Source organism: Pseudonaja textilis, chromosome Z, assembly GCF_049901715.1.
Source record: "Pseudonaja textilis isolate UNSWEBS1 chromosome Z, rPseTex1.2, whole genome shotgun sequence".
NCBI classification, from domain to species: domain Eukaryota; kingdom Metazoa; phylum Chordata; class Lepidosauria; order Squamata; family Elapidae; genus Pseudonaja; species Pseudonaja textilis.
Window position 1 is genome coordinate 19,164,004 of NC_142008.1, and position 121,896 is coordinate 19,285,899.

The 121,896-nt window shown below is 36.6% G+C and overlaps 4 protein-coding genes across 15 annotated transcripts; 2 read left to right on the plus strand and 2 right to left on the minus strand.

The window, feature by feature from the left end:
* Positions 1 to 2,318: 2,318 nt before the first annotated feature.
* On the plus strand, positions 2,319 to 19,539 carry PTCHD3 (patched domain containing 3). Of its 3 annotated transcripts, none has more exons than XM_087918454.1 (2): positions 2,319 to 3,684; positions 16,902 to 19,539. In XM_087918454.1, exons 1-2 carry the CDS (start codon positions 2,923 to 2,925, stop codon positions 16,956 to 16,958), a joined length of 819 nt encoding a protein of 272 aa, XP_087774580.1. In that variant the 5' UTR covers positions 2,319 to 2,922; the 3' UTR covers positions 16,959 to 19,539. The 3 variants fall into 3 exon arrangements, with proteins under 3 accessions (XP_087774580.1, XP_087774581.1, XP_087774579.1); XM_087918455.1 differs by lacking the exon at positions 16,902 to 19,539 and adding an exon at positions 14,441 to 14,527; XM_087918453.1 differs by lacking the exon at positions 2,319 to 3,684 and adding an exon at positions 14,331 to 14,530.
* A 4,315-nt stretch (positions 19,540 to 23,854) lies between these two features.
* YME1L1 (YME1 like 1 ATPase) lies at positions 23,855 to 60,156 on the minus strand. 3 transcript variants are annotated; one of them, XM_026710021.2, is made up of 20 exons: positions 59,961 to 60,156; positions 55,798 to 55,929; positions 55,102 to 55,264; positions 52,805 to 52,903; positions 50,185 to 50,294; positions 48,707 to 48,857; positions 47,106 to 47,210; positions 46,076 to 46,158; positions 42,049 to 42,139; positions 41,349 to 41,501; positions 40,863 to 40,995; positions 40,015 to 40,077; positions 39,034 to 39,146; positions 36,109 to 36,264; positions 34,557 to 34,708; positions 33,408 to 33,534; positions 32,332 to 32,405; positions 28,510 to 28,596; positions 27,908 to 28,042; positions 23,855 to 24,707 (listed from the first exon to the last, which is right to left on the minus strand). In XM_026710021.2, the coding sequence occupies exons 1-20, from the start codon at positions 59,991 to 59,993 to the stop codon at positions 24,663 to 24,665; spliced, it is 2,205 nt and encodes a 734-aa protein (XP_026565806.1). In that variant the 5' UTR covers positions 59,994 to 60,156; the 3' UTR covers positions 23,855 to 24,662. The 3 variants fall into 3 exon arrangements, with proteins under 3 accessions (XP_026565806.1, XP_026565808.1, XP_026565807.1); XM_026710023.2 differs by lacking the exon at positions 23,855 to 24,707 and adding an exon at positions 25,601 to 26,162; XM_026710022.2 differs by lacking the exon at positions 23,855 to 24,707 and having other exon boundaries at positions 27,791 to 28,042.
* An 894-nt stretch (positions 60,157 to 61,050) lies between these two features.
* MASTL (microtubule associated serine/threonine kinase like) lies at positions 61,051 to 83,508 on the plus strand. Of its 3 annotated transcripts, XM_087917445.1 has the most exons (13): positions 61,080 to 61,394; positions 62,219 to 62,356; positions 67,793 to 67,932; positions 68,844 to 68,932; positions 69,100 to 69,206; positions 69,766 to 69,910; positions 71,857 to 72,029; positions 75,446 to 76,660; positions 78,316 to 78,451; positions 80,024 to 80,038; positions 81,583 to 81,696; positions 81,787 to 81,888; positions 82,547 to 83,508. In XM_087917445.1, the coding sequence occupies exons 1-13, from the start codon at positions 61,206 to 61,208 to the stop codon at positions 82,702 to 82,704; spliced, it is 2,721 nt and encodes a 906-aa protein (XP_087773571.1). In that variant the 5' UTR covers positions 61,080 to 61,205; the 3' UTR covers positions 82,705 to 83,508. The 3 variants fall into 3 exon arrangements, with proteins under 3 accessions (XP_026565805.1, XP_087773571.1, XP_087773572.1); XM_026710020.2 differs by lacking the exon at positions 80,024 to 80,038 and having other exon boundaries at positions 61,051 to 61,394; XM_087917446.1 differs by lacking the exons at positions 61,080 to 61,394; positions 62,219 to 62,356; positions 80,024 to 80,038 and adding an exon at positions 65,694 to 65,835.
* A 1,299-nt stretch (positions 83,509 to 84,807) lies between these two features.
* Positions 84,808 to 119,742, minus strand: ACBD5 (acyl-CoA binding domain containing 5). Of its 6 annotated transcripts, none has more exons than XM_026710034.2 (13): positions 119,688 to 119,742; positions 117,863 to 118,038; positions 114,100 to 114,220; positions 113,555 to 113,627; positions 110,953 to 111,064; positions 102,937 to 103,053; positions 100,325 to 100,543; positions 98,191 to 98,294; positions 96,946 to 97,207; positions 96,326 to 96,525; positions 95,182 to 95,223; positions 93,634 to 93,743; positions 84,808 to 87,121 (listed from the first exon to the last, which is right to left on the minus strand). In XM_026710034.2, the coding sequence occupies exons 2-13, from the start codon at positions 117,951 to 117,953 to the stop codon at positions 87,109 to 87,111; spliced, it is 1,464 nt and encodes a 487-aa protein (XP_026565819.1). In that variant the 5' UTR covers positions 117,954 to 118,038; positions 119,688 to 119,742; the 3' UTR covers positions 84,808 to 87,108. The 6 variants fall into 6 exon arrangements, with proteins under 6 accessions (XP_026565819.1, XP_087773575.1, XP_087773576.1 ...); XM_087917449.1 differs by having other exon boundaries at positions 119,406 to 119,742; XM_026710032.2 differs by lacking the exon at positions 84,808 to 87,121 and adding an exon at positions 91,963 to 92,608.
* Between the last annotated feature and the right edge of the window lie 2,154 nt (positions 119,743 to 121,896).

A 121,896-nucleotide genomic window follows, 5' to 3' on the forward strand; every position in this document is an offset into this window, starting at 1 on the left:
AGGTCTATCTGTACTAAATAACCAAACTACATGATTCAAGGACAAGTTACTCATTGGACAATATGAAAACCCAGTGAAGGAAGGATTTTTCCCCCTTCTATTCAGTCCAAATCTTCTCTTTGCTAAAATCGAGATAATTATCGTACATGTACAATACCCACAGGCAATCACACATAAACCTAATACTTGTTTTTTTATTTATTTATATCCTGCTTTTAATTCCAGCAGCTTGGCGCAAGCCGCCCGAGTAAGCAGTGAGTCTTTGCCGCTACCGAGGTGAAGAACGCGAAGGAGCCTTCGGTACTCAGCTTCTGCACAGAAAAGCGATGAGCGTCGTCGGTGCGCCTCCGCAGGAAGCGTCGATTCTTCTTCGCCGGGACCCTACTAGACGCGAATTGCCTCTCCAAGTCAATATCTACAAGGAATTATCTCCTGGCAGAAACACGAAGCCGGTTGCTAGAAGAGCCAGAAAGCAGCAAGGGCGCCAGGTGGAAAGGACAGGGTCGCGATCACGCGGAGATGCCCAAAGCGCGGAGCGCGCATAACTAAAGGCGGCGCACGCAGTTGGCTTGGGGACTACAAGGCAGCATCTGCGCCTCTTCCCGGGCGCGTCTCTAGGCTGCTTCCGGAGCTACGGGACGCTCTCTGTTGCCTAGCGGCCCTTCTTCCTTGGGCTCCCTGCCGTGGGGTACACCCACTTCCTCCTGCAAATTACGCCTCGCAACTCTTCTCTCCCTCCAAAAAGATCGCTATCGTTTCCCGCCGATTCGGGCTTTTAGCCACGTTGTGATCCACTAGTTAGGTTGCCATCTCGGATGGAGGCATCGCAGTCTCTCTTGCTCGCTCTGAACTTCGCGCGGACCAAAATAAAAAGATCGCCCGACCGAAGAAAACGCCCTTCTCTTCTTAGAGTTTTAACAAAGAACGCTGGAATGAAAATATACAGGTGTGAGTTTTAGTGTGATGATTGCCCTTAGGAGTGTGTGGAAGCCTAGGTTAGAGAGAAAAACCGCTGCAGGAGGGCAAAGTTGATGCCCTAAACGTAAGTTTTTTTCCATAAAAGAGAAAAAAAGGTTAAAGGTTAAAGCAGAGTCACAAAAATAAAACATTGGAATCCAGTTTTAGGCAAGCTTGTGAGCTCATCCCTATATTATGTGGCCTTGCTGTTTGGAGAGGACCTGCATTCACCTCTTTCTTGCTCAACCCCATTTAATATGGACTCACAGTTAAAACATTTCTTTCTCAAAAACATGATTTCCAGCCTCTAGAGCAAGAAGTATTAATTGTCTGTGTGAGTATGTGTGTCTGCACACGTGCATGCATACATGCAAGTAATACAAGTTTCAGGATACCATACTGTTTTTTCATAGTCCAGTTTTGGAAGAGAAGACATACAGGGATTTTTCATTTTCTCTTCCCAGTAAAAGATTTTTTTAAATACTCAATATTTTGAATGGGGGGGGGGAGGGAGCTTTGAACAACTATAAAGATTCTTTCCTCCCCCTTTTAAAATGCACTTGATACTCCCTTTCCTCAGTTTCCCCTAAGTGAGAGTAAAACCAGGGGAGAGAGGAATTACCAACAGATCCATACCAAAGAAGCGGTACTTAACTTCCACCTCCAGTGTTGCAGTTTCAAATCTGGAGGCCACAGATTTGGAAATTATGAGGGGCTTCCCATCCTAATAGGCAGAAGCCACCATATTGGTCTTAGCTTTCCTCCTAATTGTGTGACATTTCCATGAAATTGTAGATTTCAAAAGGAAGAGGTATCCAAGATTTTGTCTGAAAATAGAAATCAAATGCTGCCTTGATTCTCTTTGGGAAAGGAAAACCTGGCAGACTTTCATGATTCCATTATGCATTATACCATACAAAGATAGTGGTTGTTCTGGAATTGTATATTTTGAGCAGAAAAGCCCCCTATATCTCAGTGAGTTTCTAAACAGATTGAACATCTTCAGTATTCAAGGGAGAGGGTGTTTTTTTTTTAATATGAAGAGAGAAAACTAGAAAGGGGAAGGTACATAGATTTTTTTCCAAGAAACACTTTGCTAGATATAATTCCATGCTTATTTCCTGCAGTAAAAAATGAAATATAACATAATTTCCTTCTGCTGTACCTTGTTTTTCCTGCTAAAACTTTTGAGATTGGGATTTCTCTCATTGTGCCACCTTGCAAAGGTATGTTTTTTCTCCACTTTCCACTGAATACACTGAATTCACTTCTCCAATGAATACAAGTACTTTTGACCACAGAAGTAATATTTATACCAATATTTCTTAACTTTTATTTTTCTTTAATTTGGTAAACATTTTTAAAAATTAAAATTAATGCATTTGATGCCATTTCTTGAAATTGATTGATTGTATTTTAAATGTTATATTATTTTGCAACAGGCTGGCAAATCATTTTAATTTCGCAGGCCGCTGAAAAAGGGCCTTGTGGAACACCACTCTTCTTAAGACACATTTTAAAAAAACACTGCTTTATACTTCAGCCCAGGACAAAAACGTTATTCATAATAGTGACTGTCCTACAATCAGTGTCACTGAAGTATGAATTTTTTCCAGGTGGCCAGAGGATCGAAGTGATGGAGGAGCAGAAGTTAAAAGATTCCCTTGCCTGGGGAATTTAAACCTACACGGTATTTGTATATAAGAAAAGCGGGCCCTGCATCTGCGGGAATTCGCTAGGGAAAATATGGTATTTGTACAAGAACCACCTAAGCAGGGAGCAGACTGGGCTACAGGCTCCTTCTCCCAAAGGCCTCGCAAACCCGCTTATTCACGAGCGCGAGGGCAACCGCGCCCAATGGAATGTACTCGGGTCCCGCGAATAACGGTCGCTCAACCAGAGGGCGGGAGAAGGCGGCGAGGCGCGGAAACGACAGCGCCCGGGCTCTGAGTGGGAAGGACCGAGATGGCGATGGCGGTTCGTTTTTACCGCACTGACTGCCTCCAGGAGCCCCTCTCGCGCGCCCTCCGTGCCTTAGGTGCCTCCGTAGGCACCCACCCGTGGCCTTATCTCCTGGTGCCTCTGGTGCTTTCGGCTGTCCTCTCAGTTGGCTTCATCTTCTTACCTAGCCGCCAACCGAACGACCTGGAGGAGCAATTCACGCCCATCGAAGGCCCCGCCAAAATCGAGCGAAGTTTCGTGCAGAAGTACTTTCAAGCCGATGACGCCCATCACTTCTCCCCGGAAAGACTGAGCACCGAGGGCGCTTATGCCACTTTAATCGCCGTGGCGTCCCAATACCAAGACTCGGTGCTGACGCGGCGGGCTTTCGCCGAGCTGCTGAAGCTAGACCGGGCGGTGCGAGGCATCCAGGCGGCGGGGCTCTCCTTCGATCGGCTTTGTGCGCGCAGCCACGACTACTGCCTCAGCCCCAACCCGATCCTGAGCCTCATCCACGACAACCCGGCCTACATCGAGGTGTTACTGCCCAATTTAACCTTCCCGCTTTTCCGCGACCGGGTGTTCCTGGGCTTCTTCTTTGGGGGCGTCCTGCTGGGCCCAGGCAATGAACCTAGGCGCCCACTTCTCGAGGCCCAAGCCGTGCGCCTCATCTATTTCCTGCAGGAGGATAACCCCTTGAAACGGGAGGCCAGCACCCTCTGGCTGGAGGCCTTTCTGGAGCGCATCCCCCTAATGCTGGGCGCCCTGAACCTTACCGTTCTCAAGGTAGGGCTGAATTAGGAAATATTATTTTCAACATTTCCCCCATCTTTCATTTCAGATGAAACCTGCCTATCTTTTTTGAGTATGTGCAGGTTATGGAAAACACTTAATAGCCCCTAAGCAATATTCTTGCAAAGCTCCCTTGCCTACAGCATCACTTTCATAGAACAGTTTTGTAAACTCCTCACCTCAGTTTTTGAGATCTCCTCAGTCTCTTGCAAAGTTTCTTGGCCTCTCCAGCCATTCACTTGGCTTGATTTGGCCTATTCACTTTTTCTTCATGCTTTTTTGTAGTTTTATTCCATTTATTGCCCTGTATAATTAAATAATCTTAGCACTCATTTCTTTAAAGCTGGTTCTTGGAGAACAACTTCTCATACTGATGGGAATGTTGCTTACCAAATAGTAAAGAGATGTAAAGTAATAGTAAAGAGAATGTTATCCAAATAGTAAAGCGATCTACACTCCTCCAAAAGAAGACAGACTTTCACTCCTCTGCATACCTGATCAATATATGAAACTTTTACCAAAGCAACAGCAACATCTTTATTATATTCTCTGCTTAATGTCATATATTCACTATTCCATTTAATCTTAAGCATTCCATTAATTTAAAATTTAATTTAATGCCTTATTTTAATAATTCCAGCATTCAGCAGCCAAACAACATTCTATTTATACAAGTTTTAGAAACATAGAATATCATTGTTGGAAGGGACCTTGGAGATCTTCTACTCCAACCTCCTGCTCAAGCAGGAGACTATATACAATTTCATAGACATGACTGTCCAATCTCTTCTTAAAAGCCTCCAGTGACACCCACAATTTCAAAAGGCAAGCCATTCCACTGGTTAGTTGTTCTCCCAGTCAAAAAAGTTATCCTTAGTTCTAGATTGGATTTTTCTTTGATTAGTTTCCATCCATTGTTTCTTCTGTTTTGGGATGCTTTGGAAAATAGATTGATGTCCCTTTCTTTGTGACAGCGCTTCAAATATTGGACCACTACTATCATGTCACCCCTAGTTCTTCTTTTCACTAGACTAGACAAACCAATTTCAAGTGAGATCTTGCTAAGGATTGGTAAAACAGTATTAGTACTTCATGTGATCTTGATTCTATTCCTCTGTTAATGCATCCTAGGATCCTGAAAAAGCTTCTTGGATGAAGTGAAACGTCTTTAAAGAAAAACAAGAAAATCCAGTTGCCTCTTGAAAAAAGCACCTTTGGGACATCCTAGGATTGCATTGGCTTTTTTGGCTGCTGCTGCACACTGCTAGCTCATATTTAAATGACTGTCCACTATGATTCTAAGATTCATCTTGCAGTTACTGCTATTGAGCCAGGTTTCACCTAATCTGTACTTGTATTTTTGGTTTTTCTTTCCTGAGTGTAAGACCTTACTTTTCTCTACATTGAATTTAATTTTGTTGGATAGGGCACAGTGTTCAAGTCTGTCAAGAGCCATCTAAATCTTGAACCTATTATTTAATGTGTTGGCTATTCCTGTCAGCTTAGTATTGCCTACAAATTGATGTTCCCCTTTTATTCCCCCATCTAAGTCTATATATATAAAAGTGAAATACCACTCACGCATCATCACAACATCTCCAGAACCATAAAGCCTAAAAACTTGAAATTTGGCATGTATGTTCCTCTTGGCTTCTAGGTGCTCACTAAGAAAGGATTTTTTGAAATGACCATCAGAGCATTAGTATTTTGTATATTATTATTAACACATTCTGATGCTAAGGAGTTCTACACTCCCTCCCCACCTGAAAAGAAATCTGTTCCAAATGCAAAACATAAGCAGAGGGGAGGAGTTTGTTTCAGTTTACTTTCACAGCACCGCACAACTTTAGTACAGAACAGTTGAACTAAGCCACACCCAGGCTCCTTGTTGTCTCCTTGTTGTCTCCTTGTTCATACAGCAAATACTATTTCAGTTTCAAAATGACCCTCAACTCTCTCACACACTGACAGGAAGCTAGCCAGATGAATACCGATGGATGCTGATAGGCAGAGGCAGAATTTTTCCCCCTTATTTTCCTCCTCAAAAACTAAGCTTGACGACATAGTTTTGTAGCGAAGCACAGGTATCGAGTTAGTTATTTATGAAGATATTGAAGAGTAATGGACCTAAAACAGAACTTTGGGGTACTCCACTTCTTACTTTCCTCCATGTAGATGTAATTCCAGTAAGGGCTATGTGTTGACTGTGATTTGTCAGCCAATTACAAATCCATCTATTGGTGATGCTGTCTATCCCACATTTTTCTAACTTATTAAGGAGATCTGTTCTATTTCATCAAATGCCTTACTGAAATCCAATTATACTATGTTCACTGCATTTCACTGCTCCACTAATTTAGTTACTTTGTCAAATAATGAAATAAGATTTGTTTGGCAAACTTATGTTGCCTTCTCATTTGCTTGCTTTTAGGTTTTCACAGATCTGTTGCTTGATTATCTTTCCCAGGATCTTTCCAGGTATTTATGTCAGGATGATTGATCTGTAGTTTCATGGGCCTGTTCCCCCCCCCCTTTTTTTGAATGTTCCATCATTCAGTCTATCATATGCTTCATCTAAACTTTCTCACATTCATATATTTCTCAATGAGCTGATGAAAGTCAACATCCGTACATCTCTTGACTGACCTAATGCTATAGAAGGATAATAAGAGCACTCTTCCAATTGTCATGTACAGATGTAGTCTTTACACAGCTACTTTATTAAGAGCACTATTTAACTTACATATAGTAGGTAGAAATAATGAGGGAGGAAGAGACAAGAACCGCAATTAAGACAAAAAGGAAATAGCCCTCAAACTTATATCCATCACATCACCCCCATAGTCATATGTTCACAAGTCAGTACTTTTCAACCAACTTGAATTTACAATGGTTGCAGCATCTTGTCACATAATTACAATTTGCAACCATCCAACAAACAAAATCAGTTGAGAAAGCTGGGTTTACTTAATAACTATGTGATTCATTCACTTAACAACCATCTGATTCACTTAACCACTGTGGTAATTTGTTTACAAGAAAATGGTCATAAAATTAGATCCTGTCATGTGATGATTAATTTAACAACTACAACACTTACCACTACCAACTCGAGTCCAAGTTGTGGTCATAAATTGAAGACTACCTGTATGCTTAAACCATATTTTCCAAAGAACTTTTTTTTCTAAGCATATAATTTACAAATCCTCATTCATTCTTAGATTTCCAAATGGCCCAGTCATTTCTTTTGTGTTTTCTCTCCTTCATCAATTCCATTTAAGAGAATACAATTTCTCCCAATACTTAACTCTGAGTGTCATCCAGTATTTATTAATGTTTACTCCAAATCCTTTCATTTTCACTATTTGCTAGAGCATAAATGTAATTGTCATCTGTCTGTGCACAATAGTCTGGATCAGTGGTTGCCAATCGGTGGGCCGTGGCCCACTGGTGGTCTGTGAGGAAATTTTGGTAGGCTGCAGAGAAATCTCACCCACAGAGCACCCCCGGCAAAGCAATTAATTCAGGTTGCTCAGAAACACAAAGCTGCGCCGCCCACATGGCCTGTGGGAACCCTCCCCGCCCACTCACTCCTTACCTCGCAAACCTGCCTGCTAAATTGCTATTTTTCCTTTTTCCGACCATCAGCTGTTCTGCTGTGGCAGGAGATTTAGATTAGCTAGGAAGCAGGAAATATTTGGATTTCTTGCTTTCTAGCTAGTCTTTAGATCTTTGGCTCTGCTTTTAAGCACAGCCAAACCTCCCTTAGGACTGAAGGTTCTATGATTCAGTGCAGACTCATGACAAGCAAATTTTATGTGACAGACTGAGCTAGCCGATGGCAGATAGATAGATCACTGAATGATTATGTGAGCAACTCAATCTGCCTGTCTGCTTTGCCTGATTTTGGGTAAAAGTTGCTCTTTTTTAAAATAAAAAATTCAATATTTACATACATGGTGTGTTGTGAGTTAATTTTGTGAGTTTGCTTGCTAGCAAATTTTATGAGTTTGCTTGCAAGCAAATTTTATGTGACAGATTGAGCTAGCTGATGGCAGATAGATCTCTGAATGATTCTGATTCTGTGAGAAACTCAATCTGCCTGCCTGCTTTGCCTGATTTTGGGTAAAAGTTGTTTTTTTAATACAAAATTCAATATTTATATAAATATAAATATTTATAATATTTACATACAAGCCATGCCCAGCCAGTCACATGACCACCAAGCCACACCCACAAATTAGGCCATGCCCACAGAACCAGTTAGTGTCCCTGGGATTTTAAATTATGAGTTTGGTGGTCCCGGAGGTCCAAAAGATTGGTCTGGATGACATCAATTCATGCTTCTGATTTAAAAGTTAGCTCTTTTATTCATAATTAAATTTATATTATCCTTATATCTACAGCAACTTCATCAGCTTTATTTTGCAGGATTAAACTATCCTCATTCAGCTATTATATCTGTCTCTGCCTACTAAACTAAACTAAAATCTTACGGTATCTCTGGACACCTGCATAATTGGATAGAAGCATTCCTGTCAAACAGACAACAAATGGTCAAAATTGGGAGCGTCCTATCAAATTCTGTACCTGTCAACAGTGGTGTTTTAGGAGTAGTTTGTTGTGAATCACTGAATCAAAGGTTTTACAGAGGTCTATGTAGATTGCATCTATTGCTTTGCCCTGATCGAGTTTTGTAGTCCATATGTTTTTGCAGTGTAAAAGTTGCAGATTACATGATAGTTTTTTCCTAAAACCAAATTGTTTATTAGAGAGTAGGTTGTTTGTTTCTAAGTGGAGGATGATGGATTGGTTAATAATTGATTCCATGACTTTACAGGTGACGCAGTATAAAGAGATTGGTCTGTAATTTTCAACTAGGCTGGGGTCAGTAATGAAATATATTATTATGGAATACAATAAAGTAAATGTAAGAAAAAGGCACTTGGGCCTGGGCCTGTTACCTCTACCATTGTGGTGAGAATTAGAGACCTAATTGTCCTGGCCAACGGCCTTTGAGGTGATTATCTGCATTAGCAGGCACTTCCCCCAACAACTTGTACTCTTTGCTTGAAGTTGTGGGCCTATGATGTTTGTTGTTGTTTTTAAGAACCAATCCCCCTTACCAGAGGGAGCCCCCTTGGGAGTATTGTGAAGCTGTTATCATGACAACTCCACTGTGCTATACAGTAGAAGCCATTTTAAGGCACAACAGGCTGTATCTTAACAGCACTTGAATCCAGAATGCACACGATCACTGTCAAAAGTACTATTATTTGACACTATAATTCATAATTCATTCTTTTTCATTTCAGCAGCCCAAGCATTCCAGAGTTATGCTGGAACACACACACAGTCACACACACAGAAGGTTGTTAGTAGTGTCTTACCCCCACAGTATTTTTTTTCCAGAGGGTAAGTCATTTGTGTACCATGTTTGGTTGAAATTGCTTGAGGTGTTCCAGGGTTATGCTGGAACGTACACTTCTATAGCATTTTTTGCTATAGAATTTTACAGGTAGACCTTAATTTAATTATCATTTGTCCAGCAATCATTTAAAGTTGAAACAGAAATGAAGAAATGCTGGATTCTGACACTCCCACAATTGTGATCTTACTGCCAGTTGTAGTGCCTTGCAAGATTGTGATCTTACTACCAGTTGCAGTGCCTTACAATCATGTGATTGCCATTTGTGACCTTCCCTTCTGGCTTCTCTAGAAAATCAATGGGGAAGAGGACTGGGAAGTAGTTAGGTAAAGCTTTCCTATCACATACCCTTCCCAGCTTTTCTGTCGCTGTGCCACATTGGCCCATCAGACAACCTTGTGCAACCTTGGCACTCTCAGACTCCCCGATTCTTGCTGTGCCATCCTCAGGCACCCTCTCTAACTCTTGCTTTGTCTTCTACATACCTTGCACACCCTTCCGGAGACTTGCCACACTTTCCTCACATCTTCACATATTCCTACATACCCTCCCCAAGTCTTTTCACATCTCTCTTGTGTACTTTCTCTTACCCTTGCTGTTCTTCCCACTAATCCTTCCCAGCCTCACTGAATCCTCTTGTACAATGTTTCCAAGCTTCGCTGCATCTCTCCTGCACCCCCATGTACCTTTTCCAGCCCTTGCTGTGCCCCTCTCAATACCCTAATGTAACCTTCCCAAATTTTGCCATACCTTCTTAGCACCTTCCCTGAACCTTTTCCATATGTAGCCCCTATCCAGCCACAACCACTTACCTGGCTGCAAGCTATTTGGAACTTACAACTTCCTGCCAGCTTTCCCCTTTGACTTGGCCTGCCACCTAATGGTTAATAACAAGTCGGTTAATTTGGCTAACAATAGCAACCAAGATGCTTAACCTCATCATTTCAAGATGAAAATTCCATTCCAGTTGTTTTGAGTCAAAGACTACTTGTAAAAATTTCCATTAACTTGTCTTTGTAATATATATGTTAAAGCATACAAAAACTGGATAATAATGAAAATACTTTTATCTCAGCCTGTTTTTAAATAGATCAAATAAAATACATTTTAAGGTAAAATAATTAAAAGGTTGTCTTCCCTCTCTCTCCTTCCCCCTTTAACCTGGCAGGTAGCCTATTTTACCTCATTGTCAAGACAGAATGAATTTGAAAACCTTGCTAAGGGTGTGATCCCATTGGTCTCCATCGCATATCTTTTAACGATAGCATTCTCAATTATTTCATGTACAAGGTAAATTTTCCCTCACCTGTTCTTATTTAACTTTATATATTTTTCTTATAGAATAAAAAGTTTTCATATTCCAAAAAGTATATCTACATACCAACATACACACATGGCAAGATAGGTAGGAAATAAATGTAACAAATAAGTATACATAAACATCAAATGATATTACTGTAGGTAAGCAGCTATATAAAAAAAGAAATGCAAAAACTATCAAATTGCACTTGTTTTGGGAGAAAAGAATACACTTTCCATTAACATTTTTCAATAGTAGAGGTAGATCTTGACTTACAATAATAATTGAGCCTGGAATTATGGACATAAGTTGAGGCATCACATGACCAAATCTGATTTTTTTAAAATATTTTTTGCTGCAGTCATTAACATACCATGTTTGTTAAATGAACATGTTAGTTGTAAGCAAGTGCTGCAGTTATTAAGCAAATTTGTTTTTTTCCAGTAAGTTTTGTTGCCAGAAACTGGAAATAAACATTGGAAACCAAGAAAACATGTCATAAATTGCAGTCACATGACTGCTGGATGTTACAAACAACCATAAAGATGAGCTGTTGCTAAACTCCCCAAAAGCAATCACATAACTGTAGGGGGGATGCATCATCATAATTTTAAAACAGGCCATAAGGACTTTTAGGAGGTTCCTCATAACTTTTAAAGGTCATTAAGTGACCAGTTGTAAGTCAGGAACTACCTGTATGGCTAATAAAATAAAATGTCCTGCCAGTACAGTCTAATGTGCTGCATGACTACTTAGAAATAAAGTCAGTCAAAAATAGAAATCAATATACAGGTAGTTCTGAACTAATCGAGCCCAAAATTTATGTTGCTAAGTGAGAAATATTTTAAATGACTTTTAAAACATTTTATGACTTTTCTTGCCACATTTGTTAAGTGAATCATTTCAGTTGTTAAATTAGTAATACTTATTAAGTGAATCTGATTTCCCCATTGACTTTGCTTATCAGAGGTTGCAAAAGGAGATCACATGATCCCGGGACACTGCAACCATCATAAATGTGAGTCAGTTGTCAAGCATCCACATGTAAATCATTGGGGATGCTGCAACAATCATAAGTGTGAAAAAATTTTATAAGCCACTTTTTTCAATGTCATCACTAGGTGAACTGTTGTAAGTCTAGGATTACCTGTAACTTACTCCCAAGGAACTACACAGGATGCAGCCTTAACAGTACATAATTCTTTTTCCTCTAAAGACTTACAGTATTCCCTAGTAATGTTTATAATTATAAACAGTAGGACTGCATCAATTGGTGCAATTATTGCATGACCTAGTTTGTCTGTTAAATAGCAGGTATGCTTGTTAAAAATAGGAAGAAAAATTATGCACAGGCAAATGAAGTATATTTCCAATCCTAATTCTAACCTATCCCAATCCCAAGGAATGAAATCATAGCTCTTTTCTTAGATTTCTGGCCAGATTATGAAAGGAAGCAGAATATGATGTGACATAATTGAGTAATGAATGACAGGCACTGAAGGAAACTGTTAGCCCCACTAGGTAAAATAAACCAAGAAATGTGAAAGTAAAAACTACATTTATGGTAAAGATAAAAATTATGTTTGCTACTGGCTATAATAACATAAAGTTGCAAATCTACTTACAAACAGTTTGTATTTATTTGTTTTTCTAGTTTACACAGTGCCCTTAAAAAAGATTCTGTTTCCCCAACACATGTCATGTGGTTAACACTTACTTACTGGTTTTTGGATTCTTTCCTCTTTCATTTAATGTGAGTCAAAGAAAGAACTTTCAGTTCATCTTTTGGGATAAAAATGGTTGTTTTTTTTACATTTCCCCACAAGAATTTACTTTTGGAATTGTTACAGATGGGTGAAATATATATTGTCAGTACATAGATATGCTTAAAAGTTGGTCCCATTGAAATTAATGTTTGGTCCCAAATACACACCCATATTTTTGAATGTAGTCAGCCGTTACTTCCTCTTATCAAGAGAACAGTCACAGTGGATGTACAGGTAAAACTCGGAAAATTAGAATATCGTGCAAAAGTTCATTTATTTCAGTAATGCAACTTAAAAGGTGAACTTAATATATGAGATAGACTCATTATATGCAAAGCAAGATAGTTCAAGCCATGATGTGTCATAATTGAGATGATTATGGCTTACAGCTCATGAAAACCCCAAATCCACAATCTCAGAAAATTATAATACTGTGAAGAGATTCAATATTCAAGATTCAAAGTGTCCCACTCTAATCAGCTAATTAAGCCATAACATCTGGAAAGGGTTCCTGAGCCTTTACATGGTCTCTCAGTCTGGTTCAGTAGGAACCACAATCATGGGAAAGACTGCTGATCTGACAGTTGTGCAGAAAACCACCACAGACACCCTCTATAAGGCGGAAAAGCCTCAAAAGGTAATTGCAAAAAAAGTTAGATGTTCCCAAAGTGCTGTATCAAAGCACATTAATAGAAAGTTATGTGGAAGGGAAAAGTGTGGAAGAAAAAGGTGCACAAGCAGCAGGGATGACCGCAGCCTGGAGAGGATTGTCAGGTAAGGGCCAGAAAGTGTTGGGGACTTTCACAAGGAGTGGACTGAGGCTGGAGTCAGTGCATCAAGAGCCACCACACACAGACGGATCCTGGACATGGGCTTCAAATGTTGTATTCCTCTTGCCAAGCCGCTCCTGAACAGCAAACAATGTCAGAAGCATTTTACCTGGGCTAAAGAAAAACAGAACTGGTCTGTTGCTCAGTGGCCCAAGGTCCTCTTTTCTAATGAGAGCAACTTTTGCATCTCATTTGGAAACCAGGGGCCCAAAATCTGGAGGAAGAATGGAGAGGCACACACTGCAAGATGCTTGAAGTCCAGTGTGAAGTTTCCACAGTCTTTGTTGATTTGGGGAGCCATGTCATCTGCTGGTGTTGGTCCACTGTGCTTCATTAAGTCCAGGGTCAATGCAGCCGTCTACCAGGAGATTTTGGAGCACTTCATGCTTCCTTCCGCAGTTGAGCTTTATGGGGATTCTGACTTCGTTTTCCAGCAGGACTTGGCACCTGCTCACACTGCCCAAAGCACCAAAACCTGGTTCCATGACCGTGGGATTACTGTGCTTGATTGGCCAGCAAACTCGCCTGACCCTGAACCCCATAGAGAATCTATGGGGCATTGCAAGAGAAAGATGAGAGACATGAGACCAAACAATGCAGAAGAGCTGAAGGCTGCTATTGAAGCATCCTGGTCTTCCATAACACCTCAGCAGTGCCACAGCCTGATAGCTTCCTTGCCACACTGGATTGAGGCAGTAATTGCTGCAAAAGGGGCCCAAGCCAAGTACTGAGTACATATGCATGCTTATACTTTCAGAAGTCCGATATTGTTCTATGTACAATCCTTGTTTTATTGATTGCATGTAATGTAATTTTCTGAGATTGTGGATTTCAGATTTTCATGAGCTATAAGCCATAATCACCTCCATTATGACAAATCACGGCTTGAACTAACTTGCTTTGCATGTAATGAGCCTATCTCATATACAGTATTAATTTCACCTTTTAAGTTGCATTACTGAAATTTTGCACAATATTCTAATTTTTCAAGTTTCACCTGTATAATATTAATAAGTTGGCTGTACCACAAACCTATGTGAAATATGAAATTGTGTGAATTCTATGCATGGAAATAATGTCAGAGATACAGTATCTGTGAGTTCTTACATGATCTGAAGAGCAAATGCTTATTATACACACTAGAGCCTACAAATAATTTAATGAAATACCTCCATTACTTTAAGTGACTTGATGTTTTTGAGAATACAAATGTCCATTTCTAAAATTAAGTATATTTCTGCAATTTACAAGTTCTGCAGTTTTTTTAAATATTTAATACCTGCATGTGAATTCTTTGTTTGGAAGATATTAGAAATACAGAATGAACTTCAGAACCTATAGTGCTCAACTATTCTCCATCCTTTTTATAGGCTAGATTGTGTCCGAACAAAACTCTGGGTTGCATTTTTTGGAGTTTTTTCAGCAGGCTTATCTGTGATCAGCAGTTTTGGATTATTGCTGTTTTATGGGGTGCCATTTGTCATCACAGCTGCAAATTCGCCATTTCTTATACTTGGTAGGTAATAAATATATATCTTCCTTTGAGTTTTCAACAGATACATATGGGCTAAAAGTTCCATCTCTCCCAATTATACTTCTCCTTAGTTTAGTTTTAGTTTACTTTATTGTCATTGCAACTTGTACAACAAAATTAAATACCATCTTCAGTGTACATTATGACTATGAAAATAAACTGATAGTTCTGACAGATGTTCTAGATTTCTCTGAAGCTCATTCTAAGAGTAGCTTAAGGTTACAATCTTATATGTGAAAAATATTTTTCCCTGACATAATATAATCCCTTTTGAGCTCACCTATACACACTTCTGTGAACATCTCTGTTCTCATGAATTCTACCACACTGGTAATTTCTTATTTTTTTGACTACCACAAAGTCTGGTCTTTTTCTCATCTGTACCATTAACATTTACTTCAGGCCATACCATTTCCACCTTCGTCATCCATTACTTTGATCCAAATTTTTCTTTTCTTAATTTTTTCACTATTGTAATAGATTTTTTTTCTTCAATAACAAATTGTATTCAGATTAGTTATATATGTTGTTTGACTTCTATTCAATTATATTCAAAAGAACCATAGGATTTTATGATATTATGCATACCCAAGTGTAATTTGTAATTTTTCTTGAACTTCAGTAAAAGGCAAACAGAAATAAGTGCATGACCCAGGTTAAAAAATAAGTTGTATTTCATTTATTCTAATTATATAACTTAGTTATATAGTTACTCTGTATATGTTTATTAATTCGAACAGTTACTTATGTCATCTCCAAATGAGATGACATAAGACATCCAACTCAGAGGTAGTATTCAGCAGGTTCTGACCAGTTCTGGAGAACCAGTAGCAGAAATTTTGAGTAGTTTGGAGAACCAGCAAATACCACCTCTGACTGGAGATTTTACAGTATCCTTCCCCTGCCATGCCCACAGAACCAGTAGTAAAAATTTTTGAATCCCACCACTGATCCAACTAGACACAAGAACAGTTTTTTCCTGAACACCATCACTGCTAAACAAATAATTCCCACAACACTGTTCAACTATTTACTAAGTCTGCATTACTATTACTATTAATCTTCTCATCATTCCTATCACCCATCTCCTCCCACTTGTGACTGTATGCCTGTAACTTTGTTGCTTGTGTCCTTATGATTTATATTGACTGTTTCCTAGTATGATTTGATTGCCTATTTGTACCCTATGACTATATTAAGTGTTGTACCTTATGATTCTTGATAAATGTATCTTTTCTTTTTATGTACACTGGGAGCATATACACCAAGACAAATTCCTGGTGTGTCTAATCACACTTGGCCAATAAAGAATTCATTCATTCATTCATCAAATTACCAGTCAGTGACAGCTAGAGGGAAAAATAGGTGCCTCACACCTAAGTCTAATCAGTAGTATGCATTAATAGAACTACAGTTTATGTAACACTCATCTAGTCTTTCTGATTCTTTGCAAAATATAGAACAATAATTATTTTGTCTTTATATATTGCTTTGAAAGCTAGGTATAAATAACATTAAATATTTATTCAGTTTCTCTGATATTTTTCTGCTTCACACAAATGAACTGAATCTGTTTTGCTATTCTCAATTTTGGTTTCATCACATATTTATCCTGCTATCATCTCAGTAACACAAAAATGGTTTCAAATCACAGTATCTGAGGAGTATTTCTGCCTGTTCATACAGGTAGTCCTCCACTTACATTTCATGACTATTCAAAGTTATTATGGTACTTTAAAAAGTGACATGACATGACCATTTTTCACACCTGCAACTATTGCAGCATTCCCATGGTCACATGATCAAATTTCAGACATTTGGCAGCTAACTCATAGTTATGACAATTAGAGTGTCCTGGAGTCATGTGATCACCTTTTGTGACTTTCCGATAAGCAAAGTCAATGGAGAATCCAGATTTGCTTAACAACTGTATTACCAACTTAACTGCAGTGATTTATTTAACAACTGTGGCATAGAAGGAAAATGGAGCAAAATTCATTTAACAAATGTCTTCCCTTAACAACAGAAATTTTGGACTCAATTGTGTTTGTAAATTGAGGACTATCTGTACTTTCCTGGGCATTGTTTTTGTCTGTATCACGTAATGGCATATAAACGAAACAGGACCTTTTTGGGTATGAAATATTTTCTTCCCTATAACTAGATAACCACTCAAATTGTTTTCTTTTCTGCACCAAGTGAAAATACTGGACCTGTTGAATTTATCTCAAACAGGTTGATGTGTCTCAGGATTTGTTATATTAAAAAAATATGAGTTGCTGATCATGTGCCTTGTGTAATTTGCTCTTTTTATGTCATGTGAAAACTGACTCCTCTTTCTACCATTATACAGGAATTGGTGTTGATGATATGTTCATCCTGGTATCATGTTGGCAGCACACAAAAGTAAAGGATAGTGTCACAGACCGGATGGCTACCACTTATTCAGAAGCAGCTGTATCAGTTACTATCACAACTATGACAGATGTTTTAGCTTTCTACATTGGAATTGCAACTTCTTTTCCATCAATTAGATCATTTTGTATCTATACAGGAACGGCTTTCATTTTTTGCTATTTATACAACCTGACATTTCTTGGGGCTGTTCTAGCTCTAAATGGTAGAAGAGAAAAAAGTAACAGGCATTGGCTGACATTCATGAAAGTGTTTTCAGAGCCCCAGGATTCCCGGGGCCATATGTATAACCGATGTTGCACAGGAGGACTTTATGATGAAACAACTGGAACTGAGATTGAACATCCCATGAATTCTTTCTTCAGAAAGTATTATGGTCCCTTCCTTATGCAAACCTGGACTAAGGTGTTTGTGGTAGTGTTATATGTCACATACCTAGCAACTAGTTTACTCGGATGCTTTGCACTTCAAGAGGGCATAGATCTTCGAAACGTAGCAACTGATGATTCTTATATCATTCCATACTACAACCTTGAAGATCAGTATCTTTCAACATATGGTCCAAGGGTTATGGTAATAGTTACTGAAAGTATAGAGTATTGGAATGAATCTGTTCGTACAGATCTTGATAACTGTATGAATGTTTTAGAAAATTCATACTATGTGGAAAAGAATTTTTCAGAGTCGTGGCTAAGAATTTATGAAAAAGTTGCTAAAAACATGTCTCTAGATTTAAATGATCATGATGTATTCATTACAAATTTACCTGCTCTATTCAAAATAGATCCCAATTCTCAGTGGAATATTAATATCAGTGCAAAAGAAATAATAGCTTCTCGGTTCTTTATACAGACCATAAATGTTAAAAATTCACTGCATGAGAAAAATCTTTTAAAGCAGCTAAGACGTTTTGCTAAGTATTGTAAGATATCCCTAATGGTTTATCATCCAGCTTTTATACACTTTGATCAGTACCTTGTTATAAATCAAAATACCATCCAAAATGTTCTGATTGCAGCTGGGGCCATGTTAATTATTTCTTTGCTGCTGATTCCCAGTCCTGTTTGTTCTTTGTGGGTAACTTTTACTATTGGCTCTGTGATTGTAGGTGTGTCTGGTTACATGGCCTTTTGGCATGTGAATCTTGATTCCATATCTATGATCAATCTTGTTATTTGCATAGGATTTTCTGTAGACTATTCCGCTCACATATCTTATGCCTATGTTTCCAATAGTAAAATCAGTGCACGTGAAAAGGCAATAGATGCTCTTTTCCATCTGGGTTACCCAGTTGTGCAGGCATCTGCCTCCACCCTTGTAGGAATTTCCGTTCTCTCTATGGCAACCACATATGTCTTTAGGACTTGCTTTAAGATAATGTTTCTTGTTATTACATTTGGGACTCTTCATGGTCTCATGTTCATCCCTGTGTTTTTAACATTTTTTAGTTACTGTACTTGATTTTCAAATAGATAACAAACAAAACAATGGCCAATGCTATGGAAATTTCTCAGTGTAATAAGAAACTTGTTTTAAATGAAAACATGGGACTGGTAACTACTAATAGGGAAAAAAACATAAGCTAAAATTTCCCCCATTTCAGGAAGATCAAATTGCTCATGATGTTCTAATGAATTGTACATTAATCAGAAGAAATGGACAGTTGAAGGCTGTTTTATAATAAGCTATTCAAGATTTATTAGAACAATTCTTATGGTGTATTTATTTAGGCATTCATGATTAATGTAAAGTGGGATCAGGATTGTTCGGATGCTGATAAAATGAAACCATTTTATTTAATGCCATGTGGTGGTGATTGCCACAAAGTACATATGGAAGAATGCAATTAAGTACAAAAAGAAGTGTGGAATCACTGGCAGTATCATGATCATAAGGCATGGCAAATCAGTTTCGTAAAGAATCTGGACTCGTATGATATTGAGGTAAGGCTTTGTAAATAGAGGGAGTTTATATTGTACGTTTTCTCAGTTCATACTTCATGCCCATCAGTAATGGGGACAAGCAGGCCATATTCTAACAACGAAGCAAGCCTTCTGGCATGTGAACCTTTATCATAAATATTACTAACAGCTGCACACTACCCATGTGCTTATTATAACTTCTATATAATTAACATGTCTGGATCATCTAAAGTAAATCCATCCATTCTTTTAAATTTCTCTTTGCAGCTTATCTTGGCTAAAAGAAGCAATGTACCATATTTAGGTAGTATGGTAACTCCAAATGAATCACAAATGGATAATTTATGGCTACAGAAATTGCAAGGTGGGACATTCAGATGCATTTATGTGTAATTCTATTGTATCCAGATTTGTTATATTGTCCCAATGTGTTTTCCAGACAAGATAGCTGTTAGCAATATTGGCAAGCATCATAGATTTGATTCCTTATATGTTGAAGATACTGTATTTATATTAAAAGTATCCAATGCAAAATAAAGCCTAATATCTATAGAATAAAATTTTACACGAATCTGAAAGTTGAAGTAAATTATTCAGATCTTCATGATAAGATTTGTTTCGTTATTTATTTCATTCATACCTAGATTTTCCTCCCCCTCTTTTCAAACTTGACTTAGCTATCTAAATGCAAATATCACTAAATTGTACTATGTAATGAAGACTTAATTAGAGCAAAGAAATTTAGCTGATTTTTAACTTTTTTCCCTTCAGTATTACATGTGCCCACACTTCCTATTTAAATATGATTTTGATAATGGTGGTCTGACTTCATTACCAAAATACTTTACACACTGTAATAATGATTCCACTTCAGTAAAAATTATAGCAGCTTTTATTTGTTTATTAGATTTGTATCCTGGTTTTCTTCTGAAAGCTTAAGAAAACTGAAGGCACAGGTTGTTGGGGATGGAAAAAAATGAATCTTGATGCATTGTGGTTTCCACTAGATGCCTGTATTAAATACCAATCATTAGATTAAAAAGACCTGCAAGCCAGAGTTACAAATCAGGCAGGGTGCCAGAGCAGCTTGAGGAATTAAAATAGTTAAAATGCAATGATAACTATCAGCAGCCAACTCTTGCTCATAAAGTGAAACTCTTTACCAGAGAGGTCATTTAAGCTCTTCAGAAAGAGCACACCCAGGAGAAGCAATCCTTAGATCCATTTGCACCACTTAAAGTCACCAGCTGGTCTCTCTCACCTCACAAGATATCCTAAGGAAATCATCCAGATTTAAGGAAAGATCACATGCCCCTCCAGAAAGGGAGTAAAAAAAATCAGTGCCAAGCTTGTATCCTGCCTCTTGGAAGTATACCCTAAAAGGACAGTGCCAGGAACCACTAAAGCAGTGAAGGAAGACCCACTCCCCAGATAGAAAAACCATGTGGCAGGAAAAAATTCAAACAATACAAATAACTAAATCACAACAATTTAAATACTTTTAAAACTAAAATACAAGCTTTGTCTGGGTCATTGCCAGAGTTCACACCCCAGGCAAGCTCAAGTATAAACACTTGAGATAAGCCTAATTACAAAGAAAGCAATTAGCACTAGAATGTAGCAAAAGAGCAAACAAGGTTGCTGTTCCTTGTTAAACCAATTACCTGAACAAATAGACACTGGAATTAGCCAGATTTTTCAAGCCAGTTTCTTTTCAGGACCAGAGATCAACCTTTTTCCTTCCAAAGCTGAATAGGGAAAATTATCCCATCAATAAACAGGATTAAACATCACCAAACACAGAATTAAACTTCACCAAAATCCAGTTTTATTGGTCTAAAACTGGTTTTTGGTGAAGTTTAATTCTGTGCTTGGTGATGTTTAATCCTGTGTTTATTAATGTGATAATTTTCTCAGAAAGGGTATGTAAAATCACATTTGAATGTCAATCTAGCTAGCCAAGAAACCTTGCTGAATGTCACTCTCCTTGGTTCCTTGTCATCAAAAGCTTTCTGGCAGCTCTACTTCATTATTCAATTCTTCAAAGTGCTGATCATTGCATCACGCCTGGAAGAACTCCAACAGGGGAGTATTTCTTCCTAACAGCATAAAAAGCTTAAAACAACTCTTCCCTTTTAAGAAAGTCAAGCCTCAGCAAAGTACCAGCAAAGAAAAGGAAAAAAACTCAGGAGAAGCTCCAGAGGCAACAGTAAGTCTAGGCATACTGCCAAGAATGTAATAAAGATTAACTGAGAGGTAGTTTCTATAAGCAGGACAATAAAGATTAGGCTAGAAACAACACCAGAATGTTTCGTTCCTGCCTGCCTTACAGGATTAGCCCTGTAAAGTGGAAAAAAACAAAAGGAGATTTCTTCCAACAACCAGTTCTCCAAACTTAGAAAGTTAACAACAGGTTCTAGTGAACAGGTGCAAACTAGTAGAATCCCACCACTGTATTTAGGGCATCTATTTGCAAGTAAAGAAGCTTTTTGTATTTTTGTACAGGTAATCCCTGACTTACAACAGTTCATTTAGTGACCATTCAAAGTTACAATAGCACTGAAAAAAGTGATTTATGATTATTTTTCACACCATTGCAGCATCCCCACGGTCACGAGAGGCCAGGCAAGGAGAAGCACCCCTCGACATGAGTGATGTCAAATTGGTCACGCCCACCCAGTCACATGACCACCCAGCCACGCCTACCCAACTCTTCATTAGGGCAGAGAACCGGTTGTTAAATTATTTGAATCCCAGCACTGTTTACATTGGCCTGTTTACAGCACTCTGCAACACAACACTCAAACATCAACCCCTTCACAGCATAGTTATGCAGCGATGGCTATGGACAACTATGGGCAAGCCTAAATCAGCCTTTACCCATCATCTAGGACCTCAGACTAAGTTGAATCTAACAATATCTTCCAATTATGAACATGACTGTTAGAGTAGAGGGGTGCGTACTAAAGACCTCTACAGCACAGATTCCTTGATTTGCTTTCTAGCTTACAAGAAACATCCTTGTCTTACATCAATTTAGCTCCACATAATGTATATAACATTAATTGAATTACAATGGAATCTCAAACCTAGAAAACAAATGGTCTCTCCTTCCTTTATGCCTGACTACAGTGAAATGTCATGTCAAGTGGTATTTGTATTCTGCCATACTACAGAAAAAAATAGATGGATATGAAGGAATAACTCAAACATTATTTTCAAATACTGCATATAAACCAAAAACAATCTCTAAAAATATTGCAGCTGTTGTGAGCTAATGTTAAGCTTTGGTTTATGTTATTCTTTGTTGTCCCAGGAACAGTATTATATAGTACTTTACATCAGCAAAAGTCCTTTTGAAGATTATCTGCGTATATTGTTTGTTAAAAACAATTGGGAAAAAACATTAATTTACAATATTTAATTAATATACATGTTAGCTAATATTTGGTACAATTTTTAAACTGATTCTTATCTCCTAAATAATATTATTCCCACAATAACTATTTCATTCTCATCTGCCATTTTTTCTTAATCCTTCTATTTATGCTGAATACTGAATAAAGTAATTTTCGTAAAGAAGATAAAATGTGTTTAGCTATTTACAATATGACACTTTGCAAATTCCTCTGAAATACTGTATAAATAGGTCATTTTTCATCAGCTTATTTCATTCTTGTGGCACTCTCTGGCCACAATAAAAATAAAACACCCTTTGTTTTTTATTGCATTGTGACAAAGACCCTTAAGCTCCTTTTTTTTTGCAAACTTTTACAAGAGGAGCTCCTTTTGTCTATAATCTTTGATGACTGATAAATAATTCTCAACCACAGATTAAGAATATAAATTACAATTAGATGAATTACATTAGCAAAGTTTTAAAAAGAAATACAACCCCACCCCCCATTTGAAACTTCTTTTTCAAAATCCTGTCCTATCCATGTCATGACATTCCCCTACGGATTGGCAAGGTTGAAAAAATATGGAAAGAGATAATGAATTGTGTTGATATAAAATAAATGCTTTTAAATAATAATAAAACTATTGCTTTTTTGTAACTCATATCCTTAGTTTCTGTGGTTTATTGTTGTAAAAACAAAACAAGAAGACTTGCTTCTTATTCTGCCATGACTTGTGAATGAGCAGCAGGATATCATAAACATATAAATAATTGATAAATAAAAATATGAACCTCTGATGCCTAACTAGTTCTGAACTAGTAATAAATTTGCAGTGCACAAAGCAAGCCAGCAGATGGCAGGCACAAGTAACCTAAGCAGTCTAAAGGTATGTGGGGATTGAAATAAAGTGGAAATTCTAACTGGATTTCTGCTTGAAAAATGGGGAGTCTCATTTGATGGTCTCATTGATATGTCATGCTGAAATGAGTGTGAGCAGGTGGAAAGAGAATTCATTGCACCCTGAAAAATCCTGTTTTTAAGTTTTGATTTTAATTAATTTGTTTATTTTAAAAGCAGAGAAGAAAAAGATACATGAACATGACACAATAAAGACGTGGGAAACAGTAGTGGGATTCAAAAAAATTTACTACCGGTTCTGTGGGCGTGGCTTGGTGGGCGTGGCAGGGAAAGGATACTGGAAAACCTCCAGACAGTGGCTGATATTTGCTGGTTTTCTGAATTACTCAAAATTTCTGCTACTGGTTCTCCAGAACTGGTCAGAACCTGCTGAATACCACCTCTGGTGGGAAAGCTTATAGAGTAACATAAGGCATAAAGCAGGGTGGTTCAGCTGTCAGGCATTGGTGCAGAGTGCAACAATGCAAACTATTAATGGGAGCCCTAAAATGGCCCATGTTGCCATGGTTATAACCTTTAAAGCCCTGCGTGGCTTAGGTTCAGATAACTTGATGAACTGTCTCATCCCGCTAAGACAGGCCTGTTCTACTCATGTGAGAAGGGGAATCTGGATGCAGATCCCATTGCTCAAAGAACTCCGGCTGGTGGGATGCCTTAGTGCCATCCCTTTGGAACATCTTACTCCCTGGGGTGAGTCTGTCTCTACCCTCCTTCTGGAAGACCTGGATCTGCTGGTAGCCCTGGTGACCCAATGAGGGGAGTGCCACACTGGAAGTGGCTATTAGACTAATAGCAGATCCCTACCTCCCCGTGCACATCCTTTTGCCCCCACCGCCCATCCTTTTTAATGCATATTGCTGTTATTTTTGTTTTGTTTTTGTTATATTTACAATGGTATTTTTTTTAAAAAAATTATAATTTTATATTCTACCGTTATAATCCTCTTAGAGTAGCCTCCATGACAAGATGAATGTCAAATAAATTTAATAAATTAATAAATTGGAGCCAAGATGTTAGCAGAGTTGCTCTGGCACTGAAGAACATGTGTAGTTTTTTGTTTTTTTATTGAGTCTCAAAGCTATTCTAGTAGGTTTATTTCAATTAAATTTTCTGATTTTCTTTTGTTTGATGCTCAGGTTTTCTTGGCTACATAAATTGGATATATAAATCCCCTCTACCTCTTACAGATCAGAGAAGCTAGAAGGTGGCATTTGCTACCTAAAGAAATGAAAAGGATAGGACAGAAATCCCAAATAATGACTCAGTCCCTGTAATGACTGTTCTGCGCTGCATTCATTTTAAGTGCTTGTTAATGCCTTTTATTTTCAGTGGGCTATATTTTTTATCCAGTTCTTCCCAAGTACCTGGATAGGCAGATAGTGTTGCTTGATGGCATTATCACGGAATGTAAGCTGGTCCAAGTTTTATTAAGTGTAGGAAAGAAGGGCTTCAAGTTCTTTAGCTGAGGTTGGCCTTCATACACATCAAGTTCTTCCCAAGAACCTAGGATGTCATAATATATTGGTTTAATATATGTTCAGGATCCAAGAAGTGTTATCTGTCAAATGGGAATTTTGTCAATGCAGAGATTTTTTAACTGCTGGCCAAGATTTTTTGGTATGGCCCCAAGAGTGCTGATAACTAAGTTAGCCCTTGACACATAATTCATTTGCAACCATTCAAAGTTACAATGTTACTAAAACAGTGACTTTTGACCACAACTGTTGTGGCACGTCTATGGTCTCACATAATAAAAATTCAGATGCTTGGCAACTGACTCATATCTATGACATTCTGGAGTCATGTGCGGCCTTCTGATAAGCAAAGTCAATGGGGAAGCCAAATTCATTTAACAACTGTGTTATTTACTTTACCAACTGCAGTGATTCACTTAACAATTATGGCAAGAAAGATTATAAAGTTATAAAATGTGGCAAAGCTCAGCAAATGGCTCAGTTAGCAAGACATTTTGAGCTCAATTTGATCATAAGTCTAGGACTACCTATACTAGACCTGATGGCTGGTTTATGCCATGATCTTTGAATTTTCAAGTCTTATTACTTTGTGATTTTCTCCTTTTTTCTATTCTATTATTCCATTATTGCCTGATGAATTATCCATATTTTCTTCTTTTAAGCCACGGTGAAATCTGGTGTCACAAGCCAAGATTTCATCAGTTTGTATTCAGAAATCTTGGCATTAAGGCAATCACCGTTGGTTGTTTTCAGTATTGTTTCTTACAAACTGCTGCTTGACGGTAAAATGCATGCATACTTTATAGTATTCCCAAGGTCAGTCATGAGACGGGAGGCCATATAAATTTAATAAATAAAAAAATAAAAAAAATAAAAAACATTGTGTAGGGAATAGTGTATGCAACAAAATCTGAAGCAAAATATTATATCCAGTTTTAATTCTTTGCTTTTGCAGGAACATACATATGAAACTTGCTAGCAAGTTATTCTCGCCATCTCAAAGCTTAATAAGGTTTCATGAAAGAGAAAATGCATTAGAAGTTACAGGATTCCATAGAATCTAAATACTGACAATGTGAAATTTATTTAACAATTCAATCTTAAATTGTAAAGTCTCCATATTATGTTATGAACAAGTAAAGTAGCAGCAACAAAGTAGCAGAAATTCTCACAAACAAAAGATTTATGGAAATTCGCTATTAAAAAATTACACATTTTGCTTAACTCTCAAATTTATTTACAGATTTAAACTTTATTTAAACAGATTTATACTTTTACCAAAGTAAAAGCAGTTTTACAATAGGAGGAAAACTTTAAAAAGCACTTTGCGTAATTAAAATATATGATTTCCCAAATGTGCTAAACATGCTGCATTTGCACATCTTTTACTGTTTATTGCTAAAAAAAGTATACATTTGTAATGAAACAGCATAGCAGTTTGGAATTCCAATAATGAAATGAACTTGAAGTTCTTCCAAGTTTACTATATGGAAAAAGCAGAAAAGAGTTCCATTGAAATACTGGGATTGCTAAAAGAAAATGAATTATCTACAAATTCAAATGAAATTGGACTGTCAACAAGGCATCAAAACGCCTTATAAGCCCTAATTCAAAATCCAATTCTTTTGTTTTATTTTTGTTGTTGTTTTATTTTTCTCACTGAGAGAATTTTCTTTCTTTTTTAAAATTAGTGTAGGACTTAAAATTGTAGAGAGCCATCTATTAAACAACTTAAACCTCCCCGTAAAGCAGTGTAATTATTATTAGCAGTTCTCAATTGCTATAGTCAACCCAACCCTAATCTCAGTTTTTAGAACATCTCTTAATTGTCACTTAATATCTTAATGGCATGTGCCATCAGATTAAATGGATTAAAATTTTGAAATCAAAATTGTACTTTTTAAAAAGGGCCTGCCAAGTACACAATGACGGACTCAAATTTCCATAACTATTCTCCATTTAAAAAGTTTCACAGGAGCACTAAAATCACACCTCCATAAAATTGAAAACATTTCCCCAACGCTATCTCAGAGGTGACAATGCAATTTTTCTAGTTGTAACAAATATTACTGTCCAGGGAACTCACTCGCTCACTCACTCTTAAGTTCTATCTCCAGAATAGATGAACATTATTTTGTGCCCATTAGAGTACAAACTCCTTATCTCACTTATTGAAGGTCAACTGGAAGACAGAGCACAATTACTACAGTATAGTGCCTGCCCTTAAGTTCCTGTAGTATGATAAATTATGAATGAAGGCTTTATAAAATGTTGGTTTAGAAACAGAAGGGTTACTTTCATGTAACTGTATGTTCTGCAGTTTCAAATGCCCCAATTCGCAGAGTAACACCAGCAGTTACCAGTTCCTTTGCTTATACACTTGAACAAGCTAGCAGTGAAGGTATATCAATTCACTCTTTTGTTTTAGCATTCAGGATTTCTAAAGCAGGTGAACCCCTGACAAATTACTTTTATAACCTCACTTCTAAGAAAAAACAAATAATAGGTACTCCTTGCTTACTGACTACCTTGTTTAGCAACTACTTGAAGTTACAGTAGCTGGAAGAAAAATATCTTTGCAACCAATCCTCAGATTTACAATTGTTTCAGTATCCCATGACCATGTGACCACTATTTGCAAGCGTCACAACCGACTTTCAACCAGCAGAATGGAGAACATGGAAATGAAATTGTAATACCCAATCAATCACATGATGTCTCACTTAATTAAAGCAGTGAAGAATCAGGATTATTCATAAAGTTGCAGCATAGAAGATTTAGTCCAACCTATAGAAAAGAATCTGGTCAACTAATGATCAGCACTAAATTAGTGCTAGATAAGGATCATCAGAATTCAAGAAGGGCTGGACTTGGATCTATTGTGGCAATGCAAGGATTTTAAACTGATGACGTTTAACTCCACCTCCCAGATTTGCCTTTTTGACTCTTACATTTGTTCTCAACCAAAAATGGAAGGGACATCATAAATCTGACAGAGTCATGATTTTTCACATAGTGACTGCAGCACTTAGCAACAGAGCTGTTGGTTTCAACTGTAATCAGTAAGCAAGGACTACTTGTAAGGGGAACAAAAGCTCACAAGACAAGTTGTTTATCTTTTGAAAATATGACTATTAGCACACATACATCCAGCAGGAAAGAAAGTTACACTGTATAAAATGGCCACTACTTTGACTGTTAGACAGCTTGACAAGGAAGTTATCTCACTTCAAGTTTTTTGCCTTCTAAAACGATCTGAATTTCTTTGGCATCCAAGGTCTCGTAGGTTAATAAAGCTTCTGCTAAATTCTTGTGTTCTTTTGCATGGGCCTTCAAGATACTCTTTGCCCGTTCATATGAATCCTACCACAAAAAAGGCAAATTAAGAAAGATAGCAAAAAACACTGGAAATGAAAAAAAGCTAAGATTAACCACTAACATTATTTATAATTAATCTAAAACATTTGTAGCTTATTCAAATATGCTTCATACAAATACATCAGGTCCTCTTGAAGTGTATTTCAACATAACCAAGGAATGGAATAAAAAGTATAAAGTATAAACATTCATAAAAATAATTTTAAAAACTAGCAGAGGAACAAGCAAGTTCAATTATTGTCATTTTTAAACTTATATATACAGAATCTCAGCTTGACTGATATAATTTATAATTTAATTTATAAGCAATAAATTAAAGTAGTAGCCACATAACATACTGTTTTAGATCCTTAGCTCTGATTAATTTTTACAGTACATCATATTAATACATTCAACAAAATTAAGGATCTAGAAAGTATCCACTTTTTGAATCAGAGAATTAAAATGTTTACCTTTAAAAGAGATCTTATTTCTTGTTCAATTGCAGATTGGGTTTCAGGGCTAAAAGTTGTTGTCTCTCTATAAGTCATAACACCAAGCTTATGGAAAAAGAAAATGATTTGAGAGAGAGAAGAAAATGCTTATTTATTTAGCATTTTCAAAAAATCAAATGCAGCATAATTGTTAGATAATTTGATCACCACGGATCAGGTAAGAAATATAATTTTATCCCATGAATTTTGAAGAATCTGACCACTGGGTCTTATTCATATTTGAGAGCAACTCATCATTTCAAAATTGACTTGTTTATTTGAACAAAAAAACCCACCAATACTGCCATTCTATATTTGTTTAAGAGTGTATCTGTGGGACTTTTCTCTTTTGTGTGACTAGAATTGCACAGTGGAGGTGATTGTTTGATTAACAACACATTCCATCTGCTCCCATCCTGCTCTTCTCTGTCTTTTAATTGGTTTGTAGTGTCTGGATTTTGAATTAAGTTATTTATGTTTTAATTTATACAGTTTTTTATCTTTTATAATTATAAGCCACCCAGAGTTATCTTGAAGTAAGATGAGCAGCCAATCAATCAATCAATCAATCAATCTTAATTAGTTACATGCTTTACGTATAATTAATTTAAAACAGGTTTATGGGTCATCCTTAATAACTTGTTTTCATTTCAAAAACTTTCAAAGATTCATGCATTTAAGCCATCTAATTGTAAAATAAACGCAAAGAAAGGGAAGATAACATTACTTAGAAGTTCAGCAATGTCTTTTTTGTTTCATCCTAGCTTAAGTACCCAGTCTGAAATGCTGCAAGAAAAATGAATCTACTAGCAGTCAAATTCAGGGATGCAGTGGCTTAGTGGCTAAGACGCTGAGCTTGTTGATCAGAAAGGTCGGCAGTTTGGCGGTTCGAATCCCTAGCACTGCGTAACCAAGTGAGCTCATTACTCGTCTCAGCTTCTGCCAACCTAGCAGTTCGAAAGCATGTAAAAATGCAAGTAGAAAAATAGGGACAACTTTGGTGGGAAGGTAACAGCGTTCCGTGCACCTTTGGTGTTTAGTCATGCTGGCCACATGACCACGGAGACGTCTTTGGACAGCGTTGGTTTTCCGGCTTTGTAACAGAGATGAGCACCACCCTTTAGTGCCAGAAATGACTAGCACGTATGTGTGGGGGGAACCTTTACCTTTACCTAGCAGAGATAGGCAGAATTAGCTATCAAGTAAATAAATGACTTGTGTCTTGTTTGCTACTTGATTTGAAAGAGCCCATCAGCTGCAACCATCACTTTTTTGATCTTCCTCATCCTCTCAACCCATTCACTCATCCTTCATATATCTCTTTTGCAATTTAGTCCACATTCATTCTCTTTCTATGAGCAAATGTATTGCTTGTGCACTGGTCACTCACTTTTGTATTCAATTCACATACATTCATCACCTATTGGTTGTTATTTTTAAAAGTCAGTTTAGTTTCCATTCATAAGCATTCACTCAGGTAACATGTCCCCCTCTATCTCCAATCACAATTAGCAAGAAAAGCTGCCTATGGCTTTGTACGACCAAGACTGATAATCTGGGCTTCATGTTCTCTATCCTATTAAAAAATGTTAAGTTTTATGTGATCTCCAAGATTGATATGTTTCTCCTTAACAACTCTATCCTAGAAAAGAGCATCAGGCGATCTAATATATTGCTCTTATAAGTTGTTGGATCTGTATTTATTTTTTTCAGTGTCCAAATAAATTGATAAGAGCGCTTGCTGATGGTTATTTTCTATTGATAAATACAGTTCCGTAGATTAAAAAACACCAATATTTAAACAAAATTAGACAAGGGCCTGTATGTATCTAGAAATTAAAATTATTGGATGCTTCCATCTAGCAACATTGTATTTGCTCAGTTGATTTCTTCCTCCTCCTCCTGCTGTTGCTTTAAATCTGTCAGTCAGAGTTTTGCATAACTCTTTATGTACCACTAAACTGAGAAGACCATGTATTGTGCTTAAACAAATGTCCCTGTTCCTCTAGCATCCTCTTCTTTCACATTTAGCGACTCCTGACTTTGAAACTTGTTGAAATAACTTTGTTTTTAAATACCGTAGGAAAATAGTACAATCTCATGCATTCAAGCTACACTATATTTACTCCATAAGAACAAACCTTTATGTATTCAGAATGTATTCAAACCTCCTTCATTGTTGTCAATTTTGTTAGGCTGCAGCCTGATTCTACAGTTGTTGAAATTCATTTTTTTGTCATTAATCTACACTCAGTACCCCACAACGACAAAGTGAAAACAGAATTTTAGAAATGTCTGTAAATTCGTTAAAAAGAAAAAAATTGAAATATCACATTGGCATAAGTATTCAGATCCTTTTCAAGAACACATGAAATTTAACTAAGATGCCTCCCATTTCTCTTGATCATTGCTGACATGTTTCTATACTTTGATTGGAATTAATCTGTGGTAAATTAATTTGATTGGACATGATTTGGAAAGGCACATACCTCTTTATAGAAGGCTTTACAGCTGACAATGCATATGGTAGCAGAGCAAAAGCCATGAGGTCAAAGGAACTGCCTGAAGAGCTCAGAGGTAGAATTATGGCAAGGCACAGATCTGGCTATAACAAAATTTCAGGTGCACTGAAGTTTCCTAAGAACAGTGGCCTCCAGAATTCTTAAGTGGAAGAAGTTTGGCACAACTAGGCCTCTTCCAAGAACTGGTCACAATCTAGTCACACAGCAATTGGTGAAGGAAGGTCTTAGCAAGAGAGGCGATCAAGAGCCTGGTCACTCTGAGCTCCAGAGATCCTGCGTGGAGATGGGAAAGAGTTCTAGGACAACTATCACTGTAGCCCTCCATTGATCTGGGTTTTATGGCAAACTGGCTAGATGGAAACCTCTTCTCAGTTCAAAACACATGAAAATCTGCTTGGAGTTTGCAAAAAAGCACCCAAAGGACTCTCAGACTGCGAGGAACAAGATTCTCTGCTCTGATGAAACCAAGATTGAACTGTTTGGCCTCCATTCTAAATATTATGTCTGGAGGAAACCACTCATCACCTGTCCAATATCATCCCAACATGAAGCATGGTGATGGCAGCATCATGCTCTAGGGGTGTTCTTCAGGAGCAGGAACTGGATACTCGTCAGAGTTGAGGGAAAGCAGGATAGAGCATAATACAGGGATATCCACAATGAAAACCTGTTCCACAGTGCTCAGGATCTCAGACTGGGCCAAAGTTTCACTTTCCAACATGATAATGATCCTAAGCACACACCCAAGACAACACAGTTGTCAACTCTGTGAATGTCTTAGAATGGCCCAGCCAGAACTCTGATTTGAATCTTATTGAACATCTCTGGAGGGACCTGACAATGGCTGTTCACGGATGGTCACCATCCAACCTGAATGACTTTGAGAGGATTTGCAAGGAATAATGGCAGAAAATTACCCAATTCAGGTGTGCAAAGCTTGTTGCATCACCCAAAAAATACTCAAGGCTGTAATTGTTGCCAAACATGCTTCAACAAAGTACTGAGTGAAGGGTCTGAATGCCAACATGATATTTCAGTTTTTTCTTTTTAATAAATTTACAGACATTTCTAAAATTCTGTTTTCACTTTGTTGTTATGGGGTACAGAGTATAGATTAATGAGAAAAAAAATGAATTTTAACTGTAGAATCAGGATGCAGCATAACAAAATTGACAAAAGGGGTCTGAATATTTTCTGACTGCACTGTATACCTGCACAACTACAACATAAAAATATTTCATTGCAAATTCATTATAAAGAAGAGTACGTGTAATTGTACCTTGTCACTCATTCCAAATCTGGTTACCATGAGTTGTGCTATCCTAGTAGCATTCTCAAAGTCATTAGAAGAACCTAGGTAATTATAAAAAGCATAACATTAATTTGTAAAAGCTAAAGTCCTTACATATGAATTATGAAAGTTGTTTTGACTAGGAATGCACAAAGTATTTGAGTAATCTGTACCTGAGCTAAAATTTCTGTTATAAGTGCATGAGTCCAATTAATTTGGGTCATACAACCAAATGCAGTTGTCCCAGGGAGAAATGTTCAGAGAAGCAAATGCAAGAAAAGATCAGGATGTATGAGTGGGACCATCATGATTGGAGAATGAGTAGATATATAACTGTGCTGTGCTAGGACACTGACAGTGATTACTGAAGGAGGCAAGAAGGAATATAGCTGTTGGGGTAAGCCAAATTGAGACACTGGTAACAGCTGAGGAGGAAGGGAAGGCATTAGGAAAATCGTGTGGACAGTGATATATGCCACACCAGAAGCTGCTGAGAGAAAACCAGGAGTGATGCATACTAGCCTTGCCTTAGTCATCTTGTCTGTTGCATCTAAAACTAAAGTGGGTTCTGGTTTGATAAAACTGTAACTGATCCAAAACATTCTATACAGGTAGTCTTAGACTCATGACCACAGTTAAGATCCAAATTTCCATTGCTAAGTGAGTTTTGAATGAGTTTTGTCTCATGTTGTGGCTTTTCTTGCAACAATTGTTAAATGAATAACTGTAGCTGCTACTTTAGTAACATGCTTATTAAGAGAATTTGAGACTGACTTTGTCAGAATGTCAGAAAGTTGCAAAAGATGGTCACATGACCCCAGGACACTGCAACTGTCATAAATATGAGCCAATTGCCAAGCCAAATTTTGATACGTGACCACAGGGATGCTGCAATGGTCATAAGTCTGAAAAGTGATCATTTTTTTCAGTGGCGTAACTTTGAATAGTCACTAAACAAATGGTTGTAAATTGAAGACTAACTGTGTAATCCCAGAGAAAGAACTGTTCCAAGTTTGAAACAAAACACATTTTTCCATTCTGTGCACACTTTAATTTTGACTAACCTGTTGTGATGTGATCACTGCCAAATATGAGTTCTTCTGCTACTCTTCCTCCCATACTGACATCCATCTGGGCAAGCAGCTGAGACCTAGTTTCATTCCATCTGTCACTTTCTGGCAACAAGGAAACCTTTGATACAAAATTACGCATTAAGTTGAGCAAAACCCATAAGTCAGGTTTAATGGCTGCCAGATTATTTGTTCTACTTGCTAAAGTGATAATGCTTAAGGATTCTAAGCGCCTTGACATTTTTTGAGCCCTCTGCAGGCATTTCTTGTTTGTAAAATATGCTGTTTTCTCACAGCATATTTTGCAAGTAAGAAATCCATGAAGGGCTCCAAAAATATCACAAAGACATTTGCATTGTTATGGTATATCAAAAGGGTTTGAGATGTTGTCACACAAAATCAAATGAGATGAGCAATTGCCAATATTCTTGCTTATTGTCTTACCTCAATATTTCCTAAAAACCAAATCCAGCACATTTGATAGTGGGACTGGCAGATAGCATGATTATGGAAAGGAGCTAGAAAATATTGTAACTTTAAAGAAATGTACTAACACTTCTGTTTTCAAAATAATATATATAGTTACAATAGATAACCCAATAAGAAATAATTCTTTATAATACAACTGTTTATTGTTATTAATAATTTTCAGTTAAGTTTACTTTGTAAATAAATAATCCTTGTAACTTTGCAGTCTAAAGTCCTACAGTGTTATACAAAACTGTACCGAGGTAATTAATGTGCAGCAATCTTGAAACAATTGAAACTGATGAAATGCTCTCCTTGAATCTTACCAATAAAAACCACTATAACTTAGCATATTAAGCTTTAAATCATAACTATTTAAATAATGTGACTTGGTGCCCAAGCAACCCAGTTCTTTTAAGGAATATCTTAGAAAAAAACTATCTTTGAAGTCTTTGGCATTGTAGTGAGAAGAAATTTCTTAGACAAGATAGTTGTAAAAATTGTTAAAACTATAGAGCTATACACAATACCAAATTCAAAGGAGGAAAAATGTATACAGTACAATCATATAACCCATCAAATTACATACTTAATGAATCCCTTCAAACTTAAAGCACTGTACAGCCCTATTAAAATCAACAAGGTAGGCAGTGTTGTCTATTATTCAAATCTTACATGTCCAAGTGTTGGTCCTCGTGGCATAATTGTGGCTTTATTGATTGGCATAGCATCTTTAGTGTAATATGCAATAATGGCATGCCCAGATTCATGATATGCTGTAATGGTTTTATTTTTGTCACCAATTTCTACACTTCTACGCTCAGGACCTGAAATTAAAAATAAACCAAGAGAACTTTAACAAACTATCAATTACAACGTATTGATAAAAACTGAACAGTATCTATCTCCCTTTCAGGATTTTAGTGATTCACTTATGTTGTATTCATTCCCTTTCCTCTTGTTACCTGCCACCTGTCCCTTGGCCAGTCAGTATTCCACTAACAATGAACATCCTTAGGATTGCTTTTTTTCCACTCCCTTCCATTGTTTCATTTTTTCTAAGGTAGTCTACATTTCTATAAATCCCAGGTCTATATATCATGTATAAAAACTTCCATTTTGTATATAATTGATACTGACAATCAGAACTCAAAGATTTGTGCCCACTCTGGATTTGCTGGATGCTTATTGCATTTGAGAGGCTTCAAGGTTGCATTTCAGGCTAGGTTCATTTTTGCAGATATATTATAAAGCAAAAATGGCAATGGACAGAGAAACACATGGCAGTCTTTTTGTTATAGATGGTATTCACAGAAGATACTTACAACAATGATAACAACAAACAGTGCAAGTATGTTAGGTAACTTCCCATGTCTCCCTACCAGGGGCTTTCCCCCTCAACTTCTCCTACGTCCTCTCCCTTTCTGCCTCCCTCTTCCCTTTCTAGGGTTGATAAGAGAGAGAAAAAGAAAAATAATGTGGAGTGTGCTCAGAACTGCTTGACTTTTGTCCAGCTTAGGCAAAACATTATCCATTTAGGGGAGAACCATTTTTAGGGTTCTGCTAAACCACGGCTTATTCTAAATCTCCCATATAAACAGCTGGGTAAAAGCCTCATGACTTAACCCAGCTACCTTTCATGGCCAACATGAACTCCGTGTCTTCTTCACACCAGCAGCACTTATGGCAGGCCACAAAATCTATATATGCCCCACAGGCACAGCATAGAAAAGTCTTAAAAACAGAGCCTAAAACAAACCTCTTATATTCCCTGCATCTCATTCTCTCAATAGCATTATTTGTAAGGTCTATTTAATTAAACTTATTTCTGAAAGTTAGTATATAAATATTATAACAATTGTGTGATTTCCCTGAAAATAAACAATCCAAATAAATCTTTCTTTTAACACACTAATGCAATTCAACATATGTAAGAATCTCATGTCTCTATAAAATATATCTCATAGAGTGATTCTGTAAATTTTGATATAACTTGATCACATGCAATGACCCAAATTTATCATTTCCGTAAGATCTTTCAAGTGATGTCACATGATCTAATTAACACAATTATTTAGCAAACATATATGCATATCTTTTTTACTGATTAGTCTGTTAAGATGAGGATTTATTATACTATTTTATATTGTATTATATTAAAATAAAAGTTACTGTTATCACTAAGTCAAAAATATATAAGTAAGTGATTTTAAAATATAATACCTACCCATGACAATTTTGTCCTTTGCAAATTCTAGCTCCTTCATAGTAACCATGTCCTTTTCATCAATTGCTGCTTTTAATGCAGCTTGATTCACAAGGTTTTCCAATTCAGCTCCAGAAAATCCTACTGTCCCTCTTGCGATGATTTCTGGATTAATGGCTGTGTAAGACACATTTTTGCATTTGTCAATCCACACTGATGTTAATATTCAGGCAAGTCAGCATACACAATAAACATAAAGATGCAGTTTTGCATTGCATACACTATTTAAGATGATCCAGCTTTGGATGCTTCCGGTTTGCAAGGCTTCGGCGGCGGCAGGGATTCGCGATACTGCGCGATCCCTGCTGCACTCGCCGCCAAGGTTCCCCCAATCCATTTGGATCTGGGGGATATAGTTGCCCTGTAGAGGCAGCTGAAGACAGGGGGGATACGGATAGGGGTTTGGGGGTGTCACAGACCCCCTCCCCAGCCGGCAAAACCCCCTTTTCCCAAGGCGGAGGAGCGGCGGTCTGTAATGGCCGCCATGAAGAAACCTACAGCCAGACAAGATTGTGCAGGAGGGAGAAAGTTGGAAGAGCTGTGAAAGTTGTTTTTGACCGGGACAGAGCAAAGCAAGAAAAAGTACCCTGGAATTTTGAAAAGTTGCTAAAAATACATTGTTTCCAGAGAGAGTTACAAGCAGCGAATGGAACTCTAAAAGGGAAAGTTTTTTTTTTCTTTTCATTCTCCTTAACGTGACAGCGGATGGAACCATAAAAGAAATCGGAAAACCTGCACTGGAGGTATTTAAATGCTGAAGGGATAAGGATTTCTGAATATTATTTTTTTTTAAAAAGGGATCTTTTTTGCTGTGAGTGGGAAGGGAGAGGAAAAATAATTGGAGCAGAATTTGAAAATCAGAAGATTGCCTAGAACTCTAAAGAGTTATTAAATATTAATAAGACTTTTAAAAGATATATCTTAAATGGAACCTTGTGATTACACTTTAACCCCAGAAAGAGAAAGTGAAGAAGGAGAAAGTATTTAAAAGAAACAGCTTGTTTGGATTGTTTGGTGACTTTGGAACTTCTGAGAATTACCTCTGATTAAAGCTCTTGGGTGGTTGTTTGGAAAAACTTTTTCTCTTTATAATGGCATCACTTGTGGTTGGATTGAAACTTGTATATCAAAAATATGAAAAAGAAAAGCAAGAAGGGAAGGATTCTTTGGGCACTCTATTTCAATTTTTTAGAAATGGCGGTTTGTACTTATGTAAAGCTGAATGCGCAACAGGATGACTGGGACCAAGAAGAAGCCATTTTTGATGAACAAGTGACTTTGGCTAGGGAAGGAAAGAAGAAAGAGAAAAAGGAAAAGAAGACTTTAAGACTTGGAAAAATAACCAAAAAAGAGAAGAATAAGATGAAAAGGGGACACTATGTTGGAAAACAACAGAAAGGAGGAAAGCAGAATAAAAGGGAGGTGGAGAGACAAGGGGGTAAAGAGGACGAGGAGAAGAATAAGCAAGGGAGGAAGGAAGGGATGAGAAGCCTCAATGGTGGGGAGCAAGATGCAAAGAAACAAAAGTTTTTTTAGAGATAATGGGTAAAATTTACTGAAAAAGGGATTCTGGAAAGGTACACAAGATTGCATTATTGTATTCTCACATTTGTACTTAGAAATAATTATAGAAAATTGGAAATAACATGCAATTTAAAATGTGATGATATATTTAGTATAACTTAGTGAAATTTTTGTCAAGAAAAGGGGAACACTTTAATGAAACAATGACTTAAGATATGTGATATGGAGGGGAAATAATCATGGAAAGCATAAGTGTTCCCATAAAGGCATGGCATTTAACTGAAATGGGTAAAATGTTTAAGATTGTTAATATTAATGATTAGACTATGTTGTTCTAGTGGAATTTTTTTTGAAATGAGAGATTTGGAGTAGAAGAAGGGGGAACAGCCTAATGAAATAATGATTCAAAATATGTGATGTGGGGGGGGGGGAATAATCTTGGAAAGTAGGTGCTCCCATAAAAGTATGTGATTTAATTGAAAAGTAATGTGCTAAGTGTTTAAGATATAAACGAACATTAATATTAATGAATAGATTTGTATTGGTATGGATAATATTGTATAATTTTAGAATGTACCAAACAGAATCCCAATGTAAGCTATGTATTCTATATTAAGTATCATAAATGTAGGGGAAAGCGATAAAGGCGTCATACTCCAATTAGTATACAGGAGAAGTTTTCTTTAAAGAAGAAAGACAAATTGATAGCTGGAAGTAGAACAGACAGAGAATAATATTATGATTCGAATTGAGATGAGATAAACAAAATAAAATTGAGAAAATTTAAAAGAGAGGAGAAGCTATATAGAAAATTGAAAATGCTAATAAGATATGGAATGGTATATAAAATGAATATGAATTTGAATTTGTGTCTGTATGAAGAGTTTTAACCCGGGACTAAGCAACCTTCAGAAAAGAGGTTTTTTATGTTTCTATGTTTTGTGTTTTTGTATGTCTTTAAAAATTAATAAAATTTGTTTTAAAAAAAAGATGATCCAGCTTTAAGAATTTATCATCTTTATGATGATAATGTGTGAATAAGAACTGTGACATGAGAAACAAATAGAATTGTTCAAATGATTGACCAAATTTCCTTTCCTTTTCTTAAAAATATTAGGCAATTCTTCGGTGCAGCAAAGTTTTGTATAAGTTTTTAATTTAGTTTTCACTTGATAAAATTTAGTTGTAAGGATAATTAAAAAATCCTTAAATAGCAACCTCTAGCCTTTAACTGAGCATGTTCTAATAAGCACAAATATTCATATTAACGAGAAGATCTTGTATCTCAATCAACATGCATTTCTTATGCAGCCAGCTTGCTAGCAATTCTCTATGTTTTTATTTTAAAAATGCAGCACTTACACTTATCATATTTTATTTTATTCAGATACCATTTCAAAATTTCTGTTCGTCCCTTGACATCTGGTCTGGGAACTGTAACTTGCATGTCAAAGCGGCCAGGGCGTAACAAAGCACTAAATAGGGGAGGAAAAAAATATTGTGAATGATTTCCATGTATGATAAACCATATGAAGAATGGCTGCAGGTTTTGGGTCTGGCTAGTCTAAAGAAAAGAAGTATTAGGGGTGACATGATAGCAGCGTTCCAGTATTTCAGGGCTGCCACAAAGAGGAGAGGGTCAAATTATTCTCCAAAGTACCAGAGGGCAGGACAAGAAACAATGGTTGGAAACTAATCAAAGAGAGAAGCAACCTGGAATTAAGGAGAAACTTCCTAACAGTGAAGACAATTAACCAGTGGAACAGCTTGCCACCAGATGTTGTGGGTGCTTCATCATTGGAAGTTTTTAAGAAAAGACTGGGCAGCCACTTATTTGAAATGGTATAGGGTCTCCTGCTTGAGCAAGGGGCTAGATTAGAAGACCTCCAAGGTCCCTTTCATCTCTATTCTATTCTATAATCTTGGTTATTTTTTATATTAAAATATTTTAAAAGGCAATATAATAAGAAAAGTTGCTAGTGCATTTGTAATTTCCACAGTCATTTTGCACAATTACATGCTTTCCACAGAAAATCTCACAATAATTGCAAGCACAAGAATCTCTTGCAAAACTACTTAAGGACTAACATTACACAGCTACATTTCAAGAGTACTAACTGCATTTAAATCTGTTTTATTTTCAGTTAAGAGCTTCCATTTAGAATGATTGCTCCAGCAAAATATAGCTATTTTCTTAATTACTTAATTGTGAAGACAAGGAATATTGACAGGATTATTAATTATGCATCCTTATTACTGACCTAAACTACCAAAATCATATTCACACAAAATCAAATAATGCTAAGATATTTTACACACATATGCACATGCACACAGACATACTTATCTAGTGCTTCAGGGAAATTTGTTGCACCAATGATAATGATTCCTTCATTAGACTTAAAGCTTCAAAAGAAAAAGAAGTAATTAATATACTTATAGTTATTATTCCATAGCTATTTAGATCTAGCAAGTCATGTTTCATTCAGTGGGTTTTCACAGAATGTTTCTTTTATTTTATAGGGCAGATCTAGTAGTAGAGGATTTTTCCCCCAGTTGAAATGGAAATTCCTTGATCATGTGACTTTGTGCATCATACAATAAATATTTTTAGTCATATTCAGTGCATGCAATAGCAGCCAATACCAGCTGAATTTTAACAAAAGGATAGTTCAACTTTTAAAATGAAGGAAATATGGAGAAAAAACTGAAAATTAGTTTTTTAATACAGATGTACATGCTTGGGGAATTGTTAGAAATTACAGACCTTGTATTAATATAGGCATTGTTCAATGAGCAAACTTCTCAAGTATCAGAAAGCTGCTTTTCTTATATAAGGTTCAAAATACTTAAGCTGAATCATTTTTAATAATGCAAACCTTTCACCTATGCGTGATTTTAATATTACTTCCCTACTTGAATGTCTGCACTGTAGGATTTTGCCCTCACCACAAATCCCCAAAATCTAGATATTTAAGCACAGAAGACAGTTTATGGATTCTATGGCAAAAAGAAATAACCTTTCCTCCTAAGAAAAAGAAAAAGATTTCTCAATTTTATGGGCCATGTTTCTCTTCTAGACATCCACAAAACATTTCAAATCCAAACTGTTTTGTATAACTTGGTTCAACACCCACTGTTCTTACTAAAATAAAACTAAAACTTTAATTAGAAGAAGAATTAACACTTACCCATCCATTTCAGCAAGGAGCTGGTTTATAGTCTGCTTTGAGTAAGGATGCATTGGAGATTCAACTCGTTTGCCACCAACCGAATCCAACTCATCGATGAATATAACACTAGGTGCATTTGCTTTAGCTTCCTCTAAAAAAGTAACACATTAAATTCTTTAGAATCTCTGTCTCCACTGGGTTTCAGTGCAAAAGTCGGGAGATATTTCTGACTATCATTATGTATTTTCTTTATTCACAAAAGCTATTCTCTGAATAAACCCCATACCAATGGAGTTATTTTTTTCACTTACATTTTCATTTACAATGGAGACACTGCAAATAATCTGAAAGATAATACATTTGAATTTTTGTGATGTTCACAAATTTCTAATGTAGTTAACAAAAAAAATACGTTACCCATTTACTAATAGCTATTTACTAAAAAGCTATTGAGACTTTGATGCTATTTTCACTAAAGGGATTCAAGGGAAAACCCAAACTTACTAAATAGATTTCTAATACGGCTGGCTCCCACTCCAACAAACATCTCATCAAACTCAGACCCAGAAGCATAATAGAAGGGAACATCAGCTTCTCCTGCTACAGCCCTGGCAAGCAGAGTTTTGCCAGTACCAGGTGGGCCTACTAACAGAACACCTAGAAAGATATAAGAATGAAAAGAATATCAAGCTAAAGTATACAAACTGTATTGTTATCAATATTGGTCCTGAGTTCTGTAATTTTTTTTTAAATAAGCATTTATTAGTAACAAGTACAGTAGTCCTGGTTTACTGACCATTCGTTCAGCAACTGTTTGCAGTTGCAACAGTGCTGAAAAAATAACTTTACGGCCAATTTTGTGACCCTCAGTTATGCGAATGCCATTTTTGTTCCTCCTTGTGGATCGAAAAGAAAGAGTGTTCAAGTGTTTGCTCTCCTGTACATCAAAAGCAGTGTGATCATGTGGTAGCAATCAGCAAATCTCTTTCTATCCAATCTCTGCTGGGAGGGGGACAAAAGATTTCTGTAGGGAATCTCGCCTGCCCCTTTCGTCCCCACTCCAAGATTTAAAACCAACTTGATAGTTCAGAATAAGAACAATTATTTGAATGTACATCAGACATTATCTTAAATTGCATCTGATTTACAAAAAATCATGTAAGATTAGACTACACTGTAATAGTAAGGAAAGGTTCACACTTACCTTTAGGGAGTTTACCTCCTAGAATGGTAAATTTCTGGGGATTTTTCAGAAATTCTACAATCTCCTGTAACTCTTGTTTAGCTTCATCTACCTGAATGCAATTAAGAAGATACTATTGAAGCCTATAATAATTTCATACTAATATGCTTCCTACATGTTAATTATATAGTCTTGCATAAAGTTACTTTTAAAGTTATTTCCTTTAATGTAACGGTTAAATGGGATTTGACTTCATTATGCCATTTAACACATTAAGCATGACATTTCTGTATTATCCAAGGTGGTGTATTTCTAGGCAAAATCAGAACAGAATGGATTATTTAAAAAAAATCCCCACTGGATACTATCAGTATAATAGCAGTATCTGTAGCCGATGAGAGAAAATTTGGAAGAAATATTTACTGGCATTAAAAATATTGTGAAAAAAAATTACTCATGTACACTTGGTAAAAAGGGAAATTGAATTAATTGCTTCATTAACGTTTTGGAACAGTGCTGATAGAAGCACAAATCAAATCCTGTGAGTTTTTATTAATGCTTAAATAATTTGGAAACTGAAAAATAACAACTTCCTCTGATTATATGTTCTTAAAAACTCATTAATGATTCAAGTTAAATAGTGGATTCCATTATAAAAGAAGGTAACTGTAGAATACATCTGGGCAACAAATATATATGATATATATATTTCACTCCGAGAAGCAGGAGCCGAAGACAGAAGCCTGAAGATGATGAATGAGACTTCATCGAAACGTTGCCTAGATACTTCGAATCTTACGCGGGAGAAAACCCAAACAACCAAAGATCCACATACAAATACACGCGAGAACCTCAGAATACTTACATTTATGGTATTCAGCTTTGTTTGGGTATTTTCCTATGTCATTCCCACAACAAAAGCACAACTATAATGACGTGGGAAAATACCCGAACAAAGCTGAATACCATATATATATGCATATATATATACATATACACATACATACATACATACATATATGGCATTCAGCTTTGTTCAGGTATTTTCCCATATCATTATAGTTGTGCTTTTAAAGTTGTAGCAACGTTTCAGCAGAAACTCATCTGCCATCATCAGGCTTCTTTATTGTGTTCGTCTGTGAGTCAGACTTTTACAGTTGTTTCAGTTTTAAATTTGGGGCTAGCCTACTGCTGTGCCAGAATGATTTTTTCTTCATCCTGATTGGTTGGGAGTCTTGGTCTGTGTTTATTGGTCTTGGAGTTTGCTGTGTTCTGTTTGATTGGTGTTTCTAATATCTTCTGTCTGTTTTGTGGCTTTTTTTGTGTCTTGATTGGCTGGCAACATTGTGTTTCCTGTATTGGAGGCTTTTAGTGCAGCTTTGCTCTGAGTAAATGGACGGCTATCATTTATTAGGAAGCTAGGTTTCATCTGGGTGCCTGGTTGGGGTGTGTTTGAGCTGGAGGTATCAGGGGGGATCTGTTTGTGCCCAGGTGTTTGCCTGGCTAGTGGTGTGGAGATTTTTTTGTTTGTGAGTGCAGGCTTCCAAATGATTGGCAGTCTGGTGGAATCATCTCTTCTATTCATGCTTTCTGGTCTTTTTTCAATCTCTATGACTTCTCTGATGATTCTGTGGCTGGGGTTTTCTATAGTGGCTAGGGTTTTGGTGCCATTGACGTTGATGCTATGACCTGTTGCTTTCACGTGTTGGACTAGTGAGGAAGTGTGTTCCAGCATTTTTACTGCATTTTTGTGTTCATCCAGGCGAGTACTTATTCTTCTATTGGTCTGTCCAATATATGTGGCCGAGCATGATGCACAGGGGACTTCGTATATGCCTTGGTTTTCTAGGTCAATTTTATCTTTGGGGTTTCTAAGGATGGCTGCTATTTTTCTATCTGTTTTGAAGGCAGTCTTGATGTGATGCCTGTGTAGTATCTTACTGATTTTGTCTGTAGTACCTCTTATGTAGGGCAGGACAGCTATTCCATAGGTCTGTTCATCTTTTAGGTCTCCATTATATCTAAGTGTGTTTTTGTGGATCTAGCTGGTGATTTTGCTTTTGTGGAAGCCGTTGGCTGTCAGTACTTTAGTCAGGATGCATAGTTCAGTCTTTGTGTGTGTCTTGTCTGCCAGGCGTTTGGTTCTAGCAATTAGTGTTTTGGGCACGGAGTTTATCTGTGCTGGGTGGTGGTGGGATTGGGCGTTGAGGTAGTGGTTGGTATGTGTTTTGTACTGGTATATGCTGTGTCCTAGTGTGCCATCTGTTTTTTTGTAGATTAGTACATCTAGGAATGGTAGTTGTTTGCTTGTTTCAGTTTCCATGGTGAACTTGAGTTTGGGGTGTGTGCTGTTTAGGTGTGTTAGGAAATTGTTTAGGTTTTCTTTTCCATGGGGCCAAATCACAAATGTGTCATTGATGTATCTTAACCATAGTTTGGGTTTGTGGGTGGCATTAGGCAGGGCTCTGGATTCGAATTCTTCCATGAACAGGTTTGCAATGACGGGTGACAGTAGTGATCCCATAGGAGCTCCTTCAATTTGCTTGTATCTTTGTCCTTTGTATATGAAATACGTATTGGTTAAGCAGTGTTCTGTTAGTTCCATGAGGTGTTTAGCTGGTTGGTATTTATTTTTGATGATTTCAAGAGTTTCTTTTATCGGGACTTGAGTGAATAGTGAAACCATGTCGAAACTTACAAGCAAATCTTCTTGTTCCACGTGTAGATCTTTGATCATTTCCAAGAAGTGCTATGAGTTTTGTACATGTGAAGCTGCTGTTTCAGCATGGGGCTGTAGCTGTTTTGCTAAGTGTTTAGCTAGGTTTTGTAGTGGTGCTCCTCTGGAGCTGACTATGGGTCTGAGAGGTATGCCTTCTTTGTGTATTTTTGGGAGGCCGTATAGTTTGGAGCATCTGGAAGATTTTTCTCTTGGGTTGATCGTCTGTTGGATCTCTTTGCTCATGTGGCTGGTTATAATTTTCTTCTTGGTTAATTTTTCCAGATATGTGGTTGGGTCCGTGTTTATGGGTTTGTATGTGGAGTCTTGGAGTAGGTCTGTCAATTTTGTTTCGTAGTCTTTTCTATCCATTACTACTGTGGCATTCCCTTTGTCTGCTGGAAGTATGATTATGCGGCTATCCATATATATATATGTATATGTATGTATATACACATACACACACACACACACACACACACACACACATATGTATGGTATTCAGCTTTGTTCGGGTATTTTCCCACGTCATTGTAGTTGTGCTTTTAAAGTTGTAGCAACGTTTCAGCAGAATCTCATCTGCCGAAACATTGCTACAACTTTAAAGCACAACTATGGAAAATACCGAACAAAGCTGAATCGATACATGTAGTACCAGCAAAACTTAAGAAAACATATATACATAGATGTGTGTGTGTTTTCTTAAGTTTTCACAGGTACTTACATGTATGGTATTCAGCTTTGTTCGGGTATTTTCCCACATCATTATAGTTGTGCTTTTAAGTTGTAGCAACGTTTTGGCAGAATCTCATCTGCCATCATCAGGCTTCGGTATTGTATTCGTCTGTATGACTCACAGACGAACACAATACAGAAGCCTGATGATGGCAGATGAGATTCTGCCAAAATGTGTGTGTGTGTGTGTGTGTGTGTGTGTGTGTGTATACACATTTATATATACATTTATACACACACACACACACACATCCAGATGCTTAGCAGCATGGGAGAGAGAATATACTGGCAAGTATTAATAGTAAAAAAATTCAAATAGGTCACAGTTCTGACAGCCCAACTATCAAATGTTCATCTTAAGTAAAGCAAAATTGGGCCGCTCTGCCATTCAGATATATTATACTATTTCTAAATAAAAGTATAAGTTGTTTTATTCATCCACAATATAATTCATTCACTTTACTTTTCTTGTCCGTCCCAGTAACATGTTTTATGTGGATTGACTCCTGCCCTCTTAGATTTATCAGGATATTTATGTTTATCTGATTGCTTTAATTTTATTGCATAATCAAAAGATACCCACTCTTTTGAACTTACCCCTTTCACATGTTCAAAGGTGATATTTTTCATTTGAATTGGATCCACTGCTGCATCAAGCCCAGAACTTGCTCGGAAACGAACTGCAAGCAAAACAATTTATCTAATCAAATAAATTTTGTTATTTATTTTATTTTTGTACAATATATTGTAATTGCTGCTATTTGTCCATACATTGGTGTTTTAAAGCTACTTAGCTACCCAGAGATAGGTGGTCATTTAAAACACAATCTAAATAAATACATATGTAAGGAATTTTCATCTGTAACAATATCTTTGTATGATCTGGGCAGCTATATAAATTTATTTAATAAACAAATAATAAATACCATAATAATGCAGAATTACCTGATATTCTTTAAAAACTATATTTTCCCTTCACTCTTACAAGGGATTCAAAAGTTACTATACACACACACATACACACACACACACACCAATACCTCCAGCTTTGGCAATGCTTCAGTCTCAGTATTTACACAAACCATTAGCAGCTGTTTACTAAATTAGAATTTTTTCCACTCATATCAAATTTTAGACTCATATCATCCAGGCATCTGATTTCTACAATAAGAATATCTTCAATTTTTCTAAAATTAAAATACTGATCAAAGACTTCCCAACGGTTCAAGAAGATACAAAATATGTCATTCAAAATTAAAATTCTGATATTGTTCAATATATAAGTTCTGAAATGGCTGATACTACAATAAATAGATACTGAAAAACAAAGGAGGCATTACTATGATATTAAACCTGCTGGGATTATTTATCTAATCTGAAGAATATGCAAGCTGTGTTCTATATATCCTATTCAAAAATACTTCAAACAGATATAAAGCATACAGATATAAAAATAATCTCTTTCTCTTTTTTCCATTATATTTCAGGAAACTTTCCTTTATTTAAAATATATTCCTTAACAATCAGACACAGAATAACTTGACTTTTAAATTTAAGTCTAGGACAGCATAATAAAATAGTAAATAATAATAAATTAAAAATGTAGTAGAGTGAAAAGTTAACAAACCAGCATCAGAAAACGACCCTTTAGGTAAGAACTGGCTTTTTAACACAGTATAAATACCAAACAACACTGCTAGAAAGACAAATAATCGAGTTCGTCTTAAGGAATCTGAAAGAGAAAAAAATATTTGTTAGTCAGTTGATTATGGTGCACATATTCACTACATTAATCTGTGCAGCTGACAAAAACTGAAATAAGCACAACATAAAATATCATAAACACCCAATTTAAAACAAAAAAGTTGAGACTCCTTACAGATTCTTTGACAATACAAAAACCAAACATACGTATTACACCTCTCGGCCTCTGAATAAAAAAAACAGATCTTTAAATATTCCAGAACATTCCCAAGGATCAGGGCTGTCTGAAGCTTAGGACAGAGAATCTTTCAAGTGACTGGCATTGTAACAGGGAAGGCATGCCTCCTGGGTCCTTCAAACTGACAGTTTCACACCGTCCAATTTTCTTAAAGAGAAGCCCCCACCCTCCCATACATTACACTGCAATAATTCAACTGGGCAATATGTCTTCAGTGACTATAGGAAGGGCCTCCCAATGTAGGAATTGGACATTTGATGTTCAAGATAGTACAGTGCATGGTACAGCTATGCCTGGCTATAGCTGCCATCCACCCCTCAAGCAGTAACCCTCTGATTGCACAACTTAGTCTGGGGAATGTTATCCTCTCTAGGTTAACAATGTTTTTTTTTCCCTAACCAGAGTCTCAAAGCTTCCAGGCATCGAGAAAGAAACAGTAACTTTGGGTGCCCCAAATATGCTTTATTCAGAAGGCAGCTGGACTTTCTTGTTTTTTTCTTTTGAAGACTTGCTTCTTATCCAAGAAGCTTGCTTCTTATCCAAGAAGCTTCTTCAACTCTGACAGGACAGTGGGCAATGGAAGGATTTATATTCCTTGCAGACAGCTGGCCATTTGCATTCTTTTAGAGGGTCGCTGAAGCACTTGGAGATTTATCTACGTCCTCAGGATTATCTGAGTTCCTGTAGTCTGCAATTTTGGGGGGGAAATCCATCCCTACTCCCACACATTTCGAAGGCTGTTCATCCCGAATTGTTTAGCTAAAATCTGTAGAGATTCTCAGTTATCCAGATCATGTTTGTCAACCATGACATGGATGACTGAGAATCTCTACAGACTATTAACTTGGATGGCCTGAAACAAAGATGTATAGCTGAGTATGAACACTGTTGATACTTAGCCTTGTATCAAGAGATAACGTCACCCAGCAACTTCACATAGATATCTATTAGGAATGGGGAGTCAAGCTGTGCAAAAAACACAAAGCAGAGGCTTATAGCTACGTCTCTTCCCATCTGGTAACACCAATTGGAACTGCCCTCAAAGGAACAAGAAAACTATTACAAACACTGATCATTTTACATGTGATGAAGACATGGAGGGGAGATGTACTTACCTATCACTAGACAAAACAGACATAAAGGAATTAATTTTACTACTTATTTAAAATATGTTCTCCCAATATTAAAAGGAAAGGAAATTTACAGCATAATAAAAAGTAATAAGGAAAGGAAAGGAAGTTTACAAATGATTACAAAATCTGCTTTAACAAAACAGATTAACTGACCAATTGTACGCTGTGCAAGTGCCTGTGATTTCAAAAAACCCTCTGCAAACCCAGTTTTAAAAGCATCTTGATGAGCTTCAGGTATGTTTTTTCTTTTCATCAGTTTGTCTAAACTTTCAATCTCAGATACTTTCTCTCTCAGTAAAAGACCCTAAGAACAAAACAGGAAATATTTATTATTTTTAAAAATCACCAAATCTCATGTTAAAACACAATTTCTCTGGAAGTATTTATAGTTTATATTTCTGTCATATGTAATTTCATGGCATTATTCAAACCTTTGTTTTTAAAAAGCTTTACACAGGTCAGGGACAACTTGCCCCTGGCCAACTCGCGCAGGACAATTCAACATGGGATAATTCAAGAGAGGGATAAGTGAATTGCGTTATCTTGCTTTAGATTTGAATCTTCTCAAGATAGAAGTTCTTGAGGTTGAGGTGAGCTGCAATTCTACTTGTCCCTCTCTTGAGTTAACTCACTTTGAATTGTCGCTTGGTGACTTGGCCATGGTGAGTCAACCATGGCGAGATGGCTATGGCAAGTCACCTCTGGTGAGATGGCCAGGAAGAGTTGTTCCATTCCACATACACGTTAATTTTAGCAAAAAAAAAAAAAAAAAAGATTATACACTGGACATTTACAAAGTGATTTCCTCTCCAAAAAGTACTCCTACTGAACTTTTAAGTTAATGTGTATTCCCCAAATAAACATGTTTTAGTTCCTTACATGAATAAGTCTTAAAACTACCAATCAAGGAAATGTGCTTGTTATATAAAATTAATAAACTATAATAAACATGTAACTAAATAAAGAATGGATTGGTAACACTATCATCCACATTTTTGAGAATCCTAGAAATTTTAAATAATTTTAAATAGACAAATCTTTAAAAATGTCAATAAACTGTCCCAAGATTTAAAGAGAACTATCAATATTTTATAAGATTTTAAAGCAAGAGTACCAAAATCTTACAAGTGGTGGCAATGTTGTGATAATTTGGTCTTTTAAAAAATACATTTTTATATATTAAGATGCAAAGATTACTAACTTTTGAATTAAAGTCATATATTAATTATGAAATCTAATTGTTTAGTTTTGCTTCCCATAAGCTGATATCCTTGGCTATGCTATTATGGTAGTAGAAGCCTAATACATCTAGCAAATATCAAGTAGGTGCAGTCTGTTCCAAGTATTTCACAGGAAATATTTTGCATATTCACTTATGTATACATTTTAATTCTTCACTGTCTGTACTAATTATTTAAAAATATAATTAATCTAACCCTATTTGCACAACCAACTTGATGCAAAAAGTCCCTAACACTTGGTAATATTTCTATTTCTATGGAACTTAAGAGCTGCTTGACATTTGACTACATTTTCTAACTTCATGTATATGGGCGACATTACATGGTAACAGTCACCGGAGAAGGTGTAAGATTCTGTTGTCAACATAATGTGCACATTCTCATAATTACCTTTACAAATGAGGGAGCTACATCTTCTGCTTCTGCTGAATGTTCTGATGTGGACTGTAGCCGTCTTGCTCTTGATTTCAGAGTCTTAAAACCTCGAGACTGAATGAAAACTTAATACAGAAAAAGAGATATTATACGTCAAGAACAAGTGAGAGAAAACAGTGAGATGTGTTCAATAGCTTATCTGGAATACTGCTTAGATACTGATCCTTAATTGATATTGTAACATAAAAAGCTGTATAATCATTTCTCAATCCTATGTGCAAAGATTCACATTTTCAATACCAAAATAGCTACCTAAGCACCATTGTAGCAATGTGAGCTACCATATTTGAGAACTTGATTTTTTTTAAAATATACATATACAGGTTAAAGGGATTTTTTCTGAGGGATCTCATGGTTGAATGCAAGGATATGAGAGCAACGAGGCAAGGAAAAGAAAATAAATGGAAACAACCTGCCAACCGTCATCATGCTTATCTCTAAGCATGTTAGCGATAAGCTGCATAAGAGGAAAAAAAATTGTAACTTTGTGTTTGTGTGTGTTTCAAGTCCTGCAGGAGATGCCTGTGAAATAAGTGACCAATTCAGTTCAGAACTAAGAAAGAGAGAGGTAGATGATACGCAGCTGAGGAGTAGGAAGGCATCAGAAAATACCTACAGCACACAGGGAGGAAAAAAACCTAAGAAAAAAAAGAGAAAAAGAGAAAAGAACCTAAAACAATTATGTATAAGACAGCTCTTTGCAAATTCAGAACTCTCTTTTTAGAATGTCATGTTTGTCTCAGTTAAAAAAATACCATTTTAAAATATTGCTTTTGCATTCACTTCTGCAGGAAATTCTCGACTTAGAACTGTTTAATGACCGCTCAAAGTTGAAATGGCACTGAAAAAAGTGAATTATGACCAGTTTTCACATGACTATTGCAACATCTCGCCAGTTGTGTGATCAAACCTTGAGTGCTGGCAACTGGTGTGCATTTTCTGTGGTTGCATTGTGCCGTGGTCCTAGGGTTGTCATTTGTAATCTTTTTAGGAAGCTTCTGACAAAGTCAACGGGGGAAGCCAGATTAACTTAACAACTATGATAATTTGCTTAATAAAAAAAGGTCATAAAACAGGGCACCACTCATTTTAACAATTGTCTTGCTTAGCAGTGGAAATTTTAGGCTCAATTGTGGTTACAAGTCAAGAATTACCTATACATATATTCAAACAACATAAAGATGAAATTGTGAACAGTTATAGAGAGAAATAAATAATACTTTAGTTCATCTTTTTGCTCTGCTGTGTCATCAATTCCTACTCTTACTCAACTTCTGACAACTAAATAACATTTGCAAAGCAGAAAAGGGCTGATAGTTTGTGATTCTAATTGAAGTAACCAAAACGTTTTTTAAAAATGCAAACTTCTGAAGTTTATAAGGAGTAAAAATTCCTCAATGTTGTTCCCCATAGCGTTTAGTGACAATTTATTCTGATAGCTCTGGAAAGTCTATAGAAATCTTCACTACACAGAATAGATTACAACACAGATTGGTAATAATTAAAACCTATTCTATTTAAACAAGGTATTTCAGACTAGTTCTCTGAAACATTTGCTTATTCTATATAGTTTCTTACTGACTAGGAATTATTCACATATAAATTATTGCACTTATTTTCATACTTTATAGAAATTACAATTCAAATTACAATTCCCAGTAAATCCAGACTTGCCTACAAACAGTGGGTATACATGCAAATTCCTGGCCTTAAAATACACTTGTAACTGAGGTATCAGAAATGATACAGTGCTGCCTTAAATCAGTCTAATTGAATACTATAGCTATACTTTTAAAAAAATCACATAACTAATCAGATGTACTTTAAAATGTTAAAAATACCTTCAAGGCTGAAATGCTACCTTCTATATTGGTGATAAAATGTTTTTGATTTTCCAAAAGGTATTGAATTGTATGTAACTCCAACATCATCTCACTGGAATGTCTGGGAATTATAATTCAGTAATCTCTACAGGGCCATAATTGCCTGCATGATTAATATTTTTGTATACAGGCAGTCCTCATCTTACAACTACAGCTGAGCCCAAAATTTCTGTTGCTAAACAAAACATTTGTTAAGTGAATGCTGCCCATTTTATGACCTTTCTTGCCACATTTGTTAACTGAATCATGCAATTGTTCAGTTAGTAACACAGATGAATGAATTTGGCTTTCCCCCATTGACTTTGCTTGTCAAAAGGTCGCAAAAGTTGATCACATGGCCTCGGGACATTGCAAGTGTCATAAATATCATTTGCCAAGCATCTAAATTTTGATCACGTGACCATGGCGATGCGGCAACATTTGTAAGTGTGAAAAAGATCATGTCCCTTTTTTCAATGCTGTTATAACTTTGAATGGTCACTAAACAAACTGTTATAAGACAAGGACTACATGTTCTGTAGTGTACTATGAACTAGTTCTCCTTCTACAAAATGAAATACAAGGGATTATTCTTCTTTGGAAAAGCTTTTAGAGAACTCCTTTATACAAAGGAATACATATTCTACTTATGGAAACTCTGGATCCAATTATATTTCTCTTACTTTTGAAAAAGAAACATTTTTACTTCCTACCTGGCCAGTGTTGAAGACTGGAACATATACTCTGGGGAGGATTAAGATGCTGTCTGTAGAGGTAAGAGGAACGTAAAACCCTAAATGTATCTGCAAAACCTAGGAAAGAATAAAAAGCTTATTTAGTATTTACTTAAATCTTACAGGAATAAGATCTTGTGCATTTAAAAATTTTAAATTATATACATACATACATCCCAGATATATGTAAATTAGACAATGTACTAATACAGTCCCTTAAATAAGCAATTTTGCAATGATGATATACAGGTTACAAAATCAAAGATCACTCTCAATATTTTATGCTTAATTATAATGGTGCTATGATAGCTGAGAGAACAAAGAATATTTGTGTATGAGTAAACTTTTCTCTCAAAAGTCAAGAAAGTGAATGTTAAACATGATACACGCTATGTATTCCTTGTTTAAAATTTGAATTAATGGCTTCTTGAGGACCAATTCCTACTCTAAGTAGAACCAAAGATGGGAGACGAAATGGAGAAAATGAACTATATAGACCAATGGATCTGAATTTTAAGTAACTGTGCAAAAACAAACAGCAAAAACTCTTTAAAAATAGCAGGTGCTAATTTAGGTTTGAATATAGCTTCCCAAATGCTACTTACATTAGAAATTTGTAAGGTTTATCCATCACCATGAGCCACGGTGGGGCAGTGGTTAGAGTGCAGTACTGCAGGCTACTTTTGCTGACTGCCGGCTGCCTGTAATTTGGCAGTTCAAATCTCACCAGGCTCAAGGATGACTCAGCCTTCATCCTTCCGAGGTGAATAAAATGAGGACCCAAATTGTTATGGGCAATATGCTGACTCTGTAAACCACTTAGAGAGGGCTGTAAAGCACTGTAAAGTGGTATATGTCCAAATGCTATTGTGATTGCTATTATAAACCCACGTCATCAGATAAGTAATAATTGTCTTTGTGCAATCCATATATTGAACAAGGCACTTAGCAAGCTCTAAACATGAAAACTGGTGTGAATATAGATTTTTAAGTATAACTGGGCTAAGCATCTCGAGAGTAACTTGTACATGCAAATTCCAACAATAATTCTGCTATGTAGTTGCAAATACAATTATACCGTAATAATGGAAGAACACATGATAAAGGTTTCCTGTTATAAAAACATCCCATCTTTAATGAATAATTATGATTTTTTACTAAAACTTGTATCATAACAAAAGGCATATCATTCTTTGAATCATACATCATCTTTCATTCATTAACAGAAAGTGGTGTGCCATACTTCATCCTCTCATTTTATCCCACAATACCCCTGTGAGGTAGATTGGGCTAAGGAAGAATGGTTAAGAGGATTATAAATTGTCTCTCCAATGTCAGTCCAAAACTTTAGCCATGATATCAGACTCACTGTACATGGTAGGATGGAATAAGCAAGTAAATGAGAAATTATTTATTTACATGTTTAATATTTCAATCCTGTCTTTTCTCTAGTTAAGGGAAACATATTTCATTCAAACAATCCTGGTGTGTGTGTGTGTGTGTGTGTGTGTGTATGTATGTGTGTATTAGTGTAGCAGATTTGAAGAAGATACACAAATATGGTCTACTTCATATTTGGAAAAGGTATATATTATGTTGAAGTCAGAATACAAATTCTATAAATAAACACAAGGGATATTTCAGATTCAAGAGAACACAATAGTACTAGAAACAAGATGGATTAAGGGGCTAAGAGCAGACAAAATTTTGCCTGTAGGAAAGAGACTGGCTAAGCTAGGGTCAAACAGGGATTTAGTTTAGAATCTTTATGTGAACACAACAAGGTGAAGCATTCAACCCCTCCTTGAATGCTGTGAAACCTTATCTAGTATCACCAGGTTGCAAATTGTCAGTCTAAGAAAATTCCTGTGCATACGCTTGAGCAGTAAAACTGCCAACTGGACTCTTCAAGTATAGTTCTGGTTGTTTGGGCCTGACACTGCTATTTATTTATTTAAAATAATGATTTTCTGTATTAATTCCTTATTTGCAAATTATAGTTAACTATGTTTGATACTACAATCAATGTCATCAAGATTAATCCAGTATAATCAAGCTATATGATGTAAACAAGATAGTGTTGAATAAGCTGAGCCTAGATGAGGAATGGCAAAAGCTAGAAATAAAACTAGCAATAATTCTGCATTTGGAACTGCATTACAATGAAACAATAATAGAATTAAAGCACTTTACAGAAGCATTATTCATGGGTGATACAGTTTAGGAATAAATTAAATTACTGCCCAGATATGTTAAAATATCATCCTAAAGCATACCATATTTATTTTCAAAGAAAGACTCTGCTGATACATATGACGTTTGCCAATGTGAGGGTATTTTATTTTCTTCGCCAAAGCCAGGAATCAGTTTGTTCACTACTTCATCAAGTTGGCTAATTTTCAAATCACCCAATCCTAGGTCTCGTAGATTAAGTAATGGCTGTAAAAATAATAAAGGATTCAAATTATAATTAAAAATTGGATTACTTCAAAAATAACATTTAACTTTTAAAATCTGACAACCATGATTCTTATGTATTTAAGTGCCAGGTTTACAAAAAGCTATGTTTTTGCTTATTCTGTCTGAAACATGTGTTCATACTCAGTATCTATTAAAATATTGTACCATTATTTTACAATAGGAAATTATTAGAATATTTAAACATGGGAGTGTAAATTTCAAATGCTTTTTAATAATCATGTAATATCACTTTCAGAGTATGCTATCAAATTAATGAACATTTAATCTCAAAGATTTAATTTCTTTGTGAATTCATATTGAAATCCGAAGGACACATACTTAAAGCTAGGCATTCCTATCAATATAATAGAATTTTTTTCTCAGAGGCGCATAATTCCAACCCGTCTATTTTTATATTATAGAAAAATCACGTACACTTATTGATATTTTTGTAAAGTATAAATTATATGAAAAATATCCATAAATAAATTACACCATTCAAGGATTCTTACTTCAGCGTTCAACACATCATGTTCAGGTGGTGCTTCTTTCTGCACAGACTGGGTGGATTTTGGGATGAAAGACTGTGTTAAACTTTTGGGTGAATGAAATGCATTTATGAGGTGGCTCAAAGAAACTGTAACCTGGTAAAATACAAGGTATATTAAGTCACATGTTTTGTTTTGTTTAGGTTTACTTTATTGTCATTGCACCTCATACAACAAAATTAAATGCCATCTTCAGTGTACATTATAACTATAAAAATAAAACACAAGCACACCCCTCTCACAATCTATACAACCGAACTGAAATGATGTACTATACAGTAGAATTCAATAGAGTTCCTGTCCTGGGATAGAAGCTGTTTTTCAGCCTATTTGTCCTTGCTTGTATTATCCTTTACCGTCTGCCAGATAATAATAGTTCAAAAAAAGGGGGCCCAGGATGAGATGGATCTTTGAGAATGTTTTGAACTTTCTTAAGGCTGCGGGAGCTATAAAGCTCTTCCAAAGAGGGGAGAGGGCAACCAATGATCCTCCGGGCAATGACATTAACCCTCTGGAGTGCTTTCCTATCTGTCACTGTTCAATTGAAAAATCATACACATGTACAGTAAGTTAAAATATTCTCTATGGTGCAGTGGTAGAAAGTCACCAGCAGTTTTTCATTCAGTTGTTGTTTCCTGAGAAGTCTCAGGTAGTATAATCTCAGCTGGGCCCTTTTGACCAGTGCTGCAATGTGATATTATATAATTTGGTTGTTCTTAAATAACTGTAAAATCCCTAAGCTTCCAGGAATAATGTAGAAGTCTATGTTTGCTTTAACAAGGTAAACAGCTGTTGCTGCACATTTCAAAATACAGTTTAAATACTGAATCAATATCACAGAAATTTTACTAACAGAAACACTGAAACCATAAAAAACTAGTTTAATTTTGCAAATATTTACAAACTTTTCAGAAGCAATCAATTCATTACTGCAGAATACATTGTATAAAAATTCCTCTTACTTCGCAAAACTAACTTTAATATTTGATTTTGTGAAATAAATTATTCTTGTAACTTCTCCTAATTAAATTAGAAAACTGAAACCGGGAATATGCATAGCATTATAGAAAATAATGATGTACTTACTTATCATGTTTGCAAAACTATCTGAAAACAAGCAAAGCATGTATTGCCGGTATCTTATCTAATATGAAATAGAGAACACCTCTCCCAATTGTGAAAAAATATTATAAAAGATTTTTGAAACAGTTTGTTACATTAACAATAATTTTACTGAAAATATTTACAATCTATGTGTGAGCCTTGAAACTGATATTTAGACCAGAATGATAAATTGTGCAGAATATGTGTTGTCCATAGTTTGTATTTCATCTACAGCAGAGGTGTCAAACTCATATCAGGTCTTTCCCCCTTTGTTAAACTGGGTGTGGGCGTGACCAGCACATGATGCATTCAATCCACAGGCTGGGAGTTTGACAGCCTTGACCCTATTAATGCACTATGTTACTCTTAGAAGACAATTAGTTGAATAGTGTAAATACAAATGAAGAACATTGATTCCATTTAATACACAATGTCCAGTCAGGGTTCAGACCCAGTTAATGGAATGGAAACAGATTAATTGCACTTGATGATCTCTGGCAAGATTGGGATGGGGCATATGCATCCATCCTTGACCTCTCAATGGCCTTCAATACCACTGACTGTCAGTTTCAAATCTCATAGCTGGCCCAAAAAGGATACCCTTTTTGGGCCAGCTATGAGATTTGAAACTGACAGTCTTGAGCTGATTTGACTCCTTTCTCCAAGGCTCTATTTGTGTTGACAGGGAATGAGAAGTCAAGTCCACAACTGTTCCTTTGTGGTGTGCTGCAGGATGCAGTACTTTCTCCACTCCTTTTTAATATCTACATGAAGTCACTGAGATAATCTGCCCTCATGGAGTACCACCAGTATGCTGATGATATTCAACTTTACCTCTCCATCTCTAGTGGCCTAAGTGTTGCTGTCATTGCTCTCTTGCTGAGGTTATGAGGCTTGGGTGGGAGAACAACAGACTTTGACTGAACCGTGGTAAGATGGGAGGGGCTTTTGGAGTGTGGAGTTTCAGCAACAAGACTGTAACAACTTTACTTGGGGATGGAATGGCACTGCTCCAAACAGATCCAATGTGCAATTTGGGAGTTCTCTTGGAATTGCAACTTCTCAAAGAGCAGATGGAAGCTGTGGCCAAGATAGCTTATCCAACTATGTACTGTGCACCAATTGTGCCCTTTCCTAGATCAGAAATCCCTGCACTCGGTCACTTAAGCCCTGGTCATGTCATGTTGGACTATTTCAACATCCTGTACATGGCTACACTCTTGAAGAATATTTGGCAGCTACAGCTGGTGCAGAAATAAGTTATGTGAACGTTTTTGTGGGGCTCTATGGCACCCATGTTATACTGATTTTATCCAAGCTGCACTGGTTGCCAATTTGCTTCTGGATCCAATTCAAGGTATTGATTAGCACCTTTAAACACCACTATTGCACAGGATCAAGCTATCTGAAGAACCATCTCATCCTAACGGGATTGCCAATTTCACCCATGCTGACAGAAGAGGTGTGCTATGGACCCCGTTGGTCAAGGAATTCCAGCTGGCAGTTCCAGGAAAAGAGCCTTTTCTGCTGTGGCTTGCCTTGTCCTTATGAACATTGCGCCCCACCCCCAAAATGAGATTTGCATCCAATTCTTTGGCCTTCTGAAAGAACCTTAAGACCTGCTCTGCCAGGTGGTTAAAATAAATAGATAAAATGCCATCTCCTCCCTGTGTACATTTTGCCGTCTTCCTTCTCATCTTGTCAATAATAGATCAAATTAAGTGTTATTGCTTGTTTTAAGGTTTTGTTTTTAATTCTAAAATTACATGGGTGGCATATAAGTTTACTAAATAAATAAATAAGAGGTAAAAGGACTGTACTTTTTTGTAATTTCCATTAAAAATCATCTCATTTTCTCATCAATTGAGATTAAAGATAACATGCAACTTGTCACAGCTTTTGGCAGTATATTTTTATTTATTTGTATCCCACCTTTATTACTTTTACAAAGTAATTAAAGGTGGAAAATTTATCCAACACAACTTCCTCCTATTGTCCCTACCCACAACCCTGTGAGATGGGTTAGTCTGAGAGTGATCTTACGCACCAAACCAAACTGGCTCTGGCCAACTGGCCAAAATAAAAAAATATGCTTTTTAAAGACTGAAAGATCAATCTTTTACTGTAATACAAGACCTGGATCTTTGATAATTGATTCTGATTATCTTAGTTTGTATCCTTCTGACCTCAGAATGCTTTGGTTCTATATCAAGGGAAACTTCTCCAATTAGATAGCCATTATGAGCAGGAATTATGAGCGGTGACCGAACTCAACAGGATACAAGATCAGAAAAGAATTAAAGTGGTTATTTACCATATTATTTTACAGATCCTCTATTGAATTATGCATAATAATCCTGGAATTTACCAAAAAATTTTCCTCAGATCTCATTTGAACCTAAAATAAGAACTTGATTCCAGTAAAGGCAGCTTAACAAGGTACTTTTAACATTTAAATGATGTGCTCAAAAACTCAAGTATTTGCTTTGGACACTTGAGATTTTGGCGAAAATGTTAAGCGAGAGCCTGTAACATTAAGAAACGGAACATCTATGCGTTCTTCAGTTCATAGTCACCCCAATAAATTTGGAAATCAGGAGGCTCAGAACAAAAGTATGTCATAGTTAACGAACGGAAGTTATCTCCACAAAGCGATAGGCAGGCAAGTAAAATCTTTTTTAAAAAATATTTAACGAAATAAAGGATAATTAGAGAAGACATCGCCTTTCAAGAGCGGTATCCCTTTACATTTCAGGAAAGGGGCTACAGTCTTGCATGTTTGGCTTCGACTAACTTCCATGAAGGTAAAATCCAGCACATTTTCAAAGGCTTTTTCCTTCCTCTCCCGCAGATTGTCTAATAAACTTATTGGGCCAAGGAAGCCTCGCCTTCCCGTCCTCCCCCTTGCGGAACCTCCCTGCTCACACCATTCCTTCGGGGTCCCGTTTCCCTTCCCGCCCCCGTTCTCCCTAACTACGCAGAACAATAGCGGCTTCCACAGCTGCTCTTAGGGAGGCCTTCACCTGGGGCTGCACCGTGGTAGAAAAAGAAAGCATCCTTCTCGCCACTCAAGCGGCCAGACAGGTTGAGACCGAGGACGCCTCTTCCTCTGCGGTTCCTCCGGCCTCGTTTTTCCCCGGGAGAAGAGGATTCGGTGGTTTACTAACTCTTCCCGAAAATGGCCGCCTCTCACACTTGGAACTGGCCCGGCTGAACCCCGCCCGGCAGCTGACGGTTATAGAGGAGTACTTCCGGGTGACCTCATCACCCCTCCCTAGCAACCGGCTGTGCCTGCGCTCAGATTTGTAAATTGTAGACGGTTGAGCGGGGAGTCTCTGAGCTTGTCTCGCCGCCTTTTGTAAAATGGTCGCGGCGGAGGAAAAAGTAATTTGGGCTGACATTGAGCTCGCGTCCGCGCGATGCGGTGAATTAGAAGGAAGTGTTAGTGAAATGGAGGCGCTCTCTGTGGCGGAGGCCAACGAGACTGAAGCGAGCTATTGTTTGAACCAGGGCGGAAAGCGATTAGACCGCTTCTTCTCTTCTCTTCTGGCTTCCCCATATCCTTTCCCTGTGCGCCTGTTAGTTCCTCTTCGCCGTCGGCATTGTTAGTGCTGATTAAAAATATCTGGGGGCATTTTGTTCCCTCTCCACCCGTGTGTAATAAAGGCAGTTTTATTTTGATCAAAGCCGCCTTCGAGAGAGGGCGAGAGTACTGGACTGGCTCTGGTGATTTTCAGATCCATTCTTAAACCTCACTAGCGGGCTTTGTGCTGCCGCAATCTCCTACCCTCACAAGATTCTCTGGTATATGAAAGTCTTAAATTCCTGGATTAAATTCTTGCACACTGATAAAGACGAAAGCTGGAAATAAATTTGGGGAACAATACGTAATTTCAGGAGTAATACAGTTTGACAGATCGCGCTTGTTTTTAAATATACTTTGGCGGGGGGGCAAAGATAAAATGACACCCAAAACAAACGCACAATTGCGTTAGTGCTTTCCGGACGATAGAGAAGCGTCGCCGAGAGCGACAACCGAGCAGGCGCGACTAAACCGGAAGTGTGGGTGGTGAGTCCGCCCCTACCCCGCCTTGCGTTGCGTTGCGTTGCCTTGGTGGCTAATATGTTTTGCGTCGTTTCGGTTGACGTGCAAGTGGCGGAAGCAGGGGGGTGGAACTTAGTTTTGAATTGTGGCGGATCGAAGCGGCTGTTCGGGCTGGGCGCAGGGAGGCTTGGAGGAGAGCAGGACTGTGGCGTTAGCGATCGTGATGGCGGAAACTTCTGCACCCCAAGATAATGTGAGAAGGGAGGAAGAGAAGGGCGCCTCGTGTGGGAAGCGCATCACCGTACCCCAGCCGCCCTCCATCGAGGACTTTACCATCGTTAAACCGATCAGCCGAGGTGCTTTCGGGAAAGTTTATCTGGGTCGCAAAGGAGGAAAACTCTACGCGGTTAAGGTGAGGCTCCCCTCTTCTCGGCAATTGTCGCGGAATGCAGTTAAAAATGGTTAGCCCGAAAGTTCGCTTTAATTTTGATTGGTCACAGGCTTCAGTGGCAAAGTAGGCAAATGGCAATGGAGCCGAATTAAAAGTTGCAAAGCATCTGGGGACGATTTACAGTTAGAAAAATGTGCGCCAGGAATATGGATCCCCGTTTTTCTGGCATTGCTTCCTCCACCCCACCCCCACCCCAGCTGCTGCCCATGTCGACTTTATTGTGGAGTATTGAGAATTTTAAAGAAATTAGTTATGTGCGATAAGTGGCAATGGATAAAAAGTTAGGTGTCTTTTCCCTATGTAGCTTCGGTTTTGAAAAAAAATTTTATCTCATGCCCCTTTGTAGATGATTAATACTTCCAATTTGCTTTCTAAAAAATCGAGTTCCTTAAACATTTAGATGGGCTAGAGTAGACCAAGTTAACAAACTTCATTATTAGAAAGGTAAATGAACCATGATATAATTGCCTAATCTTTCCATGTAATGGAGTACAATCAACTTTATAAAGTTTAATTCCTAATTTTTTAAGGGCCTGAGTGAGGTTTCACAGATTTTGATTGAAAGTATACAAAAAGACTTAAGATATTCAGCATGAATGATTTATAGTATAATTAATAACTATATCAGGTATGAGAGTTTGTTTGGCATTAGTTGCATGGAGCATTCAGCAAAAATCCTTAGTATGGAGGATTTATGAATTATAGGCATAAGGAAAAATAACTTTATAATGTATTTTTCTGCAGTGGAGAAGTATAATGCACTATAGGCACAATTGTTTTTACAGGTGGTAAAAAAGGCTGATCTGATCAATAAAAATATGGCTCACCAGGTACAGGCAGAAAGAGATGCCTTGGCTCTCAGTAAAAGTCCTTTCATAGTACACTTATTCTATTCGCTTCAATCTGCCAACAATGTCTACTTGGTGAGTAATCTAGCATCTTTGAAACCTGTTTCTTTTTAAGTGTAGTTTTGCTGTTGTCTCAATCCATTGTTTATAGTACTGTTCAGTGTCCATATCACCTCCTGTATGAATATCAACTTCAATTACCAATCTTAAATCAATACTATAAACCTGTAATTTTACTGAATATCAATTTTGGCCCATATAACATTCTACCTTAGCCTTTTATAGCCATTTCCTATTTCCAGATCATTCCTGAAAACAAATGAACTTTTCTGTATTGTCTTATGAACTCATTATTTTTCTTTCCTCAGTTTGTGCCCTTTCAAAGTCTTGAGTCTGAATTCATATAATTCTAAATCACATGAGTTGAAACCACAATACATAGGGATAGGAACTGAATAGGATAATCTGAAATTGTATTCTAAAGCCATAGTGAGCAATAATCTATAGTAAATACACCAGATCATTTTGATGCTTCTGGGTGGGTGGGGAGAAAGCAGACAGGACCATCTCAGACATAAACAGAACTATGATTTTTCTGATTTTGCCCAGCTTTTGAGTTATAAAGATTATTTAATTGTTTAAGCCTAGGAATGTCAATAACCCTCAGTGTGACAGAAAAAGCATTATGAACAAAATAACAGAATTCGGAATGACCTTGAATTGGCTTTCCAGTCCAATTATCTGCTCAAGCAGAGACCCTATGCATTCTAGAGTTAGACAAATGGTGTCCAATCTCTCCTTAAACACCCACAGCTTCTGGAAGCAAGCTGTTCCACTGATAAATTGTTCTCACTGTCAGAAAATTTCTCCTTAGTTCTAACTGGATCTCTCATTTATGGGAGATCCATTACTTTTTGTCCTGTCCTCAGGTACTTTGGAGAATAACACAGCCCTAATTATTGGAAGATTGCTAATCATATAATCCCATGTCCTTTCCTTTGTTAGACAAGAAATACTTAGTTCCTGCAATCCTTCATTGTATATTTTAGCATCCAGCTCCTTAATGATCTTAGTTGCTCTTCTCTGCATTCTTTCTGGACGCAGTATTCTAGATGTGGTCTTACCAAAGCAGTATAAAGCAGTACTAATACTTCACTGGCCTTAATTCTGTCTCTCTGTTGATGCAACCTAGGACTGCATTTGCTGTTTTTGGCAGCTGCAGCACACTACTAGCTCATATTTAAGTGATTGTCCATTTCTCTCTACTGTTATTGAGCCATGTTTGCTATTTATTCTATACCTGTGCATTTGAGTTTTCTTGCCTATGTAAAACCTTATTTTTCTTGCCACTGAATTGCATTTTGTTGGACAGGGCCAATGTTCAAATCTGTCAAGATCTTTCCGTATCTTGAGTCTATCTTTTAAACTTTAAAAGCCTTTTAAAACCCTTTAAAATTTAAAGGGTTGGCTATTTCCTCCAGTTTGGGGTCATCTGCAAATTTAATGAATTCTTCTTCTGTCCCCTCAAATAATTAATGAAGAAGTTGAAGAGTACTGGACCTAAGACAGAATCTCTCCAGATAGATATAGTTGCATTGAAAACTACATATTGATTGTTAAATAATCAATTATGAATCCATCTGGTGGTGATACTATCTATCCCACATTTTTCTATCTTATTAATAAGTTGGTTGAGGTCTACTCTGTCAAATGCCTTACTGAAGTTTAAGTATACTATGTCCACAACATTTAGCTGATCCACTACTTCAATCACTGTCAAAGAATGCAGTAAGTTTTGTCTGACATGATCTGTTTTTGACAAACATATTGACTTCCAGTAATGGCTTGCTTGTTGCAGAATATAAATGAATAGAAATAACCAGAACCTGGTGGATTACATTCCAGAGTTCTAAAGGAATTGGAAGAAGTTATCTTAGAACCATTATATCATGAGAACTACCAGAGGATTGAAAAAGAGCTGATGTGGTTCCCATCTTCAAAAAAAGGGGAAAAACAGACCCAGGAAATCAGAGACCAATCAGTCTAGCATCAATACATAAGAAGATACTGGAAAAAATAATCAAAAAACAGATCTGTGAACAACTGGAAACAAAGTTATAAATAGTAGCCAGCATGTATTTGTTAAAAACTGATCATTCTTTGACAAATTTATTAAACTAAGTTATTAAAGTTGTTATACTATCAAAATGCTGTGGACATAGTATATTTAGACTTCAACAAGGCATTTGACAAAGTAGAACACAACCTACTTCTTAGTAAACTGTGAAATAGACCACTGGTCACCAACCAGTGGGCTGGGGACCACTGGTGGTCTGTGAGGAAATTTTGGTGGTCCACAGAGAAATAGCACCTCCCAAAGCAATTAATCCAGGCTGCGCAGGAACACAAGGCTATGCCGTCCACATGGCCCGCAGAAACACAAGGCTTGTGTTGCTTGCATTGCAAACAACACAAGGTAGTGAGGGGAGGGGGGAAGGTCAGAGTGGGGAACTTACCCTACTCGCTCCATGCACCTGGCCTGGTCACCGGGCTGCTGCTTTCCGCTTTTTTTTCTTCTGCTTTTGGCTGCACACAAGGAAAACAGCCAAAGTCTTTCTTTCTCTCCCCCAAACTCCACCAGAAATGAGTCTTTGGGACCCCACAAGGCATCCTGCTCCAAGAGGCAAGTCTCCAAGAGACAAGTCTCACAAAGACTCATTTCTGGCGGAGTTTGGGGAAGAGAAAGAAAGACTTCTGCTGCTTCTCTTGCATGAAGCCAAAAGTCCCCCTCCCGAGAATGGAGCTGGAGATGGTATGCTGTGATCTCAAATAAATAAATGATTGATTGGTAGGAAAATGGGATGGGAAATTTTGCTACAGACTTTTTGGGGGATTTTCCCAGGGTTTCTGCAGCAGAGACCCTGGGAAAATGTCAGGAAGCCACTGTCAGTCAAAATGCATATTAGTGGTCCGCGAGATTTAAAATGATGAGTTTGGCGGTTCCTGAGGTCCAAAAGGTTGACGACCCCTGGAATAGACAACATCACAACCAGGTATGGAATGGAATTCTTTATTGGCCAAGTGTGATTGGACACACAAGGAATTTGTCTTGGTGCAAATGCTGCAGTGTACATTAAAGAAAATATGAATCAAGAATCATAAGGTACAACACTTAATAATAGTCATAGGGTACAAAAAGCAATCAAATCATACTAGGAAACAGTTACTATAAATTGTAAGGATACAAGGGACAAAGTTACAGTCATACAGTCACAAGTGGGAAGGGATGGCGATAAGGAGTGATGAGAAGATTAATAGTAATAGTGCAGACTTTGTAAATAGTTGGACAGAGTTCAGGGAATTATTTGTTTAGCAAAGTGGTGGCGTTTGGGAAAAAACCGTTCTTGTATCTAGTAGTTCTGGTGTGCAATGCCCTATAGCATTGTTTTGAGGGTAGGAGTTGAAACAGTTTATGTCTGGGATGTGAGGAATCTGTAAATATTTTCACAGCCCTCTTTGACTCATGCAGTATACAGGTCCTCGATTGAAAGCAGGTTGGTAGTAATTGTTTTTTCTGCAGTCCTAATTATCCACTGAAGTCTGTGTCTGTCCTGTTGGGATGCAGAAACAAACCTGACAGTTGCAGAGGTGCAGATGACAGACTCAGTAATTCTTCTATAGAACTGGATCAGCAGCTCCTTGGGCAGTTTGAGCTTTCTGAGTTGGCACAGAAAGAACATTCTTTGTTGTGCTTTTTTGATGATGTTTTTGATGTTAAGTGTCCATTTTAGGTCATGTGATATAGTAGAACCTAGAAATTTGAAGGTCTCTACTGAGTGTATTCAGTTCCAGATTGTTCCAGTTACACCACAAGGCAAGTTGTACAACCTCTGTCTGTATGCGGATTCATCAATGTCTCGAATGAGACCAATCACTGTTGTGTCATCTGCAAACGTCAGCATTTTAACAGATTGATACTTTGAGTTGCAGTCATTGGTATAGAGAGAGAAGTGGAGAAAGCCTTGGGGGAGCCCTGTGCTAATTGTACAGGTATCAGGTGTGATTCTGCCTAGCTTCACCTGCTGGTTCCTGTCTATTAGGAAGCTTCTGATAGCTGGTTTAGTTTAGTTAGAAAAATGTCTGGAATGATGGTATTGAACACTGAACTGAAATCTGCAAAGAGGAGTTGTCTATTTCACATTTGTCTATCAACAGTGGTACCACAAGGTTCTGTCATAGGCCCAATACTCTTCAATATCTTCATAAATGATGATGATGTTAGATGATGTTATACAACAGGAACTTATCAAATTTGCAGATGACACTAAGTTAGTTGGAATAGCCAACACCCCAGAAAACAAGCTAAGAATCCAAAAAGTTATTGACATATTTGAACAATGAGCCCTATGCAACAAAATGAAATTTAATGTGGAGGAAAGCAAGATTTTACAAGTACATATTAGGAGATGGCTCAAAAACAGTAATTATGAAAGGGACCTTGGAGACATAGTGAACAATCACTTAAACAAGAGTCAGCAGTATGCGGCAGCAGCCAAAATAGCTAATACAATCCTTGGTATAGGCATAGAATCAAAATCACATGAAGTATTAGTACCACTTTAGTAAGCCTTAGTAAGAGCACACCTGGAATACTGCATCCAGTATTGGTTACCACATTGCGAAAAAGATGTTGAGACTTTGGAAAATAATGCAGAGAAGAACAACTAGGGTGATTAAAGGCCTGGAGACTAAAACATGAAAAACGGTTGCAGAATTTGAATTTGTCTAGTCTGGAAAAAAGGACTGAGGAGTCGTGATTCCAGTATTTGAGAAGCTGCTACAAAGAGTAGGGGGTTCTATTTATTTTCCAAAGCACCAGAAGGCAGGACAAGAAACAATGGATGGAAACTAATCAAGGAGAGAAGTGACCTGAATAAAGGAGGAACTTCCTAACAGTGAGGACTATTAACCATTGGAACAGCTTGCTTTCAGAAGTTGTAGTGCTTCATCACTGGAGGTTTTTAAAAAGAGACTGGGCAGTCACTGTCTGAAATGGTATAGGAATTTCTGCTTGAGCAGGGGCTAGATTAGAAAACCACCAAGGTCCCTTCTGGCTCTGTTCTGATTCATATCAGTTGCTTAATTATCATTTGCAGAATCTTTCCAGGTATTGATATCAGATTGATTGGTCTGTAGTTTTATGAATCCATTTTTTCCTTTTCTGAAATGGGAATCACTCCAGCTCTTTTCCAGAATTAGGGTTAGCATTTCCAGTCCTATAATAATTCCTCTGTGCTCCGGGCTCTTTGACATTCTATGGTTCAGTGGTTCCAAGATCACATGTGCTAGCATGATTATTCTTAGTATTGCCTCCGAAGTTTAACAGAACAATTGTTATGGTCTCTAGGGCTATACAAAAAAATGGGAGGGTTCACATTAGCCTTATATTGCCTATCTTTGCTCTTAACAAATTAGCTCCCAAGTTTTACAAAGGTATTTTTTTTCTGGCAGGTAATGGAATATCTTATTGGCGGAGATGTTAAATCTCTTCTTCACATATGTGGTTACTTTGATGAAGAAACGGCAGTAAAGTATATTTCTGAAGTAGCACTGGCTCTTGATTACCTACACAGGCATGGAATAATCCATCGGTAAAGATCATCCTATGCTGGATTTCCATACAATTTAAACATTTTCAAATAGGCCATAGAGTTTACATATATTTCAAAAGGCTGAAACTTAACTCCTCATCTATAATAACTTTTGTGGTAAATCTGCTGGTTTAAGATTCAAGTTTAATAAATTTAGATCAACTTCAAAAGAAAAAGTTTGGAGCACTTTTTATCTTAAATAATTAGAAATATAATTTCAGAAGAACATTGAAATTAGTGTCCTTCTCTGAAATGCAGAATTATAGAGTATACACTATATATGAAATAAACCATTCTAAGAAGATTTATTCTGATTGCTTTTGTAATAATAAACTATAGGAATATTGCTGGCACAGAAAACCTGTTTTCTATTGAAGCAAGATCATCTGTTTTCTGTACAGTATACTTGTACAGTATACTTAATAAACAGGGTCACTTTTTTGTTTATAATAACCATTTAATATGTTATTACTTTGATCCAGCATAGATATCTTGGAACAATAATTAAGTTGTATAAAATATATCTGAGAGCAGAGCATTAATTAATGTCTAAATCATATCATTCTTCAATCTAGTCTCTCAATGTACTAGAGTGATAATGGGTGATCATCAATATGGGAAGGTGTGTTACACTAAACTATACATAAATATTTCATTTATTAGAGCCAGTTTGACCTCACGGTTAAGGCCGAAGCTAGAAAGTGGGAAACACAAGTTCTAATCCTGCCTTAGCTATGAAAGCCAGCTAGGTGCTCTTGGGCAGTCATTCTCTCTTAGCCCAGTTCACCTCAGAGAATTATTGTTGTAGAGAATTTAAGAGGAAAGAGATGTGTTGGATATGTTTGCCGGCTTGAGTTAATTGTAAAAGTAATAAAGGTGAGCTATAAATCAATATTTTTTTTTATTATTAGAGATTTAAAACCAGATAACATGCTGATATCTAATGAGGGTCACATTAAATTGACAGACTTTGGACTGTCCAGAGTTACTTTGAACAGAGGTAAGCCCTACACATCTTGATGTGTTTATGAATCTGTATATATATCAGAGTTGTTGCCAAATACTTTTATAACATGTAGTGTAAGTTTACATGCTAATTAAAATGTTATTTCTTTGATTACATGTTTATAAGTACCAAATAGAACCTAATGATCATATTTTTTTCAGAAATAAATATGATAGATATACTCACTACACCATCAATGTCCAAACCTATGCAAGACTATTCTCGAACTCCTGGACAAGTATTATCTCTTATCAGCTCCTTTGGTTTTGTAAGTGTTCAAAATAATGTATTTATACAGTATTGTTTACAACATAATGAGTACACAATATTAAAAATTATAAACATAAAACTGTCAGCTAACATACCTATCTTCTTACAACAATTAAGATCACACTGCTGATATAAAGTTGGAGATTACATAATAAAATACTTAAGTCTAAAAAAAATTTGACTAAGTACCCATGAAATAGCAATGAGTGGGAGAGAAAGTGGGAGAATACAAAGAATTTCTACTAAATTACATGAGGTGGATTTTAGCCATTTGAACAATTAATACACCCCAGCATTTTGGCTGTGCATTGAAAGAAACTTTTTAAAGCTTGTCATTCACGCATCTAGCATTCAGCAGCATGTCAGTAGAACTCTGATTGTTATAGTGTTAACTGATCTGTAGGGCTTTATTTTGGGAGAAAGCTTATGTATCTGTGTCTATCTCACAAAAATTCAGATACCCAAGCATATGTTTAAGTTCAGAAATTATAAATTGCTATACCTGTGATAAATTTTGATACATCTATCTAATGAAAAATATATATTTATTTTGACAGTATACTCCAGTTGGAGGGAAAGGGCCTATGCAGAGTCCAAGCCCTGTTTCTGCAGATATTCCACAGCTGCCTCGAGAATTTATTTCTCCTCTATCCATAAGTTGCAAAGATTACTCTATGGCATCAAGTAAGCTCCTGAGAGCATGTAAGTATCTAAATGGAAGGATTTGATCCTATCATCTATGGAGATTCTCAGTCATCGTCATGGTTGTTCCAAAGGTGCTTTTTCAAAAGCTTTGTTTTTCCTTGAAGATGTTTCACTTCTCACCCAAGAAGCTTCTTCAGCTGTGACTGAATGGTGGAGGATGGAAGGATTTATAATCTTACAGTTATCTGGTCATTACCGCTAATTCTGAGAGTCCTTGAGGCCACTTGGAAGTTTATCTGTGCCCTCAATAGTGCAAGTGGGTATGGATCCTTCTTGGAACTGCTGAAAGGACAGTGTTGTAAATAGAAATTAGGTGGTATTGTATTCCTCTGTTAAAAGCGGATTGTTCAATCTTAATGTAGGTGGCCCCTCTTTCAAACCAGTGGTAATCCTATCCTTTTAAAGAGATCAGTTTGTATGGAAAGGGCCACTGAAGTGGTGCCCTGCCCCATTATTGGAATTCTATCCCAAATAGACAAATCCATTGTTCATGTTAGGGATACACCCTAGCAAGATCTGCAGGGCAGGCAGGCAGGCAGGCAAAATATGTGAGATAAGTGTTTTTGTAGCTTACACTCAGTAAACCAGATACACAGTGCCTATTAAATAGTTTTATTCCAGCAAGAGTTAAAGCACAGTCAAAACAGTCCATATATCATTCACTTAGTTCAGTCCGTCCAGGGATTATTCAGTTGCAAATTCCAGTGTCGATAAAGAGAGGTCAGTACACTTACAAATATCAGTCCGGTGATATATCTCCTCGCAGTAGAGAGATATGAATAACTCAAAAAACTCCTCTCTTCCTTCAGCAACTCTTCAGTAGGGGAAAAACGCAGCTAACAAACCATCAATGTAATCCAATCCAGTAATTGTCAGTAATTGCCAGCAAACCGTCAGGGAATCGTCAGCAATCAATCAGGTTGTCTTGCTCCCTCTTATGGTGGTTTCACACCACACCCAAATTACATGCTTTACAGTTTTAAAGTGACACACACTTAAACTAACAATGATAGTTTATATATATTATCTTACCCAAACTACGTTAGGTGACCTATGTTATACCTAACAGTTCATCTTGATGGCATTTAAATTCTGAGCAATTCCTGAATGATTCTATCCTACTTTATGGCTATTGCAATGGAGAAAATAAGTCTTAATAAGCAAAATGGAGACTGCACCTTCTCCCAACAATTGCCTTTTCCCTATGACAAAGATCAAAAGCCTACTCATAACTTTGTCTAATCCCATCAGTCCAAAATTGCCTCTCTCTCCCCCGAAACAAAGCCTCTTGTAATCCTATCTAAGCCAAAGAAGCCTCATAATAGAGCCCTATGGCAACCTTTACTATAAAATTGCAACATAAAGAAACTCCACCTTCCATCCGCTGTCACCTGATGAGCTTAACGTTCTATCACCTTTAGCAAGAAACTTCTTCAGCTCACCCTGCTACATAGCTCCCTCAAAGTGGCCAGGCAAATCAGATTCCCTAGGATTTCTTGCCTTGCAGCCCTCACCCTCAATACATTTGTTTTGGTTTTTCCATTGTTCCACTGCCCATCTTTTTTATAAAGCAGATATCCAACTATTGCAATAAACTTGGCTCTTAGTGTTGTGATCCTTCAGAATAAATCCATGACAATTTAAGTCAGAAATTCATATTGGTGTGGTTTATGAGATGTATAATTATTTGTATAATTATAACTTTCTATATGAATGTAGATTTATATCAGTGTTTTTTTTTACTTTTATACTTTTAGTACCTTTTCTAACCTTCCAGAAAATCATTTTAATTGAACAAATTCTAAATAAAATAATTAAAGTATAAATTATACTAGAAAGTATTTTGAAGGCAGGAGAGAAATGTCTAATTTATTTAAAAGAAATGCATTTACATTACTACGTTGTTTTATTAAACAGACAAAAATGACCTATTTCTTTTGAAGGCATTGATTCTTCAGCTGTTACACCTGGAATGCCTATAAGAAGTTTAACACCAACTCTGCTTCAGTCCAGAAGAAGGTATGGAACATCTAGTGCCAGTAGCCATTCCCGGACCCAGCTGTCTAGTATGGAATCAGAGTGCTGCAGCAGCCCCAGGTGGGAAAAAGACATCCAGGTTAGGACTACTTTTTTTCTAAGAATTTGCTTTTTCTTAACTTGAATTATTCTCTGTTGGTACTGGACATTTCAAATGGTTTTAAAAATTGTTTTTCCAAATAGGATAACCTTGCAAGAAATGGATAGCATATTTTGATGAAGAGATAGAATTATTAGTTATTTTGTTCTCTAAATATTTTTGGAAGGTTGTTCTGTCCAACCCTGTTACAAAGGATAGGAATACACATTTTCTAAAAGTTGGTTCAAATAATTGATAGCAATTTTGGGTTCACATGGCCTTCTTCTGACTGTTTTGTCCCCTCAACACATTCCATTCCTACATTAGTTAGCAGAGAATATGCCTGTAGAAACAGAAGCTCCCCCAAAGTTAGGAAAACATGTTCTACTTTCAAATAGTATCTGGATTGTATGGTGGTTCTGTCTTCAAGTTCAGTGGTTTATTTGTTAGATTTATATTTATCTTTTTCCCAGAGCTCAGAATGTCATTCATAGAGTAATATTCTAGTCTTCAGTTTTATTCCTTTGAAGACAGTAAATTAAGACACTTTATTATACATTTCATAACTTAATATGCAAATAAATACTGGTTTGTATGATTTGGATGGCATGTAAGAGACTGTCCCTTGGTAACCCATGAGTTTCTATATCTAAATGTGGACTCAAAGCAAGGTCCTCTAAGTAGAATATGAATTTAAAAACAAGTATAATATTTTTCTTGATCTTACCACATACAGTATTTCTTGAGAAGGGAACAAAAAGTGTATTACTAAATAAGATTCAAAGTAGTAGGCTTTTCAGTAATAGGCTCAACCCACCAAAAACATAACTGTAAAAGACAGACCAGAAATAAAAGTTAAAATAAGCAAAAAAAAAATCGCAAGAGAACACCTGTCTGATCTTGATGAACACAAATCACCGGGAGCCTGATGGATTACATCCCAGAGTTTTAAAAGAGCTGGCAGAGGTCATCTCAGAACCACTGCACCCTATCTTTCAGAAATCCTGGAGCACCAGGGAACTACCAGAGGACTGGAAAAGAGCTGATGTGGTTCCCATTTTCACAAAAGTAAAAAAAAAAAACAGACCCAGGAAACTATAGACCAATCAGCCTAACATCAATACCCGGGAAGATACTAGAAAATATAATTAAAAAACAGATCTGCCAACATCTAGAAACAAGTAAAGTAATAACTAGCAGTCAGCATGGGTTTGTTAAAAACAGATCATGCCAAAACAGTCATTTCATTCGTCAACATAGTGACTACCGTATTTTCTGGACTATAAGCTGCTACTTTTTTCCCACGCTTTGAGCCCTGCAGCTTGTACAACAATGCAGCTTATCTATATATTTTTCTTCGCTAACTGCCATCGGGGGCGCAAAAACGTGACAGACGCAAGAGGTCAATACAAAGAAGAAGACGCTACCAATAGTTTTTGGCGCGCTCGACGCAATCAGCACGACACGCACGAACACAAAATATTTTTCGCATCCTCATCATGGAAAGTACACGAAGAAAAGCATATGATGCAGCTTTTAAGTTGAAAGCAATCAATCTATCTATCCAGGAAGGAAATAGAGCTGTTGCATGTAAGCTTGGTGTTAATGAATCAATGGTGAGACGTTGGAGACGTCTGGCCGCATGCGAAGAGCATTTTTCTCTTTCTGTCTAAATATCTCATTTCACAATGTATATATCTGCGGCTTATAGTCTGGTGCGGCTAATATATGTAAAAATATTTTTTTCTTTTAAAATTTAGTGGGTGCAGCTTATATTCCGATGCGCTCGATAGTCCAGAAAATACGGTAAATTAGTAGACCAGCTAAATACTGTAGACATAATTTATTTAGATTTCAGCAAGGCATTCGACAAAGTAGAGCACAGCCTACTTCTTAGTAAGCTAGAAAAAAGTGGAATAGATAGCACTACCATTAGATGGACTTGCAACTGGCTAATAAACTGTACTCAATGAGTAGTCCTTAATGGGTCTAAGTCTACATGGAGGAATGTAAGCAGTGGGGTGCCACAAGGTTCTGTCAGGCCCAGTACTCTTCAATATCTTCATTAATGACTTAGATGAGAGATTAGAAGAGGAATTTACCAAATTTTCACATGATACTAAGCTAGCAGGAATAGCTAACGCCCAAGAAGATAGGCTCAAGATCCATATGGATCTTGACAGACTAGAACACTGGGCCATATCTAACAAAATGAAATTCAGTGTTGGGAAAAGTAAAGTCCTACACTTGGGCAAGAAAAACCAAAAGTACATATGTAGACTGGGTGAAACCAGGCTCAATAGCAGTAACTGTGAGAGGGATCTTGGAGTCTTAGTGGACAACCAGCTAAATGTGAGCCAGCAGTGTGCAGCAGCCACCAAAAAAGTTAATGCAATCCTAAGATGTATTAACAGAGTGATACAATCAAGATCAAGGGAACTACTAATACCACTCTATAAAGCCTTAGTAAGACCACACCTAGAGTACTGCATCTAGTTTTGTTCACCACATTATAAAAAGATGTTGAGACTCTAGAAAAAGCACAGAGAAGAGAAACCAGGATGATTAGGAGAATGGAGACTAAAACATATGTAGAACAGTTACAGGAACTGAGCTTGGCTAGTCTAGTGAGAAGGACCAGAGGAGACATGGTAGCAGTCTTCCAATATTTGAGGGGCTGTCACAGAGAGGAGGGGGTCAAGCTATTTTCCAAGGCATTCGAAGGCCAGACAAGGAATAATTAATGGATGGAAACTGAACAAGGAGTGATTTAACCTGGAAATAAGGAGAACCTTTCTGACAGTGAGAACAATCAACCAATGGAACAGCTTGCCCTCGGAAGTTGTGGGAGCGCCATCACTTGAGACCTTCAAGAAGAGATTGGACTGCCATTTTTCAGAAATGGTGTAGGGTCTCCTGCTTGGACGGGGGTTGGACTAGATGAGCTATAAGATCCCAACTCTGATTATCTGTTATCTGTAATACGTTTACTAATATGCCATTTTATTTTTAATTCAGTATTTTGAGTTAACAGTAATAAGCATCTTATATCAGCCACCATGGAGATAGTTTTGTGATTGGACATGAAATTAAACTAGGAAGCAGCTGTGATTAGGGACCTTCTCTCTTTCCATTCAGTTTCAATCAGAATTAGAGGCCCTTTCCATCTGAAACATGGCAGACAGACTATTTATTCTGTTCAGAATCTAGAATGTACATCGATCTGTTCCTCAAAAACAAAGACTTGTCTCTTTCAGTTAAGATGCTAAACTATACTTTTTTAGATTTATATATTATTTATGCATCCTTCCTTTCATTCTAATTTATTTTAATTTTAGTGGTTCTATGTGTGTAATTACTTTGAGTTGGATTGAAGTAAAGTTTTTCTAATTAATTTGAAACTACTTGCTTTTCAGGATGAAGACAATCTCTGCCCTGCAGCAGATCAAATGAATGAAATGGAGATACATGAGGCCACAGATATGCCACTTGTCAACAACAGTAAAGTCTTAAAGCAAAAGTTGCTGGAAACTGCTATCTCTCCTATTAGTAGTAATGACTCTGCAGACAGGCATAATGGAAGGAGTGAATATTTTGACTCATCAGATATTTCTGTAAGAATTTGTGATGTGAAAGACCTAGTCAGAAAATGTCTTTCAGAGTACAAAGAATGGGAAGAAAAACTTTGTACAAACAACTCTGCTCAATCCAAGGAGGTAGCAAAGCCTAACTGTCACTTTTCCCATCTGGGCTTGGATAATCTCAAGAAAGAACAGAAGGAGAGACCAATGTTGCAGAAGACTGGTATCAAAAGATGCTTTGAATTAGTTGATACCAGCCCTTCTCAAGAACGTATCCTTGTGAAAAAAAACAATAGCGAATATAAGCGTGGTTGTAAAATTACTGAGATCCCAGAAAAGCAAAGCACAAGTTTGACAGCTGAAATCTGTTGCTTAAAACTTGAAGGGTGCATGCAAGAGAGCTGCCCAAAGGAAAGTCAAACAAGAGATTCAAATTGTTCGGAAGAAAATAAAGGGAACAAATCAGAGACCCCTTTAATAGCTAAAAATCTGATGAATGAACTAGATGCAGATTATGAAAAGGATGGGAAACTCACAAACTTCAGTTTTGTAAGCATTGATGATGAAAAGCCTTTAGTAAGCATGAGTATAGACTCTGATTTATCCCTTCCAGAGATCTCTGCTACAGAGAGTCATTTAGAAAAACCCTCATTTGATTTAAATGGGAGCATTAAAGATGTCCCCCTTGAGGAATCAAAGTCAAAAACTATGTTAACATTACATTGCTGCTCCAAATGGGAAACCAGAGATGAACCAATGCTCCCTATCCAGGAGAGCAAATCCATGGATCATAATCAAGATAAGAGTTTGAAACGTATTACAGAAAAGCACACTGGTGTTCACTCTTCACCAATGGAGATGCTGAATGCACTTAAAAAAAATATTGTTGCCTTCCGAAGTTACAATAGTTCTATCAATATCTCTAATATGACTGAGCCTTCAAAAATCAGTATGATGTCTGTTGAAGGAATGAATATCTCTGCCTGCAGTGGTTCTTATCCAATGACCATTACACCTGCACAAAAAGGAACACCCTATAGGATATATCAGGTAGGTACTGAACGAACAAATTGAGTATACAGTATAGCATTGTAGGACATTTCTATATGCACTAAAGAACTGCCTTAGATCCCACTGGTATATATGGCAAAAATCCCTCTATTGATAAGAGTTTAATGAAATTTGCAAAGGTGGTCACGATGGGTAACTCAACATTAGATCCATGTTTCTTGGATCTTCAAGGTCTCTTTCTCTTGGCCTTCCCTGGTAAACCAGACTAGATGGACTAAATCTACTGTATCGTAAGGCTGTATTAATAGGTCTTGCAGGTCTGAAAGTACCTCTTCTCAGTGAAATGTACCATGTGATAGGATTCTTCTTTTTAGATAAAATTTTATCAAAAATTATTATAGAACTTCTGAAGCACAAATACATACTTTTAGGCTTTTTCATATTTAAGTTGTTTAAAAAGTCACAAACGTTAGTTTGAAAATGGTTTGTACATTGGCACCACACCCATTTTTAGAGAATGTAACTTCAATAAATCTAGGGAGAAAATTTCTGTACACTTAAATAATTCTTTTTGATGTCAGTAATTAGTCATGACTTAAATCTTGTTTTTATTGGAACTGTAATTCAATGTATTCAAATTTCTTCAATGCCACTTGAGACTACAAAGAACAGACAAAGTATTAGCATATAAGAAGTGTAGGTTAAGCCTTGTTGACAGTTTTTACCTGGATGTAAGGTAGCAAATAGAAGCAATTTTTTCATGAACTTACATGAATTGCGTATAGAAATTTGTCCAAAGGGCATTATTAAAACACATTGCAAAATAAAGTGAAAAATTAAACACATCATTTCTATCAGCCTTCTCCAATCTGGGCCCTTCAGCTGTGCTGGGATTATAATTCCCAGAATCCCCATTTTGTACAGTTCATAGCTGTATAGGCTTAAAAAAATCTGATGGTCGAAGTGCTAAAATGGAGAAAGATTGGGGGGTGCTTGATTTAGGCTTTGAGAAAACCCTGCAATATTTCTTTTGTTTAATATCTATGTTTTAGCCTTAATATTGAATTGAGATTTTACTAATCCACTGAGAATTAATGAATTAGAAACCTGAGTAATAGGTAAATATAGGCTAGTTTTAGTTTTATGATGAATGTACAGCTCAAAGCTCAAAATCTTTTGTGCTTTTCAGATGGGAACTTCTCACAAGGACATTAAGGATTTCATGGCCAGTTACCATTTACTCTTTATAATGAAACTTATACAATAGCATAAGCAGTTCATGGATCCCTTATCACTTTGGTCCAATCCATGAAAACTCCAGAATTATGCAGCAAAAATTAAGCCAAAACAATCTGGTTCATAATAATTATTTTTAAGACATTTAATTTGTATTTTTTAAAATCTCCAGTCTTTCCCCAAAGAACTAAATATCTGCCCATCTTTTTTCAATTACATCCTTTGGATAATTAAAAGTAATAATAAATTATAACCCCTTACTTATTAAAAGAGACATACAAGAAAACCTGTTTAATTTGAGATAATACTGAGTATTTTGGAATTGAATAAGATGTTTCATTGCAGGTAAAATAACTAGGTTCTTTTTTCAGCCACTAATCATTTAAATCAAGGAATAAAATGAATACATTCTGAGTGTCTTACTTTATATCTGATGCAATATTTATTTTTTGCATTAGACTCCTCAGGGAAATGTTGGTACACCCTATAGGACCCCAAAAAGTGTGCGAAGAGGGGCTGCTCCAGTAGACAGAGAACACATTTTAGGAACCCCAGACTATTTAGCACCTGAGCTTCTCATTGCAAAGACTCATGGTAAGCAAACTAGTTTTCACTGGTTATGGATAATTACATGTTTTCATCACCTACATTTTTCAGTTTTATGATAAGATTCTGACTTTTAAAAATCCTTAATTACCAACCTAATGAAACCCAAGATTTAATCTTAAAAATATTTCCTTCAATCCAGAATATCATTTGAATTCATTTCAATTTAGTATATAGGTAAAGGGAAATGATTCCTCTGTCCAATCATGCCTGATTCTAAGGGTGGTGCTCAAGGCCCATGTTTCAAAAAGTTGGATAATATAGATTGTCCTCAACTTACAACCACAACTGGGACCAGAATTTTTATTGTTAAGCAAGTTGTGAGTTGCACTTGATTTTAGAAAATTGTTGATAATCCCTGCAGTTGAAGTGGATCACATGGCTGCTAAGTAAATCCAAATATCATAGTTGTTAAATGAATGGTTGTAAATTGTGGACTGTTTGTACTTGACTTAGGACCATTCAAAGTTTTGATGGCACTGAAAAAAATGATGCCTTGTACTTACAACCATCAGTGTCCCTCTGGTCATGTGGAAATTTGAATGCTTGGAAACTGGCATATATTTACGACTTATAGCATCCAGGATCACATGGTTGTCATTTGTGACCTTCCCAGGGGTCTGCTGCCAAGCTATAAGTTAATGGGAGAAGCTGGTTTCACTTAACTGCAGTTAATTGGTTAATTGCAGTTAACTACATAAAAAAAGTTGTAAAACCATACATGACTTGCTTAAGGCCACATCGCTGAGTTTCAGGTGTTCCCATCCAATTGTGTTGTAAATCAAGGACTGCTCATTATAGTGCCGAAGTAGCTTAATCCTTCTGAATCAGGTTCACAGAGTACACCTAGCAATGAAGTCAACTATTACGATTTATTAACAGTTCTACATGGTGATATGTACAGAATTAATTGTGGTTCATTCCATAAACAAAACAGTTTTAAAAAATTATGAATCATTGATGTTGCGTTTTGAACAATGATCTATTTTATTGGGAAAGGTTTTTTTAATACCTTTTAACAGTTTTTATAGAAGTATTTGAAATTAATCTGTTGCTATCTGAATGAAGATGGTTCAAATAAGAATCAAACCATGGTTTCAAATTTTAATCTATTGTCTAGATGTTCCTAAATTTGGAGCACTTCAGAATTCATAATAAATATAGAATTCACATTTTCATGTGTAAAAATATCTTTCATACATGTAAAACAAATGTCAGAGAAATTGATGTAGTCTCATCTAATACCTGATAGGTATATTGAGGGGAATGTTACATTCAAACATATAATCCAGCAGTTGTAGCTTGAAGTGACCCAAAAGTATTTTCATTTGATTCTCAGAAATTTACAATTCCCCCTTATGTGTGAATAAATAGACCAGGTGTTCCTCTGGCTTATATAAAAAGCCAAAAACTAAGGAGAATATTTTTCTTTGGAAAACTGGTAATTGTTGGACAACTTAAACATTATCAGCATTTAATAAGTAAATTCAATGTAATAATATAATAATTTACCAACTGGTAAATGTACCAAAATATTTACTTGATTTTTTTTACATACAGGAATTTACACCACTGGTAAGTTTTTTATAGCACTTCGCAAAACAAAGTTCATATTGTTCAAGACAAGTATTGAAAGACCTATACAATGAGTTAACACAGTTTATAGTTCCAAAATGATCATTTTGTTAGTTTAGTTCAACAAAAACTAACATCTCTAATAAGGAAATAGTCACATTCCTTCATTCCAGGGTGGGCTTTTTTTACAAATGCAACTTTCCTTTCTTCTTTAAATATCTGTGTTACAAGATAAATAGAAACACTTTCACTTGTATTCCAAAGGTTATTTTATTCAATGATTTATGAAGGAGAAGAGGAAGACAATTGTGAAAATTTATTTTATTAGTTTGCTATTGCAGTGTATGGTTTTATCACCCAAAGGTTAAATTGCAGTAGAAATTTTGGATTTTGTGGATTTTGACTACATCTTTTAGGAAAGTCTGTATGTTTGCCTAGGGAAATTGGACACTACTGCTTACAGAAGACATAAACTATAGGTTTTCTTGTATGGAATGTCAATGCATGAGAACAATTACACATTGACATTTTAATGCAGGGGAATATTCAAGTTCTTAAACATGCCTCACTGATTACTGACTACATTTTCATTTAAAATTGAACACTAAATTGAACTATAGTGCTAGGCTTTCAATATTTAGGTGACTTTTTGTTCTTTTTGAGGGGGATTTCTAAGTAAATATGGTTGAGATGGTTCAGACATATTTCTTGATCATGTGAGCACTTGAAATTACTGTTACACTGATTGAATGAAATGATTTCATATTTATTGATTTGATCCTTGAGATGACTCTTGAACCTACAAAAGGTTTTTAGCTGTGATTGGCCAGCACATCCAATTTATCTGAACTATTACACCAAGGGGATATATCTGTATGTGAACTACATATAAGTTGGCACAGCAAATGCATTTTTCACTTCCAACAAAATGAGCTGTCTAGGGCTTTGGTAGCATAGCAGCTGGAAGATGCATGTTGCTTAATCATGGCTTTGGTGCCTCAGCAGCTTTGCTTGCTTTTGCTTCTGATTGCAACGCTGAATTTCGTGACCTGAAAACTATCAGGGTAAAGACATTAACTAGATATAGTCCTAAATACAAGAGAGCTTGTTACTGAATCCAAGCTTCTCACTGGAAACTATTTTATGTATACAGTTTTTAAAGAATTCATGGCTCTCTAAAACAGTGAGATGATTTTAAAAAGCAAACTGAAATCTTTCTTACACAGTTCTGTGTTTAATCTTTGCTATGTGATTGGTTTCCCTTTAAACCCTGAGAAATTCAGCATGTGTGGCTTAGTTTTCTGTTCTGCAATTGGCCTCTGGAAGTCACATGGCTTGCATCAATATGCCTTTGTCATGAAGCATTTAGATAAATATTACTATAATAATACAGTGATGAAAGAAATGCATAAAAGAAAATTGCTGTTTCTCTAGAATGTTTAGCTGTTACACATTATCTTCCCAGAATTCTTTCTGTAAATACGACTTGATTTAATGCATCTCCTGGAATCAGTGTTAATTTCTTTGAACTGCTTTTATCTCAGGTGCTGCTGTAGACTGGTGGGCCCTTGGGGTTTGCTTGTTTGAGTTTTTAACTGGAATTCCACCATTCAATGATGAAACACCACAGCAAGTATTCCAGAATATTCTTAAAAGGGGTAATTATCACTTCCATCAAAACCAAATCCAAAGAATCCTTGTTTAGTGTAAATATTGTGATACTTATTTGTATGTGCATGTCTTTCCAGATATCCCATGGCCTGAAGGTGAAGAAAAGCTGTCAGATAATTCTCAGAATGCCATTGATATTCTTTTAACTGTTGATAGTGCTAAGCGAGCTGGACTCAAGGGTTAGTTATCTCTTATTAATCTAGTAATTTAGAGGATTATAATTTAATATTCATAGTTTCAGGCTGTATGAGGCACAGTGGCTATAGAACTTTTCATAAGCCACTGAGTTTGGAAGAAAAAACTGACTGAGGAAAGAGCCAAACCATCTGTCTTTAAAATCTAGTGATACAAATGATCACAAATCTATTCTGTGTAATACTTTACAAAACAAAATCTTTCAAGGACAACAGTCGTATTCCTTGAGTTCAGAATATCACATGAGATTCTTCTCTTGCCATTATAAATGTAGAATTCAGAAATTACAGAATTGCTTCCTGGAATTTGCAAGTTAATAAAAGGGATAACATAAGCATTTGGCAAGAGATTATGTTTGTTAAGGCATCATTTCAAAACTAAATACAGGACAAAATTGGCAAACATTATTATCAGTTGTATTTTATTTAAACTTAGTCAGGAGACAGTTGAGAGATTAAGCCCAGGTAATTAATCCAGACTGAATTCTGGAAACATCCAGAATCATCCAGTATAATTAAAACTGTCAATATTGGCAAGTTAAAGATATTTAGACCTCGGTTTTCACTATTCCCCATCCAGCATAAGTTAGAATGAGAAAGACTCATAATTAAATCTAACACATGCTTTAATTGTTTATTCTAGAGCTGAAGCTTCATCCCCTCTTACATGGTATGGATTGGGATAATCTGCACAATCAGACTATGCCCTTTATACCTCAACCAAATGATGAAACAGATACATCCTATTTTGAAGCCAGGAATAATGCTCAGCAACTAACAGTGTCTGGATTTAGTCTGTAGGATCAAAGAAGAAGAGTTGTGAAGAGGATTTCATATTTATCATGACAAAACTTCCTAACACCTATTTTGTAACAATTTCATTTTTAAAAAAATGATTTGCTTTTAACTCAATATTTTTCTGTAAAAACTATATTGAACTATATTCATACAGGAAATAGCTTCTGACCTAAATTTTTACTCTGAATACTGCACTTTATATTAATTGTATTACATAATATAATTATGGTATGATACTTTCCTACTCAACAAAAATTACTTTTCTGCTGCTATGGGTATTTCCAAATATGGGGAAATGACTGTCTTTGCTATCAGCTTTAACAGGGAAAGTTGCATACAATTTAATTATCATTATGCCTATAGTTATAACATGATGCCTGAATATTAGAATCTATTTGAAACTGATTTTAGGTCAATTTGAAGCTGTACTTCTGTATTTTCAGTGCAGCCCAAATAGAAGTTAGTCTGTTTTCAGGTATTGGTATAATTTATGTGTTAGTTATCCTGCTGTTTAAACTATCAGTATTCCCGGCGGTTTCTAATTTTGTCAATGTTTTCATTTCTAGTTTATCTATGAAAACTATGGCAAAAGCAAAGCAAGAAAAGTTCAATTATTGCTCTGTTTTTGATATATTGCTATTTTAAATATTAAAAATGAGAATGTTTTACATTTCAGTCTGGAGAAAAAATCATCATGCATGCTTATTCAATGTAGTGTAACTGCAATTCAGTGAAAAGATAGTGGGTTATTTCAATTTCTATATATTTAAAGCTTTGAAAATAAAAAAAATGTGTATATATTTTGTAGTGCATAGTTTCTAATTGTCTTTTGAATTAAGCACTGAAGATTACTTGTTTTAGATTATATTAATGTTATAAATAATTATTTATTTAAATAAGCTCCACATTGAAATATTTCTCCGTTTTCTTCCATGTCTCCTAATAGAGGAGTTTAATAGGAGAAAGGAGTTTAATAACAGAGTTTATATTAGGAGGACTTTAGGAATGACTGCTGGAGTTCTTCAACTGTTTGGTAGCAATATTCTTTTAGTACTACAGGATAAACTTGGAACAGAGTTTCAGTCTGTATTTTTAATTGATCTGGTTGCACATCTGAAATTTAATGGATATCTCTTCAATATTCTCAAGTAACTAAAAGCATATTTACTCTTTTTCTCTACCTATTGTATCAAGGTAGATTCCTGGCAATAAATTATGTATGATAATTATATCTGATTATCCTATAAACAGAACAATTATATTACGGACACTTAGAAAATATTGGCAATTTGTTATCTTTCACTGCTAAAAAAGATCAGAGAAAATCTTAATAATAAAAAGTATTATATAATACAATTTTAAAATGAGTCTTTATTAGAAAACCAATAATCTATCCATGTTATTTCCTAATCACTTATTTTTCACTTCTAATGTTAATTAATGGGCACCTAAGAAATCTGATGAATCTCTCCCTTAAGGCACATGTCCATTAATTTGACTATGCTTAGAATGTATCAACTTTGTCAATTGCTACTATATATGAATTAAAAATGGAATCCAGATCCCGTTGAAATATTTACTGATTTTTCCAAACATAAATGCTTCTATTAAATTAACAATTTTTGGAAGAGACAGACCTTTTGTTTCTACCATTTTCAAATACTTCCCCCCCCTCCTTTCTTGGTTTACACCAAAACTCTGCAATGCTTTTTTATTGTAAGTTGATGGTTGAGATTTAACTTGATATGGTCTCCACTTAAACTCTTACATTTATGTAAAACTAATATCAGAGTTCACCATTAATCTGGGAATCCTGGCATTTCCCTGAAAGTTTCCAACTGGTATACAATTATTTTGTGGGTGTTTGTGTGCTTTTTTCAATATTTTACCCCATCAATTAACTGGACAAGCTACTACATTTTTCTTGGCAAAATGCTTTGGAAATGTTTGCCGTTGCTAGAGCTGAGAGAGATTGTATCAGTGTAACCCAGCTTGCTTCGTGCCTAAGGTAGGATTAGAACTCAATCCATAAGTATCTGTGCTTTAATCATACACCAAAACTGACTCTTACAATATATAAGACCATTAACAAATGTTAGGGTAATATACTCCGATCATTCCTTTATTCGAAATGTTATTTTACAATAGATTAAAGTAATTTAAAACTGTAAAAACATGTTCTATATCATATAGAAGTGTTTAACTTCTGCAATTACAGTATTTGTACATTATAGATATAAAGTTGATTTTCAAACTTTGAGACCTTACATTAGACCAGAATGTTTTCCTATTAGTGTCATCAATTACAGTGTAGAAGATAATTATCTGGAAATATATCAGTTTTAGTTCCATTTTCTTTTTTACCCTAACCAGGAGGCAATCACTTTAAGCTGCATTTTAAAACAGCTGAAGATCATATCAACAACAAAAAATAGCCTTGTTTTCTGTCTTCTATCTAATTGTATTTAGAAAACTACCAGCTGTTATATAGTAATATAGATAGGATCAATAGGCAGAAATGTAAAATGAGAACATAAAAATTATCTTAAAGCAATGGGGGGGGGATGGGGATGGACCATGAAAGCAAAGATTAAAACAAAGGAAAAGTTAAACACTTACAGTGAAAGCTTACTGTAACAGTTAAACATTTTGCTTACCTGTTACAGTAAAAGGATGTTCTGAATTCAGCAAGACACAATCGTTACAGAAACAGTCAGCTGTGTCTTCATATAATATTCATATCTATACACAGTGAGTGAATTTATAAACTATTTTAGGAAAGCAGGACTAAAAGAATGGTGGTTAAAAGAATGGCCAATGATGTGACCCAAATTCTGCCTAATTTTATATAAAATGTGAGCAGAACTTCAATCACATTTGCACTGTTGCTGCCACCTTGAATTTTCTGCATATTCTGCAGATACACCTGCATGAAGAGCTATCTGGCTTAAAGCATTTACCTTTCATCAAGATGACACTCAGACTTGCTAAATCTGCAACTACTGAAACACTACCGCTGAAAGATTTACCGTTTTATAAGTTTGAGAGAAATGAGTGCAAAGGGCAACAAAGAGTGCAAACTGCAGGGGATGTTTTTTAACCCTGATGAACATTCAGTCGTGAGAACAAAACAACTAGCTTTTGAATAATATGGCACAAAATTTAGGGTTCCTGGGTCACGTCAGGATTTGCTTGCATCCCCCTTGTAGGCATCGTAAATGGCAAGGGTGGGAAGTGCCCTGTGGCCATGATGGCTGAAAGCTTCCATTCTGATGTTGAAAGCAGTCATATAAGCTCTTAAGACATTTTTTAAAAAAATATAAAGTGAGCCTGCCTGCAAGTATAGTCTTATTCATTTTGATACATTTCTTCCAGTGTTGAATACAGTACAAGGAATTTCCCAGTCCTAATTAATTGATGGGAGTAACTTAACAGCAGTGTTGGTTGCATAGCTTTAGAAAAGATACTGCTGTTAACATCCTTTTTCCACTGGCATTCTTTTTGCACTGGCATCTGTTTACAAAGTATTTCTTTACAAATTCAGAACAGCATCTCCGAGCAAATTTTTAATATGCAAAAGCTGTGACTTAATTAAATTGTACTTTTAAAAAAAAAATAAAAATAAAGACAGTACTTGCCTCTATTCAATAGATACGTTCATAACTTGTATTACTTGTCCTGAAGTTGAACTGAACTTAGTATCTTCAGGATTGTTTTCATTCTTTATTAAGCATTCTCTCCAATGAACTACTTTACTTTGAATCGATCATGCTATTTGAGACTCAGTTGAGTATTATTACATTGAAATGTATGGCTATGCATAGTTTTGTGGCTTTTAAAGATATAATTTTGGTGGCATCTGTGGAAGCAAAATCAACAGCCTCAATTGTATTTATTACAACGTTATCACATATAGTAGCAACTCCTCATTACTCTTAAATGCAACTGTAATAATCCTGTTTATTTTGGCCTTTGGGGATGTACTGTTTACCCCATATATTGCATTTCTAACCAAAAGGCTGGCATAAAACAAAACGTACAGTTAAAGTACCATGGAATTTAAGGACTGGGGATACATGCTTTCAAAGATTTTTCTTCTCTTTTCTAAAGACTTATTTACCCCCCAGTAGGAACTGAAAACTAAGACATTATACAAACTGTTCATCAAGAATAATTGTAGTTCATATAACTGCTTAGCAGGACAGTTGTATTTATCATATTAGAAATATAAGAAAAATGTCTCATTCAAGTATAGAATCTTCAGTAGTGCAAAAAGAAAAAGAAAAAATGTTAAGGAAAAAGAAAAGGGTGTTTTACTCATTCAAGAGGTTATAGTTCCTGTAATAACTACAGTATTTTTCAAAATCTTCCCATACAAGCAGTTAAGCAAAATCAGGAATGGAAGGCTCAGTTCTGTTTTCTGAAAGAGAGACAAGAGGCAAGGATTACCAACTTCAGTGCAAACCCATGCATTTCTACTGAAAACACAGGCATATACTGTATTTCTTCCAGTGGGATTATTTCTCAAAATTCATGTAAAATGCCCCCTTAATTTCTCTTTTATTTGTAAATAACAAGAGCTAGACATTTGGTATTATTCCTAGTCTGCAGTTTAACATATACACACAGAATTAATAATTTAAATTTAAATGTTATATATAAAGTTCAGTTTATGCATTTTAATCTTAAAACAGAAAAGGTTTCTTTGCAACACAATTTCTATTGCTGAAGCCCTTATATATTTAACAAAGCTCCTAGGTTCATGCATATTCTTCCTTCTATACCTTCAGGTAGTTCTTGATTTATGAGCATAGTAGAGCCTGCCCATTACAGTCATAACTCATGATAGTTGTACCTACATGACCAACCCAATTTTATGACATTTTTTTGTGGTAGTGAACACAGCAATTGCAAAGTGACTGCAGCAGTCCTTAAATGAATCAATTGATGAAGCTGAAAACCAGAAATAAATACCAGGGTTGCATTGTAAAGTGCAGTCATGTGACTGCGAGACTGTGCAAACAGCTGTAAATGTGGAGCAGCTGCCAAGGCCTGATGTGGTCACAGGACTGTCAGAAGAGGAGGCAGCCATTGGAGTTCAGAACCAGGTAGTAAGTATGCCCAGGGAATAACTATCATAACTTCAGTTATTAAGCAAACAGTCATAAGTCTAGGACCACCTGTATGGTGACTTGGGAAGCTTCCACTATTATTTTTAATTGTAAATATATGAATGGGGAAAGATACTATGTTGAACAGATGAACTTGCTCTTTTAAATTTGCAATCAACCTACAAATGCTCCTTGAATATTATAGTAGCTTTTGCCTTGTCTCAACCACAGGATAAATTTTATATACAAAAAACTTCAGATTAATATGATTTGAACTCAACCAATATGTCTAAATTTTTGTCTTCCCGCAAGACTGATGGATACTGGATAATTCTGCATTATTCAGAGTACCCAGGCATATCTTTGATTGTTAAATAATTTCAAATCTGTATCTGTTAGAAGATCCTTTTCTAATATAGCAAATCAAGAATTCTGTGCTCTTGTGAAAAACCATTCCACATTGTCAGTGATTATAATCTGCCAGAATCAAAAACAGAAAACCAGACAGCACCCAGAGGTCTGCTGATAAGGATTTGTTATTTTCCACTTCTAAGTAACTGATCCAATAACATCAAAAATCTTTTTGAAGCTTTATCCTATTTTAGACATCCTAATGGGCTGCTACTGGAGGCCCTGAATGGGTGGAAAGGCAGTAAGATGAACAGTGAAAAAGAATTCAGAAAGAGGAAAAAAAGCATATTGTTCCATTGCTCAATAACAATAATGCTCACAGCTGAGATAAAGTTGTGTTTCAGGTTTGACAAGTAAGGCCAAATCCTGTAACTCTTGTCCTACTTACACTGGAAACCTTCGGCAAAGTCTGCTATTCCACTCCACAGAATAACTGAATTGAAAGGGACAACCCTCCAGTCAATCAGGAGAACCTACACTATTCCGGCTAGCCAATCTTTCTTTTAAAATTCCCAGTGTTGGAACATCCACAACTTCTGGAGGCAACCCATTCCACTGATTGATCTCACTGTCAGGAAATTTCTCCTTAGTACTATCAATTTCTCCTTGATAAGTTTCCATTCATTGCTTCTTTATCCTGTCATCAAATGCTTTGGAGAGTAGATTGACTCTCTCTTCACTCTGACAGCTCTTCAAATAGTGGAAACCTGTTATCATTATCATCCCAGTCCTTTATCAGACTCATCAGTGATATTAACATGTCATGTGATCTTAGCACTATTCCTCTGTTGATACAGACTAGGACTGTATTGGCTGTTTTGGCTGCTGCAGGACACAAGAAGTTGTTCACTAGACTCCTAGTTTCTTTCAACAGTTACTGCTGTTGAGCGATGTGTCATCTATTCCGGGGTCACCAACTTTTTGGACTTCAGGGACCACCACTCATAATTTTAAATCCCGCAGATCAGAGACCCAGGGAAAATCCCAAAACAAGTCTGCAGGAAAATTCCCCACACCGTTTTCCAACCGATCAATCATTCTTTTTTTTTTTAAACAAATTTTATTCAGTTTTTCACATTAAAAACAAAAATCTCTTTTTAGTGGACAACATATTTCCGGGTCATCACCTTTACATACAAATATGACAGCAATTATACATTCATATATGCATGCTTAATTCTATTATTACCTTTTCCATTCCAAATTTTCAGCAAGGAGAGAAACAAACACATCAATTCTAGCCTCTTTCATTAATCTCAATTGAAACATCTTTTTGTTTCATTTCAATTATTTCAAATATAATCCTTTAATATTTATTTTAAAAATAAAGATAAACAATATGTGTTTGCCTAATAATAATAATGATGATGATGGTGATAATGATAAAAAAGGTTGCCAATGTCTCTCCTTGCTTTTAATAGTCTATATTAACTTATTAAGTTGGTTCTTTGTCATATTCCCTTTTCATTACATATTCTTTTTATAAATTCTAGATTAATACAAATTTTAACACTAAAAAAAAAAACAAGTATAGGTTTCCCCTCTTTACTGCTTTGAGTGTGACACCTCAATGATTAAAATATACCTTTATTCCTTTATCTTGATTCCCAATAAACCATTGTTTTTAAGAAGTTACAATAATAATTACATCTTTTCATTTGAATTCTGCAGCATATTTCCCCCTCTTAATTTTTTATCAGTATCTATATTACCCTATTTCCTAAATATTTTTAATTGCAGAAATATTCTTATTACCCCCTGCAGAATCCCCTTTTTAATTCATCAACCATTATCTCTGAAAAAACAACTTCTTTTCAACATTTTACTATTTCCGTATTTCTTTATTTCATGCACCTGTTTCTTACTGCTTCTCCTCCCCCTCTTTTCCCCATAACTTTCCTCATTCCAGTTTATATCCCTCTCTTCCTTGATATCTTCCTTTCCCCTTTCCTGCTGGGTCTTTCTGTCTTTCCCGACTTCACAGGTATTCCCTTGGATTGCCTTCTTAAATCTCAACTTTTTAGCCTTCCTTCTTTCCCCATGTCTTTGTAGTGTTCTTTGTGTTAATTGTCTATTTAAGATGTCTTCTCTTGAGTCGACCCCTCCTCCTCTGAAGCTTTCTTCTTGTTCTTCAATCGCCATTTCCATTTTTTCTAACACAGAGCAAAGTGATTCACCTCTTTCCTGTAGTAATTCTCTCATATTTTTAAGTTCCATTTTTAATTTCCGAAGAGATATCATCATTACGGACTCTTATATTTTATGATCGTTAAAGTCCACACACAAAAAACCAACCACTTTTACTTTCCTTCTTTCTTCTTTCAATTTTCTACAGTTCTCAATTATTCCAGCCCATGGTCTATATCAAAAACATCAATCAATCCCACAGTCAATCTTTACTTGCTTTTTTCTTTATTCTAGTTCTGCTTTCACTTTCTAAGATTCTTACTTTGTTTCAATATTTCTTTAATATTATATCCACACAAGTTCATTCAGAAACAGGATGCTTTCCCTTTTGTTTGAACTCAAGTTTTTGTTAAAAGGTGGCATTCTCCATTATACAAAGTCTTCACCTTTTCCCCCTATTTTTTTATTTAGGGTTTTTCGAACCTCGATATTCCAGCACAGTCCAATCTCCAATTTGTAAACTTTATTTGACAATCTTAAGTCCAGCTTTATTTTATGCCTATTTATTGCCAAAATATTTTAGTCCAATTTAGTTAAATCTTTAGTTCCGGCTTCTTCCTTTCCTGGTTCAAAGCCCCATTTAGCTGTCAAAAATGTTTTCTTTTTTTTTTCCTGTCCCTTTGTAATTTCACCGCTCACTTTTCTTTTCTTAAAAGTTCTATGTTACCTTAAGCTTGGGGTACTTTTGTTTAGTTGTATTGCCCAATTGTCCTGGTTCAGATGTTATCCACCTCTTTCTTCCCTCCTACACAAATATTAATCCAGCTGAGTCCTCCTCCCATTTTAAACCACTTCTGCAGTCGTCTTCAGGGGGAAAAAGACCAAGACCGGGGGGGAGATGCGGCTCCCCTCAACCTGGCTTGTGGCTTCCCCTTACTCCGCCGCCCCTCCAAGGCAGCTTCAGCCCCTAATCGTAATGATCGGGGCTCTCCAACGAAAGAGCATGGACCATAGCCGCAGAGAGATGAGATCTACGGTCTGTCAGCGAGGAGGCTCCAGCCTCCCTTGATTGATCATTCTTTATTTGGGATCACAGGATACCGCCTCCAGCTCCATTCTCGGGGGGAAGAGACTTTTGGCTTCATGCAAGGAAAGCAGAAGCAGCAGAAGTCTTTCTTTCCCCCAAACTCCGCCAGAAATGAGTCTTTGTGAGACTTGTCACACCGGCGCCTCTTGGAGCAGGATGCCTTGCAGGGTCCCAAAGACTCATTTCTGGTGGTGTTTTGGGGAGAGAAAGAAAGTCTTTAGCTGCTTTCCTTGCGTGCAGCCAAAAGCATTAGAAGAACTGGAAAGAAGCAGCCCAGTGGCCAAGTGAGTTGAGTGGGGCAAGTTTCCCCACTCCACCCTTCCCCCCCTCCCCTCACTACTTCATCTTGTTCACAATGCAAGCGACACAAGCCTTGTGTTCCTGCAGGCCATGTGAGCTGTGCAGCCTTGTGTTCCTATGCAGCCTGGATTGCTTTGGGGGGTGACATTTCTCTGTGGACCACCAACATTTTCTCGTGGACCACCAGTGGCCCCAGGCCCACTGATTGGCAACCATTGATCTATACCTGTGCTTTTTTTTTTCTTGCCCAAGTTTAAAATCTTATTTTACTTGCCAAATTCAATTTTGTTGGACTGGCCCAGTGTTCTAGTCTGTCAAGATCTTTCTGGATCTTGAGCTTATCTTCTAAAGTCCTGTTTATCCCTTCAGTTTGATGTCATCTGCAAATCTGATGAGTTCCCCTTCTATCCCCTTATTTAAATCATTTATGAAGATATTGGGGCCCTTGGGGTACCCCACTGCACACTTCCCTCTCTGTAGTTGTAGTTTCATTCAGGATTACACATTGATTGAAATTCTGCCTTTTTAAAACAGACACATATAAAAAATGTCAGAACTTTACTCCCAAAGTTGGACTGTTGTCCCAAAGTTGTTTTTTTTAACACAACTCAGACAAATGCTCTTCCTCCTAATCAGGATTTATGAAGAGAATACCCTTGACAATTTTTTCTTACTGATTGATCTGGCATAACATTACTGAATAAATAAAAGAAAAGGAAAAGAAAATAAAAATTTGAAGAAAGCAGATTGCTGTGTTAAGAATTAGTAGAATCTTTTACAGAATTGTGTTGGTGATGGATTCTGTATGCAACTTTCCTCCAGGAACACTAGGCCTGCCTGGAAAATCTAGCCCGTGGTCATCCTGTTGATCCTATGTAGTAGAAGATACATTAGAAATTATTTCAGATCAGTTCTAATGCAACACTTCAACTACACATTATGCTTTCCATTATCTGTATTCATGAAAATGTATGTCAATGTAATCTATAAAATCTGCAGATAGGTTATATCTATAGGATATACAACTGGCAACCTATTTTAGATACATTTCTATTTTATTTCCACTTTTGTAACTTGCCTCATACTCTGGATTTGTCCAATGAATCACACAGACAAAAAAAATGTAATGAAACTCAAAGATTCTTAAACTTGGGAAACACTACCCATTCTCCATGTACTTCTTGCACATAGAACTTAGAAGGAGGTCTGGAGGCTAAAATAGGGGACTGAAGGCTAAAACATATAAAGAACAGTTGCTAGAACTGGGTATATCTAGTTTGGTGAAAAGAAGGAATAGGGGAGACATGATAGCGGTGTTCCACTATCTCAGGGGATGCCACAAAAAAGAGGGAGTCAAGCTATTCTCCAAAACACCTGAGGGAAGGACAAGAAGCAGTGGGTGGAAACTAATCAAGGAGAGAAGCAACCTAGAAATAAGGAGGAATTTCCTGACAGTTAGAACAATGAATAAGTGGAACAAATTGTTTTCAGAAGTTGTAAATGCTCCAACACTGGAAGTTTTTAAGAAGAGATTGGGTAACCATTTATCTAGAATAGTATAGGGTTTCCTGCCTAAGCAGGGAGTTGGACTAGAAGATTTTCTAGGTCTTCCAACTCTATTATTCTATTCTAAGTCCTCTCAAGATGTTTATATTAGATGGCTAAATTCAAGTGGTGCCTGGTATAGCACTTTCTAATTGACTGGAATTGATCTTTTAAGGTGTATGAAAAGTGTATTTCTCCTAGACCTAGATGCCAAGCTTTTGCATACAAAACATGTTTAATACTGTGATAGAATTTCTTATTTTCATTCCCAAAACTTAAGGCAATAATTAAGTTGCTCCTACATGTTAAAACATAAAGTGTACATAACCCCAATCTATACCTTATTCTTACCTTCTTCTTCTTTGAAGATATAAATACACCAGCCATTGGGTAACAAAGGGCCATAAAATAGCAAAGGCTAAAGTACCAGGAGAAATCTCAAAGGGCCACCAAGATGGTTTCTAAATGGCATATAAAATTAATGTTCATCAATAAATATTAAATCAGCACCTGCTATAAAAATTCCAACGTTAAATATTAAAATGTCCCTAATAAAATCACCTATATAACTCAAAAATCATAAATAAGATGCCTATCAACTATTTAAAAACACTTCCACCAAAATGACCATCACCTCCCAAGACTCTGGAATAATTGTTTTGCAGACAAAAACTTTTAAGATTGCTATATAACTTTGTAACCAAACTTGGTTCACATCGCAAGCTAAGCAAACACTGCTTTCCTACACTTCATTCTTATTTTTGAAGATTTCTTTTAAGTTTTACCCGTACACAATAAAATTACACTTAATATAAGACTACTGAAATTGTCCTGCAATTTTCTCTGTAAGTTCATAAACATTCAGAAACTTTGAAAGATTTAAATTACTTCCGAGCAGCTGCCAATGTAGCAACACAAATTTGTTTCTTAGCATATATTAAAAAGTTAAATATAGTTTTCTTGTTCCATTTATTTTTGTTGGCCATTTTGATGCGAACGTTGCCATGCAATCTTTGTATATACAGCTCTTGACTTCCAGCTATTTATTTACTGATAGTCCAAAGTTAGGAAAACCTCCAGAAAAAGTAACTTACGATCCATCCTCAAATGTTTGAGTTTCTTACCAATCCTTGTTGGAAAGTGATCAGAGTTTGATTGCTTGGAAACCAGCTTGCATTTACAACAGTACTTTGTTGGTAAATATAAATTCAATACAAATATAGTTTGTTGCAAAAGCGACTACCTATGAAGGCTCCTGGATGGGGTTGAAAGGCGAAAGCAAAAGCAGTATGCTCCATCCCATATTTGGGTAGACCAGGTGGCCCTAATAAAAGACACTTAATCTATTCCCTGGTATAGCTGACAAAGCGAGGAAAGCCTGTGGCTTAGAGGTTAATACATCTACCTAATATGCAAGTAGCCCAGGTTTGAATCCCAGAAGGGTATGGCTAGCTGACGAGAGCTTGAAATAGATCTGTACTTAGTCTCCCTTTATTTCTTTGTCAGTAAGTATAAATTCAACACATTTACAACAGTTGCACATGACTGCAATTTGTATTCTTCCCAGTTGCTTTCTGATAAGCAAAGTCAATTGAGGAAGCCAGATTCCTCAATGACTATGATAAAAATGTCCCCCAAATCATGTCCAGACACTTGATGACATCATTGGTTAGGGTCCAAAATTCGAGTCCCAGTTATGGCCACAAGCTGTGAACTACCTCTAATTAGGTGAAACAATAAACACATTCATTTTTCAATATAGTTAAAATAGTATTTAAAATGTCTTCTGGAATAATTTCTTAGATACTGGGGTGCAAAAAACCTCATCTAACCTGTACATTTAAGAAAAATCACAACATTAAAATTAAATGATTTATTAAGAAGTAAATAAAAATCTACCTTAACAGGTGCCTCAGGCTGATTATTTGAATGTAGTGTTGCCTACAAAAACAAACTAAATTAAACAAACTATTGAAAAAACATGTTTCAAATTAAAACTTTATATTACGGCATATCTTTGGGGAATCTGTCCAGGTATAGTTTCTGCTTACGTTTATTAAAAAATATACATGTAAGAATTTAGCTCAAGCAATAGATTGTTTGCCTCTTTATGTAAACTCCATTGTTCTCTCTTTCTCCCTATTCCATCTCAGAAATGTTCTTCCAACTTTCCATTTCTGGTCTGGACCTTTCAGGTAGTTCTGTAACAAAGCAAACTCTAAGAAAATCATTATTTTTTCACTTTGATAATAGTTTAGATACTGTTCATAGAAAAATTAGTATAATAAAGGTCACCCTGTTTTTCAAAATTGTCTTCCATCTCTATTTTCCTTTTGCTGGAGTATGTGGCTATGGGTGAGAAGTGGATTTCCTCAAAGGCAAAAATTTTCTCCTCTAAATAGTTTAGCTAATAAGCTTCCAAGAGTTTAAGAAAGACTAGACAACCCATGTCATGTTGGGTCATAGTTTTAGAAGTATTTCCTTTCCTAAACAGAAACAATGGGTCAAGGGCCAAAAAGTAATGGTAATGGAAGAAACTTTCCACCTGCTTGTCTGTTCTTAGGCAGCTGATGATAGGACCTATCTACCCAACCTCCAGAGGGCTAGTGTGGGGCCAGTATAGTAAACCTGCAGGAAGTGGTGCATCAGCATGGCAGCACTGAAGCAGCTACAGGTTTGCTAAATTTCAATCTCACATGAATCATGTTCCTGGATTTTGAATGCATTCAGTAAGCCCGTTTGAGGTATCTTGATTCAAAAATTATTGTCTTATGAGGCACCATTTTGCCCAATTGGCGGTTATAGTCAAAGACACATGAAAGTTTTAGCAATCTTGTAGACAATCCATGACCCATGGTTTCAGAGACATTTCTTCACCAGATTCAATAATGGCAGAACTTCTAATGTATTACTTTCATTGGAAAACTTCTTAAAAGTTCACGGGCATATTCAGATATATACTTGCCTTGAAAATATCCCACATTGAACTGTGGCACTGTAGAGATAGGTAGACTTTCTTGGATACTAATCCACATATGTTTACCTGTGAGATTGTGAGTGCCTCAAGGGCATGTAATCTCTGAAGAACATTTTGCATATCTTCTTGCAATCGTATGAGTGCAATTGCAATCTGTTCATTGAGGGTGCTCCGTGGTCCTCTGTCCGAACCCCATCGTTCTCCGTCTCCTCCACTGCCCACCTGTCCACCTTGGCCACCATCTCCTACAGGGTACATTCTATGTCCTAAATTAAGGGGAAAATACTTTTAGAAGCAATGTAAATAAATCAGAGCTATGTATATTTTCAAAAAGATTTCATGATGCTTGTACATTGTGCAAAGGCACAATGCTTTTCATAAAGTAATTTTTTTCCCCAATCTTACAGGAAAATGTGAAAGAAGATGCCACTGCTTTAAAAGGATTCTTAAAGCAGTGCCTTTTTCAGGCTTGTACAGAAGTCTAATAAAGATGTGGCTGCTTTAATAGAGTTTCAAAGTTCTATTGTGAATCATTTTCAAAGTGTGCACAGCCCTAATATGTATTATATATAAATATAGTTTATGTATCAACCACATACAAAACCATTATTATAAGAAATGTTAAGAATGATTTTAAACATGTCTCATTTATGCAAGTTTCAACAAAATACGTATCCCAATAATACCTCTTCCCCTTCGAACTCCATAGAGGTCAACCTTTTCACTATTTGTCTTCTCTTTTTGAGGGCCTCTATCATTTGCTTTGCCATCTTCACCACCACGCTTGACTTCGCCTTTTCCTTCAGGTGCACCTTCCTTTATACTTTCTGCTTTGTGATTTGCAAGTTCAAGAAAACTGGAAGTTTCTAACAGATTATTATGATCTACTTCTGAGAAAGTTAATGGATGTCTGGAAATTTCCTTGACTGATGAGCTGATTTCCAGGATCTATAACAAGACAAAAGGCACTATTTATTTATCAAACTTATATAGCTTCCCATCTTACCCAAGGAGTCTCTGGTGCATAACAAACAGGTAAAATCATATGTAAAAACCACAGATTTAAATATATATATATATATAAAAAGTCACATTAGCAATAAGTATTATAAAAACAGATACAAATCCTAGCTGAAAAGGGAATAAAAATAAGCAGCTCAGCATGGAGCCATCTAAGCATGTCACTGGTTCTTTGAGAGCCCTGGGCCTAATAACATAAACGGATTTTGAGAGCCTTATGGAATATCAAAAGCAATGGAGCTAATCTAATTTTTGAGAGAAGAATATTCCATGAAGCAGGTATCACAGCAGAAAAAATATGCAATCATGTGATCAAAATTCAGGCACTTGGCAATCTGCATGTATTTACAATGGTTGCAGCAATCCTGTGGTCATGTGATTGCCATTTGCAACCTTCCCAGTTGGCTTCCAACCAGCAAAATCTATTGGGAAAGTTGGATTCACTTAATAACTATTTATTTAACAACTTCAGTGATTTGCTGAACAATTATAGCAAAAAATGTCATGGAATTGTGTGTGACTCATTTAGCAACTGCTTTGCTCAGCAATAGAAAAGCAATTGTGGTCGTAAATCAAGGACTAACTGTATCTCTTCCATTATAAGATGACATTATTTACTAGCCTCCCCCTTACTCTTTGCTTTTAATTAAATGCAAGTTAAATCCAAAGAGGCATAGATACAAACTATTACTTTTTTAAAGCTAACATTAAGTTTTCAGAAGGATGAAGGCTCTTAGGTAAGATTTATTATTGTTTATTAGAAATTAGAACTGATTCTGAGTAAATTCTTTGGCCAGGTAAGCAATACAAGATGGTTACTGTTTACAGCCTCAAAACCATTTTGTGTATTTGGTAGAATGATTATCATGTACGTATTTTTTATATTACAACATAACAGACTGCAAATTTACCTCTTCTTGTCCAAACTGCTCCATTGAATCACAGTATATTTCACTATCTGAGTCACTTGTCAAGAGTTGAATTCCAGACACTTCAATAGTATCTTCATTTTGACCTATATGTATACATGAACAAATACTTATGAACAATGGATATTTAATACTTAAATATTAAAATATCCAATCAAACACCAGTACTGAGAATTACATTTTTAACCTAGCAATTTGTAAAAATTTAATGGTTTGCGAACGAGCAGCTAAAATGAATCTTGTTTGCAATGATAGTTCACAATTAAATAATGCTGTTAATATTTTATATCTGTGTTGTGTGTCTGTGTGGTAAATTAATTTAATCCCAATTAACTTGGAGAAAATAAATATGCACATAGGTATATTTTAAAAATCACAGTTTTAATGCAATATCAAAGATAGAAAAGTCAATGTCTCAAAGATTTTTCAGTCTCTGCATGAGGGGAAAATAAATTACAAATTTTTAATATACAATTCTTAATTATGTTGGCCCTATCTTTTTCTTTGTACATACAAGACTTGCATATATTTACATTTCTGTGTTTTCTAAGTGGATAAATAGCAGAGGTATGATCACTCTTAGCTAACCCGGCCAATCTGGTCTAGGTGTGTAACCATGATCAGATTGGTTAATACATGGATGGGAGTATGCTAGGTTGAGAAATAAAATGACATTTTGGGAAAGACTTTATTCCAAAGCAAAAAAAATCTGGGTTGAGCCCATGCAATCACAAAGAGCCATGTTCCATTTGAAAGCATCTTTACCTTCATTTGATCTGATTCATAGTTTACATATATACACTTGTCATGATTTAGGTTCATTTTAGAATATATATCTACACACAGTATACAGTGTTCTATATGTAGACATCAGTCTATTGTTATTCCTTCTTTTTCTCCCAAGTGTTGACACCAGGGCTGGGATTCCACTGGTGTTACTACAGGTTTGGTGATTACGTTTTGCTGCACGCACGTGTAATACATCTAAAGCTGTGTCACCCAGACATCTGATAAGCGCTGTGCGCAGATGCGCAGCATTTTAAAAGCCACTTTTTCCTTACTTTTTCAACCTCAGGTGAGGTTGAAAAAGCAGTAAATAAAGGTCAGGTAACAGCCCGGGTGGGTGGGTGGGCCAAACAGAACCAGTTCTGTGTCTGTTGGTCTTCAGAGCTACTGGTTCTACAGAGCCAGGCAGAACCGGTAGCATCCCACCCCTGGTTGACACTGTTGAAGAGGCAAAATATTAAGGAGCACCGTATAACACAGGTGTCAAACTCAATCGTGTCATGTGACGTATCATGACGTATATGCATTATTTTTTGCCTTTGTGGAGCCAGGGTAGGTGTGGCCTGCATGTGACGCATCCAGCCCATGGGCCATCAGTTTGACATGCCTGGTATGTAATGTCCATAAGTATTTTTTGCAGAAAAAGTATTCATCAGCTTAAACAAAAAGCTGACCGTCTTTTGGATGCTAAGATTTAAGGGAGCTCCATTACTTGCTCCATTATTTAAGCAGACAGAAAAGTAGGAAATATTAATCTTCCCACTTAAGCAGGAAAACAAATGATCAGAAAGTAGGACTATTTGACTGCAGCCAAAGGAAACGGGTGTTCATGGTACCATGGCAGACTATGTGAAAGGCTATTTAAATTAATTCTTCATTTAAACTGGGCACCAACCCACTGTTTGCTCTCCTGCATGCATCAATGCTAGAAAAGAAACCAAGTAATACCAACAGGAAAAGTTTTCTGAAAAATTATCCACACTGGCAAACATTAATCAACCAATGGAACTACTTGCCTTCAGAAGTTGTGGGAGGTTTCAAGAAGAGACTGGACTGCCACCTGTCAGAAAGGGTGTAGTGTCTCCTGCTTGGGTGGGGGCTTCAACTTGATGACCTAGAAGGTCCCTTGCAACTCAACTCAACTGTTCTATTCTATTCTGTTCTGTTCATTTCTGTTCTGTTCATTTCTGTTCTGTTTTCTGTTCTGTTTTCTGTTCTGTTTTCTGTTCTGTTTTCTGTTCTCTGTTCTGTTTTCTGTTCTGTTTTCTATTCTGTTCTATTCTATTCTATTCATGTGGATTTGGATAATAAAAGCATCTGAAGATGGTACCTTGATGAGTAGAATCCCAGTTAGGGATGACTGGTAACTCAAGGCACTTTTCACTTGTCTTTATTTCATCATCCACATTGATGCCATTCAATTTAGATTTGGTCTGTATGCCATTGTTCACATCAACGTTGGAAACAGCGTTACAACTTCCATTAATAACCACGCCATTTAAATCCTTATCAGGGGATGAATCTTGTTTCACATCTTCTTCTGAAGATCCTATGTAGATAAATTTGCAAACAACCTCATTATCACATACGGTACTCTATTTTTACAAATACAGATAGTCCTTGGCTTATGACCACAATTGAGCCCAAACTTTCTGTTGCTAACAAGATAGTTAGGTGAATTTTGCCCCATTTCATGGCCTTTCATACCATAGCTGCTAAGTGAACTAATGAAGTTGTTTAGCCAGTAACATGTTAAGTGAGTCTGGATTCACCATTGACTTTGCTGATCAAAAGGTCACAAAAGATGATCACATGACCCAGAAACAATGCAACAGTCATGAGTCAGTTGCCCAAGTGTCTGAATTTTGATTATGTGACCATGGGGATGCTGCAGTGGTCGTAAGTGTGAAAAACGTTCATGTTAATTTTTCTCAGTGCCATTGTATCTTCGAATGGTCACTAAACAAATCAAAGACTACCTGTACCTATTTATTTGTTGAACAATACAGACAATATTTATGAACTAAATATTTCACAGATTAATCTAAATAGTCATTTGTAATCAAAGTGCTTGAAATAGCTTGTTCTTTTTTAAAAATCCATCAAACTGTTATTTATATTACATCTAACAATATATGTGCCACCGATTTTTTCAAGATGGTCAAGGCAACAGGCATAGCAGCTTCTCTCATTTCTCCCACAACAACTTTAAATGTTGGGTTAAGAGTGTATGAGAACCACCCAACTTAGCTCTGAACTTCCATGGCTGACCCATGGATCTGATTTCTCCCAATAACTTGCTGTCTATACATTTTCATTTTGTACATTGTAAATTGGAATATTAATTGCCATTAGAAAAAAAGTGGGAACAGTGTACACATTTACAGTATCTGGGAGTAGAATCTTTGTAACTGAGTGCAACTGAATTCCAAGAATCCAACTACCCAAGTACAGAATTATAGGATTTACTTACAAGCATTAAAAGATTTCTCAATTGGCATGGCATAGAATCAGCTTACCTGAAGAACCATTGTGTCCCAATTACTTCAACCTGTTCCACCCAGTTAGGCAGGGAGGAGGGAATGATACAAGACTCCTTTGGTTAAAGAATTTTGGCTGGCAGGATCTAGGAAGAGAGTTGCTCTACTCTATGGAAAACCTTGCATTCAGAGGGACAACGGTCCCTACTTTTATGGCCTTTTGGAACAGTGTGAAGACTTGGCTCTTCTAACTGGCACGAGGATTGAAGAGTAGCACTAGTTGGATTGAAAGTACTCCCTCCACCTTTTAATTATCTCTAATTTTGTTTTTAGTTGTGTTATGGTGTTTTTGTATGGTTTTATGATTTTTACCTGGAAACCATCCAGAGTCACTCAGACCATAGGTCCCCAATTCCCGGTCCATGGATTGGCACCGCTCTGAAGCATGCCAGAAACTGAACCATGCAAACAAGCAAAGCTCCATCCATGGGATGCAAGCAGCACATAAAACCACACACCCTCTGGTCCATGGAAAAATCTCTCTTCACAGAACCAGTCCCTTATGCCCCAAAGGTTGGGAGTTGCTGACTTAGACCAAGGGTCTTCAAACTTGGCAGACTTCAACTTGTAGACTTCAACTCCCAGAATTCCTGAACTAACATGACTGGAGGAGGAATTCTGGGAATTGAAGTCCACAAGCCTTAAAGCTGTCAGGTTTTAAGACTCCTGACTTAGACAGTGAGAGGGGCAATGTCTAAATTTGATGTAAATAGTTTCTTTATTTTAAAAAGAAGTCTGAATCTTATGTATTGATATTCAATCTGCATAGCCCAACTCTGTAATTGCTTATTTGAAAAAGAATGCTTTTTTGTATGCAGTGAAATTAACTCATAAATAAGCGACAAAGAATAACATTATGAATTATTTATTCAATTCATCACTGTCCCTGCAGTTTTATTAAAAAGTTTTCAAAAGCAGTTTGCCATTGTCTCCTTCCTAGGGCTCACAGAAGGAATCTGGCTCCATGTCTAAAGGGAATTAAAACTGACAATCTTCTGGTTTTAGGCTTATAACCTTTAACAAATTGGCTCTCTTTCAGAAGTTAAGGGAGAGAATTATCAAACAGATTTGCATGGCTCATTTTCACTGGATAATAGACCCAAACTGGTTCTTTTTAATACTGAACTTAAGGAACCCAGAGAACACCAACTCAGCCACTTTGGATCAGTTGAGCAGATACTATGGAAGACAGATGGTCCTTCAAATAACTAGAACCTACAATTTAGAATACTGAAAATCTAATATAACTGAGAATCATGCTTTCTCATTACTGTTAGGATACCATAACTGTTTCCCAACAAAGCTTGCCATTTTATTTTATTTTATTTTTTGCCATCCCAAGAAGCGGCTTTTCCAAAAACCTATGAAAAGGTGTAGATGCTATTCAGAAATAAGTGTGTACCTTTATCAATCTGTTGGACATCTTTCAATTCTTCCTGTTGTGGTTCTTCCTCCGATTCTGCTCCACTGTCATTGTTTTCTGATTTTCCATTCACAGCTGGCACAGCTTTGTGAGGATCTATTAAGATAAATTTTATTTACCTAAAAACCGTGTTTGTAAAATAATTGTTTAGGTACCTAATTTTCATGGGGCATGATGCCTCAGTGGTTAAAGACGCTGAGCTTGTCAGCTAGAAAGCTGACGGCCTGTGTTCAATACTTGTGCACTGCGCAACAGAGTGACCACTTGTTGCTTCCCCCAGCTCTTGCCTATTTACAAAGTACACAAATGCAAGTAGATAAATAGGAACCACTTCAGTGGGAAGCTAACAATGTTCTATGCACTTTGATGTACAGCCATGCTGGCTACATGATCATGGAAGCATCTTTGGACAATGGTGGCTCCCTCAGCTAAGAAATGGAGATGAACACCACTCCCAAATCCAGAGTCAGATTTGATTGGATGGGAAACCTTTACCTTTATCTAATTTTCATTTGGAATAACAATGCAAGTCACTTTTCCTTCCTCTTCAAGTCCACATTGTAAAACTCCCGAGAGTGGAATACTATATTAACAGTGGCTATAGCAAAAAATCTTATTAGCATTATTCTAACTTGTACATAGGACATGACAAGCTAATTATTTAAAAACACAAAATTTACTAAAGTCTACAGAGAGTCAAAGATAGATTATGAACAGATTCAGGGTGGGATTCAAATTTTTTTACTACAGGTTCTGTGGGCATGGCTTGGTGGGTGTGGCAAGAACAGGATACTATAAAATTTGCCAAACCACTCAAAATTTCCTCTACTGGTTCTCTAGAACTGGTCAGAACCGGTTGAATATCACCTCTGAATGGATTATGCCCTTAAGTGAATCCAGAATATCCAATGGATGTTTTTTAACATTTTCATCATAAATTGTGGTGATTGCAAGATGCTGCAATCAGTCATAAATTCAAGCCAGTTGTCAAATGCTCAAAATGCTATCTCATGACTGGAGGTGTGTATATGGCAATTGTAACTTTGAGGACTGGCCGTAAATAGCTTTTGTTGATGTCCATCACAACTTTGAAAATCATTAAGTCATTAAGTGAAGATTACCTACATATAGTTCTCTATCGCTTTCATTCATTACTACATAATATAGTGGGATTTACTTCTACTACTGATTTTAGTACAATTTCTGCAGGGCTGTTATACAAACCACAGTCTCTGTTCACAGATTGACCGATTTTCTGTAGCATAACTTGATCACCTACAATGCATGTGTATGTTACATTTCGGGTTTTGTGCATCATCCTTGGCTATCCATTTTTATTCAGAACCCAAAATAAGTTCAGGATAATTAAGGGGTGGATTAGCTGATAATATTTTGTGCCTTAAATATCAGAGAGAAAATCGTTACATTGCCTTGGGCTCGTAGAAGAAGGGTGAAATGTGAATGCATCAATCAATGTCGTGTCATACATTAACAATTCAGAATATTTTTACAGATATGTCTATTGGAATAAGCCTGATGTTATAGGCAAAATTTGCTCAGGTTTTTTTTCCCCTTAGCACCTTCTCTGATAAAATAATTAATACAGTATTTCGCTTTTGTTCTCCTTGCCTAATGTGATAAAAAGTGAACAATGAAATGAAAATTATAAGATGCTGGAAGACCACTACTCTGTCCAATTGCAGAAAAAATAATTTAATCTGAAGCAAAATCAGGACTTATAATGTATATAATACTAATAAAAATAATACAACTGTGAATGATACATATGATTGTTTTACCTGCTCCCCGCTTTTCCCTAAACTACGGTATCATTGTCCAATCTGCAAATTCTTGACAATCAATTTCAAGTGATCCATTAAGTAGGAAAAAGGGGAAAAAAACTTAATCTAGACTCAACACTAAAATATAATTACTGAAAAATGCACATGCATGGATATCATTTACTGACCTTTTTCTCAATTACATTATTGCCATAGCAGTCAGAATGTTATTTCTACAGCTTTTTAAATCAGTAACAATATTTCACCAGAACTAGGGACTCTCATGGTAATAAAACAAGGATAACTTTAATATGGCATAAATGTGTATTTCTTAATTAAACTCCACTTCATCAGAAGCTGTAAAATAATATTTCGTGTCTCTGATGAAATACATGCTCATCCATGAGGATGTGTACCAGTGGTGGGATTCAAAATGTTTTACTACTGATTCTGTGGGCATGGCAGGGGAAGGATACTGTAAAATCTACAGTCAGAGGTGGTATTTGCCGGTTATCTGAACTACTCAAAATTTCCACTACTGGTTTTCCAGAACTGGTCAGAACCTGCTGAATATCACCTCTGATGTGTACCACACTAAAACTGATGCCATTAATGCTTATGACAGTGTTTTTCAGCCTCACAACATTAAGGAGTGTGGACTTCAACTCCCAGAATTCCCCAGCCAGCCCTGCAGGAATTTGAAATCTACAATTTTAAAGCTGCTATGATTGAGGAATATTGGCTTATGCCAGAGGTCCAAAGCTTGGCAACTTTAAGACTTGTGGACTTCAACTCCCAGAATTCTCCATATTAGCAAAGCTGGCTGGAGAATTCTAGGCCACTCCACAAGTCTTAAAGTTGCCAAGCTTGGAGACCTATGGCTTATGCTATATAAACTAAGACTTTTTAAGATGCTCTGAGACTTTTCATTGTATTTGTAACATCATTACTTGCTGTCAATCGGAAAACTATGTATCCAAATAATTGGAAAGTTTAGCTATCCGTAAGAACTTTGTTGCTGCTGAATACATTTCATGAACATTAAAATAGACACCCTCTTATGGCGTCATAAGAGCATTTCAAGTAGACCAAATGTACAGTAGCACCATTTGACACTCATGCTTTTCCAAAATATTCTATTCACATCCAGTGACAAGTGCTAAATTTCGTACTAGACATCCATATATAGCTAGGGTTGTTTTTAGTTGATAATAACAACAAAAAGCATATTACAGATTTTTGTTTTCAAGAAGCTAAATAACCTACTTATTTTTAAAGATTAGTTTCTTGATGTACATACTGATTTTTAACTGATGATCAAACTGGAAAATGCTACTTTGGCTAATGAAATGGTTTAAAAAAAATTTTTTTAATTGAACAACTGCTTTGCAAATGTTCTGCTAAAGTTGCTTTGCCTGGTTTGGCAGAGCAAAAGAGAGCAATATTCTTAGAAGTAAATAAGACCAAAGCCCCTTTGATTTTTTTTGCCAGGATTTTTTTCATATCACTATAATAGTGATAAATCAAGACCTATTTTCTCTGTGTGTTTGTGTCTATATACCCTCAGATAATGTAATTATTTGTGGCAAATTAGGAGAGAAGGATAAGAGAATATCTTAATTAAATGCTTGAATTTACAGGTTTTATTTCACCTACTATCTGATTAAGTAGCATTGACCTTATGCGATATAAAAGCTACACAGTGTTAATATTTATACAAAGAATGCAGCCAACATCTCTTCCACGTTTTTCTAATTGTACTGCTTAGAAATATAGCCATCAGGCATTTTATCGCAAAGAGGTATCACATTCCCACATTCCGCACAGCGGAAAACCTGCAGCTCTCTAGTTTAGTTTAGTTTATTGTCATTGCACCTCGTACAACGAAATCAAACACCATCTTCAGTGCACATCAGGACCATGACCATGAAAATAAACACAAACACACTTCCTTCACCCTTCACACACTGAACAAGAAACCCCCAACACCACACCAACACTGCACTATACAGCAGAATTCAAAAGAGCTACTGCCCTGGGATAGAAGCTGTTTTTCAGCCTATTTGCCCTTTTTTTTTAATTATTCTGTACTGTCTACCAGATGGTAATAGTTCAAAAAAAGGGTTCCCAGGATGAGATGGATCTTTGAGAATGTTTTGAACTTTCTTAAGGCAGTGGGAGCTATAAAGCTCTTCCAAAGAGGAGAGAGGGCAACCAATGATCTTCTGGGCAATGACATTAACCCTCTGGAGTGCTTTCCTATCTGCCACTATGCAATTGGCAAACCATACAGAGATGCAGTATGTTAAAATGCTCCCTATGATGCAGCGGTAGGTCACCAGCAGTTTTTCATTCAGTTGTTGTTTTCTAAGAAGTCTCAGGTAGTATAATCTCTGCTGGGCCCTTTTGACCAGGGGTGCAATGTGGGCAACACCCAAAAACTTAAAATTGGCCATTTGCTCCACTCGGTCTCCATTGATAAGCAAGGGCTGGAGGTCTGATCTGTTCCTTCTATAATCCACTATAAGATCCTTGGTCTTATTAGTGTTGAGAACCAAGTTATTGTCTTCACACCACAAAAGCAACTGGTCCACCTCATCTCGGTAGGCAGACTCATCCCCCACGGAGATGTCTCACTTCCGTTGTATCATCTGCAAATTTAGCAATAGTATTACTAGCGTGAGTGGGAATGCAGTCATGCACATAAAGAGTTTAGAGCAAGGGACTCAACACGCACCCTGTGGTGTACCAGTGTTAAGAATAAGGGCTGAAGAGGTATGATTACCTAATCTGACCCTCTGTGAGTGGCCAGACAGGAAATCCATAATCCAAAGGCAGATTGAATAAGCAAGCCCAAGGTCCAGAAGTTTAGACACTAGTCTATGTGGATGAATTGTGTTAAACGCCGAACTAAAATCCACAAAAAGCATCCTCACATAGCCCCCCTCTCGCTGTTCTAGATGAGTCAGAGCAGTGTGAAGAGTTATAGCTATAGCATCCTCTGTAGATCTATTTCTTCTGTATGCAAGGTGTTTATCAAATGTATGTGGAAGACCAGAAATGATGTGCCGGCAGACCAATTTCTCAAAACAATTTATGATGATAGGAGTGAGTGCCACTGGTCTGCAATTGTTGAGTTTATTGATAGGGAACTTCTTTGGCAGTGGAACAATGGTGGAAGCCTTCAAACAAGATGGAATAGTGGACTGGGATAAAGATGTATTGAAGATCCTGGTAAAGACTCCAGCCAACTGATCAGCACGGTCTTTAAGCACTCGGCCAGAGATACCGTCAGGACCGGCAGCTTTTCTAGGATCCACAGCCCTCAGAATGCTCTTCACCTCCTGTTCCTCCGCAATGAGGTGGGGGCTACAATTGGCTGGTAGTTGTATTTTAATCTGTCTCTAATGTCTCCACTTCAAAGTGAGTAAAGAAATGATTCAGTTCCTCTACCAATGAAGCATCCCCCTCAGCAGGGATGACATTGGTCAGTTGATGGTTTGTAATTTGTTGAATCCCTTGCCATACCTGCCTCATGTTATTGGTATAAAAATTATCCTCAATTTTCCTCTTATAATCAGTCTTGGCCTTCTGAATACCTTTCTTCAGATTAGCTCTGGCAACACTGTATCTTGCCCCATCACCGGACCTAAAGTCCCGTCACGCAAGAGGTGCTGGACTTCCTTGGTCATCCAGGGTTTCTGATTGGGATAGATCCTAATATGTTTATCCACAGTGATAGTATTGTGCAGTGTTTGATATAGCACAGAACATTTGCAGTGTGCTTTTCTAGGTCAGGGTGGTAAAAGTTGTCCCAATTTGTGTTCTCAAAACAATCCTGAAGTTGTTGGGAAGCATCTTCTAGCCAAGATTTCACTGTCTTTATTATAGGCAGAGCCCATCTCCTAAGAGGGATGTACGCTGGTGCTAAAAGCAGTGACATATGGTCTGATTGTCCCAAATGTGGTAACTGTATAATCTTATAGCCATGTTTGATGTTGGTATATACTTTGTCCAATATGTTTGTTCCTCTAGTAGCACACTTAACATGCTGATAGAATTTAGGGAGCACTTCTTTTAAATCTGCTTGATTAAAGCCCCCCACTATGATATGCACAGCATCAGGATACTTATTCTGCTGATTACTAACAATGTTATACAAGAATTCCAAAGCTATGGTAGTATTGACATCACGTGGGATATAGACTGCAGTAATCAAAACCACTGATTTCCTGTGGAAGATATATGGGTCTACATTTAAGAGTCATATACTCCAGATCCATGGAGCAGTGGCTGTCTATAGTCTTTGTATTGATAGACCAGCTTTTGTTCACATAAAGGCTTAAACCTCCTCCTTTGATCTTGCCAGAATCTCTACTCCTGTTCTGCCGGTGAGCTATGTAGCCTTCCAGCTCAACAGCTGCATCTGGAATGAGTAAATAAACCAAGTTTCTGTGATTAGCAAAACACAGCAGTTCTCGATGATTTTGGGCTTTGTAATCTGTAGCCTTAATTCGTCCATTTTGTTAGTCAGAGATCTTGCACTGGTAAGAAATATACTTGGAATTGAAGGCTTGTGTGGAAACTTACTCAGTCTAAAGAAAACCCAGCACGGCATCCTTTTTTCCTCTTCCTGTTCTTCTTTCTCCTCCTCTTCCTCCTTCCTACAGGGACAGTGATCCATGGCTCCCAAAGGGCCTACCTGCCTCCTTCGGTATGTTATGAGAATGTATAAAATTGTCCGTAATAGCCTTTTCACATTTCAGTCCAATTTGTATCAAGGTTTGCCGACTATAGATGCTCCTTGCCCCATAGAATTCAATCAAGGAAAGGATCCAAAACACACACAGAATCATACACATCATACACTGAAAGAAGGAACAGTTAGCTGCAGCATCCATGTGAGCAGCCATCTTGAAAACCATCACCAAGGGAGATGAGAGATAAAACTCATAACCTGAGCATTAAAAGTGGTTGTGTTTATACAATCATATCAGTTAATAACTAGCTTAACTGTTTTAATCTTCCACTGTTTTTTAAGTTGTGCAAACCCAGCTTCTTTGATTGGTTTGTGAGCCAACCTTTTCCGCAAACTTACAAAATGAAATATTTAACCAAGCTAATTATGTTATGTAAAATCCTACTCACCTGAGGCATGGAAAGGAGAATTGCAGGATAACAAGATCGCTATTTTTTTGTTACCATATGCAGAATGTAACTAGCTATGAATAATAGAATCTAGATCTCATATTTCAGTTCATAATATTTCATTTTCTTGAAGGAAAAAAATAAGAGAATTAATGCATATTTGTTTAGACTATGGGTGTCCAACTTTTTGGCTTGCCTGGGCCACACTGAATGAAGAGGAATTGTCTTGGGCTGCATATAAAATATATTATTGTTAAAAATTTACAATCTTGTGGGGCTGCACTGCTAGCTGTTCAGAATCACAGGTGACCTGCGGGCTGCAGGTTGGAAACTTCTGCTTTAGACATTATGAAAAAAAAGAGCTAACCAAGGCTAGCCAGAACAAAGAACATTTCCATGCTTATGGTAATAGAAATAAATGCATTTTCACAGGAATTATTAGCAGTCTTGTTTTTCTGATATTTATAACTTATATATTAGATTGAAAAAATCCGAACAACCATTAGGTGGAAGATCAAGAAGGTCTAAATTTTTGCTGCCATTTAAGGGAATTCTCGAACTTTGCAACTCAAGTATGGTAACCCTACCATATACGTCTTTTTTCAATATTCAATGGAATTTATTCTAAAACAAATGTGATCTTCAGTTACCAATGGCAATTGGGAACGGAATTGAGAAACATGTAGTAAAGTGCCGTGTGAACTAGCCATTTAGTGACTGAAATTTCAACATTTATGATTGCTGTTAAACATTCACTGTGGATTGTTAAGCAAGAACACCACTGGTTAATATTTGATTTTATTTATAGGAAGTTGGCAGAGAAGGTCAGAAATGGTGATCTTGTGAACATGGGGATACTGCAAATGCTAGAATTTTGAGGAGCATTCATTCAGAGGTGTTGTGGGTTCAAAAGATTGCTGAACGAGTGGTTGTTAATCTGTACCACAAAAAGCTTTAATATTCTTTTAAATCACTGGTAGTAAAAGGCAGAGAAATAGCATTACAGTATAACGTAAAGTTAAGCAATTTATAGCTGATAAGAGATAAGAGAGTTATGTATTCCCACCTGTGATTAGATCAGATCCTTTATTTCTTTTATCCTCTACAATTTCATAAAATGGGCCTAAAACATGTAACAGCTCCTCAACTTTGTCTGTCATCGGCATTGTTTCAAGAATCTGGAGAAACACAAAACATGAATGAACCACACACCTTTCAGTGCTAAGTTTGACAATCTCTGTGATGCTTTGCTAAGAACCAGTCCCACAAGAAGAATCTCTTCTCAAACAGATTTGGATTGTAGCCAACAGCTATCAAAACTAAATCAGCAAACCTTCAATGTTTGCATTAACCAATTTTATCTACTATTTACTTTTAGAAGGGTTCCCAATATTTCTAGGATGTCAGCATATTTGCAGTGGAATCTCTAGCTAGAGTAGGAGGAGGAAAAGACTAGCTAGCTTAGAGTCCTTGCAGAGCAAGAAGGCACATGGACCTGACCTCCTCCAGAATCCCTTGTCCAGCTACTTCCAAGAGAATGGGGTGAGCCTGGCAAGATTCTTGTAAATAGGCATGCAACAATAAAGAAGCAATTCTGATCAACACTCGTGGTACTGTTCCAATTCCTTCCACCTGACATTTTTTTGGTGTTTATTTCTTGTTTAAAAGAGTACACACTAGTTTTTTAATTATAGCAAAACCTCAATTTACTGTACCTCAATGACATGATTTTTACATGCAGTAGATTTCACAATTGTTTACATCACTTGGTTGTAGCTTCTAATTTTATTTAATAAATATTACTTATCTGGGTTTTTTTTGTTTCTTTCTTGTGAACTTCTTTAAGTAGTTTGTCCTGGCTAGGAGTGAAGCCACATGAATGTCCAGTAAATCAGAGATTACACTTACATGTTATTTTTCATCATTGCTTTAAGGACATTATTACATAAATAATCTAAATTGACATAATTAGTGTAATATGACGTGGCTTGCATAATTATGTCCTTACACAAATGGCATAATTATGTCCTTACACTATATTTCAAAAACAATCCCCTGTACAGAAAAGTAGTTCAACTATCTTTTTTCTTCCTGTTCTAAACAATGGTCCACTTATCCATCTCTTTTGAGCAGGATACTTGTCCCATTAAACTCTTTTTTTTTTTTTTGCAACATATTTAAAATGTTTTTCACAGAACAAATTCTTCATTTCAGTTTGTTAAAAACAAGATTTCACTATATAACGCTACAAAGTAGGTCTACTTACTTGGAAGATTCTATTGACCATGAATAGAGCTAAATGGTAAACATGAATACAAATGCGACAACAAAAACACATAAAGTCTTTTTCATTCATATGAGAAATATCTTGTTTTGAAGATGGTGTTAAATGATATATCAAGATGCGTTATTCATTAACAGTTACTTACAATTCCTGTATAAACCTGACTAAATTACTCAATTTCATAGATACTTGCCATTCCTTACATTTGCCCTTCTATAGTTGGGCAATCTTTAAAAACAAAACAGGTGTAGCTAGCAAATTATTAAAGGTTTATCAACTTCTAATCTTCTAGTCATATGAATTCACACACCCTTTCAACATATATTAATATCTACTAAAAAGAGTATGCATTTAGAACGTAATGATCCTTTTTTACTCAGTATCAAGAAATTGGAAAATGCTACATTTCTCTACATTCAAAGTGGGATCAGACATACCAAAAACTCTGGAGAAGACAAGATTTGATAAGCCGCCAAACTGTAGTGAGAGTTTTACATATTTTTTAGTTTTTGATGCTTCTTTTTCAAGCCATTCATAAATACATTTCCTCCAACAAAAAAACCCTCTTTAAGCAGCAATTTAAAATGGCACACATTTAATTTTATTTTGCTATAAACTAGAATGGAATAGAATAGAATTCTTTATTGACCAAGTGTGATTGGACACACAAGGAATTTGTCTTGGTGCAAATGCTCTCAGTGTACATAAAAGAAAAGATACATTTGTCCAGAGTCAAGAATTATAAGGTACAACACTTAATAATAATCATAGGGTGCAATAAGCAATCAAATCATACTAGGAAACAGTCAATATAAATTGTAAGGATACAAGCAACAAAGTTACAGCCATACAGTCACAAGTGGGAAGGGGGTGGGTGATAAGGAATGAAGAAAACTAACTCCACCTCCAGCTATCCAGGGAAGCCTGTTTGCCTCACATTGTTGCAGTTAAAAAAAAAGACTATACTCAATTTGTGGAGCTAAAGACATACAAGAGCTAACAACAACATAGGTTCCTAGATAACACACACATGTACTCACCTCTACTATTATTCACTACTCACTCTTTTCTAATCTTCCCCGCTGCTACTACTCCTATTACAGCTGCTACTCCTCCTTGTAAGTATTGCTAAGGAAAAAATGCCTTTCTGCCTTACTTACACACGTCATTATTTCTCTCCTCAGTTATTTTATGGCTCAGCTTTTGTAATCAGGTTTGCTGAGCTAACGCTGGGAAGATCAGCACATAAAGGGAGAAGGGAGCTCAGGTGCAGGCAATTTTTTTGGAGAGTCTGCTCTCTCTCTCTCTCACAGGCACAAACTTCTACAATGGGCTAAACTCTCTCTCATATATATATATATAATGTATATAAAACAGTTCTTACCTTTTTCATTTCTTCAACATATGCAATCATAGCATCTTCTTTGGGCATTGTGCCCAATGAATTCCATGCATCCCTACAATGAAAGTCACAGGAAGAACATCTTTAAAATACTAGGCTGCTGTACTGTTATGTAATAGTAACTTCAATAATTAATATAGGACTGTGGGCTTTTGTGCTTATTATCTAAGGAACTGCATAGATTTTTTTTCCAGTAATCACATTGTTGTTAGTTCACTTTAAAAAAAAAGCAAGAAAGTGATCAAGCTCTATTTCAAATAGTACATACGTTTATATTTTTGTATTAGCTTTTATTTTAAAAAAGTATCAATAACAGGCAGAAGGAAAAGTGTTTCTATGATCTCCAGAGTTTTCAGGATTATATTTTAAAATACTTTTTTAGCACCATCTGGATATAACAAGGTCAGAATTTGGACAAAGGTTGTGCTGTATCACCAAGACAAAATCTTTCTATAAAAGGAGTGGGTGGGGAATAGACAAGGCATCACTTTAATTCTTTAAAAACATCTTTGTTATATACTATTTACCATTTGTATCTACCAATAGGATCCCAAAATCCTGGCCTTGGACTATTACAAGGTCCTTGAGTTGCTTGCTTATAAAAACTATAGAATTTCAGCATCATTTCATTTGTTGGCTGGAAAGAACCTACAGGAAAAGATTTTTAGAGTGAGAAATAGAACACTGTAACATGATTGCATTAACAAAGTGATTTTATGTTATTGTAAAAGCAAAAATAAAGAGCGGATTTAAAAATGGCTTTAATCCCATTAGTTTCAACTCAAAGTTCAGTTATCTTGTTTATTTTGACTTTAAACTCTGAGAAGATCTAATGATGAAACTCCCTTTGCACAAATAGATATGAACCAATCAATATGAATATTCAGGCAATGGTGTCAACACTATTTTGTGTTTCTTTTCATTAGAAAAAGTAAAATGTCCAGACAAACATAAAAAAGGATAATTGCGATGTCTCATATTAGATCTGAATTGGAATCCACAGGGTAAAAATCCACATTCTAGTAATAAACAAAACACCATAGAAATTCAAAGCACATTGCAGTAAAATATGACAATTATTCTACCAACGATAAATCAGAATGTTCTTATCCCCATGACTTACCTAATAATACTGAATCCACAAATGTCTTTACCTTTTAGGCAGTTTAGCTGTTCTAGACCATTTGCAAAATAATCACAAAGTGGGCCAGTAAAAGAGATTTTAAAAATCTGAAGTCTTTATTCAGACCACTCCCAAATCTATTTTATTTATTAAGGCAGGGGTCCCCAACCACCGGGCCCTGGACCAGTACCGGTCCGTGGATCATTTTGTACCGGGCCGCCTACTTTGCTTGGGCGCCGCCATCTTGTTTCGACAGCGCTTGAGAAAGTGCTTCCGGGTGAGCTTGTCGGTTGTCGGTTGTATGGAAAGCGGCGTTTGGGTGCTGAAGGAATCCTCGCGCCTTAGTTTCGTCGAAGAGGGGGCGGGGCGGCTTTGAACGAAGAGCCGTCCCGATGATGGTGGAGTCTTGTGTTACTCAGGAGGAGATTAAGAAAGAGCCTGAAAAGCCCATCGACCGCGAGAAGGTACAAAGGAGGAGTTGAAGGTGGCGGGGAGAAGCAGGGGACAGCTGGCTGGCCGGTCGCTTGGCTCACCTTGCCTTGGTCGTGCGTGCTGATGCCGGTACCAGTCCGTGGATCATTTTGTGATGCCGGTACCGGGTCATGGTACAAAAATGGTTGGGGACCACTGTATTAAGGTACTGTCTACTCAATATCTTAGAAATGAAATTTATCACATCCATCTTGCTTACGGAAGATATACCGTATATTGATACAGTACTTTCCATTTTACATTTACAGTTCCAAGAATTACTTGTGAGGACAATTTGACATATAGTCCTTGACTTACAACAGTTTGATTAGTGACCATTCAGAGTTACAATGGCACTGAAAAAAATGACTTATGACCAGCAGTGGGATCCTATCTGTTCCACTACCGGTTTGATGAGCACACCCACGCCCAGTTTTCCACACACCAGCTGAGGCCTGCATCACCAATCAACTGAGAGGATAAAGAAGAGAAAAGCACAGAGGTGGGTTGGAGAGCCAATCCTGTGCTTTTCTCTTCTTTATCCTCTCAGCTGATGTCTTTTTTTTTCTCTCAGCTTATCCTGGGGTCTCTTTTTCCTCCTCTCAGCTGATCATGAGAGGCCGAACCAGTAGCATACCACCACCACTGGTTATGACCGTTTTCACACTTATGACCATTGCAGCATCCCATGTTCAAAATTCAGATGCTTGGCAAGTTCATATTTATCAGATTTCCAGAATCTGGGGTGTCATGTGATCAGCTTTTGCGACCTTCTGACAAGCAAAGTCAATGGGGAATCCAAATTCACTGGAGAACAACATTACGAACTTAACAAATGCAATTATTCACTTAACAACTGTGGCAAGAAAAGTTGTAAAATGGGGCAAACTCATTTAACAAATGTTTCACCCAGCAATAAATTCTAGCTCAATTGTGGCCATAACTTGAGGGCTACCTATATTGAAAAAGGAGCCTTCGAGTCCAAAACATGGCTTTACTTAACAAGAAAACCCAACCAAACGATATTATTAATGAAGGAATAAATGATGATTCCTCTAAATAAAGAAACAGAGAAATAAAATGGAGGCATTATTTTCACAGCTAAGATAATGTTAGGCCATTGCACAGGAAATCATTTTGCAACTGTCAAGTGGTTAATTAACAAACAAAGCTGAAGGAATGGAAACAAAAGTTTGTACGTGATCCATTATTTCTTAAAATACTTTTTAAAAAGTCTACAAATTACGTTTAATGATGTGAATTCCCGTGCTGCTCCAGCAGTTTCAAAAAAGGATTGAAAAACAAGAAACTTGAAAACGTATTATTATACCGATAAGCCATCGCCTACACAAAATCTAACAAAAAGGAACAATGTATTCCTAACCTTAGTGTGGATATGGATGCTAGCCAAAGAAGAATTAATTGAAGTGTAAATCATTTGTTTAATTGTCAAAGAAATTGTAAAAATCAAGACAATTTTAGATTCTGAAGAACTGTTCACATTGAGGGTTAACCATTTTACATTCTACAGATTATCCCAACACTCCATGGCCACATTTTCTTCCCTACTGAACTTTTTTTGTGAATTTCTAACCATTTTGCTTAAGATAAGAATTTCTGACGCTTAGCTTATAACTTTAAGATGACTGGATAAAAACATTTTTTCAGTATAGGGATCCCACATTTCCAGGGACTCATGTAGAGAAAGAATTTAGGAGTTGAAACATTTACCCTTTGCTCACCTAACAAATTATTCAGGTCAGGTGAAAAATGAAACCATCCTGGAATATATGGCGTTGCCCCAACCAATTTGCTAAGACTGAAGAAGCTACTTGGATAAGCAGTGAAAGGTTTGTACAAACAGAAAAAGAAAAGTCTAGTTGCCAAGACTCCATTTACAGGCATTTTTTCAGTACAGATTTTTATTTTATGGTCAATACATTTTTATTTTATGGTCAATACATATACTTTTACTTTCAACGTATCATCGTATATTTGGAGTTTCACTAACTTTAAAACAAATTGTATAGAATTATATTCCAAGAACAACCACTTTCAGCATAAATTCTATGTGGACATAAAATATTCAGGATTCAGATTCAAGTCCATACTCAGCCTGAAAACACACTTTGTAGTAATTATATAAAATTGGCAGCACCCTAATTCTAGAATGTTTGTCACTGATGGAAAAATTTCCAGCACTATGGAAAAACCTTTACCCTAAATGTAATTCTAATCATTAAAGCAATTCAATGAATATATGGGGATTTGTACGGCATATGCAGAATCATAAGTGAACTAAGCTAAAACATGGCTGATTGGTTTGTGGGCGTTGGGTGTGATTCCAGACTAGAAGAGAGATATTTGGTGTTTTTTTTCTACCTAGAGTGAGCAGTTGGGCACTCCAGATCCAATATAAAACTTCCTCAAGTTATTCTTGACCATTTTGGCAATCCCACCTAAGTAGTTTGGTGACTGTAGCCTTTCACTTTCCAGTTACTATGTCTTATGAAGGGAGTTCTGACCAGGTTCAGCTCTGCTTAGCTTTGATACTACACCAGACTGACTGGCATCATGATTGACATCATTTATTTCAAAAAGTCAGGAAAAAAGCGAACTCATCCACATCTTGCAATTCCCTCCCACCCCTCACTCTCTTGCTCCGGGTCTACCTCCATCGTTTTCCTTCTACTTACCATTTTTGGGCAGACTGTGGATCACTTTCACCGCCGCTTCAAAGCGCGTCTCATGCACCGAGCTGTTGCTGCCACTCTCCGTCTCTGCCATGGCCGGACTCCTGGTTCAGCCGAATCGCACCGCAGCCGCCACCACTGCTTTCCGTGTCGGCTGAAGGGCGCTGTTGGCCGAGGGACTTCGGGATCATCCGGCAAGGAGCAAGGGATCGCGAAGGCAGCGGGGAAAACAGAGAAGAGCAGTCCGCTTAAGTCAAGGCGGCTTCTCACGTCCTTTGCGCCCAGCACTACCCTCCGTTTGGCCTTTTCTCGACAATATCTGCATCCTCCAGTTTTCAGACCACCCCCTTCCAAGACCCACGCTTCTGGGGGTTTACACAGCTGACGGTCGTCGGAAAGCAACAGTGCAAACTTCTACTACCTCTTATAAGCAGAAGACAATCTCGTCCTATTCCTGCACCATCTTGTCTACCTAACTTCGGCAACTATCCCTACTGGGATGCTGGCTAGAAGACAAGAGAATTCAATAGTGAGGCAAGACACGCTGGTCCAGACGAGGCTAAGGAGGAGCGCTATTGAATTCAATAGGACTTATTCCCTATTATGCATAAAAGAGCTGAAACTTGATCCTGATTTCTCACCCAATATAGTAACCTCGTCCTCTGATTCTTCATTTATTACCGATGCATGGAGACCACCTTCACCTCTTACCAAGTATGCAGGGAGAAATCCCTATCCCGAAAGCTTCAGCAGAAAAGAGGCACGGAGGAAGGAATTAATCTGTTATCTCATTTCTTACGGCAAGAAATGTGTATGGAATTGTTCTAAGCGTTCCAAGCGTTTCTTGAAAAATGTTTCTTACCTTCTCTTGTCTATCTCTACTTGTATCTTTGCATATTAAAAAAAAAAGCCTCTCCCCACACTCCGAAGTCATTCAATCCAATCGTATTCAGGTTTGTTTAGAAGCTCCACTGGGGTCTAGGGGGCTTTTCTCTCTCTGAAATTGCAGATGGGGGACTGCAGTTGTGCAGGTTCTACAGACGACCCGTATATAGATTTCTTTTAAAAATTAAGCTTTCCGGCTTGTAAACAACACGCGCGTGTACTTAAATTCAATTCCCAAACGCACGGGAAAGTAACTTATCTAGGGAAGTTCAATTCAGTCACCATAGCATAAAAGCAGTAATAAAAGTTGATTATAGACGAAATGCAAATGTACAAATCTGCAAATGTTCTCTTTCAACCCATCAACATTCTCCAAATTTCAATACGTTATACATTTCCTGCCCACGTTCCTGACCTATACCAAAAACTTCAAAGTAACCCTTATTCATCACTCCTCCGCACCAATCAAGAATGTCATTTCACATAATTAATGTTACCAACCTCGCGATGCAAACCTAAGCAATAGATTTCCCAGGGCTGTTTGCATACTGGGCAGACCTGTTTGTGGTTCCCTTACCCTCACTAAGCTGGACGCTCCCAAGTTTTCTCCTACCGTCCTTCCTTTCCAAGACAGCTTTGCGATCCGATTAGAGAGTAATACCTTTCTTTATTCCACGAGTGATCATTCACCTATTATTATTATCATGCACAGCTGGAGGGGCAGAGATGCCCCTCTGCCAGACTGCCGACTCCACCTGCCCCCTTGCAAGCAGATGACAGTTATAAGGCCAAATTGCAGTAAAATGTCCTTCCTCCAACTTTCAAGACTAAAACGTCGTCCTAAGAAGGCGGAAGGCCCGGCGGCGTCAAGCATCAGCTAAGCTTCCATCCGATGTCCAATATTAAAGGACTGCAAATCGTATCACGAGAAGACTGTTCCTACCTTGGGATGACAGGCTGCTCCAACCTTTGCCCACGGTTCAAGATCTTCTGTTATTGTCTTCCAACAGTAGCCTTCGACTCATTATTGTCCCGCCTCCTAAGGAGAATTCTGGGAAATGTAGTCCACTTACTGTCACTTCCTGTTGCTGACATCATGCCTACCGTAGAAACCTTTTTTTTTCCTTGTAGAAATCAAAGTACTTTTTTCCCCAGTGTGTGGATCTCTTATTCCCGGGGAATGAACTTTAATTAAAATTAATTCCCCGGGCATAAGAGATCCACACACTGAGAAAAAAGTACTTTGATTTAAATAGAAAGATAGATAGATAGATTTTTACACACACACACACACACACACACACACACACACACACACACACACACACACACACACACACACACACACGGAAATGTAATCATGGATGCTTCTTAACTTTGGCACACAGTGTATTTTATTGTAATGCTCCTCCTAAATGGTGGAATATATTTAACATTGTTCCTTGGAACATATAATGAAAGTAACAATTGCTTTGTTTTCTTTCTTACTTTAAGCTTATTTACTAATGTAAGCCATTCATAGTTACTATTCACTGAAGCAATATTTAAATGTACTTAATAAACTCTGAATGACTGAAGTTTAAAATCCATGGCCAACCCATATTTTTTCCTCGTTTTTTCCTTGAAATCACCTATTTCCGTAAAATCACAGCAGATACAATATCATGGAAACTCCATTATTTTCTAGCAACAAAAATATAAGTAGCAGCACTGGCCAATTGTGAAAGATCATGGAACAACAAATGGTGACCCAACTTGAGGAGGAGATGCCAAGCAAATTTCAAAGCATGTTGAAAGAACATTCTGGAAGATTATTCATCCAGAAAAACATCCTGGACATGTCCATACAATAAACAGAACCTGGATTCACCTTCAGAGTGTTTTTAATGTTCCAATCTAATGTGCAACCTTTTCATAGTTGCTGAAACAATGTCAGCCTGATCTCTCTAAAACATGATTCAGCATGAGTTGAAGAAGGCATTGTTGATATTTTTTTTGTCCCACAAGAAAATTCTAGTCTAAAATTGGCGTAGTAGTTAAGATACTGCCCTAGAGACCAGGAGACTGTGAGTTCTAGTCTTGCCTTAGGCATGATAGCTGGCTGGATGACTCTAGGTCCATCACTCTCAGCCCAACCCACCTTGCAGGGTTGTTGGTATAGAAGAAGGAAGTAGTATTATGAAGGTTTACTACTTATTGGGTAGTCCTCAATTTATTATCACAATTAAGTCCAAAATTTCTGTTGTTAAGTGAGACAGCAGTTGTTAAGTGAATTTTGTCCCATTTTATCTTTCTTGCCTTTATTTAACAATTGTTAAATAAATCATTGCAGTTATTAAATTAGTAACATAGTTGTTAAGTCAATCTGGATTCCCATTGACTTTGCTCCTAAGAAGGTTGCAAAAGGTAATCACGTGATGCAATTGTCATAAATATGAGACCACTGCCAAGCATACAAATTTTGATCATGTGACCATGGGAAGGCTGCAACAGTTGGGTGAAAAATATCTGTAAGTCACATTTTTCCAATGCTGTTGTAACTTTGAATGGTCACTAAATGAATGGCTTTAAGTTGAGGACTACCTGTACTTATAAAAGGAATAGAATAGAATAGAATAATAGTAATAAAGATGGATTAAACACAAATCTAATAAATACAAATAAGATGAGATTATTTTTGGCTTCCAAAATACAGAACAAAAATTGGGTTCATCTTATTAGACCTCAGATTTAAAAAAAAATCACAATCTTTAAATGATGGCATAAAAGGTTGCAGTTTTTAAATATTTTGTTGTGTACATTTCTGTAGGCAGGCAATTACCATTTCTGGAAATTGCCAATTGTTATATGATGTAGCTTTCAAGCCAAAATTATTAGCAGAGTAGCTTAACATTTGTTGCTGCCATAGAATTTGAGCTACATGAAAAACAAGTTAGTAAATGGGAAAAAAGGAAAACCATTTGCTCAGTTGGTTACAATTTTGCAGGTCAGTTTATGGGCTTATTTATCTCTTGTGTATGTGCAGTAATTCAGCACATTAAGTCATAGTCAAACCACACACAGCTTAATATAGTATGCAAAGTAATTTTAAAAATAATTTTAATCATCATATTCATATTCTGCAAAAATACAATATTTATTTAATTCCTTGT

What these genes read in the sequence shown, in the direction of transcription:
- ACBD5 (XM_026710032.2), bottom strand. Translation starts at nt 117,953, where the DNA reads ATGGCAGAGACGGAGAGTGGCAGCAACAGCTCGGTGCATGAGACGCGC. An exon ending in CCACAGTCTGCCCAAAAATG is followed by an intron (nt 114,221 to 117,862) that starts GTAAGTAGAAGG and finishes CTTTTCCTGTAG; the next exon opens with GTTCTTTCCAGCCAACAAAT. An exon ending in AGGCACTCACAATCTCACAG is followed by an intron (nt 95,224 to 96,325) that starts GTAAACATATGT and finishes TTGTTTTTGTAG; the next exon opens with GCAACACTACATTCAAATAA.
- PTCHD3 (XM_087918453.1), top strand. Translation starts at nt 16,919, where the DNA reads ATGTTCATCCTGGTATCATGTTGGCAGCACACAAAAGTAAAGGATAGT.
- MASTL (XM_087917445.1), top strand. Translation starts at nt 61,206, where the DNA reads ATGGCGGAAACTTCTGCACCCCAAGATAATGTGAGAAGGGAGGAAGAG. An exon ending in AGGCATGGAATAATCCATCG is followed by an intron (nt 67,933 to 68,843) that starts GTAAAGATCATC and finishes TTTTATTATTAG; the next exon opens with AGATTTAAAACCAGATAACA. An exon ending in CCAGAATATTCTTAAAAGGG is followed by an intron (nt 81,697 to 81,786) that starts GTAATTATCACT and finishes ATGTCTTTCCAG; the next exon opens with ATATCCCATGGCCTGAAGGT.
- YME1L1 (XM_026710021.2), bottom strand. Translation starts at nt 59,993, where the DNA reads ATGCTTTCTTTTTCTACCACGGTGCAGCCCCAG. An exon ending in TTTCTTTGAAAATAAATATG is followed by an intron (nt 52,904 to 55,101) that starts GTATGCTTTAGG and finishes ATTCTTTCCTAG; the next exon opens with GTTTTGCAGATACATTTAGG. An exon ending in AAAGGACAAAATTGTCATGG is followed by an intron (nt 34,709 to 36,108) that starts GTAGGTATTATA and finishes TTTTAATTTCAG; the next exon opens with GTCCTGAGCGTAGAAGTGTA.